General features: G+C 43.5%; 2 protein-coding genes across 10 annotated transcripts; one reads left to right on the top strand and one right to left on the bottom strand.

Annotated features, from left to right (window-relative positions):
- Positions 1–21,217: 21,217 nt before the first annotated feature.
- FAM162A (family with sequence similarity 162 member A) lies at positions 21,218–66,029 on the bottom strand. 3 transcript variants are annotated; one of them, XM_084626617.1, is made up of 5 exons: positions 65,606–66,029; positions 46,199–46,330; positions 39,697–39,805; positions 29,295–29,403; positions 21,218–21,469 (listed from the first exon to the last, which is right to left on the bottom strand). In XM_084626617.1, the coding sequence occupies exons 2-5, from the start codon at positions 46,314–46,316 to the stop codon at positions 21,374–21,376; spliced, it is 432 nt and encodes a 143-aa protein (XP_084482743.1). In that variant the 5' UTR covers positions 46,317–46,330; positions 65,606–66,029; the 3' UTR covers positions 21,218–21,373. The 3 variants fall into 3 exon arrangements, with proteins under 3 accessions (XP_084482743.1, XP_084482741.1, XP_084482742.1); XM_084626615.1 differs by lacking the exon at positions 65,606–66,029 and adding an exon at positions 56,788–56,917; XM_084626616.1 differs by lacking the exon at positions 65,606–66,029 and adding an exon at positions 54,368–54,517.
- Positions 66,030–66,603: 574 nt separating this feature from the next.
- On the top strand, positions 66,604–128,521 carry MIX23 (mitochondrial matrix import factor 23). Of its 7 annotated transcripts, none has more exons than XR_014711359.1 (6): positions 66,604–66,742; positions 70,937–71,062; positions 72,640–72,786; positions 96,970–97,029; positions 100,351–100,507; positions 102,233–102,525. XR_014711359.1 is itself a non-coding variant. In XM_084626554.1 (6 exons), the coding sequence occupies exons 1-6, from the start codon at positions 66,692–66,694 to the stop codon at positions 128,429–128,431; spliced, it is 621 nt and encodes a 206-aa protein (XP_084482680.1). In that variant the 5' UTR covers positions 66,604–66,691; the 3' UTR covers positions 128,432–128,519. The 7 variants fall into 7 exon arrangements, 6 of the variants coding, with proteins under 6 accessions (XP_084482680.1, XP_084482681.1, XP_084482684.1 ...); XM_084626554.1 differs by lacking the exons at positions 100,351–100,507; positions 102,233–102,525 and adding exons at positions 125,420–125,521; positions 128,297–128,519; XM_084626556.1 differs by lacking the exons at positions 66,604–66,742; positions 100,351–100,507; positions 102,233–102,525 and adding exons at positions 66,919–67,111; positions 125,420–125,521; positions 128,297–128,521.
- Positions 128,522–133,593: the final 5,072 nt, after the last annotated feature.

Raw genomic sequence — 133,593 nt, 5'->3', positions numbered from 1 at the left:
TTGTTTGGAGACCACATCTGGAAACATAGATTCCTTCACTACCCCCATGAGAAACATGGAGTTTACTTTACCTGTGCTGATGCTCAGGTGCCTACAAAAACAACACTAAATCAGCAACAGTTCAGAGGAGGAGCATAAGGACAGCCCTATGGCCCAGCCCTTGTTTGAAACTCTAGAACCCAACCAGGACTAGAACAATGTAAATATAAAATGGCAACATCTTCTACATTAACATTAATTGTTTGTAAACTAAAATTGGTTTTGCATTATTTTTGTCAGATACAAGAAAACATATTGGTATGACTACTTGTGTTTCAGCAAAACAATAAAATAAACTTTATACCTTCAGCTGAAGGTCAGCACCTTGGTTTTACATTAAGCTGGTACGATTAAATGTTGATTGTACATAGAACAGCAAATCAAATTCATTTATCATGTCTTAAGGGTAAACTATTTTAGACACTTTTATTGCAGGGTTGCCTAAAACAGAAACAAAGTAAAACCCTTAAAGCCAGGTTGCAGCACACCCACAATTTCTTGTCAGATCATTGAATTATTGCTCTGTAGGTGTTGTTCCCTTAATGGTAGATTGAAACTATGAACCATTGGGGCCTGAAGATTCAGGCCACATGTTTTTGCCCTTTTTGGCTTTCGAATGTATTTCTTTACTCCTCCCCGACGAGGGGAGTAGCGCTAAAAATCAACCTTGCTGGGTCGAATTTGGGGTAGTGCAGACGCAAATCGACGGTATTGGCCTCCAGGAGCTATTCCAGAGTGCTCCATTGGGACTGCTCTGGACAGCACTTTGAACTCCGATGCACTAGCCAGGTACACAGGAAAAGCCCCGGGAACTTTTGAATTTCATTTCCTGTTTGGTCAGTGCGGCGAACTCAGCAGCACAGGTAACCTTGAGTCCCCCAGAATCGTAGAGCATAAAATGTTTCTACGCTAAACCTATCATCTCCATCCCTGAGGTTATCGCAGATTAGAAAGTGAAAAAAACGCACTCGCAATGACATGTTTTCTGAGCTCATGCAGTCCTCCTGCACTGTTAGGGCACAGCTTAATGCATGGAGGCATTCAGTGGCAGAGGCCAGGAAAGAATTCAGTGAGCAGAAAGAGCGGAGGCAGGACACGATGCTGAGGCTAATGGGGGAGCAAACTGACATAATGAAGTGCTTGTTTCAGGAGCAAACAGAGATGATGAAGCATCTGTTGGAGCTGCAGGAAAGCCAACAAGAGCACAGACCCCCCACTGCATCCACTGTATAACCGCCTACCCTCCTCCCCATGTTCCATAGCCTCCTCACCCAGATGCCCAAGAACCCAGGGGGTGGGGAGGCTCCTAGCACCCAGCCACTCCACTCCAGAAGGCTGTCATTCAAACAGTTTGATTTTTAGTCTGGCTACAATAAGTAATGTGGCCTTGTCCTTCCCTCCTCCCCAACCCCACCTGGGCTACCTTGTCCGTTATCTCTTTTTTTTTTTTTTAAATTAAGAAAGAAAGAATGCATGGTTTCAAAACAATAGTGACTTTATTTCGAAGGGGGAGGGTGGTTGGCTTAAAGGGAATTAAAATCAACAAATGAAACAGGTTTGCATCAAGGAGAAACACACACAACTGTCACACCAAAGCCTGGCCAGTCATGAAACTGGTTTTAAAAGCCTCTCTGACGCTCAGCCTGCGTTGCTGTGCTCTTCTAATCGCCCTGGTGTCTGGCTGCTCAAAAGCGGACACTAGGAGATTTTCCTCAACCTCCCACCCCACCATAAACGTCTCCCCCTTACTCTCACAGATATTGTAGAGCACACAGCAAGCAGCAATAACAATGGGAATGTTGGTTGCGCTGAGGTCTGACCTAGTCAGCAAACAGTGCTAGCGAGCTTTTAATCGTCCAAAGGCACATTCTACCACCATTCTGCACTTGCTCAGCCTATAGTTGATTTTGGAATTGGGGAGCTTGTGTGGGGGAAGATTTTGGAATTGGGGAGCTCCTGGTAGCCTGCAATCATAGTCTCCTACAGAGTCACAACCAAACATCAGGCAATCTCCGGAATGCGCTGGGTGCAATGTTTTGGGGACGGGAAGTTCTCAGACGTTTCAGCAGACAAGCTGGTGGGTCTGATGGCTTTTAGGCAGCATTTCAACCACTCCACATTTAATGAGCTGGTCTCCTATTGACGAGCTGTACACCATGACCTGGAGGTTGCTAGGAGCCGGGCAGGGAAGACGTTCCCAGAACCCCCAGCCAAGCGGCTAAAGACTATCTTCTGCAACAACAGCAAGGAGCAAATGGTTTCTGAAGTCATCAACAACAGGAGCCTTGAAGACAGTTGTTTATCGTGTGGGATTAAAAACCCAGCCACATTCCACCCGCTGTTTGAGGGGGGCCTTTGCCAGACTTGCAGGGATCGATTCCTGGAGCTCTTCTACATGTACAACGAGGACGGGTACCAGTCCCGCTGCACCGTCTGCTGCAAAGACAAGGAGCTGCTGCTGTGTAGCAATGCCAGCTGCTGCAGGTGCTTCTGTGTCGAATGCTTGGAGGTCCTGGTAGGGCAAAGTACCTCAGCCAAGGCAAAAGAGCAAGAGCCCTGGAGCTGTTACATGTGTCAACCACAGAAGTGCTATGGGGTGTTACAGCGCCAACCAGACTGGAATGTATGGCTTCAAGACTTCTTCACCAGCGACAAAGGACAGGAATATGATGCACCTAAAATGTAAAAAGGCCCGCACATTTCCCAGAGTCACTACCCCTTGATAACAGAACGTCAATGATTACATTGGCTTCTTGGATCACAGCAGCCCCCACAGTAGACTTGCCCAGAATAGAAGCGGTGACAGTGAGCTGAGTGGGCTCCATGGTATGGCGTCTGCACGGGTAACCCAGGAAAAAAGGCGCGAAACGATTGTCTGCTGTTGCTTTCACGGAGGGAGGGGCGACTGATGACATGTACGCAAAACCACCCGCGACAATGTTTTTGCCCCATCAGGCATTAGGAGCTTAACCCAGAATTCCAATGGGCAGCGGAGACTGCAGGAACTGGGGAATAGCCACCCACAGTGCACCGCTCCGTAAGTCGATGCTAGTCATGGTAGTGAGGACGTACTTCGCTGACTTAATGCACTTAGTGGGGACATACACAATCGACTATAAAATCCATTTCTAAAAATTGACTTCTATAAAGTCGACCTAATTTTGTAGTGTAGACATACCCTAAGTCTTGTGCCCCAGAATTGGAATCTACAAATTTGATCTGATCAGACTCCATAAGTACTTTGAATCCTTCGAACCTAGCAAAGCGTGTAGTTCAGAGCTTACTCCTACCTTTTGCCCCTTAAATATATCTGCAAGTTGGACCTTACCTTTCATTGATTTCTGCTCCAAGGAATACAAAATCCTTTTCCCCAAGGTAAAGCAACAGTCCCTTTGGAAGTAATCAGATACACTTCATACAGGAAGGAAATGTTACTTCTTACGCCCTTTACTTTGTTTGTCATATTCATCTACTTTAAGGTTGTGTTAATTAGCCACCATTTAACTGTAAGAGAGCCCACTACTCTCTCTCCACGAGCTTTAGCCAAACTCATTCCACCCTTTTCAACTGTGGCTTGGAAGCTAAGACCACATAACGAATCATTTAAATTACCCTCATATATCTAATCCACTGGATTTATTTGCCTACATGCTTCTAAATCAGAACTAAATAATCCTCTGTGTTGTTCATATCTTCACAATGGGCACACTTGGCAGGGGTAACCATCTTAATATGTAGGACCTTCCCACATTATGAACTATTTGGAGCAAGTAAATATTTCCAGGCTCAACATAAGGTATGCTGACAATACATGCACTCTCTAATTTTCCTTTATTAACATAAATGGGTGTCACATCTTCTACCCTGGAGGTTACACCTATTGCTTAAGGCCTATTTTCTTGGTATTATCTTTATTTACTATTTACTTTATCATCTCAGCCGATACCCAATATGATGGTATTCAGTTGCTTTTTACATTTTTAATGCTGGTGCTGGTTTGTCTCGTTAAATTCTCTGTTATACTTTTGATTTTCTCCATTTGGGTCCTCTTGGGTAAATAACTGTTGAGTCATTTTATTAGCGGTGTTACTTATTGCAATATGGAACCTCTATCAGATTCTATTCTCCAGGGCCAGAGGTGCCGACTTTCTAATGTGCTGGAGGTGCTTCCCCCTGGCTGCGCCTCTGGCCCCGCCGCCACTCCACCCCTTGCCCAAGACCCCACCCCTGCCCCACTTCTTCCTGCCCTGCTTCTTTCCTGAGCGCACCCCAGCCTCCTCCTTTCCCCCTCCTCCCCAGCGCCTCCTGCATGCTGCTGAACAGTTGATCACCAGTGCACAGGAGGTGCTGGGAGGGATTGGGAGGCACTGATCGCTGGGGCTGCCAGTGGGCGGGAGGCACTGGGGGAGGAGCTGCTCAGGGGGGCTGCTGGTGAATGCTGAGCAACACCATTTTTTTTAGCACCCATGGAGTCGGCACCTATGTCAAGGGCAATCTCTACCTGGTAAAAACATTATTCACCAAAAGAAATGTGATGACAATAGTTTCACTGGGGGCTGCAAAGCACTCCACCCATTTTGTAAAATGACAAATCACAACTAATAAATATTTGTTTTCCTATTTGGATGTTGACACAGGTCCAATCCAATCCACCTTGTTGGGGTACATTAAAAACAACTGAATATTAAAGCCCTAAAATTGAGGCACGCTTCAAAACGGAACACAGGAAAATTTGTAATGACTTTTTTCGTAAGAGAGGCAAGGTGGGTAAGGTAATATCTTTTACTGGACCAGCTTCTGTTGGTGAATGAGATGAGCTTTTGAGCTACACAGAGCTCTTCTTCAGGTCAGTTGGTTTTTTTTGTAATGATTCACAAATAAAACTGGACTTTGAATGAAAAAGGCCTTTGACAAACCTATGTTTGCAGAAGATAAAAACAATGTTGACATTAAACAATCATAGCATGCTCTCCAAAACCCTCCTTAACAGATTAAAGTGTAGAACAGAATAACATAATGTGATGGGGTGTATACCCCACACCAGCCCCGATAGGGTTAACAAAGGCCTGAGAGGCCAATTAGATTACTTGCTGTCACCTGAAAGAGTGAGGGCCAACCTCAATTGAAAGTGAAGCCCAGCTGGAAATGGGCTGGGACAGCACTGTAAAGCCAGGAGACAGAATGACCTGCAGTGGAAGGAGGATACAGTCACTCCCTGAGAGAAGGGAGGCCACCGGGAGCAAGGAGGAAGTCTAGGGGACGAGTAAGCCCTGGGATCCTACCCTTTCATAAGGAGTTTGGCAAGAAGCTAGGAGGGGTGAAGCAGCCATAGGGAGCAGAGTAAGCTCCAGTAATAAATCAAAACAAGCAAGATGATAGGCTGAGTAGGAAGGAGCCAACAACAGGACTGGGACTGAGCAGGCCTGGATTGCTGATTTTGGGATCCCTGCGCAGGAACCTGGTGTGTTGGATGGGCCTGGGTTTCCCTGCCACCCACTGGTATAGTGGCACAGACCACCTAGCTGGGACAGAACACTGGCTGGAGACAGCATTTGGAAGTTGTCCTGTTTGACTTTGTAACTCCAGAAAGGGTGGGATAAATGGTGATCCAGCCAGAGAACCAGAAGTACAGAGCAAGCAACAAGCACCAAGGGGGCACCTGATGCAGTGAGAGCTACCTTCCCAGACCAAGACACAAGCAGGCATGCTAGTGGTGAGTGGGAACCCTGTTACCCATTCATATACTGAAACAAAAGTGAAGGGTTGCTAATGGTAAGACTGAAAGCGTTGTTAGTTCTATTTTAATGGTTTGTAATTATGGATAGTGAATGAGTTTAGGTGAGGTAACACTTAGGCCAAGACCTTGCCTGGCTTGAGTGCATGCTTGGAAATTCTTCTTTTGATATAAATTGCTGATTGGTTTAAAATAATATTGTTATTGGCACGATGAGTAATGTGTCATGTTGGAGGCTGAGTGAGAGGTACATCAGTATGTAATGATAAATATAAAATCCCTTCTTTCTGGGAATGCGCAGGAATGGGGTAACATAAAACAACGTGATTCAGAAACTGCAAAACCAGCAAGAAAAGTGCAGAAGTTGGGTAATGAGGCTTGTGCATGCGTAATGTACAGTTTACATAAAAAAGAAAGGGGTGTTGTGCTAAAATCTGATTGGATAAACATTACTTAATCTGTAATTTAAAAATATATAAAAGACCCAAATGAAGATGGCCCAAATTAAAGAAACACCAGACCAGAAACCGAAGGATGGGACTGAAGGATCAGAGGAGATGACGATCGTCAAGAATTGTAGGAGGACTTGCTCGTGCCCTGGAATGTGGTAACTTGGGCCATTTACCAATTCCATCTTGTCTGTGGTTATTGTGTGCCATAAATGTATGTTCAGATATTATAAGTGACAGTAATTCTATCTGAAGTTGTATAAATAAAGGCAAAAACTGATAAAGCCTAAATTGGTTGGACAAAGCACTGAGATTCAAGCAGTAGGAAGTAGAAGTATTGGATACAAATGGTTACATATAAAACAAAATCCTAACACATATTCTAGAGCCTAGACTTAATTAACAAGATACTCTCATGTATTGTAGAATATTGCTCCCCCAAAATCCTAGCAGTGCTTTACAGCCAGGGTGGCTGTGATCCTCTGTTCATGAGACAAGTACATTGTCAGCTTGATTCCCAGATGAAGAATTTGTTGTGTTTCTTTGCCACCCCCACCCTCCAGCTATATTAGTTCCAACCTTTGTCTTATTCATAAACAGGATGCCCCCTGCTGTTTGTTTCATCACGTGGATTTCCTTTTTTTTAGATTTCACAATCTTTCATTTTGCAACTGACTTAGTATGCAGATAAACCTACAATGTGAGGCATACAATAGAATCATAGAATATCAGGGTTGGAAGGGACCCCTGAAGGTCATCTAGTCCAACCCCCTGCTCGAAGCAGGACCAATTCCCAGTTAAATCATCCCAGCCAGGGCTTTGTCAAGCCTGACCTTAAAAACCTCTAAGGAAGGAGATTCTACCACCTCCCTAGGTAACGCATTCCAGTGTTTCACCACCCTCTTAGTGAAAAAGTTTTTCCTAATATCCAATCTAAACCTCCCCCACTGCAACTTGAGACCATTACTCCTCGTTCTGTCATCTGCTACCATTGAGAACAGTCTAGAGCCATCCTCTTTGGAACCCCCTTTCAGGTAGTTGAAAGCAGCTATCAAATCCCCCCTCATTCTTCTCTTCTGCAGGCTAAACAATCCCAGCTCCCTCAGCCTCTCCTCATAAATCATGTGTTCTAGACCTCTAATCATTTTTGTTGCCCTTCGCTGGACTCTCTCCAATTTATCCACATCCTTCTTGAAGTGTGGGGCCCAAAACTGGACACAGTACTCCAGATGAGGCCTCACCAATGTCGAATAGAGGGGAACGATCACGTCCCTCGATCTGCTCACTATGCCCCTACTTATACATCCCAAAATGCCATTGGCCTTCTTGGCAACAAGGGCACACTGCTGACTCATATCCAGCTTCTCGTCCACTGTCACTCCTAGGTCCTTTTCCGCAGAACTGCTGCCTAGCCATTCGGTCCCTAGTCTGTAGCTGTGCATTGGGTTCTTCCATCCTAAGTGCAGGACCCTGCACTTATCCTTATTGAACCTCATCAGATTTCTTATACCCAAATGGCCAGACAGAGAGAATAGGCATCTGTTACCTCCTGCCTGAAAGGAACATTTCTGAGTTATGTCATCTAGTAAGAACATAATTTTCCATATAGATACACAACTGCTTAAATATTACCCATCCAGCCATCCATACATTTTGCAGTGATTATGAGGATCAATGAGCTACTGTGTCTCAGTGCAGACCTCACATGCCACCCTTTGATGAACTCCTACACATATTTCTGACCCAGGGGATCCCTGCAAAACCCTGTGCACCTTGTGCTCTCTGTCCATTGGCATAAAGGGGTCCATGAATCACATTCTCTCCTTTTTCAACACATTAATTTGAGAGTCCAAATTAATGTACTCAGAGTTTCTTTTGGCCAGTCCTTCCTGTACCACCTTCAAAATCTCCTTCATAAAAGCCAGTTCCTCACCCTTTTCTCTCCACATCCTTCCTAGTTCTGTTTGAAACATACCTACTCTTCCTCTCAACTTACAATTCTTTAATACACTGTCCAGTCCCTGAGAAAAAGATGGTAACTGATCTCTATGCATCAGTCTGATGAACAAGTATTAGCTGCCAAACCTTGCACAAACAGCAATCAACTGTTTCTCCTTTTTACACAACCAGTACTTTTGCAAATGTGCATAATTACTCTCAAACAAATATAACTTTTGTTTATGTGCAAACCATACCTCAACAGAATCTGCATCTCTGGGAACACTCTCATATACACTGAGGACAAAATTTCCAACTCCTCCAACAAATCCCTATTTGTCCTATCACCCCTTATAGTAGCTAATTCAAGTGGAACAGCCTCAGAACTAAAACTGCATGAACAATTTGAATAATCTTTTAAAGGGGTTACACCTGATGGTAAAGAAATCCTATCTCTCTGGAGCTGCAGGGGGAATTCCATCACTTACTTTGCTCTTTTGAGAGGTCTTTCTGGAAAAGACCCTGGATTACAAATATTACAGACCTCAAGAAAGCAAACAGGGTGCAACAACATTCAAAATCAAAACACCAGGGGAAAAAACCCACAGGTCATAAATAAAAAGGTGAAGAGGAAATAAAACAATTTAAATAAGGAAATCTTAAGAAGTGCCAAACAAAATGAAAATAAGTCCTTGTAGCACTGACGGGAAAGAGAGTGTGTCACTCTTTGAATTCCTAATAATTTTCAACCTTTGTTTTTTCAAGCCAATTCTAAACTCATCCATCTGTTCTGTTTGCTAAGGAAACCAACTGCCAAGTATATATTAAATCTTTAAGCCCTCCCAGGGACACCAAAAATGTATTAATTTAGATGAAATTATATAAGTCCACATTGTTAAAGGTGTTAACATGACTCTGAAATGTTCAACATTAAATAGTTTTAAACAAGGTTCAGGGTTTGGTATCCAGAGACCTTGGTTTGTTAGTTTCATTGCAAACTTTAGGAACTTATTAACTAAGATACACAAAAAGAAGTTAAAACAAGCTATAATGCAGTTTAAAAGTGAAATTAATTATGCAAAACAATCAAAACCAAAGTCCCTTTTGAAGAGAGGATATCACAGTCCCTTATTTAGAAACTTCCAGGTCTGTGGGGAGGGGCTGATCCTCATCTTTGTTCACATCTATGCCATGGTGCCAGGCCCAGAGTGGGTATGGTTCTATCTGCAGATGTCTACTTTCCTCAGCACCTTGGATCCTCACGAGTGCCTTGTCCTGAGTGGGGACTTTAACACTGTCCTGGACATGCGGGACTGCATTGGGAAAGAGAAGTGCCAGGCTACCACAAATGTCATCAAGGAGATTGTTGACCATCACTCCCTGGTGGATGTCTGCCATGACTATCATCCAGACAACTCTATCACTTTTACTTATGTCCAGGTGGAGTACACTTGGTTGTGCCACTCCCAGCTGGACTGCTTTTATGTTCCCAGATTTAACATCTTATAGGCCCACTCCTTCAGTAGAAAGCCTGCGCCATTTTCGGACCACCACTTGGTGGCCATTATGGTCTCATTGACACCTGAGAGGCAGGACTGGCCTACTGGCATTTCAGTAACAGCCTTTTGGACAGGGGCTTCACGGCATCCTTCCATGAGTTCAGGTGGGGGTAGAGGCAGCCCTCCTGCTGTAACTATACTTGGGGCAGTCAACAGAAGGGCGTATCATAGAAAATGAGGGTTGGAAGGGACCTCAGGAGGCCATCTAGTCCAACCCCCTCCTCAAAGCAGGGCCAATCCCCAATTTTTGCCCCAGATCCATAAATGGCCCCCTCAAGGGTTGAACTCACATCCTTGTGTTTAGCAGGCCACTGAGCTATCCCTCCACCCCTCTTAAGGATCGAGCAGAGAAGTGGGAAAGGGCCAGGGCTTTCTACAACAGCCACTTCACCCTGGATCTGACTGATAATGATCTTTGTGGGGTCCTGTGGAATGAATTCTCTACAGTCAGCATGAGTGACCAAGATTCGCTAGAGAACTTTCTCATGCTGGTTGAGTTCTCAGAAGCCCTCCTTCTGATGGCCACTAGCAAATCTCTGGGTATTGATGGGCTGAGTGTGGAGTTCTAACACATGTTCTTGGACGTCATCAGCCTGGACTTCACCACCATCTAGGCTGAGTCCTTGGGGAACAGAGTGCTCCCCCTGGCATGCAGGCAGGCTGTACTTGCTTTGGTGCTCAAAAAGGGGAACCTCTGCAACCTAAGAAATTGGCACCTAGTATCACTCCTCAGCATGGACTAGAGAACTAGACTATTAGGGTTGGAAGAGACCTCAGGAGGTCATCCAGTCCAACCCCCTGCTCAAAGCAGGACCAATCCCAACTAAATCATCCCAGACAGGGCTTTGTCAAGCCGGGCCTTAAAAACCTCTAAGGATGGAGATTCCATCACCTCCCTAGGTAACCCATTCCAGTGCTTCACCACCCTCCTAGTGAAATAGTGTTTCCTGATATCCAACCTAGACCCCCCGCACTGTAACTTGAGACCATTACTCCTTGTTCTGTCATCTGCCACCACTGAGAACAGCCAAGCTCCATCCTCTTTGGAACCACTTTTCAGGTAGTTGAAGGCTGCTATCAAATCTCCCCTCACTCTTCTGTTCTGCAGACTAAATAATCCCAGTTCCCTCAGCCTCTCCTTGTAAGTCATGTGCCCCAGTCCCCTAATAATTTTCATTGCCCTCCGCTGGACTCTCTCCAATTTGTCCACATCCCTTCTGTAGTTGGGGGACCAAAACTGGATGCAATACTCCAGGTGTGGCCTCACCACTGCCGAATAGAGGGAAATAATCACGTCCCTCGATCTGCAAGCATTTTGGGCTGTATACATAGGAGCATTGCCAGCAGATCGAGGGACGTGATCATTCTCCTCTATTCGGCATTGGTGAGGCCTCATCTAGAGTACTGTGTCCAGTTTTGGGCCCTACACTACAAGAAGGATGTGGAAAAATTCAAAAGAGACCAGCGGAGGGCAACAAAAATTATTAGGGGGCTGGAGCACATGACTTGTGAGGACAGGCTGAGGGAACTGGGATTATTTAGTCTGCGGAAGAGAAGAATGAGGGGGGATTCAATAACTGCTTTCAACTACCTGAAAGGGGGTTCCAAAGAGGATGGATCTAGACTGTTCTCAGTGGTACCAGATAACAGAATAAGGAGTAATGGTCTCAAGTTGCAGTGGGAGAGGTTTAGGCTGGATATTAGGAAAAGCTTTTTTATTAGGAGGGTGGTGAAGCACTGGAATGGGTTACCTAGCGAAGTGGTGGAATCTCCTTCCTTCGAGGTTTTTAAGGTCCAGCTTGACAAAGCCCTGTCTGGGATGATTTAGTTGGGGATTAGTCCTGCTTTGAGCAGGAGGTTGGACTAGATGACCTCCTGAGGTCCCTTCCAATCCTGATATTCTATTATTCTATTCTAAGAGAGCTCAATATGCCGTTGGCCTTCTTGGCAACAAGGGCACACTGCTGATTGATTCATATCCAGCTTCTCATCCACTGTAATCCCCAGGTCCTTTTCTGCAGAACTGCTGCTTAGCCAGTTGGTCCCCAGCCTGTAGCGGTGCATGGGATTCTTCCTTCCTAAGTGCAGGACTCTGCACTTGTCCTTGTTGAACGTTATCAGATTTCTTTTGGCCCAATCCTCCAATTTGTCTAGGTCCCTCTGTATCCTATCCCTACCCTCCAGCATATCTACCTCTCCTCCCAGTTTAGTGTCATCTGCAAACTTGCTGAGGGTGCAATCCACACCATCCTCCAGATCATTTATGAAGATATTGAACAAAACCGGACCCAGGACCGACCCTTGGGGCACTCCACTTGATACCGGCTGCCAACTAGACATCGAGCCGTTTTCATAGTAAAAGCCATCTCACTGTGGCTGGGGATCCACCCTGATCAGACCTACGCTGTCCCAGGCAGGACCATATTCAAGAATCTGCCTGTCAGTCCCAGGATCTTCTCCATATGGCATGTAAAGATAGTCTGTCATTTGCCATCCTGTATTTGGATGAGGAGAAGCATCTGACAGGGTGGATCACGGGTATCTCCTGGGCATTCTGCAGGTGTTCAGCTTCAGTGTCTGCTTTATGGGGTTTCTCCAGGTGCTGCATGCCTCTGCAGTGTCTGATCAAGCTTAACTGGGCCTTGACCAAACCTGTCACCCTCAGTCGAGAGGAACGTGCAGGCTGCTCACTGTCTGGCCAGTTGTATGCCACTGCCATCAATCCCTTCCTCTATCTCCTCCGGAAGAGAATGAGAGGGTTGGTGTGTTGAGAGCCAGACTTGCAGGTGGTCCTGTTGGCATATGCCAATGACATGCACCTTGTGGCTCAGGACCTGGGAGTTCTAGTGTGGGCAGAGACTTGCCAAGCCATCCATTTGGCAGCCTCCTCTGCTTGAGTCAACTGGGTCAAGAGCTCTGGCTTGATGGGGATGGATGGCAGGTGGGCTCCCTCCCATCCATGCTCCATGCCAATCTGGGACAGTACCTTTCTGCCAGGTTTCAGAGTAACAGCCGTGTTAGTCTGTATTCGCAAAAAGAAAAGGAGTACTTGTGGCACCTTAGAGACTAACCAATTTATTTGAGCATGAGCTTTCGTGAGCTACAGCTCACTTCATCGGATGCATACCGTGGAAACTGCAGCAGACTTTATATATACACAGAGAATATGAAACAATACCTCCTCCCACCCCACTGTCCTGCTGGTAATAGCTTATCTAAAGTGATCATCAGGTTGGGCCATTTCCAGCACAAATCCAGGTTTTCTCACCCTCCACCCCCCCACACAAATTCACTCTCCTGCTGGTGATAGCCCATCCAAAGTGACAACTCTTTACACAATGTGCATGATAATCAAGTTGGGCCATTTCCTGCACAAATCCAGGTTCCCTCACCCCCCTCCCAAAAACCACACACACAAACTCACTATCCTGCTGGTAATAGCTCATCCGAAGTGACCATTCTCCCTACAATGTGCATGATAATTAAGGTGGGCCATTTCCAGCACAAATCCAGGTTTTCTCACATCCCCCCCACCCCCATACACACACAAACTCACTCTCCTGCTGGTAATAGCTCATCCAAACTGACCACTCTCCAAGTTTAAATCCAAGTTAAACCAGAACATCTGGGGGGGGGGGGGGTTAGGAAAAAACAAGAGGAAATAGGCTACCTTGCATAATGACTTAGCCACTCCCAGTCTCTATTTAAGCCTAAATTAATAGTATCCAATTTGCAAATGAATTCCAATTCAGCAGTTTCTCGCTGGAGTCTGGATTTGAAGTTTTTTTGTTTTAAGATAGCGACCTTCATGTCTGTGATTGCGTGACCAGAGAGATTGAAGTGTTCTCCGACTGGTTTATGAATGTTATAATTCTTGACATCTGATTTGTGTCCATTTATTTTTTACGTAGAGACTGTCCAGTTTGACCAATGTACATGGCAGAGGGGCATTGCTGGCACATGATGGCATATATCACATTGGTGGATGTGCAGGTGAACGAGCCTCTGATAGTGTGGCTGATGTTATTAGGCCCTGTGATGGTGTCCCCTGAATAGATATGTGGGCACAATTGGCAACGGGCTTTGTTGCAAGGATAAGATCCTCCCTGTGGGACAATTGGATTGATCTGGGGGCCAGGGTGTCTGACCAGCTGCACAAGAGGCTTGTGTGATGATGCATAGAAAAGGTATGTACAGACAACCATGATGCTGCCTTGCATGTATTAGCTATTAGAATATTGCTCAGGGAAGCTGAAGGGGAGGACTGAGCTCTGGTGGAGTGAGCTGTTATCCTTGATGGGGGAGAGACTTTAGCAGAGTCTGACACAGGCAGGAATCCAGTGAGAGATTCTCTGAGATGGCACAAGTTAACTCATAGCTCTTTCAGCAAAGGCTCTTGGGGAAGATCTAAAGAGACTAGTGTGGTCCAAATAAAATGTGAGAGCTCTACAAGTGCCTCCTTATCCTTAGACAAATGGGGTTTCAGGAAAAAGCCAGAAGGTTATAGGTTTGGCTTTGATGGAAGGTTGACATTACCTTAGGCGTAAACTTAGGATGTGGCCAAAGGAACAGCTTGTCCTTATGAAAGCCATAAAAAGAGGATCAGCAAGAACAGCTTGAAGTTTTGAAACCCCCACGGAAGAGATTGCCACTAAAAATGCCCTCTTCATAGACAGACAGTGAAGCTGTAGACATGGTCTCAAAAGGGGGACCTATGACTCAACACCGAACAAAAGTTAAATCCCATACAAGCACCAAAGCAGATACAGGAGAGTAAGTGTTAACTAGACATTTCAAAAATCTAGAAACAAGCGGATGAGAGAAGATGGCATCTGTTGGCAGATGTAATGCTAAAATAGAAGCCAGGTGAACTCACAGAACTATTTGAGAGCCCTGATTATTTCAAATATAGGAGTAGTCCAACACACCTGTAGTTTCAGTGTGATGGGGTGATAAATTGTGGGATTATGCCCATAGAGAAAAAATCTCTTCCACTTTCATTTGCATGTGGACTCCTTCTGCTACTCACCAAGATGGCTTGGACCTCTTGGGAGCACAGTTTCTCATGAGTGTTCAACCAGCAATCATCCATGCAGTAAGGTGGAGACGTGAGGTTTGGATGAAGAGATTTGTCCTGGTTCTGTGACAGAAGATCTGCCACTAATGGTAAAGTTATCAATGAACAGATGGAGAGGTGATGTAGAGCTGTGAGTCAATATTATCTTGGCAATGCTGGTGCTATGAGGAGAAATAATACTTTGTCCTGTTTCAGCTTCCTGAGACCTCTGGGAATGAGATGAATTAGAGGAAATACATACAGGAGCTAATTAGAACAGGGAAGAAGAAATGCATCTGTGATGGAACCTGGACTGTAGCCAGCCCTGGAGCAAAATCTCATGCATTTGTTGCTTAGGATGACTGCAAACAAATCAACTTTCAGGCACCCCAGCATCAGAAAATCTGGAGGAGGATGTCCTTCCTGATTGACCCCTGGTTATGGTCTGTGAAAACTCTGCAGAGGGAATCCACTAGTGTATTTCTGAAGGTGAATAGCCTTCAGGGAAATGTGGTGAATACACAGATTCCAAAGGAGAACAGCTTCTCAGCACAGCTGAGTCGATCTTGCATCTCCCTGTTAGTTCAAGTAAAAGGTGGCTGTAATGTTGTCTATGAGAAGTCGGACCTACTGGTTTACAATGGAGGGCATAAATAACGCACAGCCCCAATGAACAGCTCTGAGTTCCAACATCTTTATATGGAGGGAAACCTCCTGAGGTGACCAAAGAGCTTGTGTTTGAAGATGACTGAGATGATAGAGGCTTCTGTTACCAAAGTCCAGGTCAGTTCTGGGGACAATGCTTGGGTCTAACCACCAATCCAGATAGTGAAGCACCCGGGCAGGTATGCAAATCCGCAAGTCCAGAAGATGCCTGATAGAACAATGCACCAAATGAAGCCAGGCTTACATATAGCAAAGATGAAGTCTGGCATGAGGCATTACAGACATCCACAAGGCCTTATGGCAGTAGTTCTCAACTCTGGTCCACCGCTTGTTCAGGGAAAGCCCCTGGCGCGCCGGGCTGGTTTGTTTACCTGCTGCGTCTGCAGGTTTGGCTCCCACTGGCCCCGGTTCGCTGCTCCAGGCCAATGGGGGCTGCAGAAAACGGCACGGGCTGAGGGATGTGCTGGCCGCCCTTCCCACAGCCCCTATTAGCCTGGAGCGGCCAGTGGGAGCTGCGATCGGCTGAACCTGTGGATGCGGCAGGTAAACAAACCGGCCCAGCGCACTAGGGGCTTTCCCTGAACAAGTGGTGGACCAGAGTTGAGAACCGCTGCCTTATGGCCTAGGAGCTGCAGATATGTACACACTGTCATTATAGGGCTGGATCTGAGGCCATTGGAAAGGGCAGCTATGGTTTGATACCCTTCTACTAGGAGATAAGCCATGGCTGTTGTGAAATCAAAGTCTGCCTCTATAAAAGGTGTGTGTTGAGTGGGTTGTAATTGAGACTTCTCCAATTTAGTTTCAGGCATAGACAAGAGAATACCTATCTTATGACCATGACACTGTCTTGGATCTGGTCTCTCAAAGCTGCCCAAACCAGCCAATCATCCAGGTAAAGGAAAATATAAATGTCCAAATGGGAGGTGGGCTTCTAGCAGTGACATACACTTGGTGAAGACCCTCAGGGCTTATGACAAACCAAAAGGGAGCACTGTATACGGGTAGTGGTTGGTGCATACAACAAATAGAAGGTTGCAGAGTAACAGCCGTGTTAGTCTGTATTCGCAAAAAGAAAAGGAGTACTTGTGGCACCTTAGCGACTAACCAATTTATTTGAGCATAAGCTTTCGTGAGCTACAGCTCACTTCATCGGATGCATACTGTGGAAACTGCAGAAGACATTATATACACAGAAACCATGAAACAATACCTCCTCCCACCCCACTCTCCTGCTGGCAATAGCTCATCCAAACTGACCACTCTCCTTACAATGTGTATGATAATCAAGGTGGGCCATTTCCAGCATAAATCCAAGTTTAACCAGAATGTCTGGGAGGGGGTTAGGAAAAAACAAGGGGAAATAGGCTACCTTGCATAATGACTTAGCCACTCCCAGTCTCTATTTAAGCCTAAATTAATAGTATCCAATTTGCAAATGAATTCCAATTCAGCAGTTTCTCGCTGGAGTCTGGATTTGAAGTTTTTTTGTTGTAAGATAGCGACCTTCATGTCTGTAATTGCGTGACCAGAGAGATTGAAGTGTTCTCTGACTGGTTTATGAATGTTATAATTCTTGACAACAAAAAAACTACAAATCCAGACTCCAGCGAGAAACTGCTGAATTGGAATTCATTTGCAAATTGGATACTATTAATTTAGGCTTAAATAAAGACTGGGAGTGGCTAAGTCATTATGCAAGGTAGCCTATTTCCCCTTGTTTTTTCCTACCCCCGCCCCAGACATTCTGGTTAAACTTGGATTTATGCTGGAAATGGCCCACCTTGATTATCATACACATTGTAGGGAGAGTGGTCACTTTGGATGAACTATTACCAGCAGGAGAGTGAGTTTGTGTGTGTATGGGGGTGAGAAAACCTGGATTTGTGCTGGAAATGGCCCACCTTGATTTTCATACACATTGTAAGGAGAGTGGTCAGTTTGGATGAGCTATTACCAGCAGGAGAGTGAGTTTGTGTGTGTGGTTTTTGGAAAAAAAGGGGTGGGGGTGAGAAAACCTGGATTTGTGCTGGAAATGGCCCACCTTGATTATCATACACATTGTAAAGACAGTGGTCACTTTGGATAGGCTATTACCGGCAGGAGAGTGAGTTGGGGGTGGGGTGGGGGGTGGAGGGTGAGAAAACCTGGATTTGTGCTAGAAATGGCCCAACTTGATTATCATACACATTGTAAGGAGAGTGACCACTTTAGATAAGCTATTACCAGCAGGAGAGTGGGGTGGGAGGAGGTATTGTTTCATGGTCTCTGTGTATATAACGTCTTCTGCAGTTTCCACAGTATGCATCCGATGAAGTGAGCTGTAGCTCACGAAAGCTTATGCTCAAATAAATTGGTTAGTCTCTAAGGTGCCACAAGTACTCCTTTTCTTTTAACAAATAGAAGGTATTTCCTGTGGGAGGGATGTATTGTGACATGGAATTATTCATCTTGTAAAGGCGAGGGCAGTGCACCAATCTCCAGATAAGGAATGACAGAAGCAAGGATGACCATCCTGAACTTGGTCTTTTTGATGAATTGGTTCAGCTTTCTTAAATCCAGAATAGGATGGAGGCCCCCCAGATTTTTTCAGAATCAGGAAGTATCAGGAATAGAAGCCTTTCCCTCTGTGCTGGTGAGGAAATTCCTCTATTGCTCCCAATTACAGAAGAGACCGTAGCTCTTGAAATAACACTGTCTCATAAGAGCTGTCCCTGAAGAGGAATGGGGAAGGTGGGTTGGGAAGAGGAAGGAAAAGGAATTGGACAACACATTTCTCCTTTAGCGAGTACCCACTTGTTTAATATGATGTTTTGTCAAGCATGGAAAAAAGAGGGATAGGCATGATCCAAAAGGAGAATATATTGTTGGTACATTGTCCTTCATTAAAAGTCAAAATGACTGCTTTGAAGTCATAAACATCTGATGAGAATGCTTCAATCAAACACAGCTGGTGATGTCCAGGATGTCTTGACCTCTTCTTAGGGGGATAGTGAGGTCTGTATTGGAAAGAGGAGCTACAGTGATACACCCGCCTAAAATTGCTTTCTTTTCATAACTGGGGTGTAAAACCCCTAAAGAGTGAAGTGTTGCACAAGAATCGTAACATGTGAATGGCGTCATCTATTTTTTTCAGAAAATAATATAGAATGGTCTAAGTCCTCTATTGTGGTCTGCAGCAACTTTTGGATGCCAGAAGCTTGCAACCAGGAGGAATGCTGCCCACATCTATTACAGCCTGGAGGGATATATTTGGTATCTGAGGGCTGTAAGATGGCCCTCAGATACCAAAATAAAAAGCTGGTCTCAAAATTCCTCGGGTAGTTTATCAGCAAACTTGGATATAGCAGAGAAATTAATAAAATTGTATTTAGATAAAAGAACCGATAGTTGGCAACTCTCATTTGGAGTGTGGCAGTAAAGTTTACAGCCATAGAGTCTAGCTTCCTAAACTCCTTATCATTTGGAGTGGATTTAGGATGGGTTTGGCAAGAGTGCTCATTACAGCTGCTGCTGCCAGAGAATCAGGAACTGGACGAGTAAAGAAATGCTTGAAAACTTGCTGGGGAGCCTGATACCACCTATCCACTCACTCAGCAGCTGGGGGTTGTGACACTGCACCCCATAGTCGTCTTAGTAACATTATTATAATATGGTTATGGCATAATTATGATGCATTTTGTGCCAGATAATTCATGTGAGGTATCATTGGAAAAGTTATGATTTGCAGAATATGACTATCATGTTTGTATGCATGTATCATTTTTGTATCTGAAGTTATAAATACTATGTTTCTGTACTTCAAATGTAGCTACACCTGGGTAACGCCCACTAGTCAAGATGCTTTCAGTCTAGATAGCTAATTTGGAAGGGCCTACTCAGGGCAATGAGCCATTAGGGAAAACAATGGGCCTTATGAGAAGCTTATCTCCCACTTGGTGAGCCTTCCTGAGAATGCTACAGACAGCCTTTCAGTAATGGCTGCTATGACTCTACAGGGACATGTGCTCAGACCACATGATGCTGGACTCCATCTTGGGATGTCAAACCGGTCTGGGAACCAAGTTTTGAAACAAAGGGTTCCCTCTCTATGCTAAAGCTATATAAGGCAGGGAGTGACCTCATCCATCATTCTTCACTCCTCCCATAAGAAGACTCCTGGAAACACCTGAGGAACAAAGATTGAACTGGGGGAAGTGTTGGATCCAGGGTAAAGGGATTTCTAGCCTGTGTATGAAACACCTGGGGATTCCAAGCTGCAAAGCAAGTGTAGTTTGCCCCTTAAGCATTGGTAGCCTGCCCGTACCATCAGTTAGGGTGAGAATCTGCTATTCATAGCCAATCTGTTTAGTATATTAAGCTTAGTTTGCATTTTGTGTTTGCTAGGTAATCTGCTTTGCTATCGCTTAAAATCTCTCTTTTGTAGTTAATAAACTTGTTTTTGTTTTAATCCAAACCAGTGAGCTTTGACTGGAGTGCTTGGGGAAAATCTCTGCTTGGTTACCACAAGTGTGCATGGTCCTCATCACATTGAAAGAGGGGCAGACAGGGTGTTAAACCCATATACTGGCCAGATTTGAGCAGGGCAGGACGGTACTGCTCTGGGGTCCTAGGCTGGGAGTTAGAGAGCCTGTATGTAACCGCAGCTGGGTGTGTCCCTACCTGTGTGAATGCTGGTGAAAGTGCAAGCTTGGAGGGCTGTGCAGCTTGTCACAGCAGCAGTGTGACACACAACCAGGCTGGTGGGTCAGAGGGCTCAGTGGTACTCCAGTCCAGGTGGTACCCCAGGGGGAGCCCATCACAGGGGTGTCAGACCAGAGTCTGCCCAAGAGGCTTCTCTGACTCTACTTAATAGGAAAGAAAACCTTTCCTGGATCAGGAGTTTGTAGAATAGCCAGGAGGGTGTGGCAGCAGCTGGGCTTTATTTCACACAGCTGCTCTCTCACTTTCACCTTACAGCAGTTGGTATTTTCCTCCTTCTCACAGGAGGTCCCTTGGCCTGGCATTGTATTTCAAGCAGTCTCTCTGCAGCTTGCCTTACGGCAGTCAGTATCTCCTTCCTTCAGACCGGAGATCCCCAGCATGCCTGCTTAGAGCTGGGGTTTAGGCCAACTCCAGGGCTTTAGCCAGCTTCTTCTTTAGCTGGCCTACTTTCCCCTCTCCCTCCCCCCCATTAGCCCTATTAGGAGGGTTCAGCAGGCAGCCAGTTCTATTGCCAGTGTGTGCCCTACTATGAGGGAGGAGAGCGCTTATAGGCAAGTCCCCCTCTGGAAATTGATCCCCATGGTCTGGGAGAGGGGAGTCAGGCTTGGAGGCAGCTTCCTAGTCATTAGGTAAGAGTGGGTGGGTGCCACAGCATGGTATCCAAGCAGTAAAGAAATAAACTAAATAATCCAAGCTCTGTCCCCAAGTCTGTTGTAGCTTCACAGTGACAGGTAGGCACCTAAAGTCTCTGAACACCAACATTCACTGTGGGATGAAAAATTTCCTCTTGAACTTTCAGAGGAACAGATGGAACAGACAGATTATAGGAAAGAATCTCTGCCTGTAAGAGATGAAAACCTATCTTTACTTGGTTATGACACTAGGGGAGGAGAGTAAATCAAGTCCATCCTAGAAGGATATGGCAGTATTACTACAATGAGGAAATAGAAGCACTGAACATTCTGTATGAAAAGCAACTACAGCGTCTGCTCAGTTTTAGCACTTTCCTTGTTCTTTTAAGCTGTTCAAAATAGGCATTTTGGTGATAGCCCAATAAAAAAGTCAAGACAGATTTTTAGTATTACTACAAAATAATTTATTTGTCTTTCCTAAAGCATAACAGCAGAGGATAACATAAAAGCAAAACACATGAAGATCTACTACTCGCTCATCAACGAAGAAAGCATTTGTATGTTTTGTATCCTCCTTCCCAGGTCTCCTCCCTCTCCTAGGGTTTGGCAGATGCACTCTGAGCAACCTCATCTCTCCAGCGAGCTTTTCTTTCCATGTTTTGGGTTGTAAGGGATTCATGCCTTCCGACAGCCTACAATAGTATGAGAAAGAGCAAACATGTTACTTCTGGTACTGTAGAGATGAAGTTTGAACAAGCAATGAACAAACCATCTGGTAGTCTGAGCTATACCTCTGAAGAATACTCCCTTACAGAGATACAGCTCTCATGCCTAGATACTCTTTTGTAATATGCCAGCTTTAATGCTAGGAAGAGCTAGAGGGTTAAAATAAACTCTGAAGGCACAAAATCCTGGAATTCTTTTGGTTTAAGTTCATTATTTCCTTAGGGCTGAATTAAGCCAATATATTGATGGCTCTGGCAGATGCTTTCCCTTTTTCTGTTCAATGATAATAAACTTCTTTCTTCGTCGAAAGCCAGGAGAATTTGGAAATAAAGTAAAGGTAGATAGTCCATATTCTAGTAGCAACTGCTGCTACAGTTAAGAACAGCTTCCATTCTAATCCCCCTTCCCACTCACTCATAACTCTCCCAAATGTTCACCTCTAGGGTTGAAACTGCTTTTGGTTGGTGTAAGCATATCTGAACCACTGTTCTTAGGGATCTTTTAATTGCTTAACTAAAGAAGCTGACCTGAAAGCTGAATTTTAATTTTTGGAGAGTTTTACTCAGTATTGTTAACAGAAGCAACTAATAGTATAGGACAGTGGTCGTCAATTATTTTTTGTCAAGGTCCAAATTTCTTGGTAATGGTATAGTCAAGGTCCAGACCGACCCCCCCATACCTAGCTCCCCTGCCCTCCCCTCGCCCCCATGACTGCTCTCCCAAGCTTCCCCATCACCTGCCAGCTCCCAGCCCAGAAAGTAAGGTGACCTTATTTGCCTAAACTGAAAATGGGATCCATGGGGCTGACCTGAACTCCCTAGCATTGCTGATTGCCCCCTCCCCCAGAAAACATTCTTCCATGCCCCCAGTTGAGTCAAGTAACAGAGATGGGAGGAAGGAGGAGGGGGAGAGGAATGGGTATGGGCTGGGATCTGGTCAGCAAAGCAGGGTGCGTGTGTGTGAGTACTTCTGAGCTCGGAGCCAGGAGGTGAAGTTGCTGGACTATGATCCAGCTAGCTATGTGATGCCCCTTTGGGGGCTGGGACAGCAGAGGGGTAGGAAGGAGGTTCTGGGTGACAGGAACCAGCAAGAAGACTCCAGAGAGAAGCCCTGGGAAGATGTGAGGAGGACAGGATGCAGCGCAAGTAGGTGACTGGAGGTGGACTGGGGAGGGAAAGAGGCCAGTGGGGGCAGGGCAGCTGGAGAGGGCTCTGGGGATGAGAGATTGGGAGGACATGAGGCCAGCGTGGGGGGCTCTTGGGACTGTTCACGGGTGGGGGGAGCATGAGGTTGGGGAGGGTGGGCTCCGGGGACTGCTTGGGGGTGGCAGGAGGGTGTGCTCCAATCCATTTCCAGCCACACACACACACGGTTCTGCATGGCTTCAGCCCCAGCTCGGCTTCAGCCCGAGCACAGAGACGATATGTAGTTGGGGGCGAGGGGGAGCTCAGCCAGCCACTCTGCTGCACGGACACACAGAGTATAGCTGCCGGGACATGATGTCTCCTCACTTCTGGGCATATCCTCCAGAGGCATCCAGAGCAGTCGCGGGGGGAGGGGAATTGCGACCCCCACATGCCCTGCCTGTGCATCACCTCCGCCTGCACAGTCCACTGAAAACCACCTGGCGATACAGGTTTGGGTCACAGTCCGCCTATTGCCTCCCTTGGTAGGGGCTATAAAATGAATATTGAACTATGATTTAGCTAACAAGCTAGAAAATTGGTGAAAACAAATATTTAGGTGTTCAGAATTAAATCTCACAACCACGCTAGTGAGTATAAGTGTTATTTTCTATTGTGGGAAGGTGACTTTGGTTAGATTTTTGAAAAAGAGCCCCTCAGAATAGGGCCTCACTTGTGCCAATTGGTTATCAACTCCAGTGCTGCTAACACGGGGCGGGGAGTCAAAGCAAAAGTCAAAGATAATTTGGTCAGTTACTTCCATGCCAATTCACCAAGGTCTCCATCCTGATAGATCTATTAGTAGTCAACCCTTTTAACCTACTTACCAATGAAGGATATTAGTTCCAGGATCTGACTAACACTCCTAACTATGTAAAACTACATTTATGAAGACTGTATAGATTGAGTGCTGTTTAAGAGGCTTGAATGTTGGTCTGCTTTATGTCTGTATGCACCTAGAAGTTGAAAGGCAGCATGAATCCTTTAAATATGGTAGACACAGGTACAGTGTCCTACAATCTTAGTTAACAGGAACTTATTCAGTTTAAAAGCTACTTTACATCAATCTTGATTTGAACCTGTTACAAAACAAGAACACACACTAACTCTGACAATCTTTAAATCACAACAGCACATATACTTCCTTATTAATTAGGTACCCAGTTTCAGGAAGTGGTAAATTAACTGATTTGAGTAGTCACCCAATAAAAAGAGAGAGAGAGAGAGGGTTTGTTTTTTCAGCTCAGTTTCTATTCACAGCAATCACAGGTAAGTGAAGAACAGCCATAATTACAGTGCTTTCTGGTGCCATAGTAGGCAACCCTGGAAAAGAGACGCACATAAAAGTGCCTATCTGAGACAGATACTTGATTTCACCAGGACTCCCCCGAGCTGGCCAATCAAGGACCTCAGTCTTCTCCTTTCCTGGTGACTTTGGGGTTTTGGAAGTGATGTGCTGAAGGAAACAAGCAGTTTTATCCTATTTCTGCTGGGTGATCCAACTTAGTTCATCTTCTTGGAGGTCCTGCTGTGGACCAGTCAGATGGTGACCACTATTTCTTCCAAAGATTGAAAATATCCAACCAAAATAAGAATCCTCCTCTCTCACCATCCAGTCAGGGACCAAGACACCACCTTTTGAGTTCTTGCAACTGGAGCTGGAATTTTCTAGTATTTTTGTTCAACACATCTTGTCAGACCAGCTTGTATATGACAAGTTAGGGCATAGCTTTTGATACAACCATCTTGGGACAGACCCTGAACCCGGACTGGTTTGCTTTGGTCATCATCTTACTGCCACCAGTCGCTTCCCGTGAGTCCCTTTGTGGTGCATCCTTTGTCCATCTTTGCAGTTGTGCTTGCTCAAGTTTCAGTTTCTCCATCAACACTCTGCTAGCTGCTGAAGTATCTAGTTTAGCGTTCGTATAAATTATACAAAGTCCCTCCATATTCTCTGATGCTCTTTAAACTTCTCTCACAGTACATTTTACAATGTATTCACACATTCCAAAGCCAGAAAGGACCATTGTGATCATCTAGTCTTTCTGAGTAATACAAGCCATAGAACTGCCCCAAAATAATTCCTAGAGCAGATCTTTTACACACTTCCAATCTTAATTTTAAAATAGGCAATGATGGAGAATCCACCACGATCCTTGGTAAATACCAACACTGGACACTTCACAAGTACTCCACAGAACTGCTAAGTTCACTGAATATTTTCATATATCCAATAGATTAGTAAGTGGGACTGATTTACGAATACTTCCGAAAGCCAAAACTAATTAAATTTTGGATCACAACCCGACTAGTCCTACTTCCCAGACTGTGGAGCTTGTCCCCTCATGAATGTAGGCTGCAAGCTACTCAGGCAGGGAATGGCTTTTAGTGTGATTTTGCACACTCAATGGGGATCTGATCAACTGAGCCCTGTAGGTTCCATAATTAATAATAATGCTAATACACTCTGATATTTTCTCTCAGACTATTTCATCAGTGCTGCTCTGAAATAACAGCTTAGGAATAACATTACTGGATCCATGAGCATCATACACATTTGTTATTGACATTAGAAACCCATCCAAAGCATTCTGGGTAATGGGAACATTTCTGACAGAATGATCAAAAGGAGGGAAGTGATTATTCCCCTCTATTCAGCACTGGTGAGGCCACATCTGGAGTACTGCATCCAGTTTTGGGCCCCCCACTACAAAAAGGATGTGGACAAGTTGGAGAGAGTCCAGCGGAGGGCAACAAAAATTATTAGGGGCTGGGGCACATGACTTATGAGGACAGGCTGAGGGAACTGGGCTTATTTAAGCTGCAGAAGAGAAGAGTGAGGGGGGATTTGATAGCAGCCTTCAACTACCTGAAGAGGGGTTCCAAAGAGGATGGAGCTAGGCTGTTCTCAGTGGTGGCAGATGACAGAACAAGGAGTAATGATTTCAAGTTGCAGTGGGGGAGGTCTCGGTTGGATATTAGGAAAAACTATTTCACTAGGAGGGCAGTAAAGCACTGGAATTGGGTTACCTAGGGAGGTGATGGAATCTCCAACCTTAGAGGTTTTTAAGGCCCGGCTTGACAAAGCCTTGGCTGGGATGATTTAGTTGGGATTGGTCCTGCTTTGAGCAGGGGCGTTTGTTAGGATATAGATATTCAGGCCTGTCTGTAAAGGCCTATACTCTAAGAATTTAGGTGTATTCCTATCACTTGGCTAGTTAGAGGTATAAAAGAAAGAATCAAAATCACTGTCTGCCAGTGTAAGGGCCTTCTCTTACTGTGACAGTCTGAGGCCCTGTTCTTAGACTAAGGCCTTTGGCTAAGCGACAGAGGCAGCCATAAGCTGGGAAGTGAACGGTCACATCCTCACATTCCAAACTAGTCACATTGAAATAAGGTGCTATTGGGCTGTTAGGAATTTAATCCTGTCCTTATAGTGCCTATCACCTCCAGAGAAAGGGAAGTGCCTAGAAGCTGTAAAAGGAAATTGAGGTTGATAGTTTTCTGTCTGGTAAGAACTCACTTATCAATAGACACAGCTGGGAAACTCTTATGTCTTTACAGATGTAGTTGTGAAATCCTCACTTCTGTATTGTTTTGTCATTATAGTTCCCACTTTGCTATTGTTTATTGGCATGGTCTCTGTCTGGTTCTGTGATTGCTTCTGTCTGCTGTATAATTAATTTTGCTGGGTGTAAACTAATTAAGGTGGTGGGATATAATTGGTTAGCTAATCCATGTTAGGATTGGTTAGTTAAATTTTAGTAGAATGATTGGTTAAGGTATAGCTAAGAATATTACTATATAAATTAGGGGCAAACAGGAAGTAAGTTGGGATTCGAAAATAAGGAAAAAAGGAACTTGTATTTAAGCTTGCTGGAAGTTCACCCCAATAAACATCGAATTGTTTGCACCTTCGGACTTCGGGTATTGTTGCTCTCTGTTCATGCGAGAAGGACCAGGGAAGTAAGTGGGTGAAGGAATAAGCCCCCTAACAGCGTTGGACTAGATGACCTCTTGAGGTCTCTTCCAACCGTAATCTTCTATGACAAGTTTATTAAAAAAACATGAGTAACTAAAATATCAGTTGTTTTTAGAAATAAAAACCTCAACATTTTGGCATACATCCATAATATGAGTTTGCATGTTGTCTGCACTGCAAATCATGAAGCCCCTATGTATAAAACATCTGAGTGACAGGAGACCTATAGAAACAGCTTACTATACACTTTAGTTTTCAGCTCTGAGAGAAAAAAAAAAGCAGTGACTGAATTAAAGGGAAGACAGAAATATCTACATTTCCTTCAACAATTGTTTGTTTGTATTTAAAGATCAGGCTTTAGAAGGGGGGGGGTGGTTTGCCAGGACTGTTAATGGCAAATATTTGGGGGCAGATCCCTCAGCGAGTGTAAATTGTCATTGCATCACTGCAACAACTTACTAAGGGTTGTGGTGGATTCTGCATCACTGACAATTTTTAAATCAAGACTGGATGCGTTTTCTAGAAGTTACGCTCTAGGAATTATTTTGGGGAAGTTCTATGGCCTGTGTTACACAGGAGGTTAGACTAGGTGATCACAGTGGCCCCTTGCAGACTTGGAACCTATGAAACCGCAGTCACGTTCCCCCCAATGTTGTCTCTGCTAAGCTACATAAATTGAGTTCTTTGAGTCTATCACTAACCTATATGGCATCGTTTTTAATCCTTTAATCATTCTCTTGAATCACTGAAGTCACTTCAAGAACGATTGTTCTCCAGCAGGCCAGAAAAGCTACGTAAGTTTACCACTTCTGTTCTCTTTGTTATCACAACAATGGTGGGATGCTGGGACATGTAGCTGAGCTGAGTCCGTGCACTATTAATCAAAGTTACACTTCTGATTATTCCACTCTGTGATCAAGTGTCATCATAAAAAACATACTATTTGGTTTAAGGTCCTTTTATTTACTGTGTGGGGGGGGGGTGAGTGTCTGGGCCAGGGGGGTGGTACAGGGGTGGGTGTGCAGGTCTGTCTGCCTGCCCCCGCCCCCACCTGGGGTCTGGTGGGGAAGGGGCAGAGAAGCAGGAACTGGGTTCACAGGGATTTCTTTAACTCTCCTAGAGAAATTTATTTCTGTGTCTGCATTATTACACACATACTTGCTGACAGGTATTTTGAAATAAATTACCAAAATAATTGATACTAGCGTGATTATATAGTGTTATTTTGACAAATAAAATTTGCAGAATTTTAAAAATTCTGCACACAGTATTTTAATTTTCTGGTGCAGAAATCCACCGGAGTAAAGTTTACAATATTTTGCCCAAAGCTCTATCTTACAGTCAATGTCCCTTTTATACATATAACTTCATTTAATCATAATATTAGATTCCATCAAGTTCCCTATGTTTCCACTATTGCACATGGCATCATCATATATCATCTTACTGTCTGCTATTAATTTATTTTGTTTTAATACATTCATTCCCAGACAGGGAAAGAGTGGAAGTCTTTGGCTGCAGGGCTCTCATTAAAGGCTGCAGTGATTGTACGTTTCCTCTGATACTTGCTGTTAGACCTAAAGGTATATTTTTTTGTTTTCCTCTCAGTCTTCTGTCTTAACTTTTCTAAGCAGCCTTGATGCCTGGGCAATTCTTAAACAGTACTAAATCATAACTTTGGGGGTTTACTGCATTGGTCTCTTCCAGAAAGTGAATTTGTTTTTGGAAAGTCTAAGGAAAATCCCTTCAGTCATTTGTTAGTTTAGAGAAGCTGAAAAAAAACGAACACTTTACCCAATATGCAAAGGTGTTGTACACCTTTTAATTTCAAGGTGGAGGATACCTCAGACACAGCTGAACTTTGACATTTTACAATATCAATAGTCTTGCACATGCTGGACCATCTTAGGAGCAAGACCCTTTGCCCATATACAGCAACTTAAATTTGGGCCTTTCTACTCTGTGACCAGGTCCCACATCCTCCCTAAATAGTATTATTTGAATGTAGGATTAAATCAAGTGTCCCAGGTTGTCTATGTTTTCTCCCAAAATACAATGGACCCTCCAGAGAAATTTGAAGAGATGACCAACCTAATCACTGCAGCATCTAAATGACTGAGAGGGGAAACACCACCGCCCTCTTCTGCCTCATTTATCTATTGGGAGGGTCCTCATCCCTAAACTCCTCTCAGGATGACTTATTGGAGGTACCTGAGAACACACCGCAGTACCTCTTATTATGGACCCACCACCAGGAAATGACAGGCATCCTCAAATCCCAGTGAAGCTGTAACAACAGAAGTTGCACAGCATCTCACCTCCTATGCATGTACTTCCAGGAGTGCTACCTCAGCAAAGTACACACATATGAAGGGATAAAGTAGAAGTGTGCACATTCCCACAGAGGCAGAACTGCTGCATTTGTAAGAAATGTAGCTCTCGGTCTCTCCTGGGAAGGCACATTTTGGTGCTGGGTGAGTTTTGGGGGAGTCGTAGAGTGTTCATTTTAATTTTTATTTATTGCTTTAAGTAGTATTTGTTGTTACTTCATTACTGATCTCAAGAGAGATCTGAGGATTGTGTGATAAGGTTCAGCTCCAGTCAACTATCCAATACTGTACTCACCCGCTTTCCTTCAATGACCATCACGATGCATCCCAGTATTGTCAGGGCAATCATCAGGTAGCTGATCTTCACACGCAATTTATTTCGCGCAGCATCGATCAGCTCAAACCTCATGAAGCAAAGGGAGGCCAAAATCATTATCAGAGATCTTAGCTTCTAATCTATTGATATCTCTTGTCATGCTGATAAACAAGAATCCATACAATCTACTGTCAAGAAACTAGCATTTGTATCATGCCTTTTACCAGCACCTCCCAAAGCACTATCCCCATCTTACAGACAGAGAGAGGTAGCTTGCCCAAGACCACAGAATGAATCATTAGCAAAGTTGAGAACAAAACCTAGATTTCCTGACACTCCGTCCGTTGCTCTAATCACTAGACAATGCTGCATTTTCAGATCACTGGAATAGCGAATCCCTTTTGTTCTGCCCGACAGTCAAATCTTGTCTTCAGTAAGGGGGAAAGAAGTGTTTTCTTACCACTAGCTTCCCCCAGTGCTTACTGCAACCTGCTAATCCATGTAAAAACTACAAACCGCCTTCTCCACATTAGGATTTTACCATGTTAACACACGGTAGACCACCTTTTTTCTAGTTTGGGCACATCCTGAAAGTTTTCAGGGTAAAAAGCAAGATTAAACTGTGAAAGAGTTGAGCTTTTGGGGATGGGGATGCACCAAAACTGGTTTATATTTTTTTTTCCATTGGGCTTCAACACTCTGCACCATATATTAAACTTTTCAGCAAGATGGCTTCCTCCAGCACTGGGTTTGGAAATGCTAGCTGCAATTAGAAACATTTTTAGAATACAGATTTCATGTCAGCTGTCTCCAATATGTTCACCAGCAATTTATGCCCCTGGGAAAATCTGAGCAGCTCTTGGTAGAAATCTAAAACTTCACTTCCTACTGTCTTCTGGAACAGTTCTCAAGAGGGTTTAACTGAAGATGGAGGATTATTTATACCATGCAAGTGTTGCCCTGTAGAGACTTTCTTGAAAATTTTAGTACATCTTATCTAGATACACCCAACATCTGCAGCTATATCACTTGCTTCTGAACATTTGCAACCTGGTCTACTGTTAACTCTTAAGGAGGTACAGTTCCCTACAAGGCCAGTCATCTTGATCTTCCAAATGCCCTCCATGGAGGGCAAAGAAGAAGAATTAAAGGATTTGTGTTGTAAATACTTCAAATATCAACAATGAGTCAATGGTCTCAGGTTGGGCTAAACTGAAATTTACTATTTCAGTTACAGTGGACCCCTACAAAAGTGAGCAGTGTTGGTATTAAGGATACAGATGCTAAATAGGCCTCTGTGGTACAAAATTTGTAGGCGAGTTTTCTATAAACAGAGACATACAGACTTTAGTAGAGACAATAATCTTTTAAAAACTAACCTATAGAGTTCAGAAAATGATATCCCTCTAATAGAATTCTAATACTCCAGAAGAGAGTTTGTTTTTTTTAAAAAGTGTCAGACTGGAGAAGTTACAGATGAGTGGAAGAAAGCAAATGTCATGCCAAAAAACGGTAAATGGCATGAACCAGGTAGATATAGGCCTGTTAGCCTGACATCAATCCCAGCCAAAATAACGGAACAGCTGATCTGAGACAGTCAAAAAACTAAAGGATGGTAATGTATTTAATGCCAACAAACATGGTTGACCATGGCAGAAAGGTTTTGTCAAATTAACTTTGTAATTTTTTAAGATTACAAATTTGGCTGATGAAGGTAACTGTGCTGATGATGTATATTTGGACTTCTGTAAGGCATTTGACTGCCTGACTTTCTGATTTTAACAATTTGGCATACCAGCCAGTTTTCAATCCATTAAAAATATGCTATATTTATTTTCTAACCAATAGTGAGGAATCATCAATTGCAAGTGTTTCTAGTGTGGTCCCACAGTGATCAGATTCATAGAACTTAAGGTCTACCACCAGATCATTTAGTCTGAACTTCTTTACCACAGGCTATTAAATTTCACCCAGTTACTCCTGTATTGAGCCCTGTACCTTGTGTTTGGTTAAAGCATATCTTCCAGAAATGCAACCAGTCTTGATATGAGGACATCAAGAGATGGAGAATCCGCTGCTACCCTCCGTTTGTTCAGGTGGTTAAATCAACGTCACGGTTAAAAGTACGTGCCTTACTTCGGATTTGAATTTGTCTGGCCTCTGTTTCCAGACAGTGGTTCTTGTTCTGCTTTTCTCCACTACTATAAAGAGACCTTTAATACCCAGTATTTTTCCCCCTGTGGTGGATGCTTGAGTCACTGCTATTTAATAGGTTTTAGGAGTGACCTGGAAGGAAATATAAAATCAGTGCTGATAAGGTATGCAGACAGCAAGATTCTGGGGTGGTAAATAATGATAACGGCAGGTCACTTAAAACAGAACAATCTGGATCCACAAGTACACTGGGCCAAAACAAAGAGCATGAATTTTAATACCTAAATACATTTCTGAACAAAGAATGTACCCCTTACTTTCTGGATGGGATATTTATCTTAGAATTGGTCTATACTTTAAAGTTAGGTTGGTATCGCTATGTCACTCAAAAGGTGTGGGGAAAAAAACAAAACAAAAAACCCACAACCTTGCTTTTCAGCTATGCCGACAAAACCCCCTGCGTTGGTTCAACTATGTCAACAGAAGAAGGCTTTGATCAGTGTAGCTAACGTAGTTTGGGCAGGTGGTGTTCCTACACAGACAGGAAAGAAAAAATAAAAAAAGTCTATGTAGGCTGCACCTACAGTAGGAGGTTGTGCTGGCTCAGTTATGCCAACACAGCTATGCCACTACAGACTCTACGGTATAGACATACCTTTGAAAAGCAGTGACTCAGAAAAAGACTCAGTGGAATAGGGAGGTTACCTCTGTATAGAACACTAGTACGAGACCACCACTGGAATACTGTATCTAGTTTTGGTGTCCACACTTTAAAAAAAACAAAAGTTTAAAAATTGTAGTTCAGAGAAAAGCCACAAGAAGGAACTGAGGAGTGGAAAATCTGCCTTGCGCTGAGAGATGTAAGGAACTCTATTAGAATTCTTTGAAGGTATCAACAAGCATGTGGACAAGGGTGATCCAGTTGATATAGCGAACTTAAATATATATATATAGCATACCCCCAAAATGACACTACAACATTAGAAAAATGAAGACACCACATTTTTTGAGCATCAATTGTTTTCTCCAATTTGACTCAATATTTCCACAGAAATTCTATCTTGGCACAAATTCATGCCTGTGGAATTTCAGGTGGATTGGTTTAAATGTAGAAAAGTCTAGCTTATACTGGTAGCCTTGATTCTGCCTTAGCTCTAGAGAGATGGCGTACGACAGTTAACAGTCCATCCGTAATATGATTTTATGTTACCAACTACTCTCGTGAAATTTTTAGGATTGGAGAATTCAGAGACTAATCAGTTATGCCATAGCAGAGCCTCCGCATGGCAGAATCCCCACTGTGATTTTAAATCACTCTCATCAGGTAATAAATAAGATTAAACTGGCAGAGCGTCAGCAAAAAACATTCCACTACTCTGCTGCATATTCCTAGGTATGAGGCTCTTCAGTTCTTCAGCTGTCTTAAAACAGGGAAGAGTAGTCAAGACCTCCAATCAGCTAAGCATTTCTGTACCACTCTGTTCTGCTACTAATACACAGATGAGCAGATAGTCCTATAGGACAAGGGCAAGAGTCAATGGAGATAACACCAAATATGAGCCCCAAGATGATACAGGATGGGTTGCAGAGGATTGCAAGGAACAATAGGAATCAAGAGGACTTGCAGCCAGATGGAACAGGGGATAGACTGGAGAATCGCACTATTGCCAGGAAAAGGCAGGTCTATGTGGTTGGGGACTCATTACTGAGAAAAACAGACAGGCCTGTAACAAGAGCTGATCCAGAGAACAGAAGGGTGTGCTGTCTGCTGGGTGCTAAGATACAGGATGTGTACCTGAGGCTGAAGAGGATCCTAAGGGGAGCGGGAAAGAATCCATTGATTATCCTTCATGTGGGAACAAATGATACGGCTAGATTCTCACTGGAACGTATCAAGGGAGACTATGCCAGGCTGGGGAAGACGCTTAAGGAAATCAAGGCTCAGGTGATCTTCAGTGGGATTCTGCCTGTTCCTAGAGAAGGGCAACAAAGGTGTGACAAGATTATGATGATCAACAGATGGCTCAGGCAGTGGTGCTATAAGGAGGGCTTTGGGATGTATGCTCACTGGGAAGCATTCATGGACAGAGGACTGTTCTCTCGGGATGGACTTCACCTGAGTAAGGAGGGAAATAGACTTCTAGGATGGCACAACTTATCAAGAGAGCTTTAAACTAGGAATTTGGGGGAGATGGTTGGGAGATGTCTAGGTAATCTCCACACCATATTTTCTCTTTGAGAGGGAAGAAAATGAAGTAAGAAAGGATACAGCCGTGGGTAGAATGGACATAAGGCGGAAGGGCAGTGTACATACCAATCCAATAGGTAATATTGGCGGTAGAATGTCTGTGCCCAATTGGGTAAAGAATGTGAGCGAAACCAAACAGCAAAAATTAAGATGTTTGTACACTAATGCGAGGAGCCTAGGTAACAAAATGGAGGAACTAGATCTACTGGTGCAGGAAGTGAAACCAGATATTACAGGGATAACAGAAACATAGTGGAATAGTAGTCACCACTGGACTACAGGTATTGAAGGGTATGTGCTGTTTAGGAAAGACAGAAATAAAGGCAAAGGTGGTGGAGTAGCATTGTATATCAGTGATGAGGTAGACTGCAAAGAAATAAGAAGTGATGGAATGGATAAGACAGAGTCTGTCTTGGCAAAAATCACAGTGGGGAAGAAAGCTACTAGAGCCTGCTCTGGGATAGTGCTTGGGGTGTGCTATAGACCGCCAGGATCCAATTTGGATAGAGACCTCTTTAATGTTTTTAAAGAAGTAAATACTAATGGGAATTGTATGATCATGGGAGACTTTAACTTCCCAGATATAGACTGGAGGACAAGTGCTAGTAATAATAATAGGGCTCAGATTTTCCTGGATGCGATAGCTGATGGACTCCTTCACCAAGTAGTTCCTGAACCGACAAGAGGGGATGCCATTTTAGATTTGGTTTTGGTGAGCAGTGAGGACCTCATAGAAGAAATGGTTGTTGGGGCAACCTTGGTTCGAGCGATCATGAGCTAATTCAGTTCAAACTAAATGGAAGGATAAACAAAAACAGATCTGTGACTATGGTTTTTGATTTCAAAAAGGCTAACCAAAAAAAATTAAGGAAATTAGTTAGGGAAGCGGATTGGACTGAAAAACTTGTGGATCTAAAGGCGGGAGGAGGCCTGGAATTACTTCAAGTCAAAGTTGCAGAAATTATCAGAAGCTGGCATCCCAAGAAAGGAGAAAAAATTCATAGGCAGGAGTTGTAGACCAAGCTGGATGAGCAAGCATCTCAGAGAGGTGATTAAGAAAAAGGAGAAGGCCTACAAGGAGTGGAAGATGGGAGGGATCAGCAAGGAAAGCTACCTTACCGAGGTCAGAACATGTAGGGATAAAGTGAGAAAGGTCAAACGCCATGTAGAGCTGGACTTTGCAAAGGGAATTAAAAGCTATAGTAAAAGGTTCTATAGCCATATAAATAAGAAGAAAACAAAGAAAGAAGAAGTGGGGATGCTAAACACTGAGGATGGAGTGGAGGATAAGGATAATCTAGGCATGGCCCAATATCTAAACAAAATACTTTAATGAGGCTAATGAGGAGCTCAGGGATAATGGTAGGACGACAAATGGGAATGAGCATACGGAGGATATGGGAATCGGTGGATATTACCACATCCGAGGTAGAAGCCAAACTCGAACAGCTTAATGAGACTAAATCGGGAGCCTCAGATAATCTTCATCCAAGAATATTAAAGGAACTGGCACATGAAATTGCAAGCCCATTAGCAAGAATTTTAATCAATCAATCTGTAAACTCAGGGGTTGAACCGTATGACTGGAGAATTGCTAACATAATTCCTATTTTTAAGAAAGGGGAAAAAAGTGATCTGGGTAACTACAGGCCTGTTAGTCTGACATCTGTAGTGAGCAAGGTCTTGGAAAAAATTTTGAAGGAGAAAGTAATTAAGTTTCAGAGTAGCAGCCATGTTAGTCTGTATTTGCAAAAAGAAAAGGAGTACTTGTGGCACCTTAGAGGCCAACCAATTTATTTGAGCATAAGCTTTCATGAGCTACAGCTCACTTCATCGGATGCATAAAGTGGAAAGTACAGTGAGGAGATTTTATATACACAGAGACCATGAAAAAATATACATTGTATGGAGAGTGATCACTTAAGATGAGGTATTACCAGCAGGAGAGTGGGGTGGGGGGAGAGAAAACCTTTTGAAGTGATAATCAAGGTGGGCCATTTCCAGCACATTTCCAGGAGTTAACAAGAACGTCTGAGGGGGGGGAATAAACAAGGGGAAATAGTTTCACTTAGTATAATGACTCAACCACTCCCAGTCTCTATTCAAACTTACGTTAATTGTATCCAATTTGCAAATTAATTCCAATTCAGCAGTCTCTTGTAGTTAAGGACATTGAGGTCAAATGTAATTGGGACAAAATACAACATGGCTTTACAAAAGGTAGATTGTGTCAAACCAACCTGATCTCCTTCTTTGAGAAGGTAACAGATTTTTTGGACAAAGGAAATGCAGTGGATCTAATTTACCTCAATTTCAGTAAGGCATTTGATACGGTTCCACATGAGGAATTAGCAGCTAAACTAGAAAAGATGGGGATCAATATGAAAATTGAAAGGTGGATAAGGAACTGGTTAAAGGGGAGACTACAGCGGGTCACAATGAAAGGTGAACTGTCAGGCTGGAAGGAGGTTACTAGTGGATCCTCAAGGATCAGTTTTGGGACCAATCTTATTTAATCTTTTTATTACTGACCTTGGCACAAAAAGCGGGAACGTGCTAATAAAGTTTACAGATGACACAAAGCTGGGAGGCATTGCCAATACAGAGAAGGACCGGGATATCATACAGGAGGATCTGGATGACCTTGTAAACTTGAGTAATAGTAATAGGATGAAATTTAATAGTGAAAAGTGCAAGGTCATGCATTTAGGGATTAATAACAAGAATTTCTGTTATAAATTGGGGACACATCACTTGGAAGTAACAGAGGAGAAGGACCTCGAAGTATTGGTTGACCACAGGATGACTATGAGCCACCAATGTGATATGGCCGGGAAAAAAGCTAACGCGGTCTTGGGATGCATCAGGCGAGGTATTTTCAGTGAAGATAAGGAGGTGTTAATACCATTATACAAGGCACTGGTGAGACCTCACCTGGAATACTGTGTACAGTTCTGGTCTCCCATGTTTAAGAAAGATGAATTCAAACTGGAACAGGTACAGAGCAGGGCTACTAGGATGATCCAAGGAATGAAAACCTGTCTTATGAAAGGAGACTCAAAGACCTTGGCTTGTTTAGCCTAACCGAAAGAAGGCTGAGAGGAGATATGATTGCTCTCTATAAATATATCAGAGGGATAAATACCAGGGAGGGAGAAGAATTATTTAAGCTCAGTATCAATGTGGACACAAGAACGAATGGATATAAACTGGCCATCAGAAAGTTTAGACTTGAAATTAGACGAAGGTTTCTAACCATCAGAGGAGTGAAGTTCTGGAACAGCCTTCCAAGGGAAGTAGTGAGGGCAAAAGACATACCTGGCTTCAACACTAAACTTGATAAGTTTATGGAGGAAATGATATGATGGGATAGCCTAATTCTGGCAATTAATTGATCTTCAACTATTAGCGGTAGATATGCCCAATGGCCTGTGATGGGATGTTAGATGGGGTGGGATCTGAGTTAGTACAGAGAATTCTTTCCTGGGTGTCTGGCTGGTGAGTCTTGCCCACATGCTCTGGGTTTAGCTGATCGCCATATTTGGAGTCGGGAAAGAATTTTCCTCCAGGGCAGATTGGCAGAGGCCCTGGGGGTTTTTTGCCTTCCTCTGCAGCGTGGGGCACGGGTCACCTGCTGGAGGATTCTCTGCACCTTGAAGTCTTTAAACCACGATTTGAGGATTTCAATAGCTCAGACATATGTTATGGGTTTGTTACCGGAGTTGGTGGGTGAGATTCTGTGGTCTGCATTGTACAGGAGGTCAGACTAGATGATCATAATGGTCCCTTCTGACCTTAAAATCTATGATTCTATGCTCACCAATAAAGCTATTTACCACTTAGATTCAGTGCTGATCTGCACCTTAAAAAGATAAGAATTATAGAGGATGTTCTGTCTCTGCATCATGTATTTACACAGGATGGACCATGTTTTAGAGGGAATCCCCAGATGTACTTATCTTCCCTGTGACATTCTATACCTTGAGGGAGTGTCCTGGAACCCCCATATTCCCCATTTGTATATAATTGTGATCTTACCTTACAAGGCATGCTTTATAGGTATCGGGGGAAAGGTTATGATCTGCTGAAAGTCATTACTCTATCCATATATGTATATCATTAACACACATGAAGTTATGAGAATTGTGTTGTATGGTTCTCACTAAAACGGGGGTGGGCAAACTATCTGGCCCGACAGCCGATTTAATCTGGCCCTTGAGTCCCCGCTTCAGCCAGTGGGTGGGGTCGGGGGGGGGAGGGGCGGTCGCTCGGCACGTGCATGCCACCACTCCACACGACTCCCACAAGCAGCGGCATGTCCCCCGTCTGGCTCCTACATTTACGGGCAGCCAGGGGGCTCTGCGTACTGCCCTCGCCCCAAGCACCGCTCTCGCAGCTTCCACTAGCCAGGAACTGCAGATTTCCAGGAGCAGCTTGAGGTAAGTGCTGCCCGGAGCTTGAACCCCTGAGCCCACCCCCAACCCCAGCCCTGATCCCCCTCCTGCCCTCCAAACCCCTCGATCCCAGCCTGGAGCACCCTCCTGAACTGCACACCCCTCATCCCCAACCCCATCCCAGAGCCTGGACCCCCAGCTGGAGCCCTCACCCCCTCCTGCACCCCAAACCCAATTTTGTAAGCATTCATGGCCCGCCATACAATTTCCATACCCAGATGTAGCCCTCAGGTCAAAAAGTTTGCCCATCCCTGAACTAAAACATGCTGTAAGTTTGGGAACCAGCCAGATATTAGCTCCCCAGAGGCAACCACAAGGAAAGTAACCAACACCCTGGTGGAGTATCAATCAACCCATCAACCACCATTGTCCAGCAAGGGAGCTACAATGCAATGGCTCACCTGCATAAGGCCACACCAGGGGAATTGCTCAACCTTGCCTGGAGACTCAGCAACGGCTGGTGTATGTCCACTTTCCATTGATGAAGCGGTGAAGCAATTAATAAATCTGCATTACTCATCTTGAGCAGTGCAAGATGGTATATTCCTGAGATACAGTGCTGGGGGGATTTGGCTCTGGTGCCTTTCTCTGTGTGATTCATGAGTGGCTCTGGGAGCATCCATGCAATAAAGCTGGGTGTGGGGCGATCACAGCACCTGGATGGGTTTTCCGCTGGTCACTAGCAAGGCGTTGTGAGAGATAGTCCGGGCTGGAGAGAGCTCAGGGGGCACAGAGGTCCCACAGGCCCTGCTACATTCCCAAAATGGTGCCAAGTTTAATTCACGAGGGGTTCACTTTTACAAAAGGATTTTAAACAGACATTGTCAACATAACACATTTGAAAAAGAAAAGTCCTTATCTACATTATTAACGCCAGGTGTAATTATTCAAAGAGGGTTTTTTAAGTACGATTTACATTTCATCCTGCCTGGACAGAGAGTCTAAAATGGTCAGTTTACTTTCTGGTTCTCACAGACGAGCACAGGGTTTGCACTGAGGCTAGACTTGCTGCAGAGAAATTTTGACAACGTTTTATTTTCATTAGAGGCCTAATCTACTATTTAGTTAGTTTAAATCCCAAGGGAGATATAATTGATAATTGATAATATAATTATTTATGATCATATGGTTTATATTAGGAGTCTCGTTTCAATTATTATTGAATGATGTACTTTTCATGAAACAAATATAAAACACTTTTCATGGACATTTAAAAAAAATCAGGAAAATATTTTTATTCATACTAAGGTTTGCAAAAGGTTTTAAAAAAAATTAGGACAAAAATAGCTGGTTCAGGGTCTCCTTTATTGAAATGACTGCTACTTACTCATCTTCCTTTTGGGAGAATCACGAGGGAGCTAACTGCATGCTCTCTACATCAGGATATGGAGATCACAGCAGTGTTAGATTTCAATCATATCATGTTCCTGACATCACACCTCTGCAGAACCGATACTCAGTCCTGTATACTTGTTTCTCGGTAGGCATACATTAGTGTACTTATAATTTCAGGATTGGCACTTACGAGACAGTCTCTGGTATATCATCTACTTTTTTGAAACGGCCTGCCCACAGCAGAACCTTCTTTTCCCAGTCTGAGGGCTTGTGTCCTGGCACTTTGAAGGTGGAATGCCCTATAGCAAATATGGAAGAGAAGACACAATATACAGAATAATCATAGCTTAAGGAAACTGTCAGGGCGAGTAATACAAATCTGCAGGCATGAGCTCTGCTGTAACTGAAGAGGGAGCAGAAATATCACATGAGCACTCCTAGAGAAGCTGTAAGGGCATGTGGAACTGAACCAAGCTTAAGGCGACAGAACTTTACCCAGGGCCCCATGTACTCCACAATTCTGAAGGCACAGAATGTGCCTCAGAACCCACAGCTTTCACAGAATCATTCCCCAGAATCAAAGTATTAATTAAAAAAAAAAATATTGTGGGGCTGGTTCTCCACTGCCTTGCAGCTTTTATCATAATTTACACCTGTAGAAAGTGTGTATTAGCTATGTTACAATAGGATAGTATTTCCTAAACCGCTGAGCATGAATCAAAGAAGATTAGGGTTGGAAGAGACCTCAGGAGGTCAACTAGTCCAACCTCTCTGCTCAAAGCAGGGCCAACCCCAACTAAATCATCCCAGCCAGGGCTTTGTCAAGTTGGGCCTTAAAAACCTTTAAGGATGGAGATTCCACCACCTCCCTAGGTAACCCATTCCAAAGTGCTTCACCACCCTCCTTGTGAAATAGTTTTTCCTATTATTCAACCTAGACATCCCCCACTACAACCTGAGACCATTGCTCAGTGGTGTCATCTGCCACCACTGAGAACAGCCTAGCTCCATCCTCTTTGGAACCCCCTTTCAGGTAGTTGAAGGCTGCTGTCAAATCCCCCCTCACTCTTCTCTTCTGCAGACTAAATTAGCCCAGTTCCCTCAGCCTCTCCTCATAAGTCATGTGCCCCAGCCTCCTAATAGTTTTTGTTGCCCTCTGCTGGACTCTCTCCAATTTGTTCACATCCTTTCTGTAGTGGGGGGTGGGGGCAAAACTGGGACAAAAGACTCCAGATGTGGCCTCACCAGTGCCGAATAGAAGGGAATAATCACTTCCCTCGATCTGCTGGCAATGCTCCTACTAATGCGGCCCACTATGCCATTAGCCTTTTTGGCAACAAGGGCACATGACTGACTCATGTCCAGCTTCTCATCCACTGTAATCCCCAAGTTCATTTCTGCAGAACTGCTGCTTAGCCAGTCAGTCCCCAGCCTGTAACAATACATGGAATTCTTCTGTCCTAAGTGCAGGACTCTACACTTGCCCTTGTTGAACCTCATCAGATTTCTTTTAGCCCAATACTCCAATCTTTCTAGGTCACTCTGGACCCTATCCCTACCCTCCAGCGTATCTACCTCTCCCCACAGCTTAGTGTCATCTGCAAACTTGCTGAGGGTGCAATCCATCCCATCATCTGGATCTTTAATGAAGTTGTTGAACAAAACCAGCCCAAGGACAGACCCCTGGGGCACTCCGCTTGATACCAGCTGCCAACTAGGCATCGAGCCATTGATCACTACCTGTTGAGCCCGACGATCTAGCCAGTAGAAATGTCCACCTTATAGTCCATTCACCCAATCCATACTTTTTTAACTTGCTGGCAAGAATACTGTGGGAGACCATATCAAAAGCTTTGCTAAAGTCAAGATATATCATGTTCACTGCTTTCCCCATATTCACAGAGCCAGTTATCTCATCATAGAAGGCAATCACGTTGGTCAGGCATGACTTGCCCTTGGTGAATCCACGTTGAGGGACTAGCTCCAGAGATTCAACTTTCATTAAAATAAAAGTAAGTCTCCAGTTGCTATGGTTGAGAAGAAAACCTTTTAAAATGTGATTCAAATGTAGCCACTGCAGAAAAGTCAGCCTCAGTTTGTAGAGAACCTCAGACATGAACAGCTTTACTCGTTTTAATGGGTGCTCACATGCCAATGACAACAATTTAGAAGCCAACATTTGGTTAACTATTTCACTGTTTTTCCAAACATGTAAGGAGAGGATGTATGTTCTGAATGGCCTACCAATGTTTTCAATTTAGCAACATATGGTGGGAGTGAAGAGGATGAGATTGGTTACATTCTCCTGAAGGTAGGCTCAGCTTTCAAGAGTCTGAGAAATACTGCACTACTGTAACATACTGGCTAAGTGTCATGTACTACCATTCTAACCTGGTAGCATTTCACATCTACTTTGCACAGCTAGAAATTACTACAAAAGAATGTGAAAAAGTAGAGAATAGGGTCTTATGTTTCTAGCCCTCACATTTGTGAGGACAACCTTGGAAACATGAACCAGGAATAACTAATGCATTTTGTCATCCTTTGTCAGTAAGCAGCCACAAAATATTACCTAAGACCTGTGAGCTGCCCACGTTTATCTCAATGAGTTGCTAATTATGTAACCTAAATATAAACTATTTTATCACCAACAATGTCACTGCTAATCATTGTAACAAGAACATTAGAGGGATGGAAACATACCACAGCTACGAACTACCCAAGGTGGATTAACAATTTTTTAAATGGTTATTTAAATTGGATTTTTTAAAATGTAAATTAAATAAAGTTTATAAAAAAGTAAACCTATTTAAAATTAACATAAGTTGCCAATTTCAGATTTAAGGTTTAAACTTATTATAATCTATTACAATTATTTGAAGTATCTACCAAAACATTAAGCAGTACATGTTTGCTGCCAAAGTTTTAAAGTCAGCCCATTGAATTAGTGTGGAACTCAATGCCTAAGCAGCGGGAAACAGAGTTTGTTGAAGTGCTAAACCAGCTTTTGAGAGCAGTAACCTCTTCTGCAGGAGCAGTGAGAATATTTTCATTTCACTCAACTAGTTCAGTTCAATGATTAGTTCATTCAAAGGCAAGAAACAAGCCGAGAGATGAAAAAGCAGGAAAGCTTGTTTTTCCTCTTCCAATCTGTGAATAAAAACTAGGTGTGAGGATGAAATCTACTAGTTCTAAAAATCTCAAAGGACATGGTGACCAGAAACAAATTAGTTCAATTTACTAACTATAGATAAAATTATCTACCTATCTAAACTATTTAATAGATATACTGAACATTTAAGTAAAAAAACCAAAACAAAAAACCAAAAAAAGCATTCCGTGTCCTGGAAACCTAAGAAAAAAAAGTTTAAGGTAGTCTTTTAGTTATTAAATAAAAGGTAAAATGCTGTTTTGTGCATTTTAACTGAATCTGAATTTCCATCCAAACAGAGCTTGACACAGAATCACAAATAAAAATTAACCTAATAAACAAGAAATGTAACATAAAAAAAGTTAAAATTAAGAATTAAACAGAAGTTAAGCTAATTGCTTAAATAAATGTGAACAGATCTAGTGTAGCCTCCTGACTAACAAAAAGAAGCACCAAATGTAATGCAAAGAGTAGATCTGGTTGCAAATCAGCATGTTGTAATGGTTACCAACCAATAAGAATCAACATTTCATTAGGGAAATAACTAAAAAATATTAATGCAAAACATGATTAAAATTTATTATTTCAATCAGGTTTTCTGCTTGGTGATTTAAATCATGATTAAAATTGGTGATTTAAATTGCTTTGATCTAAATCAATCCATCCTGAAACTCTCTCTCTCTTGTCTTAGGAGGATATTTAATATTGATATCAGCAGCTATTCTGATTATTTTTGTATTTAATTAAAATCCTCATTTTAAAAATGTTAAATGAAACTGCTACAGAATTTCCTGTCTGCGTCACAGTTTGCGATGGAGCATAAGGCTTTATCTTACCTGGCGATATAAAGAGCTCTTCTTAAGAATACTGTAGGTCTCAGGACCATATGCCAAACCAGTGAAGTTGACGAGAACTTTGTCGTTGACTTCAATGGGCACAGGATCAGACCCTCAATACCTCTCTTCCAAACTCATTCTCCCGGTCCATACACAAGCAAAAGGGGGCAATTTATGCTTTGTTTTCAAACACAAATGTGGCTAATGTCTCATATTTAAGAATGCTTTTTCACTAGGGCTGTAAATTAATCGCAGTTAATTCACGCGATTAAAAAAAAATTAATTGTGATTAATCGCGCTGCTAAACAATAGAATACCAATTGAAATGTATTAAATATTTTTGGATATTTTTCTACATTTTCAAATATATTGATTTCTGATACAACATAAAATACAAAGTGTACAGTGCACATTTTTATTACAAATATTTGCACTGTAAAAATGATATAGTATTTTTCAATTCACCTCATATAAATATTGTGGTGCAATCTCTTTATCGTGAAAGTGCAACTTACAAATGTAGGGTTTTTTTTTTGTTACATAACTGCACTCAAAAACAAAACTAAGTCCACTCAGTCCTACTTCTTGTTCAGCCAATTGCTAAGACAAACAAGTTTGTTTATATTTACAGGACATAATGCTGCCTGCCTCTTCCTGTGTCACCTGAAAGTGAGAACAGGCGTTTGCATAGCACTTTTGTAGCTGGCACTGCAAGGTATTTACATGCCAGATATGCTAAACATTTGTATGCACCTTCATGCTTCGGCCACCATTCCAGAGGACATGCTTCCATGCTGATGACACATGTTTTTTTAAAAAAAAAAAAAGTGTTAATTAAATTTGTGATTGAATTTGCTGGTGGAGAATGGTATGTCTCCTGCTCTGTTTTACCTGCATTCTGCCATATATTTCATGTTATAGCAGCCTCGGATGATGACCTAGCATATGTTGTTCGTTTTAAGAACGCTTTCACTGCAGATTTGACAAAACGCAAAGAAGATACCAATGTGAGATTTCTAAAGATAGCTACAGCACTTGACCCAAGGTTTAAGAATCTGAAGTGCCTTCCAAAATTTGAGAGGGATGAGGTGTGGAGCATGCTTTCAGAAGTCTTAAAAGAGCAACAGTCTGATGCAGAAACGACAGAACTGAACCACCAAAAGAAAAAATTAACCTTCTGCTGGTGGCATCTGACTCAGATCATGAAAATGAACATGTGTTAGTCCTCACTGTTTTGGTTCGTTATCTAATAGAACCCGTCATTGGCATGGATGCATGTCCTCTGAAAGCGTGGTTGAAGCATGAAGGGACATATGAATTTTTAGTGCATCTGGCACATAAATATCTTGTGACACCAGCTACAACAGTGGCATGCAAACACCTATTATCACTTTCAGGTGACATTGTAAACAAGAAGTCGGCAGCAAATGTAAACAAACTTGTTTATCTGAGCGATTGGCTGAACAAGAAGTAGGACTGAATGTACTTGTAGGCTCTAAAGTTTTACATTATTTCATTTTTGAGTGCAGTTATTTTTTGTATATAATTCTACATTTGTAAGTTCAACTTTTATGATAAAGAGATTGCACTACAGTACTTCTATAAAGTGAATTGGAAAATACTATTTCTTTTGTTTTTTACTGTGCAAATATCTGTAATAAAAACTATATAAAGTGAGCACTGTACACTTTGTATTCTGTGTAGTAATTAAAATAAATATATTAGAAAATGTAGAAAACATCCAAAGATATTTAAATAAATGGTATTGTATTAACAGTGCAATTAATTGCACAATTAATTTTTTTAATCACTTGACAGCCCTACTTTTTACCCATTGGCTCCGACAGTCAAACCAATAATTGGTCTGTTACACAGAGGGTCCAGTATAGATTATCACTGTTCACTCTAATCTTAATCACTGACTTGAAAGGAAAAGGAATCCCATCTTAAAGGATGAACTAGGTCTGTGGCAAACTCAAAATGATCCTGCAGTGCAGAGACAGCATACTTCTAGTGGATCACTGCCCTGCTGTGGGAAGGGCTCTGCTAAGGAATTCTCAACACTATCACAACACTCACAAATATAAAAACAGACTGATTGTGGGAAGGAAGTGATTAGTTACAGAATGCAACTGGGAGATTCTGAATGCATAAACTATCAAACAAGAACTCCTCTTAACCTACTAAGAAAAGAAGGCTGTCCCTAAAAAGAAAAAGCTTTCCTTTGATTAGTAATACAGATAGTCTTGGATTTGACATCTAAGTTTAAAGTTCTGTCTTTTGAGTGAGAGAGAAAACTTAAGTCCTTTTCAAAAGAGCAGAGCCTTGTATTTGACTAAATTCTTACTCAGGACATTCTGGCTACCTAAATACGTGCTAAAGTTTTCATTGTGCGAGAAATTTTTCACTTTCTGAACCAACTTGTTGGCTGACATTGCTATGAGCTTTTGAACTACCATGTTCCTTCCCAGAGATAGGGGTCATTATCACGCTGAAATGCAGCTATGTATAGTCCGTACACTTGGTTGACACAAACCATATTGTGAAGAGTATCCTTTAGAATGAATGTACTATATATACGTAAGACGTTTGATCTATGTTCTTGATTTAATGATTATTTAGCAGTTCTTTACACTTGTTCCTCAGCCTGGTAGCTATTCTAATAGTAACACTGATACCTTTGAATCTCAGAGCAAAAAGCTTACCCCCTACTTCAGGCTTTTGTTTGCTCCCCTCCTGTGATTTACTGCAAAAACTTCTCTTGATCTTCAGATCCATTCCTTTAGTTGGTCTCAGAATTGAGGGAACATTCCTTTCCAGCATCTTAGTAGCTCTGCCTAAAAATCAGAAGAAAGGGGCGGTAATGGGCTGAACAGAATCCAAAAGGTAACTCAAAAATTTTCAAAGCAATCCGAGTAACCATGCAGATTTTAGAGTACTTAGAAGAGTTGAGCTTTAAACAGAAAACTGTTCTAAACTTTAATTACAGTAGACCTGGTTATCCATTACATTGAGATAAGATTTTTTTAAAATATATGAACACATATGCAAGCACGTGTTTATACGAGGAAATTAGAAAAAAATAAAAATCTAATGCGTAAGGTGGGACAGACCTCCAGAGTTATAACAGAGACTGACAGAAAAAAAAGTTTGATATCTCAACACTTCACCTGATCTTGACCATACTCTTACATAAAACTGCAGCATGGAAGCACTTTCCTAAACACTGACCCTGTAGGTATCATGATTACATGCCATTAGTGCTTTCAGATGCCTCACTTTCAATCCAGGCAATGCCACTTAAAGGAAGTGCACCAGGTTTTCACCAGGCTTGTCATACTCCAAAACTAAGGGTATGTCTACACTACGGAATTAGGTCAAATTTATAGAAGTCCATTTTTTAGGAAGTGATTTTATACAGTCGATTGTGTGTCCCCCCACTAAGCGCATTAAGTCGGCGGGGTGCGTCCACAGTACCATGGCTAGCGTCGACTTTTGGAGGGTTGCACTGTGGGTAGCTATCCCACAGTTCCCGCAGTCTCCGCCGCCCACTGAAATTCTGGGTTAAGCTCCCAATGCCTGATGGGGCAAAAACATTGTCGCGGGTGGTTTTGGGTACATGTCGTCAGTCTCCCCTCCCTCTGTGAAAGCAACGGCAGACAATCGTTTCATGCCTTTTCTCCGTGTGGATGCCATACTGCTTTCAGCAGACGGTGCAGTAGGACTGCTAACCGTCATCATCGAACCACTGCTTCCGCTACAACTCTGCTCTCCTGCTCTTGTCTCACCATACCACAGCAAGCGTGCAGCCCACTCAGCTCACCGACACCGCTGCTGTTGTGTCTTGGTGCTGCTGGCAGCAGACGGTGCACTAGGCCTGCAAAACTGGTCATCCAACCACCACTTCCTCTCCAACTCTGCTCTCCTACTCGTGTCTCGATAGCGAATTTCTCCATGTTGGCTGTCATGGGCTCCCACTTCCCTGCAACTCTGCTCTCCTGAATCCACCTCACAGGTCCTCTCGTTGTTCTCTATAAATATCTATTCTCGTGGCATCCGTCATCAGCCACCGCTTCCGCTGCAACTCTGCTCTCCTGCAGACGCCATACCACAGCAAGCATGGAGCTCGCTCAGATCACCACGGCAGTTATGAGCACTGTAAACATCTCGCGCATTATCCTGCAGTATGTTCAGAACCAGAACCTGCAAGGGCAGGCGAGGAGGCGACAGCAGCGGAGTGATAAGAGTGATGAGGATATGGACACAGACTTCTCTCAAAGTACGGGCCCCGACAATTTGGACATCCTGGTGGCAATGGGGCAGGCTCATGCCATGGAACGCTGATTCTGGGCCCAGGAGACAAGCACAGACTGGTGGGACCACATAATGTTGCAGGTCTCGGATGATTCCCAATGGCTGCGAAACTTTCGCATGCGTAAGGGCACTTTCATGGAACTTTGTGACTTGCTTTCCCCTGCCCTGAGGTGCAAGAATACCAAGATGAGAGCAGCCCTCACAGTTCACAAGTGAGTGGCAATAGCCCTCTGGAAGCCTGCAACGCCAGACAGCTACCCGTCAGTCGGCAATCAATTTGGAGTGGGCAAATCTACTGTGGGGGCTGCTGTGATCCAAGTAGCCAACGCAATCACTATCAAGGATAGTGACTCTGGGAAATGTGCAGGTCATAGTGGATGGCTTTGCTACAATGGGATCCCTAACTGTGGTGGGCGATAGATGGAACCCATATTCCTATCTTGGGACCGGACCACCTTGGCAGCCAGTACATAAACCACAAGGGGTACTTTTCAATGGTGCTGCAAGCACTGGTGGATCACAAGGGATGTTTCACCAAGATCAACGTGGGATGGCCAGGAAAGGTACATGACGCTCGCATCTTCAGGAACTCTGGTCTGTCTGGACAGCTGCAGCAAGGGACTTACTTTCCAGACCAGAAAATAACCATTGGGGAAGTTGAAATGCCTATAGTTATCCTTGGGGACCCAGCCTACCCCTTAATGCCATGGTTCATGAAGCCATACAGAGGCACCCTGGACAGTAGTCAGCAGCTGTTCAACTATAGGCTGAGCAAGTGCAGAATGGTGGTAGAATGCGCATTTGGACGTTTAAAAGTGCGCTGGCAAAGTTTACTGACTTGGTTAGACCTCAGCGAAACCAATATTCCCATTGTTATTACTGCTTGCTGTGTGCTCAACAATATCCGTGAGAGTAAGGGGAAGACGTTTATGGCAGGGTGGGAGGTTGAGGCAAATCACCTCGCTGCTGACTATGCACAGCCAGACACCAGGGCGATAAGAAGAGCACAGCTGGGTGCGCTGCGCATCAGAGAAGCTTTGAAAACTGGCCAGGCTATGGTGTGACAGTTCTGTTTGTTTCTCCTTGATCAAAACCCACCCCCTTGCTTCACTCTACTTCCCTGTAAGCCAACTGACCTCCCACCTTCGATCACCGCTTGCAAAGGCAATAATTGTTGTTTCAAATTCATGCATTATTAATTTGTCACACAAATAGGGGGATAACTGCCAAGGTAGCCTGGGACGGGTGGGGGAGGAAGGAAGCACCGGGTGGGGTGGTGGAAGAGGGAAGGACAAGGCCACACTGCACTTCAAAACTTATTGAATGCCAGCCTTCTGTTGCTTGGGCAGTCCTCTGGGGTGAAGTGCTTGGGTGCCCGGAGGGCTTCCCGCCCCCGCATTCTTGGGGGTCTGGGAGAGGAGGCTATGGAACTTGTGGGAGGAGGGCAGGTGGTTACATAGGGGCTGCAGCTGCGGTCTGTGCTCCTGCTGCCTTTCTTGCAGCTCAGCCACATGCCACAGCATATTAGTTTGATTCTCCAGTAGGCTCAGCATTGCATCCTACTTCCTCTCATCACGCTGCCGCCACCTCTCCTCTTGCTCCCGCCTCCTGTCCTCGCATTCATTTTGTGCTTTCCTGGACTCTGACATTGCTTGCCTCCACGCATTTTGCTGAGCTCTTTCAATGTGGGAGGACTGCATGAGCTCAGAGAGCATTTCATCATGAGTGCGTTTTTTTTCGCCTTATCTGTGCTAGCCTCTGGGACGGAGATGATAGGGGGAGTGTTCAAACATTTGAGCTGCATACAGTTCTAGGGGTGCTCCTACCACTGTCCCACCCCTGTACGTGTACTCCTGCAAGGGGAGAGTCTCATGCAACAGGGATGACGATTCAGGGAATGAGGAAGATGAGGAGGAGGGTGAAACTGTTCTCCCGGACAGCCAAGAACTGTTTATCACCCTGGATCCAATACCCTCCCAACCCTCCCAAGGCAGGCTCCCAGACCTTGAAGGCGGAGAAGGCACCTCTGGTGAGTGTACCTTTGTAAATATAATACATGGTTTAAAAGCAGCGTGTTTAATGATTAATTTACCCTGAAGACTTGGGATGCATTCGCAGCCAGTACAGCTACTGGAAAAGTCTGTTAACATGTCTGGGGATGGAGCGGAAATCCTCCAGGGACATCTCAATGAAGCTCTTCTGGAGGTACTCCCAAAGCCTTTGCAAAAGGTTTCTGGGGAGGGCAGCCTTATTCCGTCCTCCATGTAGGACACTTTACCACACCAGGCCAGTAGCACATAGTCTGGAATCATTTCATAACAAAGTATGGCAGCATATGGTCCCGGTGTTTGCCTGCATTCAAGCAACATCTGTTCTTTATCTCTCTGTGTTATCCTCGGGAGAGTGATATTATTCATGGTCACCTGGTTGAAATAGGGGTATTTAATTAAGGGGACATTCAGAGCTGGCCATTCCTGCTGGGCTGTTTGCCTGTGGCTGAAAAGAAATCCTCCTCGCTGTTAGCCACACAGTGGGGGGAGGGGTGAAGCGATCATCCCAGAGAATTGTGTGTGTGTGTGTGGGGAGGGTGTTAAGCTGGGTTTGTGCTGCACGTTAACCCAAAAACCGCAGCCCCTCCTTTTAAATGGTCAACCCATTTTAAATGGCCAACCCAATGGGTGCTTGGTATAGGAAATGAGGGCGCTGCTGTTTGAAAACATTCCCACATGTTATGAAGGTTAAAGAAGCCAAAAGACAGTGGCTTACCATGGCTGCCTGCAAGCTGAATTCTGTTGCCTGGCCCTGCGTGTGTGATCTCTCACACCAAACCGGCAGCCCTCAATATAAGAGGCAAAATGCGACCTTGTACCGAAACCACATGTACTATGTAATGTTAACAGCTTGGTTCACCGTGAAAGAGTCTACCCATTGTTCTCTAAAATGTGTCTTTTTAAATACTTCTCTCCCTTTTTTTCCTCCCGCAGCTGCAAATGTTTGAACACTCCCCCATCATCTCCCTCCCAGAGGCTAGCACAGATAAGAAGGCAAAAAAACACACTCGCCATGAAATGTTCTCTGAGCTCATGCAGTCCTCCCGCATTGCGGCTGTTTGCCTCTTTGGTAGGCTTGCCTGAGCTCCTTAATTTTCACACAGCACTGCTGCAGGTCCCTGTTATAGTCTCTGTCCTTCATGCCCTTGAAGATTTTTTAAAATATTTTGGCATTTCGTCTTCTGACCCAGCGATGTCCATTGCAGCGCTAATCCCCTCGTCGGGGAGGAGTACAAAAACTGATTTTAAGAGACCTTTAAGTCAACAAAAATGGCTTCGTTGTGTGGATGGATGCAGGGTTAAAACGATCTAACACTGCTAAATTCGACCTAAACTCGTAGTTTAGACCAGGGCCAAGTCAGAAACTTGAGGCAGAGGTAACAATAGCAAAGCAGAAGTTTACAGTATTGAGACAGCTGCCTTATTGTGTAACAGAAGAAAATTCACATCTACAAAAAATAGGAACTATTTTGGGGAAATTCTATGGCCTGCGCTATACAGAAGGTCAGAGCAGATGATCACAATGGTTCCTTCCAGCCTTAGAATCTATAAACTGTTAGAAAAGTTATAATGAGGAAAATTCAGGCACTAAAAATCCTTTGCAAGGGCACCTTTAAAAAAAAAAAAAGTTAGGCTTAATCCCTTTTTACTCCTTATGCTGGATTAGCAAATAGGGTTTTTTCCCCAGTTTTTTTTTATTTTAAACGTTAGAATTACCTGGAATGTTAAGTCTAAACTTCCCTGGTTTTGCTGTAAGATCTCTGGGAGGACTCGGGAGTGTTTACTGTGACTCCTTAAGTAAAAGGGTAAGGGTGCTGATTCTTTAAAAAAGGCTTTGTTGACCCAAAATGTTAGTCACTAAAGTTAAACAAGTGTTAAGGGGGAGGAAGAGGAAACCAAACCCCCTCCAAAAATTTAAGTGTAACCACCAAAAAATATAAGGTAGCATAACTTTCATTCTCTTGGCTCTTGTGATGTCTTGGCTCTTTCACTAGTCCTCTAGACATAACCCCTTCCAGCCATGACAGAACCTGAACATCTAAATGTTAAAAACAAGCAAAAAAACCCGCTAAACTTCAAAAGTTTTGGGGTTGTTTTTTTTTAAAGTCTTCATAAAGAAGCAAAAAAGGACATAAGTTCCAGGCATATTGGCCTTAAAGGACTTGCAAAGAAGCAATGGGTTTTAGCTCACATTGCTGTACTCTAGGAGATAGGACATGCCACCCTGTTCAATGTTGCCAAGCCTCACAGTATTTGGTATTTTTCTTAAAACCCCAACATGTGGAGTCAAGTGATTACATGAAATATCAGCTTTCACATAAAAAAAGTAAATTTTTAGCCCTGGTGGTTACAGAGAGCTTGAAAATTATGACCCAAGTATACCCTGAAGGTTCAAAAACTAGAAAGCAAATAAGAAACCAAAATGTATTTTCATCTCATGATTTGAAGTAAATCTCATTATTTCTGAGGGTTAATTCTTAATTTATTGAATGCTTTGGTTTGACAATATTGCTTTTGAACAAAGCAGAAATGAAAGCTGCAGTAACATTAACTCTCTACCTTTTGATCTTTAAAGTCTGCAATCACAGAGTTAAATTTGTGTATTGTTGTTCGGAAACTTTAGCGAAGGTCCTATAGATAAAAGCTTCATACACTGGGGAGGAAGAATAGTCTTCTTAAGGCACTGGACTAGGACTTAGATGTGAGAATATGACTGGGTGCAAAACCCATTTCAGTTTAAGCCTGATGTCATGGATTTGCCAGCAACTGAAACTGAACAGCTCATTGAAATTTCCTGTGATCAAACTTATGCCCAACTTTCTCCCCCCTAGTTCCGGTTCACTGCCAAGAATGAATATCCTGCACTCTCAACATGCAGCAACATGCACCTTGATACTGACAGTGCCATTTGCCAGCACAAATTTGTGTGAAGCTGAATTCAGCACACTTCTGTCCATCAAGTTTTGGTATCAATCTACCATTGGTGTCACATCGGAGATTAGATGTGCAATTTCTATCACATGGCTGGACTTCAAGAAGCTGTCGTAATATGCGAGTGCTTGTGTCACATTAGAGAACACTAAACATACTTAATGTGTTAATTTGTTGGTAACTAAGTTGTTTTGTTGCTGCCTGGGGTCACAGGAAACAGTAGGGCAGGTCTGTGCCAGGAAATTAGGTCAGTATAATTACCTTGCTCATGGGTGTGAAAAATCCGCATCTGAGTGACACAGTTAAACCTACCTAACCCTTAACGTAGACAGCACTAGGTTAACGGGAGGATTCTCCTGTGGACCTAGCTGCCCTCTCTCAGGCAGGTGAAATACCTACACCTACAGGTGAAGCCTTCCTATCTTTAAATGTAGCATCTTCCCTGCAGGGATGCAACTGTGCTGCTGCAGTGTTTTAAGTATAGGCAACCCCATTTTGCAACTAAGGGCTTATGCAGCCAAAAAGTTAGGGACCCCAATCTATGCCACAAATCAAGAGAATAATAAGCTGTTAGTAGGATGATCTTTTGTTGCAGTCATCAAAAGAGGAGGATTGGTGAAAAAGAGGAATAGATTTTTACCTCTGAAGAATGCAGGTCACATTTTCACTTCCAGTCCTTTTCATTAACCACACTGAGATTTTAAATGTTACACTGAAGCACACACTACAAAATATTTCATCACTAGCAGGGAAATTTTAAAAATTACTATTAATTAATTCCAGGGTTTCACCACTTCCCATGACTGAGATTTAGAGCAGGTCTAACATTATCTGACACTTTGGAAGTGGGTAGGGACAATGGGCCAGGGAGTAAGAATCTGGGGTAGGGCAGGGAGGGGGAGGAAGTGGTGCAACATTTGCTAGACAAAAAGAAAAGGAGTACTTGTGGCACCTTAGAGACTAACCAATTTATTTGAGCATGAGCTTTCATGAGCTACAGCTCACTTCATCGGATGCATGCAGTGGAAATGCTCAGATAAATTGGTTAGTCTCTAAGGTGCCACAAGTCCTCCCTTTCTGTTTGCTAGGCTATGCATCAAGGAAACAAATTAAGGAAGAGAGGTGAAACCCCATGGAATGAAGCTAGATAGAGAAGATGAAAGGGACGCTACTTGTCTCCACCACTCTCTGATCTGAAGTAGACCTGGCAAAGGTGGCTTTTCAGACCCTAGTTCAAGGGAGCCTCCGTCCTGACTAGAACATGGGCCCATGAAGTCTGAACGCCTGAACCCGAGTTTGACAGGCGCAGTGAAGCAATGAAGACTGGAACGAAAAGAGCAACCTGCGGTCTTGAACCCGGCTTTCCCCGCACGCCCAAGAGCCACGCGCTGGTCCCACCGCCCGCCGAGGCCCCCGCGCCGCACGTGCCGCTCCCCCACGCCACCCCACGGCTCACCACCGGATCAGCTTGCTGCCCCCCCCCGCCTTCGCCCCCCCACGACACCCACCAGGTGGCGGCGCCCCTGCCCGAGGCCAGGCTCCCGCCCCATCGCTCCCGAGGTCCCCGCCGTCACTCACCGGCGGCGGCGGCCCACATGATGCTGGCCCCGGGCGCGTCCAACCTCCGTCCCCGCGGGGTCGAGTCTCTCGGACGCTGCCAGGCTGGGGCGGAGCCTCTTCCACGTCACTACCCAGCCGCGACTCCGAGCGACGGAGCGCGAGAAGGGTCAGCCCGCGCCGAGTCCCTCCCTGGCGGCTCTGCGCCCGCTCAGCGAGCATGCGCCGTAGCAGCCCTGGCGCGGCCCTCCCCCGTGCGGGGCGGAGTCTGAGCTGGGGGCACGGTGGGAGCGCAGGGGAGTCAAGCCGCTGGAGGCGGAGGCCGGACAGGGGCCAAATCGGGTGCAGGGAGAAGGAGTAGTGTTGCCCACTGCTTCACCACACCTACCCAAATACCCTGCCCCGCCCCTTCCCCTAGGCCCCGCCCCACTCGCTCCATCGCCCCGCCTTCTGTCACTTGCTGTCCCTCCCCCACCCTCACTCACTTTCACTAGGTTGGGGGGGGGGGTGCAGGCCCTGGGAGGGAGTTTGGGGTGTGGGCTCTGGCCAGGAAGCGTTTACCTCCGGCGGCTCCCAGGCAGCGGCGCAGCAGGGCTAAGTCAGACTCCCTGCCTGCCCTGGCCCCACACTGCTCCCAGAAGCACCCGGCATGTCCCTGCTGCCCCGGGGGGCAGGAAGATGACTCCGTGCGCTGCCTGTGCCCACAAGCAGCGCCCCCGCAGCTCCCATTGGCCTCAGTTCCCAGCCAATGGGAGCTGTGGAGTCAGCACTCAGGGCGGGGGCAGTGCGCTGAGACTCCCCTGACCCCGTCCTAGGGGCCGCAGGGACATGCTGGGGGCTTCTGGGAGTGGCGCAGGGCCAGGGCAAGTAGGGAGCCTGACTTAGCTCTGCTGCATCACTGGACTTATAGCAACCTAAAATCTCCCAGTCTGGCTTCAGTGGCCTCCAGGAGATAGGGCCTGATTCTGTGAGACTTTTGGCGAACCCCGGGAGGGTTGGCAACCCTAGGAAGGAGCTGGAAGAGAGGCGGCGGTAGTGGCAGAGGGGATAAAACTTTCCACAGGTGGGGTGAACCATTGTCAGGGGAGCTGAGAGCTGTTGAACCAAACTGTAAACCCTGTATATGATGATGGTACAATGTGTTGGGTCATAGAGACCCCCTTGGTACTGTTATCTGATGTGCTGAAACTACCTCTGAGCCTGTTTTCTCTGTCAGCTTGGGACTCCAGAACCCTGCCTTTTTCAGCCAGACATGCCAGTCTGCTGCAACACAGACCCAGGTCTGGTCCACGCCCCACAAAGCTGCAGACTAAACAAAAAATACTCAGCAAGTACTCCTATCTCCAACACACAGACACCCAGTTCCCAATGGGATCCAAACCCCAAATAAATCCATTTTAGTCTGTGTAAAGTTTATACAAGGTAAACTCAAACTGTCAGCCCTCTATAACACTGATAGAGAAATATGCACAGCTGTTTCCTCCCCCAGGTATTAATCACTTACTCTGGGTTTACTAATAAACAAAAGTGATTTTATTACATATAAAAGTAGGATTTAAGTAATAACAGACAGAACAAAGTAAATTACCAAGCAAAATAAAACAAAACATGCAAGCCTAAGCCTAATACATTTAAGAAACTGAATACAGGTAAATCTCACCCTCAGAGATATTCCAATAAGCTTCTTTCACAGACTAGACTCCCGCTTAGTCTGGGCCCAAACTTTTCCCCTGGTACAGTTCTTGTTAGTTCCAGCTGTCAAGATTCCTCCCCCACTCTGAACTCTAGGGTACAGATGTGGGGACCTGCATGAAAAACCTCCTAAGCTTATCTTTACCAGCTTAGGTCAAAACTTCCCCAAGGTACAAAATATTCCACCCGTGGTCCTTGAACTAGCCGCTACCACCACCAAACTAATACTGGTTACTGGGGAAGAGCTGTTTGGACGCGTCCTTCCCCCCAAAATACTTCCCAGACCTTGTACCCCACTTCCTGGACAAGGTTTGGTAAAAAGCCTCACCAATTTGCCTAGGTGACTACAGACCCAGACCCTTGGATCTTAAGAACAATGAACAATCCTCCCAACACTTGCACCCCCCCTTTCCTGGGAAATGTTGGATAAAAAGCCTCACCAATTTACATAGGTGACCACCGACCCAAATCCTTGGATCTGAGAACAATGAAAAAGCATTCAGTTTTCTTACAAGAAGACTTTTAATAAAAATAGAAGTAAATAGAAATAAAGAAATCCCCCCTGTAAAATCAGGATGGTAGATATCTTGCAGGGTAATTAGATTCAAAAACATAGAGAACCCCTCTAGGCAAAACCTTAAGTTACAAAAAAGATACACAGACAGAAATAGTTATTCTATTCAGCACAATTCTTTTCTCAGCCATTTAAAGAAATCATAATCTAACACATACCTAGCTAGATTACTTACTAAAAGTTCTAAGACTCCATTCCTGGTCTATCCCCGGACAGGACAAGACAGACAGACCCTTTGTTTCTCTCCCTCCTCCTAGCTTTTGAAAGTATCTTGTCTCCTCATTGGTCATTTTGGTCAGGTGCCAGCGAGGTTACCTTTAGCTTCTTAACCCTTTACAGGTGAGAGGAACTTTCCCCTGGCCAGGAAGGATTTCAAAGGGGTTTACCCTTCCCTTTATATTTATGACACCAGCTCAGGTGGTAACTCGGGGATTTTTCATGACTGGCAGCCCTCTTTGTTGTGTTCCACCCCCTTTTTATAGCTTTGGCACAAGGGAGGAATCTTTTGTCTCTCTGGGTCCCCAAACCTCTTTCTAAATGGAAAAGCACCAGGTATAAGGTGGATTCCAGTTCAGGTGACATGATCACATGTCCTGTGAGATCCCAGGCCTCCATTCTTTCCAGCCTGACTCACAAGAACACAGGAAGGCTGACAAGTAAACAGAGCCATTTACAACCAATTGTCCTAGTTAATGGGAGCCATCAAGATTCCAAGCCACCATTAATGGCCCACACTTTGCATAGTTACAGTAGGACTTCAAAGTTATACTTCATATTTCTAGCTTCAGATACAAGAATGATACATTCATAAAAATGGGATGAACACACTCAGTAGATTAGAAGCTTTGTAATGATACCTTACAAGAGACCTTTTGCATAAAGCATATTCCAGTTACATTATATTTACACTCATAAGCATATTTCCTTAAAAAATATGGAGTGCAACATCATAGGTGGGAACCACTTCAAGCCAGGGGGTGCGGTAGCACCCCTAGTTTCAGCCCTTTGGCTGTAGGTACTGGTTACAGAAACAGCGTGCAGGTGGCAGAGGGGCTTTGATTTCCCCCCTCTCAGGAGGGTACATCTCAGCATCTGCTTCCCAGAGCTGGGTCTGTAAATGCACCATGTCCTGGTTTGCTTCTCTATCTGAAATGAGAGATTGTGCTGGTAATAGAGATGGAATTTGGTGAGATATTTTACATGCACCTCCTACAAAAGTATATAATTGCCATAAGTGGTTTTTGCATCTGCGGACCATTTTTTGGATAGTGGATTGGATGCGTATACAACTGCGCAGGTCTCCTGGTGGCACCTGTCCCATGGCATCTGGCTCAGGCAACCCGGGGGAGGGGCGGGGCATACAGTGCATTCAGGACTTGCGGCCAGCAGCAAGTGGCTGGGGCTGGGGTGGAGGCCAGGGTTGGGGCTGTCTAGCACCGGCTCACTGTGCTGCTTCCTATCCAGTGGCTCAGGCAGCGCCTGCATCCCCTCCATGGCCCAGCCCGGCAGCACCAGCTGCACTCCCAGCCCGCTGGCTCCTGGGCAGCAGGGCTCGCCCCCAGCCACTGGGATTGTAATGGGCGTGGTTCCAGCACCCCACCCCTCTGCCCAGCTGTTATGCACATGCTGCTGCCATCGCTTGCAAGTCCCCGGGAGCAGCATGCGATGTGCTGTGCCTTTCCCCCACCCCATGCTGCCCCTTCTCCTTGAGACTCCAGCCCTTCCTCCCAGTCCCCTTGCTGCCCCTTCTGCTTGAGATCCGGCTCCCCGCTCACTCATCTCTGCTTCCCCACCCACCCTGCTAGCCCTTGTAAGAAGGCTTGCTGCTGTGGGTGCAGATACAGGTAAAAGACAGCTAGCGGATCGTGGGTCGGATCACAGGTTGGTTCTGTCGGATGTGGATCCACATTTTTGTATCCATGCAGGGCTCTAGTTTTAGAGTTTAAAAGACTCCCTCTCAGTGTATATATCAGCATGAAGACACCTAGTTCACAAATTTAGCTTACTTGCTCTTCTGATTGCCTGAATTGGACTGCCTTGTTCTTGTAATGCACTGAAAATACAATTTCATGCCTTTAAATTATTTACTTTTTAAAATGTTATTTTTATTACTGTTAGCACTTCATCATTTACCTTCGCTGACATTGTGCAGAGAGATGAAAAGAAAATGGAATAAACATTTGGAATTAAAAACTGTACGTTACAAAATCACAGTAAAAATAGGATGTTATACTAAAAACAATGAGATGTGACTGCTGAAGCTTCTAACAGCTATTTCTATTTTAGTAGCAGATAAATATTGAAAATATTAATGGTTGCTAGTAGCTTCAGCAATCACATCTCACAATGTTTCTAGTATAAAACTTCCTGTTCTTATTGCAATTTTGTAATTTACATTTAATTTTTTTTATAATACAAGATTGGTTCTTTTGGATCATATGATTTCAAGGCTAACTGATTTCCTGGGTTGGTGTCAAAACTTCTTCAGTTTCCTTTGATCTGCCAATGGGATTTCCTTTGTCAAGTGTTATTTTGCCTTTCTGTGCACCATGCTAGTGCTTTTTCATGTTGCCACTTGTGTATAGAACTTGATTCTCAAATATTCACTAAAGGCCACATTTTTAAAGGTTGAAAGCACCTAGATGATTTTGAAAATCCCACTAGTGACCTAAACACCTTTAGCAATCTGATCCTAAAGAGCCTTTCTTGTATGAAATAGTTTTCAAAGGTAAACTTCTACTGTAATATTTACTAATGATAGATGTACAACCCCAAGATAGATTGACCACCACTAGAATTCAAAAATGATGAATCATGTACCTGAATGTCATTAAATTAAAATACTAAATAAATACAATCTTGTTTTGTTTTATTTGTCTTTTTGTTTGAGCCTTTAGGATGCACTAGCTCCATACTTCTGCTGTTACCTTTTTCCATATACCTAAAATGGTTGTACATTCCTGTAAGATTTAATACCATTTTAAACTTCAAGTAACAAGATTCCCTCCCTTTTTAATTTACATTTTATTTAAAATCCTTATTTCTGTAATCCCCCATCCTGCAAACGCTGAAGCACACAGTTTATTTTTCTGTTACTTCATTGGTTAGATACATAGTTCTTGTTTTTTATCTACTGAATTGTTTATATTTCTAATTGCATATTTTAATTTTATAGCCTTTTATGTGTGATACATGTTGTGATATAATACAGTTAAGTGATGTTCTTCATTCTGATAAGTTTACTGTTTTGTACAGCCAAAATCAAAGTTTTTTTAAAACGAATTATTCTGTTGCTCCTTTCACTGGTCGGGGGGGGAGGGAGAGGGATGGCCATAATGCTTGTTATGATACAGACATTCAGGCCTGCCTGTAAAGGCCTATACTTTAAGAATGTAGGTATATGTTTATCATTTAGCTAGTAATAGAGGTATACAAGAAAAAATCTGTGTAAGGGCCTTCTCTCACTGTGACAGTCTGAGGCCCTGTTCTTAGGGCAATGCCTTTGGCTAAGCAGCAAAGGGAGCCATAAGCTGGGAAGCGAGACAAACTAGTCAATATGGGGCTGTTAGGAAGGTGATCCGATCTATCACCTCCAGAGAAAGGGAAGAGCCTAGAAGATGTAAAAGGAAATTTAGGTTGATAGTTTTCTGTCTGGTAAGAACTCACTTATCAATAGACACAGCTGGGAAACCCTTATGTCTTTATAGATGTAGTGGTGAAATCCTCACTTCTGTATTGTTTTGTCATTATAGTTCCCACTTTGCTATTGTTTATTTGCATGGTCTCTGTCTGGTTCTGTGATTGTTTCTGTCTGCTGTATAATTAATTTTGCTGGGTGTAAACTAATTAAGGTGGTGGGATATAATTGGTTAGCTAATCATGTTACAACATGTTAGGATTGGTTAGTTAAATTTCAGTAGAATGAGTGGTTAAGGTATAGCTAAGAATATTACTATATAAATTAGGGGCAAACAGGAAGTAAGTTGGGATTCAAAAATAAGGAAAAAGGAACTTGGATTTAAGCTTGCTGGCAGTTCACCCCAATACACATCCAATTGTTTGCATCTTCCGACTTCGGGTATTGTTGCTCTCTGTGCATGCGAGACAGACCAGGGAAGTGGGAGAGAGAAGGAATAAGCTCTCTAACAGTGCTGATCTCACCTAGTTTGCCTTTTGGTGAAACCAAAGTGCCTTGTCCCCACTGTGGTTTTACAGTGGGAGAGCTAATGCATGTTAAGTGACTCCATGGTAGGGTGACCAAATAGCAAGTGTGAAAAGTCAGGACAGGGGATGAGGGGTAATAGGCGCCCATATAAGACAAAGCCTGGAATATCGGAACTCTTCCTATAAAATCGGGACATCTGGTGACCCTACACCATGGTAACAACGTACATTTTCTCAGCATTGAGGACACAGACTGTAATGCTGACTCAGATGTTAAATGCATCATAATTGTTCATGGCTCAACAAATCTGACACTGATTGTGTCAGTAACACTGTTCCTTTGCCATCACAGTTATTTGCATTTGAATCTCTGCAGCCCAACCCCACCCCCATCAATGTCCTTTATTCCCTCCCCTTTACTTACTAAGGGCTTGCCTACATAGGCACAGGAAAGGTGTGAAGTTAATGCACATAAGTTACAACTCCTGAAGCCCATGTGGATGCTCTCATTCAGAAGTAAGTGACTTAGTTTTGACCATAGAAGATTGCAGGAATCCTTTCCCAAAACACTGTAAATCATCAAGCTTTTGACCTGTCTTGAACATTTTTGTACAGTCCAAGTGTAACCCACATTTGATTTTTTTTTTAGATCCAAAGAGAAGGAAGAAAGCAATGGAGCACTCATCTTAACTCTCCTGAGTGTTGCCTGAGCAGAAAAGCCTTTACAGCATTTTACAGGTATCAATTTTGACATGACAAAATGTCAATACATGGTTTATGGTTCAAATTTGATACAGGTTTGATTTAATTTGATAACAAGAATTGTCAAATAAATAGGCCTAATCAACTTTATTAATCAAAGATTATAAGTCAAAGATTAAAACAGCAAGGAGAAAAGAAGAACAGTATGTTACCACTGATCTGGGAGACAGTTGTACAGCTGGCCATTTGACTCAATCTGAGCTTCACTCTGCCTCCATATATACTAGTGTTTGAGGGTTTCACCATTTCTTTGTATTATTCCTTAACCTTCTTATCTATTACCTTTGACATATTTTGAGGACTTTTTGCTAGGCTTGCACAGTCCCTGCAGTACACAGGACAAAGTTTGTAACTAGTTTATTATCCTGTTTTTGACCATATTCTAGAAGCCAGCAAAACCTTAGAGACATCCTTCACCAGTTATAGCTTGGTACAGAGGGCATGTTAGCTAAGCATCAGCAATATTGTTTGTATTGTCCTTGATCTTTGGAATATTTTTATAACTAACACTGAGATGACAATACTTCACATCTTCCTTTGGTTAAACAATTTAATGTAAGCAAAAGCATTTTGGAAGAGCTTAACATAAATCAAATTAACAGATATACAAAAACATATGTGATATTGTATATAATATTGTATATGATATTGGCTTACACTATAAACCTTATAGACTTTATCTGGCTCCATTCATATTTGCAAGATGGAAGATCTATAGCAGCCAACCACAGCAGAATACCTAAAGGCTGGAGGGTTGAGTGTATTTCTCAAGCATTGTACTCTCCTGCAGTATACAGAGCAAGAGTTATGCAAAGGTACAGCACCTAATTATAGTATAGTTTCAGCATGAATGTAAAGAATTCTAAATACAATGTACTATACTTATCCATTACTAGTGACTGTTTTATTCTGGTTACATAACATCTCCTTTTTAAACACATTTATAGCTACAACAACCAAATTTCATGATTTGATTCATACATTTTGCTTGTGAGCTGAATGCATCTATTTTCTATTAGTTAGCATAAAGCAATTTACATTCCTTGTTAATGATTCTGTTTCTGAGAGCAGTTTTCCCAATATATTTTGTTTACATTAGTCAGTTTTACAAACCTTGATAAAGTCCATTTCTTATCTGATAACTAATCTGCAGCAGTTAATACTGTAAGAACTTTGCAGACTGAGTTTTTCCATTTTGCCTTTGGTCTGGCTACAAACATCAGAGGCTTGGTTTATTTCAGTCAAAACATTTAAGGTGATCTTACTCCTTCTCTCTGCCCTGCACTTATCAAGGCATTTTTCATGATGAAGAGAATGAAGGCCTGATAGTATCATGGTAGATCCTGCTGGGCCCATTGAGGTTGTTGGCCTTCTTGTACAATGATCCCTTCTATGAACAATGGATATAGAGTGGTGGCACTCTTGTCCCATTAGAATGAATCAACTGATCCACATTTTTGGAGCTTCAAACTATAAAGATTCCTCGAATCTCAGCTTATACTTGCTTGCTAACCACACATGATGTGAACCTTATCGTTTACTAACTATGTGCTCCCAGGAAAATTTAATTTACAAACACTGCATTGTCTCTTACACCTTTCTACATTATGATGGAAATAAGAATTAGTCCATGATTGCAATATATAGAAAGGTCTGATAGGCTGTAATAAAATTATTTTCAGCTCACTTAAGACATTGAGATGTGCAAAGTGCGGGGCTAATCACCTGATCTAGAAACATCCAGAAATAGGGTGTTGCAGTTACTAGACATGCTCTGTATTTGTTTCTAAAGCTTTCATTAAAAAGAAAAGGAGTACTTGTGGCACCTTAGAGACTAACCAATTTCATTGTAGGCAAGCCACTTGGACTGTCACATCCCATTTACTGACCTGATAGCTCTGCCAGTCAGGCCTCGGGGGGAAATTTTATCAATATATCTGCTTAAGACAGTCATGTGATATCAGTGAAAGTGCATGCACATCTGCTGTGAGGGATGGGTTTCCTGTAAACACGAGAAGTGTTTTGAATAAAGGGAGGTCACTGACATTCTTATCAAGATCTGAAGAAGCCCGGTACGTACACTACATATTAGGGCCACTTTATAGAGACTTGGACTAGATTCACAGGTACATAGGCACCTACGGATTGAGGTACCTAAATCCCAGTTTTAAGCTCCACTGGAATTCACAAAACTCCCAGTGAATCCTGTAGGTGCCTAAACTCAGTGCCTACATTTTCAGTACAAAAGTTCCCTAGGTGCCTAAATTGCTGCCTCTGAACAAGTGCACTGCTGCCTCACTCTAGGCATCTGGATGCCTATCTCCCACCTAAGCCCCAGTGTGATTAACAATCGAGGGAAGACAGGTGGACAAATGCCTATCTTGCATGCAAGGCCTAATCTGGCAGGCATGCTCAGGGGCTGCCTGCTGAATGGATCAGTTCCCATTCAAAATCTGTCCGGAAGAGGTGGTAGTGGTGGCAGTGTTATTGCCTACCGTATAATTTTTAGTGCAGTGGTTAGAGCACTCACCTGGGATTTGGGAGACCAGGGTTCATTCCCACATTCTGGTAGAGGGAGAGAAAGAATTTGAACAGGGGTCTCCCACATCCTAGGTTAAGGCTCTAACCACTGGACTATAAGTTATAAGGTGGGCACCACACCATCACCTCTTCCTGTGGCCTCACTTATTCTCACAAGTGCAAATTTAGGCTTCTTAAGCTGCCTGACTCCAGGAGAGGGGTTCCTAGTTGTGAATTGTTAGTGGAGATAAGCACTCCTAGGCAGCTCAGATTTAGGTTGCCAATTCTGTGAGGGGGAAGGGTTTATGACATACCCCTCATATCAGCATTTCCCATTGGTTAGTTTAGGCTAGTATGCTGGTTTTTGTTAATCCCATTCTAAAGTGCCTATCTATTCCCATTCGTTGCATAGGGAGCCTAAGCCTAGGTGACTAATTTAGCCTTTGTAAATTGCAGTGGTGTTCCACTGATTTTCTAGGTCCCTGAAAGTTAGGCATTGTGATGCTTGGCACCATAATGCCTATGTCCCTTTGAGAATCTAGCCCTGAGGCCTTTTCCTCACTGCTAAAAAAGGTGATTTTTTTTTTTAACTAACGTGCAGGAGCTATTCTGAGGGGGAAAAAACACAGTGAGAATAAGGCATGTCTGTTTTAGCAATGAGGAAAAGGCCTGAGAAAATCTCTCTGAAATAAGTTTAGAGAGCAATATATTCATATATGCGTGCCAAAGTACAAAAGTGCAAATTTTGTGTTGGGAACTTGTACAATATGTGTAGCAGTAACAAAGCAGGGATGGGGTGGAGTCTGTACAAAGAACAATGGTAGATTTTTTGCCTAACAGCCTCTGAGTAAATGGTATTCATAAGTATTCCAAATACTGTTTACAATGCTTTATGCTATTTTCAATGTTTTATGTGCATTATATGTTTGTTTACTACAGAAACTGCAATTTACAAAGGAAAAAGACTAATAAAGATGTGATGGGATCCCCGGGTTGCAGCGTGGGACTGTGGGACTGCTGTGCCCCCTTAACTCTCTCCAGCCTGGGCTTTCTCTCACAATGGCTCGCTAGTGCCCAGCAGCACATGCCTCCAGGCACTGTTATCTCTCAGCATAACAGCATGTGAAGCCCCACACCCAGCTAGATTGTATTAATGCTCCCAGAGCCATTCATGAATCAAACAGAGAAAGGGACCTGAGCCAAATCACCCCCAGCTGTCCCAGCACTGTATCTCAGGAATATACCATCTTGCACTGCAAGACAAGCAATGCAGATTTATTAATTGGTTCACCACTTCATCAATGGAAAGTGGACATACTCCAGCCTTTGCAAACCTGAGCAGATTTGCCCACACTTCATCCAAAGTCTCTGGTAAAGATAAACAATTACACAAGTTTATTGACTATAAAAGGTAGATTTTAAGTGATATTAAGTGATAGGCAAAAAGTCAGAGTTAGTTACCAAAAGAAATAAAATATAACCATACAGTCTGAGCTCTCAACCATATAGACCAGGCAACAACTAGATTAAGCCGTTTTTTTTCTCACCCCACTGGATATTGCAGCCCTTTAGTGTACAGATTCCACCCTTGAAATCTGGGCCAATCGCCTCTGTTGGTGTTGTGTCTTCTTCTCAGTGTCTTAGTTGCTTGTAGCATAGGTGGAGTCAGAAGAAGGTCAAGCATGTGGCCACTCTGTTTTATGTCCTTAGTCCATGTGCTTGGAAAACAAGTCCAGGCATGTCTGGGTACATGGCTAAGTATCCAGGCAAAGTTGAGCAATTCCCCTGGTGTGGCCTCATGCAGGTGAGCCACTGTATTGTAGTTCCTTTGCGGGACAATGATTGTTGGTGGGTTGATTGACACCCCACCTAGGTGTTAGTTACTTTCTTTACTAGGGAGCTAATATCTGGCTGGTCCCCCAACCTGCAGCATGTTGACAACCATACAACACCATTCTCATAACTTCATATGCATTAATGATACACATATATAGATAGAGAAATGACTTTCAGCAGATCATACTAACCTTTCCCCTGATACCTTACAAGGCAGGCTTTATATGTAAGATCATGATTACATGAAAATGAGGAATATGGTGGTTCCAGGATGCTCCCCCAAGGTACAGAATGTCACAAAAGCGATAACTCCTTCATTCAGGGTTTTACGACCAACAACCCTCAGGTTTAACTCTGTAGAGTGATTTTTCAAATTACAAAACTGCCACTATTTGTGTCCAGATTTAAAGGCGAGGTTTCACAGCGGTACAAGATGCGATGGGGATGTCCGCACCGCTCACAACCTGCTACCCCCAGGCCAGCAGCTGAGGCAAGGCAGAGGCAGCAAATCGTGACATGGCCGCAAAGCGAATGCCTAGATGCCAACAACTGCCGCCAGCGGCAAACTGTGGCGGGAGCAGCTCGTAACGTCACGCCGGCAGCCGCGGCGCCGCGGCCACGCTCCACGCACGCGAACTCGCGCCCTTGCTCCTCCCGAGTCACGTCCCTGCTCGCGCCACTCCGCGCGCTCTGCAGAGAGCGGCCTCGAGCGCTGCTAGCCAATCCCGTCAGACGCTCCACGCGTCACCCCCGCTGCCCGCTGATTGGCCGGCGTCGGGCTCCGCGGCCTCTCCAATATGGCGGCGCCCAGCGGAGTCCGGACCTGCGAGGACTTTGCCGAGTTCCAGGTACGAGCAGGGCCCGCTGGGGCCCCTCCGTGGCCGGGCGCTGCGCCTGGTGTGAGCCGGGCCCTGGGGGTGGCCGCAGCGGTTCCTGCCTCCAGCCGGGAGGTGACGGGAGCGGGTTGGAGCAGCCGGCTCTGCCCCACGCGGAGCCGGGGGGCAAATGGCCTCTTCCCCGCCCCTCACCGGCCTCCGTCCGCGCGGGGCCGAGGGAGCGGCGGGGTCTTCCCAGGACCCTGACTGACCGTGGGGCACGAGCTCCCGCCGCCCCGCGCAGAGGAGGGGAAACAAGGCAGGCGGGCGCCCCTCCCCTGGAGCGTGGGGGACAAGGTGCCTCTCCCCTACTGGGAGCAAGGGGTGTTTCCCGAAGTTGGGGTGAGGCGGGGAGATAAGTGTCCAGTGGGGATCGGGGCCTTCTGCTTGTGGGGGAGGACTCGGGGGTGGTGAAAATTGCAGAGACTGGTCGTGGGGGAAGATTCTAAAGGAAGGTGTCTGAGGCACCAGGTGGGTGCTTGGCCATTGTCTTCACCTATCCCTCCTAGTGTAGCTGCAATGTATACCAGCAAAAAGGTCATTTTTGCTAGTACAGCGTATACCAGTCTCTTATGCAAAATAAACAATGCTGCCCAAAGCACTTTTTTGCCAGTATAAATGTATCTGTCTTAAGGGACTTCCTGGTCTAAAAATGTTGCAAACCCTGCTTCCCCTCCAGCTAACCAACTTTAATGTCCAAGCAAAACTCTTAAGTGTAGACCACTCCTGAGATGGTATCTGAGCTTTGGACAGCCCCCAGAAGATATGGAAATGTGTACTGTCTGATGTATCCACAGTAGTTGTAGCCCTGTCAGTCCCAGGATATTACAGTGACAAGGTGGGTGAGGTATTGGACCAACTTCTGTTGGTAACAGAGACAAACTTTTGAGCCACACAGAGCTCTGAGACCTGAAGATATTAGAAGAGATATTACCTCACCCACCTTGTCTCTCTAAGGCCGTGTCTTCACTACGGCGATAAGTTGACCTAAGTTATGCAACTCTAGCTATGTGAATAATGAAGCTTACTGTCGTGTCTACACAGTGCTGGGTTGATGGGAGACACTCTCCCGTTGACTTAACTTCCGCTTTTTGTTCCCATGGAGTACTGGAGTCCATGGGAGAGCGATCTGTGGTTGATTTAGCAGGTCTTCCAGTAGACCTGCTGTATTGACCCCTGGTTCTCATCAATCACAGCATCAGGGAGTGGGTGGGTAAGGGTAGACGTGTCCTATCTGCCTATCAGTTCATTTAACTTCTGTGCAATTGACCCAAAAGGCCAAGATCCCTTCTTCCCGTGTTTGTCTGATGCTTGCTGTCAGTGCACAGATAGTTGTTTATCTGGCTTTATATTTTTATATCTTGTGTGCTTGCTAGGTAATATGCCCTTAAAGTCTGGTTTGGCATTCATATTCACATGCCTGGAACTAGATTTTGTATGCAAACTCTCCGTAGTTTTAAGCAAAATATTCATAATTCCCCCTTCCCTGTGTCAATTTCACTTGTTATAATTGGATATTTGAGAAGTTAAATGTGACCTAATGTTTAGATTTCAGGGGTAGGCAGGTATGATAGAAGTGCACTGATACAATAGTTTTCAGAGTAACAGCCGTGTTAGTCTGTATTCACAAAAAGAAAAGGAGTAATTGTGGCACCTTAGAGACTAACCAATTTATTAGAGCATAAGCTTTCGTGAGCCACAGCTCACTTCCTCAGATGCATATCGTGGAAACTGCAGCAGGCTTTATATATACACAGAGAATATGAAACAATACCTCCTCCCACCCCACTGTCCTGCTGGTAATAGAATACAATAGTATTACAAAAAAAAAGGGAAGAATTCAGGCAACTGTATCTTTGATGTTGCTAAAGCACACAGATATCTCTCTTGAAGAAACAGTAGGCTCGCATGTGATCTCAAAGTATTTCCTAGTGGAAGAACTTCTTCTCTAGACTACAACATATTTATCTCTCCTTCAAATTATGCTATTGTGCTGCCTCTATTCTCAAAATGCTCTGTATGTTTTCCAGAAAAAAAACAAACAGCAAACATTTCCAGCAAATATGTCTAATATGATTGTCCATGGCACTGCTTTCTTCTTTGGTTGCAGTTATGAGAGTGTTTTGTTTTATTTAAATAGAGAAAACAAAGGAATAGATTCCTCACTGCCTCACTTATCTGATCTGTTGCATGTGCAACAGGTGTATCCTAGGTTAAAAGAATCACTCTTAAAATATTAGCGGCACATCACAGTACTTCCATGTTAGATTTCATGTGGGTTATTTACATTTAGAATAATTAATATAAAATACAAAATGTGACTGACTTACACCAGGTAAAGTCCAGGGGCTAAGTTCTGCATGATTCTGTGGCTATGGAATTTGCAGTTTTTCTAAGATGCTACAGAATTCAGTGGGTTTTTTTGCTGTGGGATTTGCCATTCTGCTGCACTTAGATACCCCAAATTGTGTTTACTTATTCGCATTACCATAGTGTTTAGGAGCCCCAGTCATGGACCAGGACCCCATTTTGCTAGGTACAGTGCAAATACAGAACAAGATGGCCCCTGCCCCAAAGAACTTTCTGTGCCTCTGTTCTGTGACTTTTTTGTAGCTGTCTCTTGCTCTTCAGCTTTTCTCAAAAGGGGGAGTTAGTTCGATTTCAGCATACACTGTTCTATGGAGCTAGGCAGCAGGGCTTTGAAAGCCATAGATGGGTATTCAGCTTGCAGCCAATGAGTAGGAAAACCAGAAGTGTTGGCCAGCCACCCTGAGCTTCCTCAGGGACAGCACAATAGCTGATTCTGGAAAGATGAGACGCTGCTGAAACCAGCTACGAGTACCTCTCTAGCACACAAACTGAGGGGAATGAGGGTCTTATGCAAGATACCTGCAGAGCAGGGGAGTGGAGCTGGGCAGCCTAGAGAACAAAGTGAAAATACTCGAAGGCAATCTCCCTGGACACTCAATAACAGACTTAAAAGTGGCAGATGAGGAAAGGCAGAGGCAGCAAATCGTGACATAGCAGCAAAAGAGAATGCCTAGATACCAATAACTGCCACCAGCAGCAAATTCTTAGCCTCCATGCAGGCTAACTCGTGCCTTTGCTCCGAATGATGTCCCTACTCGTGCCGCACGCTCCCCAAAAAAACCTCAAAAACAAACTTCAGTGAGAAACTGCAGAACTGGAATTAATTTGCAAACTTGACTCCATCAAATTAGTCCTGAATAAAGACTGGGAGAAGAGAAGAATGAGGGGGGATTTGATAGCTGCTTTCAACTACCTGAAAGGGGGTTCCAAAGAGGATGGATCTAGACTGTTCTCAGTGGTAGCTGATGACAGAACAAGGAGTAATGGTCTCAAGTTGCAGTGGGGGAGGTTTAGGTTGGATATTAGGAAAAACTTTTTCACTAGGAGGGTGGTGAAACACTGGAATGCGTTACCTAGGGAGGTGGTGGAATCTTCTTCCTTAAATATTTTTAAGGTCAGGCTTGACAAAGCCCTGGCTGGGATGATTTAGTTGGGGCTTGGTCCTGCTTTGAGCAGGGGGTTGGACTAGATGACCTCCTGAGGTCCCTTCCAACCCTGATATTCTATGTTTCACTACAAAAAATAATTTTACCTCTGATGTTCACCCCTTCTTGTCTGTTGGAAATGGGCCACATCTACCATGACTGAATTGGCCTCGTTAGCACTCCAAAAAGTAATTTTCCCTCTGTTAATATTCACCCCCTCTTGTCAACTGTTGAAAATGGGCCACATCCACCCTAATTGAATTGGCTTTATTAGCACTGAGATCCCACCCCCAACTCGGTAAGGCAACTCCCATCTTTTCATTTGCTGTGTATTTATACCTGCCTACTGTATTTTCCACTGCATGCATCTGATGAAGTGGGTTTTAGCCCATGAAAGTTTATGCCCAAATAAATTTGTTAGTCTCGAAGGTGCCACAAGGACCCAAAACAATATTCATCCTCAAAAAATTCAGCAAAGACTGTTTCATGGATGGCACTTTTTTGGTTTTTTTGCTGTGTTCTTCAGGTAACACAGCTATTCAAATTAAAAATTGCGTAATTGTACAGTTCCTCTCTAACACGGCTGCTACTCTGAAACCTCTAATTTCCCTGTCATTCAAGTATAAGCAAGGATTTTTATTTTTACATGCAGGATTTGCTCAGGGTGATGCGGACAATTGATGACAGAATAGTCCATGAATTAAACACTACACTTCCAACAGCTTCCTTTGCAGGGAAAGTCGATGCTAACCAAACCTGTAAAGAGCTCTACCAGTCTGTAAGTGTACCTATTCCATTATAGCTTTTTTTTAACCAATTTGTGATGCTTTATTAAATGTAGTGTCCAGAAACACAAAATCACCCGTTCCCCAGCTTGTTACAAATTGCTAGCACAGCAGACACTCCAATATGATTCCACAACTGACCTACTTGACTTTTTATATAGCTAGTCTCCACTAATGGCTGCTTTACGTCAGGAACCCATGTGCAGAGTTTGTTGTTGTTTTTTTGCTCCACTCTAGCATTCTTGCAGGATATTCTGCTGACCATAGTATGTGTCAGACAGCTCATCCATTACTCCATCTAAATAGCAGGGCTAACACATTTCCGCAGTACTTTCAAAGCAGTCTACTTCTATAAAGTTAAGGTCTTCACCTTTTCCTCTGTCTGATACTATTTGTTAAATTCAGTTACTTGGTATTCTGAACAACATTGCTTGCCAGGATATAGATTAAAGACTCAAAACTGATTCTTATGGGATCACAGACAACTGAGTCTAAAGATTATAACAGCAGCCACCAGATTTGAAACCTTTATATCTTAGAAACTCCTCCCTGGAGCAGTAGAGCCTATACGGTGGTAGGATGTGGGTGGGAGTCAGGCTTAGCACGAAGTAAAGGCTTGTGTACATGTACAAGTAGCACCACTGTAGTACTTTAGTGAAGACTCTACTGTGCCAATGGGAGAGCTTCTGCTGTCAGCGTAGTTAATCCACCTCCATGAGAGGCAGTAACCCTGTTGACAGGAGAAGTTCTACCGGTCGACATAGAGCTGTCTACACTGGGGGTTAGTTCAGTATAACTACATCACTCGGGTGTGGATGTATACCAGTGTAAATTTGTAGCATAGACCGGACCTAAGGAAACAACAAAGCAGTAGGGTGCGTCAAGGAGAAGCAGCGCCTCTGAAAGATTTGACCTGTCGGCTCTGTGTAATGGTGTAGCCCACCTGTCTCTTGTCCCACCCTCAATCTACTTTGTTTCAGTCACTTCCTGTAAGCACTGAGGAATTTCAGTTGTTGGTACTGAGCGGGAATATTATATCCATGAGATGTTTTCTTTTAAAAAAAGAAAAAGAAAAAGAAAAAAGGCAGTTGGACTCACTTTAGTATCTTTATTGTGTCTTTCCCTGCTAGTGTTGTGCTCTTCTAGCACCTGCTCCATAGCTTGCTGTGTACCCTGCAATGTGAGCCCCTGTTAGCATGGCCCCAGCACAGAAAGATCAATATAGTTATACTATTGCTATTCGATTCCCCCACCTACCTTAGAATTGGAAATAAGATCTTGTATACAGCTGTCAGTTTGTGGGGAGTGGGATCCACTTCTGAGAGAAGGAAGGGGTATTCTCTCCTTGTGATGTACGGAAATGGGGACCTATCACATAAGCAGAAGTATAGAAGAGCAGTTGTGGCAAGATTGCTCTACCAACAAGGAGAGCTGCTATTGTAGCTGTACTGTGAGACTCAGCACAGCATGTTTTGTTTGGTTTTTAAACTTGTTTTTGTAATTTAGCGGCTTTTTCTTCCCACAGGCCATTGAGCTAGATAATCTGATTATTTTTTTCTTCTCCAATTAGCTGATGGAGGCTCATGCCAGCAGAGAGAAAATAATCAAAAGCTGTATTGCTCAGACTTCCAATGTAGTAAAAACTCTTCGAGAAAAGAGGGAGAAGGCCCAGGATGACATAGCATTATTAAAGCAGCTCAGGCAAGAGCAGACAAAGGTGAGTGGTGGTACTTCCTGGAATTCATTCAGGGAGAAAGGAAGGGTTGGTGTTTCAGCTAACTGATTATTTCCATTGTGAAGATCTGTCATCCTGTACTGAATTTTAGCTCGTACAACTCAAGTTTGGCTACTTGTTGGCTTGGTTGGTGAGAGGGCTCCCTTCAGTCCACAAGACAGAACTGTGCACACTTTTAATCTATAATCTGTTATGACAACATGTAAAATAAACACAACTCATTCACCAAATCATAGACTACGGTCTTAACCAAATAACAGTCATTAACAGGTAGTGAATGTCACTTAAAAAAGGAAAGAGAAGCAAACCTTTGTTAAAGATGTCCTGACAGGGCCTCATAACTAGGGCCCTACCAAATTCATGGTCCGTTTTGGTCAATTTCACAGTCACAGGATTTTAAAAATCATAAATTTCATAATTTCAGCTATTTAAATCTGACATTTCATGGTGTTGTAATTGTAGGGATCCTGACCCAAAAAGGAGCTGTGGGGAGGGGTCACAAGGTTATTGTAGGGGGGGTTGTGGTACTGCTACCCTTACTTCTGCGCTGCTGCTGGCGACGGCGCTGCCTTCAGAGCTGGGCAGCTGGAGAGTGGTGGCTGCTGGCTGGGAGTCCGGCTCTGAAGGCAGAGCTGCCACCAGCAGCAGCAGCGCAGAAGTAAGGATGGCATGGTGTAGTATTGTCACCCTTACTTCTGTGCTGCGCTGAGAGTTGCGCTCTCGGTCATCAGCCACCACTCTCCGGCCACCCAGCTCTGAAGGTAGCAGCGCAGAAGTAACAGTGGTATGGTATTGCCCCCCTTATTCTGAGCCTTCAGAGCTGGGTGCCTGGCCAACAGCTGCCACTCTTCAACTGCCCAGCTTTGAAGTCAGCGTAGAAGTAAGGGTGGAAATACTGTGACACCCCTCCCCCCCAAAAAAACAACAACAAGAAACAAACAAAAAAAACAAAACCTTGCGACCCACCTGCAACTCCCTTTTGGGTCCGGACCCCCAGTTTGAGAAATGAAGTCTTCCCCCCTTGAAATCTGTATAGTATAGGGTAAAAGTACACAAAAGACTAGATTTCACATGGGGAGACCAGATTTCACGGTCTTTGTGATGCATTTTTCATGGCCGTGAATTTGGTAGGGTCCTACTCATAACCTTTCAAAACTTGTGCCTGCTGAAAATGAAGATCTTGGAGAATCAGGGAAATAAACAAAATGCAAACACTAGCAAATATGGCAATACACAATTTAGTTAACATTCCAGAACCTCAACTCTGCCCCCTTGATCTCTGCCACAAGGGGTGCTTCAGAGAGGCGGCCCTACCAACCCCTCACTCAGTTTGTTAACAGGAGCTCAAACTATTGTTCTTAGTGAGGTCTGCCAACCTACGTCTAGGTCCCTGAGTCAATGGTGCTGCAAAAATACAGTGAGGATGGAAGTGTGTAAACAGGAGTGCTGATATTGGGGTTTGTGTGAGGTGTGAGAAATTGGCAGTTTTCATTAGGCTGGGTAGAGTAATGTTATATTCCTATTGCTATCACCCAAGGGGTAGAATTAAGGTGGTGTGTGGTATGGAAAGCATTACTATAACTGTACAATTCCTTCTTTTCTAATGTACTCCAAACAAAATAACACTTCCTGAATTTCGGAGGTGTCAGTTTGAAGGGTCTGCGGCACTGCCAGGCAATTGTAACTCCCCTTTAACCAAGTTTTTATTAATGTTCCTTGTTTTGTGAGGAGGTAGGGTAGTGGTGGGGTCATGATGGGAAGGCTTTGGGGCCACATATCACCACCTCTCAGGTACTGGCTGTGCCTTCCTTCAGGCACTTTATACAACCAGTAGTACTGGAGGGGCCACAGTGAGAAAAGGTTGTAGCTGATCAACTGTGAGGAACACATACACCAACTTGGAGGTTAAGCATAGGGAAGGGAAGGGGACCCCCAGAGTCCCTACTCCATTTGAGAGACTAGCATGGGGGGGAACAGGTTTTGCATACGTCTCTACAGCATATGAGGTTTACAGAGGAGTGAAGTGCCCTGTTGATCTCAATGGGTGTTCTCTTCCCCACTTGGCCCATCTCAGTGCTATGTGCCTGTGCCCTGCATGAGAGCATACCTTTCTCATTTCCCTACTCCGTTTTCAGCACAGTGTGCGTGTGGCATGCATTGAGTGTACCTATTAGTTCCTGATGCAGGCTGGATCTGTTGTTCGCAGTGGTGCCTGGCAGGAGTTCACTGAGCCTTGTTTGGCCCATAACTGATGTGTCTTGGCCAGGACTCTTACATTGACCTCACTCGTGTCCTTGTCAACGTGACAGCAAGTTCCTCCTATATTAGCCATACTGGCTTTCATATCCCAGCACAGTACTGCCACAACCTGCCAAACTATTCTAGGGCAGGACTTGGGCTGATGTGTAGATAGTGCTGGAGATACACTTCTGTGGTGTTGCACTTCCTCAAAATTCATACACCACCCATACTTCCAGAAGGAGTTCCATTGTGGCCCCAGACAGCAAGAAAGGAAGTGCTAATTGTTACACTCACAAATCTTCTGAGGAGAGGATTTGAATTCATGGTCCTTGTGTTAAAGGGCCAGCATCTGTTTCCCAAGCAACCAAATGTTACTCACTGTGCCATTGACAAAGGTGTTCCCTAGTAAACAATAGCTTGAAGAGGGGTGAATTGTCTGTAAACCTTTGTCTCTCTAAGGTAGATACTCTGTTACCAAAAGATGCTTGCCAGAACCTGGTGTACGCATCTGGAAAACCAGAATGCGAATATGATAACCAGTTTTGAAAACCAGTATTTCAAAGAAGTTATCGTTGAATAATTGATCTGAGGGACCGTCCAGTGATGCGATCCTCATTAAGACACAGCCATAACGTTTTCCCTGGCTGTGGGGGGGTGGGGAAGTTATAGGAATTGATAAATGTTAAAAGCAGCTTTTAGGGGTATACATATGTCAGAAACGCTTTGACCAAATCATCCCAAATTTGCACCACAAAAGTCTAGTCTAGGCCCCAATGGGGCCAGTTTTGAACCAAGCTGAATTTTGAAATACTGCTTATACATAAAATTTTGCTTCAGACTTTCTTCCTCCCTTTTAGGAAGCTCCCGCATGAATGCTGTTTTGTTGGTTGGACCTGCCATACATTGTACTCTTTAGAAAAGAATGAAAGTCAAATAAGTTCTGAATTATTAGGTTTTGAAGCTGGCTCTTGGCGCAGCACACTAAGGGTACATCAACACAGCAAAAAAACAAAAGCAACCCCTCACCCCTGCGTTATCCAGTATCAGAACCTGGGTCAACTGATGTGGGCTCACACTGCAGGGCTAAAAATAGAATCATAGATGTTCGGGCTCAGGCTGGAGCCTGGGTTCTGAGACCCTCCCCCCTTGGCGGGATTCACAGCCTGGGTTCCAGCTTGAGCCCAAATGTATACACTGCTATTTTTAGCCCTGCAATGCAAGCCCTGCATGCTCGAGTTAGTTGATCCAGTCTCCAAGACTTGCTGCTGTGGGTTTGGTTTTTTCCCCCGCTGTGTAGGCATACCATAAATGAGCTCGGGGCAGTCCACTTATATAAGCTTTTTTTAAGACCGGGGGGACCTTTGTGGTCGCATAGTTTGACCTCCTGCATAACACAGGGCATAGAACTTCCTTGAACTAAGTCCTGCTGATTTAAATAATACTGATTTAAAACACTTCCAGTAATGGGAAATCCACCACAGCCCTTGTTAAGTTGTTCCAGTGCTTAGTTGTCCTAAAAATGTGTGCCTTATTCCAAGTCTGAATTTATCTAGCTTCAATTTCTAACCACTGGATCTTGTTTTATCTTTGTCTGCTAGATTGAAGAGCCCTCTTATCAAATTTATGTTTACCATGTAGCTACTTGTAGATTGATCAAGTTATTCCTTAACTTTCTCTTTGATAAGCTAAATAGATTGAGCTCCCTGAGACATGTTTTTCAATCCTTAGATCATTTTCATGTCTCTTTTCTCAATCGTCTCCAAGTTTTCAAAATTCTTCTTGAAGTGTGGACACACTATTCCATTAGCAGTTGCATCAATGCAAAATAACAGAGATAATGTAATCTCCCTACTTCTTCTCAAGATGCCTCTGTTTTATACATCCAAGGATTACACTCGACCTCTTAGCAATGGTGACAAAATGCAGCTTATGTTCTTCTGGTTATCCACTATGACCTCCAAATCCTTCTCAGAGACACTGTTTCCCATGTTAAGAGTTCTCCATCCTGTAAGTATTGCTAGCAGTCTTTGTTCCTAGATATATAACTTCACATTTGGACCTACTGAAACACATTTTGTTTGATTGTGCCCAGATTACTAAGTGGTGCTGATTGCTCTGTGTCTGTGACCTGTGGTCCTATTTACCATTGCCCCAATTGTTGTGTCCTCTGCACACCATCATATAGATTTTGTTTTCTTCCTGGTCATTTGCTAGAAATGTTAAAAGTTTAGGACCAAGAACCAGTCCCTGCGGGACCCCGCTCAAAATGTATGTGCACGAATCTGTTTATAATTATGTTTTGAGGCTTATCTATTATTCAGGTTTTAATCCATTTAATGTATATTATGTTGATTTTGTAGCTTTCTAGTTTCTTAATCAAACTGTCTTGTAGCACCGAGTCAAATGCCTTACAGAAGTCTATTACATCAACACCATTATCATCCATACTTGTAATCTTATAATAAAAAGATATCAAGTTAGATTAATAGTCACTTTTCCATAAACCCATGTTGATTGGCATTAATTATAAACTGACTCCCATGTCAGACATTCCATTATTTTGCCTGGGGTCAATGTCAAGCTGTCAGGATTAAAATTACCCAGGTCATCCCAAGTACTCTTTTAAAATATTAACACATTAGCTTTCTTCCAGTTTTATGGAACTTCCCCAGTGTTTCAAAAATGTTGATTTTTAATAATTAGTAGTCCAAAGAACTCATTGGATAGCTCTTCTAAGACACTTGGATGCACTTCCTCCAAACTTGTTGACTTTAAACAAGTCTAGCTTTAGTAGTTGCTGTTTAACATTATCTTTAGTTAGTTTTTGATATCTCATGGCAATGAGGTCCACAGTTAATAATACATTATTTAAAGATTTTTCCTTTTATAATGGTTGCCTTTGTTTCACCGAATGTCTGGTTATTATTACGGTGGAGTTGTAGTGAAACCATAGTTAAGGTTGTGTGAGAGAATTGTGTTTAACAAGAAAAAAGAATTGTAAATGATTTACTCACGGGGGCGGGGAGGGAGAGTGTAGGAGAGTCCCTTCCATTTTCTTTGCAGTTAGAATTTGTAGGGAAATAAGCATCTTAAAATATTTTGGGAATAAAAACAGATGGGTTTGAATTTGGGTCCCTGATTTTTCACTGTTTCTCAAACACCTTTTGCAAAGAGTACATACGGAGACTGTACACTGTATTTCCAGTGTTGATTATTGTGTATCTGTGGGGTACACAAATATCACTTTCCTATATTTTTCATTTTGGAATTTCTATGAAAAGATTTTAATCAATAGCTGATTTGAGTGTCATCAATTTTGAAAACACTGTATTAACTATGACAGGTTTCAGAGTAACAGCCATGTTAGTCTGTATTCGCAAAAAGAAAAGGAGTACTTGTGGCACCTTAGAGACTAACCAATTTATTTGAGCATAAGCTTTTGTGAGCTACAGCTCACTTCATCGGATGCATACTGTGGAAACTGCAGAAGACATTATATACACAGAGACCATGAAACAATACCTCCTCCCACCCCACTCTCCTGCTTTTCCACAGTATGCATCCGATGAAGTGAGCTGTAGCTCACGAAAGCTTATGCTCAAATAAATTGGTTAGTCTCTAAGGTGCCACAAGTACTCCTTTTCTTTTTGCGTATTAACTTATAATGACTTTCTTTGCTAGGTAGCACTTTGTTCAAAAGAGCAAATCTGCCAGATTACAATGGTTGTATTTAATGTTGATGTTTTTCCATTGTCAAATGCTCAGTATAGCGGCTATGTTCACTACTGCAAAAAATGTAAGGCACTGTTTGCTTTTTATTTATCTCCAGTTTACGTAGTTTTTGAGTAACATAAGGGAATTCATATAGGAAAAACTTCATTTAAAGTTAATGTTCTGTTTTACTTGAGTAGCATTTCCTCAAATTCTGAAAAGCTAGCATATACACAGTCAGGGTCTACAATCGCGCTGTTGCTTTCTACAACAATATTTTACTTACTACTATCCTCCTTCCACATTAACATGCAAGGCTTTATAAACTGCCATGCAGCCTTAACTCCAGCATACCGTCAGAGTTTAAGGCCAGAAGGAACCACCAGATCATCTAGTCTGATTGCCTGTATATCACCGTCCACTAAACGTCATCCAGTAACCTCCATATTAAGCTCAACAACCAGAATAGATCAAAGTGTAGTACGAGCCTCAGAAGACTAAACTATTGTGTGCCACAGGCAGAGAACATGAAGGACCAGGGTGCACCAATGCCCAAGGCCTCTGCAGTGCAAAGTAATTAAGTAAGAAATACCAGATGATCCTAGCACATGATCCATGTCCCATGCTACAGAGGAAGGTGGGAGGGGAAAAAAACAAGCTCACTCGTCCTGGCCCTGAATATGGTAATCAATTAGAACCCTGAGCATGTGAGCAAGACCCACTGGCCAAGTACCTGAGAGAGAGGATTCCCTGGCTTACCCCTTCCAGTATTGTCAGACATGGTCATCTCTGATGCTTTATAGGAAGAACACCCAAATCTCCCAGAATACATTGGGGAGAAAAAATTCCCTTCCAGATCCCTTCAGTGGACTGGATGAAGCCCTGAAGCATGAGATCTTAATAACATAAGACGTGAACCTGAAGAGACATCCAGGGCTGCTGAGCCCAGTTCCACACCACCACACGCAAATCTATGATCTAATCCCACTCAAATTTATGAAGCCCTATCTTAAAACTAATTAAGTTGTTTTCCCCCACAACATCCATTGGGAGGCTGTTCCAGAACCTCACTCCTCTAATGGTTAGAAACAATCTAATTTCCAGCCTAAATTTTTGCATGACCAATTTATACCCATTTGTTCTTGTGCCAACTTTGTCCTTCAGCTTAAATAGCTCTTCATCCTCCTTGGTATATTTATACAGAGCAATCATAGCCCCTCTCAGCTTTTGTTTGTCTAGGTTGAGCAAGCCAAGCTCTTCCAGTCTCCTCTCATAAAATTGCCCCTTCATTCCCCTCCCCCACTCAATCATCTAAGTCAATCTGCCTGCTGACCACAGTGGAATGCCGCTTTTGGGCTTGGGAAACAAGCACTGAGTGGTGGGATCGAATCGTGATGCATGTCTGGGATGACGAGCAGTGGCTGCAGAATTTTCTCATGAAGAAAGCCACATTCATGGGACTGTGTGATGAGCTCACCCCAGACCTGCAGCACAAGGACACAAGAATGAGAGCTGCCCTGTCACTGGAGAAGCACATGGCTATAGCAGTCTGGAGTAGCCAGCTTCCACGGTGCAACTGATCGGTTGCTAACCAGTTCGGAATGGGAAAGTCGACTGTTGAAGTCGTGTTGATGGAAGTGTGCAGGGCCATTAATCGCATCCTGTTTCCAAAGACCGTGACTCTGGGCAACGTGCATGAGATTGTAGATGGCTTTGCACAAATGGGCTTCCCTAACTGCGGAGGGGTGATAGATGGCATGCACATTCCAATTTTGCCACCAGGCCACCTAGCCACCAAGTACATTAATCGCAAGGGGTATTTCTCAATGTTTCTCCAGGCGCTTGTGGATCACTGTGGGCATTTCACGGACATTAACGCAGGCTGGTCCAGAAAGGTGCATGACGCACGCATCTTTCAGAACACTGGCCTGTTCAAGAAGCTGCAAGCAGGGACTTTCTTCCTGGACCAGAAGATCACCGTAGGGGAACTTGAAATGCCCATTGTGATCCTGGGAGACCCTGCCTACTTCTTAATGCCATGGCTCATGAAGCCATACATGGGGCAACTTGACAGCAGTAAGGAGCGGTTCAATAACGGGCTGAGCAAGTGCAAAATGACTGTGGAGTGTGCATTTGGCCGTTTAAATGCTCACTGGCGCTGCCTCTATGGGAAGCTTGACATGGCTGATGACAATATTTCTATGCTTATAGCCGCGTGCTGTATGCTCCGTAATGTTTGTGAAGGGAAGGGTGAAAGCTTCACTCAGGGCTGGACCACAGAGTCTCAGTGCCTAGAGGCTGAGTGTGAACAACCAGAGACCAGGGCTATTAGAGGGGCACAGTACGGGGCCATAAGGATCAGGGATGCCTTGAGGCAGCAATTTGAAGCTGAAAGTCTCTAATGTTTGTTGCTATGCTCGGGATTGCAGTGCTTGTAATACTAGGAGGTGCTTGATGCATGTGATGCAAGAAGGGGCCTTAACATTATTGTATGTTGCTTTGCAGTGCTATTTTTGCTTTCACTTAATAGAATAAAGATTGCTTTCAAACAAACAATTCTTTTATTAAAAGACAACAACTGGAGGAGGAGTCAAACAAAAAAGTCAGCAGGGAGGGGAAGGAGGTATGGGGGAAGAAAAGCTCTCAAGAGGAGGAGGGGTCCCAGGACAGCTACAGATTTGTGTATGTCCAGGGATCATACCCAATCTTCTCCTTTGGAGTACAATGCACCCAGTGCTGTACTTCAGCTGGGCCAAACTGCAGATGGATGGGTGTTGAGTGCAGTGGGTAGTAGGAGCCCACACTGCTGGACTGTGAGGAGGGAGGAGTGGAATGCTGTGGGTAGAGAGTGGAGCCAGGGAGACAGTGTGTGTGTGTGTGTGTGTTGGGGGGGGGTGCGTGGGAAAGAGCTTTGTGACAGCGGCTGCAGGGGAGGGCGGGTGCGGAGCTGCTCAGTTTGAAAGAGCTAGTCTCGCCTGGAGCGTGTCCACTTGGCGCTCCGTAACTGTTAGGAGCCGCTCTGTGGCTTCTTGTTTGCCGCATTCTCCTTTCAGTCCTTTTCTCGCTGTCCTACCACTCCTTCAATTCCTGTTTCTCGGTGGCCAAGTACGTTATAACCTCACGCAGAAAGTCCTCCTTAGTTCTTCATAATTTCTGTCCCCATACTTTCCACAGGAGGTGATCATTCTGGAAGATATCTCACAGCTGAGGGTGAGCAGGGAATCAAGGGAGGGTCTTCTCCAAGCCTGTGGCTTCCGCCCTGGCGCCTATGCGGCTAGCCCGTGTGCAGCAATGGTGTCCTGGTCATGGCCCCTTTCTATCCTGCATCATCTAATCTGTCCATAGGTAACATAATTCCTATGGCTGGAGCACAGCTGGACTGCACAGCTTCCTCTCCTCAAATGCCGATGAGGTCCAGCAGCTCGGCATTGCTCCAAGCGGGGGATCGCCTGGTGCGTGGAGCAGGCACATCCACCTGGAAAGATGTGCTGAGACCACTGCACGCATCACCGAGCAAAGAAGAAGGGCACCTTCAAATTTGCAAAGGAACGTATAGGGTGGGGCTGATGGTTGGTCAGCCAAGAGCAGGGCAGTAGAGTTCAAACTGATGGCCAGAGAGCTCTGTAATTGCCATGGTGTGTACACTGGCACCACAGCGCTGTAGCCCCAGCGCAGAAAGCTCTACGCCTCTCATCGAGGTGTTTGGTTTTTTTAATAGCGCTGCAAGTGCACTGAAACTGCTCACTAAGGGGCTTGGTAGTGTGTACACCTCAGGAGTTTAGTGCACAGAAACTTGCCAGTGTAGATAGGGCCTAAGAGTCTGCTCTGTGCATTCCTACAAAACTGTTTCAATGTTTGAAATAAAACACTGTGCTTGATGTTTTAAAAAAAAAAAAACCCAAACACCATTGTTAATGTTGCTATTGATAGTTAATCTCATTCTCTGAGGCAGAAATGTAGCAGCCTGCCTGCTAGTAACATTGTTAATGTTCCTATTGTTAGTTAACTGTCCCCATTCTCACTCAGTCCCGAGGAGTGTGAAACCTGTAAATGTTTTAAGGCTCCTTTACGTTGCCAGAATGGAAAGGAGCCTTATTGTAAATGATAGGGAATCCTCAGCTAGGAAGATATATGTGCTTTCTCAGTTTTTTTTTTCCTGTGCCAAAGTGGCACAATGTGATTTAGATTACAGCTCAGGATTTATTTTACTTACCCATTTAAAAAAAAGACTTGGAGGGCAAATAAAACATTTATTAAGCGGTCAATAAAATGTCAGGACAATCAGAACCAAGTACTTCCCAAAGTACCCAGCCAGGTCCAGATGAAGTTACCAAAGGCAAAGGGATGTGAACGACCTTCACATCATGCATCAAAAATGGTTACACCAGTTTCTCACGCTCGAGACTTCCTACAAAAAACTGTATTCGGATGGGGACAACTTATTTTGCACATCCTGCAATGTTGTTCTCAATTATGACTGATGGTCTGTAATTGTGGATCATTCTGCATTTTTAAAAAAACCCACATTTTTGACAAATATGCAGAATTTAAAAATCTTGTGTGCAGAATTTTTAATTTTTTGGTGCAGAATTCCCCCGGGGTAAACTCTGCACTGGAGCTGTGCCATTTTGAATTTTCCCCTCCTTGAAAGTGCATGAGCAGAATTGTACACTATTCCAGATGGAGTCTTAAAAGTGCCTTGTACAGTGGGACCAATACTTCTCTCTGGAAATACATTACCTCATACATCCTAAGATCATATTTGCCCTTTTCACAGTTGCATCAACTTGGTGACTCAGTCATCCTGTATCAGTAACACACTTAGCTTTCTTGTATCCTCTGTTGCTTTCAGCTGATGAGCTCACAGCCTGTAGCAGAAATTCTTATTGTTAGTTCCTAAGTGAGTGGCTCTACACTTTGCACTATTGAATTTCATCCCAATTCGATTACTTCAGACCTCAGGGTCATCCGATTCTTGTATAATATTCCAATTCCCCACTGTATTGACACTGCCTTCATTTGGTGTTATCGGCAGAGTTCATTAGGACACTCCTACTTTTTGTTCCAGCAACATTAATAAAAATATTAAATGAGTTTGCTCCCAAAACTAATTCTTGCAGAACTCCACTAATAATCTCTCTCCAGCCTTGATAGTTTGCTTGTCAGCACAACCTGCTGTCTTTTGCCCTTTTACAAGTTTCTTATTGGGCTCTTGCGCACCTTTTAATTTAATTTATTTCCCATATGACACCACATCAAATACTTTCTTAAAGTCCAACTATATTAGATCTACTACATTTCCCTTATCTAAAACATCAATAATCTTCTCAAAGTAAGATACTGGGGTAGTAGTCTGCCATGTGCTACCTTTGGTAATTCCATGTTGCATTACAGCCCATTTTCCATATACTGCGATGCATTTAGTAATCCTTTCCTTCAGAATTTATTCTGAAACCGTACATACTATTAAGGTCAGGCTAAGAGGTCTGTAATTGCCTGGATAACTTTTTTCCCCTTTCTGAAATATAGGTTGGCTATTCTCTGCTCATAAAGTACTGATCCTAAATTGATAGATTTATTAAAAATCCTGGGTATTGGACCAGCGATCTCATCTGCCAGTTCTTTCAGTATTCAGGGATGGAAATTATTCACCCTCCCAATTTGAGCAAATTAAGATCTAAGTCTTTCGCCTGCCATGTGGTAATCTTTGCTTCTCTACGCAGTTCCATCAGCCATCCTGCCTTCATGTCTGTGTTCTGTACTTTCACTTTTATTGAAAATTGAGGCAAAGTATTCATTTAGTTTTAGGGCAATACTTAGATTATCTTTTATCTCTACCCCAGCCATACTGCATAGTGGCCCTTCCTCATCCTTCATTTCCTCTTTTTATTGTATAACTACAAACTAGAGAGATAAAAGTTTAACCGGTTAACCAATAAGCATCGGTCTTATTAGTTTCGGTTAACGATTAAACTCCGCTGCCGCATAGGGCAGCAGAACCCTACGTAAAATGTGCAGCACCCCCCGCACCCGTAGTTCCCTGTTTATGTGAACTCCTTAATGGTTAACCATTTAATGGATAGAATTTTAATAGGTTACACAGTTACTATTTATAAACCCTGTTTACATCCCTACTACAAACCTCTTACTGTTAATTTCCTTTGCAAGGTCTAGCTCAGCTTGATTTTAACAATTCTAAATTTATTCCTACGTTTTTCTGACCTCCAAGGCATATAGTTGTCTTTGATTGCTCCCTTTTTCCTTTCCCTGTATGTTCTGTGTTTATTCCTAATATTCTTTTTGCGGTGGTAATTCAAGTTAGGTGTGGAGCTCTTTCTTACAAGTGTATTCCCTTACATGGGTTTGTAAATTCCCAGATAGATTTTGTACCTTTTGACTTAAAGAAATTCCAAGTGTTCTGAGTGCTAGTCCTTGAGCACTTCGGTCCCATTGACTTCTTGAATTAATTCCCTTAATTACCCTTTTGAAACCAAAAATCCTAGTAGCCAACCTTGTTTAGATTCATTCCACTTAATTTAAACTGAACCAGTTTGTGATCACTCAATCCAAGGTTATTTCCTATGACCAGCTCCTATATAATATCCTCACTACTTAACAAAACCAAGTCTAAAATTGAATGACTTTTTGTTGGTTCAGTGACCATTTAGTGAAGAAATCTGTTGTTCTCTATGATGTCCAGATACACAGGTATAACTGGGCTGTATCATTATGAGTAGCATTTATTCTCCAGTATAAGGACACGTTAAAAGTATAACTCTTTTTGAGGTGTGTCCCTTGGAATTTTCTTTCAACTGAATGGGTCCTCTGGTCTATATGGTTGGTGATTTAGTGCACGGCAGGCTAGTGCACTGTAGATTTACAGCCTGGCTTGCTGTAAACTAAATCACATAGACAAGTCCTGTTTCACAGATAAGGCTACTCAGTAGTTTATCAAGCTTTGCAGGTGTACAGTATGGTGTAGATGGAGGATAGTAATAGATATAGGTACTCAAACTGTAAGCACAAACCTGGAAACTCTTTACTGATAAAGACTACAGGTGTGTACCTCATATTGAATAAAATGTTAACTGTCTTAACTCTCTTAACCGTAGTTCCTTGAGATGATTGCCTGTATGAATTCATACTTTAGACAATTCCCTCAATTTTCGAGCTAGCATTGTCATTTGTGGCTGTACATTTGTACTCACAGCCTTATGTTTGAGCCCAATGGTATCAAAGGGAATGAAAGTGCAAATTTGTCACTCATTTCCTTCTGAAAAATAAAATGCACAGCCTGAATAGTCCCTCAGAAACTCTGTGGCCTTGCCTAGGTTAGTATTTCAAATAGGGCTGTCAAGCGATCAAAAAAATTAATTCCGTGATTAATCTCAGTTAAACAATAGAATACCAATTGAAATTTATTAAATATTTTGGATGTTTTTCTACATTTTCAAATATATTGATTTCAATTACAAACAGAATCCAAAGTGTTCAGTGCTCACTTTATTTTTATTTTTTATTACAAATATTTGCACTTTAAAAAACAAGAGAATTCTACAGAAAAATACTATGTACAAAAACCCCCTGCATTCAAAAACAAAACAATGTAAAACTGTGGAGCCTACAATTCCACTCAGAACTAAGACAAACAAGTTTGTTTACATTTACGGGAGATAATGGTGCCTGCTTCTTGTTTACAGTGTTACCTGAAAGTAAGAACAGGCATTCGCATGGCACTGTTGTAGCTGGTGTCGCAAGATATTTACGTGCCAGATGCGCTAAAGGTTCATATGCCCCTTCATGCTTCGACCACCATTCCAGAGGGTGTGCATCCATGCTGATGAAGGGTTCTGCTCGATAACAATCCAGAGCAATCCCGACCGACGCATGTTCATTTTCATCATCTGAGTCATATGCCACCAGCAGAAGGTTGTTTTTTGTTTGTTTGGTGGTTCGGATTCTGTAGTTTCTGCATTGGAGTGTTGATTTTTTAAGACTTCTGAAAGCATTCTTCCACACCCCATCCTGATCAGATTTTGGAAGGCACTTCAGATTCTTAAACCTTGGGTTGAGTGCTGTATCTATCTTGAGAAATCTCACATTGGTGCCGCCTTTGCATTTTGTCAAATCTGCAGTGAAAGTGTTCTTAAAACAAACCACATGGGTGGGTCATCATCCAAGACTAGTATAAGATGAAATATGTGGCAGAATGCAGGTAAAACAGAGCAGAAGACTACAATTCTCCCCCAAGGAGTCCAGTCATAAATTTAATTTTTAATGAGCATCATCAGCATGGAAGCATGCCCTCTGGAATGGTGGTCAAAGCATGAAGGGGCATATGAATGTTTAGCATATCTGGCACGTAAATACCTTGCAATGCCAGCTACAAAAGTGCCATGAGATTCCTGTTTTCGCTTTCAGGTGACATTGTAAACAAGAAGCAGGCAGCATGATCTCCTATAAATGTAAACAAACTTGTTTGTCTTAGGTCTGAGTAGAATTGTAGGCTCCAAAGTTTTACATAGTTTTGTTTTGCAGTGCAGTTATTTAACAAAAAAAATCTACATTTGTAAGTTGCTCTTTCATGATAAAGATATTGCACTACAGTACTTGTATGAGGTGAATTGAAAAATACTATTTCTTGTCATTTTCACAGTGCAAATATTTGTAATAAACTAATGTAAAGTGAGTACTGTACACTTTGTGTTCTGTAAAAAGAAAAGGAGGACTTGTGGCACCTTAGAGACTAACAAATTTATTTGAGCATAAGCTTTTGTGAGCTACAGCTCACTTCATCGGATGCATTCAGTGGAAAATACACTGGGGAGATTCATATACATAGAGAATATGAAACAATGGGTGTTACCATATACACTGTAACGAGAGTGATCACTTAAGGTGAGCTATTACCAGCAGGAAAGTGGAGGTGAGGGGGAAAACTTTTGTAGTAATAATCAAGGTGGGCTATTTCCAGCAGTTGATAAGAACGTCTGAGGAATGGTGGGGGGGGGAATAAACATGGGGAAATAGTTTTACTTTGTGTAATGACCCATCCACTCCCAGTCTCTATTCAAGCCTAAGTTAATTGTATCCAGTTTGCAAATTCATTCCAATTCAGTAGTCTGTTGTTGGAGAGACTAAACTATCTAAACTACTAAATGCCACAAGGGGCCACAACAATGGTTCCCGTAACCCACCCAACAATATTGTTAATCTGTCCAGCTATACTCTTAGGCCAGCAGAAGAATCTGTCCTATCTCGGGGCCTCTCCTTCTGCCCCTCCACCCCCATGAACATGATACAGTTCTGTGGTGACCTAGAATCCTATTTTCAACATCTCTGACTCAAGGAATATTTCCAGCACACCTCTGAACAACATACTAACCCACAGAGACCTTCCTACCAAGACTAGAAAAAGGAGGATTCTGGGTGGACTCTTCCTGAAGGGCGAAACAACAGATTGGACTTCTACATAGAGTGCACAGGCTGAAGTTGTGGAAAAGCAGGGTCACTTGCCCCATAACCTCAGCCGTGCAGAACACAATGCCATCCACAGCCTCAGAAACAACTCTTACATCATAATCAAAAAGGCTGACAAAGGAGGTGCTGTTGTCATCATGAATAGGTTGGAATATGAACAAGAGGCTGCTAGGCAGCTCTCCAACACCACTTTCTACAAGCCATTACCCTCTGATCCCACTACGGTTTACCAAAAGAAACTACAGAATTTGCTTGAGAAACTCCCTGAAAAAGCACAAGAACAAATCTGCACAGATGCACCCCTGGAACTCCGACTTGGGGTATTCTATCTGCTACCCAAGATCCATAAACCTGGAAATCCTGGGCCCCCCATCATCTCAGGCATTGGCACCCTGACAGCAGGATTGTCTGGCTATGTAGACTCCCTCCGCAGGCCCTACGCTACCAGCACTGCCAGCTATCTTTGAGACACCACTGACTTCCTGAAGAAACTACAATCCGTCAGTGATCTTCCTGAAAACACCATCATGGCCACTATGGATGTAGAAGCCCTTTACACCAACATTCCACACAAAGATGGACTACAAGCCGTCAGGAACAGTATCCCCAATAATGTCACGGCTAACCTGGTGGCTGAACTTTGTGACTTTGTCCTCACCCATAACTATTACACATTTGGGGACAATGTATACCTTCAAATCAGCGGCACTGCTTTGGGTACCCGCATGGCCTCACAGTGTGCCAACATTTTTATGGCTGACTTAGAACAACGCTTCCTCAGCTTTCGTCCCCTAATGCCGCTACTCTACTTGCGCTACATTGATGACATCTTCATCATCTGGACCCATGGAAAAGAAGTCCTTAAGGAATTCCACCATGGTTTCAACAGTTTCCATCCCACCATCAACCTCAGCCTGGACCAGTCCACACAAGAGATTGCTGGACACTACAGTGCTAATAAGCAATGGTCACATAAACACACCCTATACCGGAAACCTACTGACCGCTATACTTACCTACATGCCTCCAGCTTTCATCCAGACCATACCATACGATCCATTGTTTACATCCAAGTTCTAAGGTACAACTGCATTTGCTCCAGTCACTCAGACAGAGACAAACACCTACAAGATCTCTATCAAGCATTCTTACAACTACAATACCCACCTACTGAAGTGAAGAAACAGATTGACAGAGCCAGAAGAGTACCCAGAAGTCACCTACTACAGGAGATGCCCAACAAAGAAAATAACAGAACGCCACTAGCTATCACCTTCAGCCCCCAACTAAAACCTCTCCAACGCGTCATCAAGGATCTACAACCTATCCTGAAGGACGACCCATCACTCTCACAGATCTTGGGAGACAGGCCAGTGCTTGCTTACAGACAGCCCCCCAACCTGAAGCAAATACTCACCAGGCACCACACACCACACAACAGAACCACTAACCCAGGAACCTATCCTTGCAACAAAGCCCGTTGCCAACTGTGTCCACATATCTATTCAGGGGCACCATCATAGGGCCTAATCACATCAGCCACACTATCAGAGGCTCATTCACCTGCACATCTACCAATGTGATATATGCCATCATGTGCCAGCAATGTCCCTCTGCCATGTACATTGGTCAAACTGGACAGTCTCTACGTAAAAGAATAAATGAACATAAATCAGATGTCAAGAATTATAACATTCATAAACCAGTCGGAGAACACTTCAATATCTTTGGTCACTCAATTACAGAGGTAAAGATAATTAGTCCAAAAAGCAGCTTTCACTCAATTTAAAAATAATCACACTTCTGTGAAAATGCTATGCCTGCTATTGGTTTCATTACACAAAGTGTTTATTCCCCCACCGTTCCTCAGAGGTTCTTGTCAACTGCTGGAAATGGCCCACCTTGATTATCACTACAAAAGGTCCCGCCCCACCCCCACTCTCCTGCTGGTAATAGCTCACCTTAAGTGATCACTCTGGTTACAGTGTGTATGGTATCATATCATAGAATCATAGAATATCAGGGTTGGAAGGGACCCCAGAAGGTCATCTAGTCCAACCCCCTGCTCGAAGCAGGACCAATTCCCAGTTAAATCATCCCAGCCAGGGCTTTGTCAAGCCTGACCTTAAAAACCTTTAAGGAAGGAGATTCTACCACCTCCCTAGGTTACGCATTCCAGTGTTTCACCACCCTCTTAGTGAAAAAGTTTTTCCTAATATCCAATCTAAACCTCCCCCACTGCAACTTGAGACCATTACTCCTCGTTCTATCATCTGCTACCATTGAGAACAGTCTAGAGCCATCCTCTTTGGAACCCCCTTTCAGCTAGTTGAAAGCAGCTATCAAATCACCACTCATTCTTTTCTGCAGACTAAACAATCCCAGCTCCCTCAGCCTCTCCTCATAAGTCATGTGTTCTAGACCCCTAATAATTTTTGTTGCCCTTCGCTGGACTCTCTCCAATTTATCCACATCCTTCTTGTAGTGTGGGGCCCAAAACTGGACACAGTACTCCAGATGAGGCCTCACCAATGTCGAATAGAGGGGAACGATCACGTCCCTCGATCTGCTCGCTATGCCCCTACTTATACATCCCAAAATGCCATTGGCCTTCTTGGCAACAAGGGCACACTGCTGACTCATATCCAGCTTGTCGTCCACTGTCACCCCTAGGTCCTTTTCCGCAGAACTGCTGCCTAGCCATTCGGCCCCTAGTCTGTAGCGGTGCATTGGATTCTTCCGTCCTAAGTGCAGGACCCTGCACTTATCCTTATTGAACCTCATCAGATTTCTTTTGGCCCAATCCTCCAATTTGTCTAGGTCCCTCTGTATCCTATCCCTGCCCTCCAGCGTATCTACCACTCCTCCCAGTTTAGTATCATCCGCAAATTTGCTGAGAGTGCAATCTACACCATCCTCCAGATCATTTATGAAGATATTGAACAAAACCGGCCCCAGGACCGACCCCTGGGGCACTCCACTTGACACCAGCTGCCAACTAGACATGGAGCCATTGATCACTACCCGTTGAGCCCGACAATCTAGCCAGCTTTCTACCCACCTTATAGTGCATTCATCCAGCCCATACTTCCTTAACTTGCTGACAAGAATACTGTGGGAGACCGTGTCAAAAGCTTTGCTAAAGTCAAGAAACAATACATCCACTGCTTTCCATTCATCCACAGAACCAGTAATCTCATCATAGAAGGCGATTAGATTAGTCAGGCATGACCTTCCCTTGGTGAATCCATGCTGGCTGTTCCTGATCACTTTCCTCTAATGCAAGTGCTTCAGGATTGATTCTTTGAGGACCTGCTCCATGATTTTTCCGGGGACTGAGGTGAGGCTGACTGGCCTGTAGTTCCCAGGATCCTCCTTCTTCCGAATGGGTAACACCCATTGTTTCACGTTCTCTATGTGTATAAATCTCCCCACTGTATTTTCCACTGAATGCATCCGATGAAGTGAGCTGTAGCTCATGAAAGCTTATGCTCAAATAAATTGGTTCGTCTCTAAGGTGCCACAAGTACTTCTTTTTTTTTTTTTTTTTTTTTTGCGAATATAGACTAACACGGCTGCTACTCTGAAACCTTTGTATTCTGTGTTAAATTAAAATCAATATATTTGAAAATGTGGAAAAACATCCAAAAATATTTAATACATTTCAATTGGTATTCTATTGTTTAACAGTGCTATTAAAACTGTGATTAATTGTGATTAACTCAAAAAAAAATTAATCACCTGAGTTCCCTGCGATTAATCAATAGCCTTAATTTAAAAGTGTGATGTTAGATGGAGCTAGATAACTTGATCTCACAAACATCTTATAAGGGAGAGCCCAAGTTTTAACTCTACCCTCTTAGCACATTCAAAAGTGCAATTGTTTTATCTTGCCAAGTATCAGAAGGTGTGTTAATGAGATCAAATTAGGTTACTCTAGTATTACATCTTGTCTCGACAAGGTTTGTGATTTATCCCTTCTGCAAGAGGTGTGAGGAACGCTTACCTTTTTATCACAAACAAGAATGCAGTGTGTCAGTTCTAGGCAACTGTGCACCTCTGTTCCCTTTCTGTGATCTAGCAAGGGCACCCACTCTTAGGGTTCCATCTCCCCAGCCTTCACCTCTTTTGAGCAAAGATATGTCTCTCTCCTTCCCAACCAGAGTATTTCCAGGCTGCATGGCTCCCTGCCTACACAGTGAATTCCCCAGCATAGACACACTGCCTCTCCAGGTCTACATCTGTGCTTAGCTTTTCAAAGCATTTGAAAGGTAATCAATTTGCCATAGATATTACACAGCTCCTTCTAAGCAAGTACATTTATTCTTAAGGTAAAATTATTACAGAGAAAACAATTAAACAAAACAAAACAAAACCTACATGCTTGTTTATAAGCTTACCAGAGACCACCCTTTGACTCCAACAAGGGCTCTGGCTGGTGAACAGTACTTCAAACCAAAGGGGTTTTCCTATGGTTACAAGTTCATTACCACTTTGGCTCAGAACAAGCACCCGCTGAATCTGAGGGTCACTCTTTTATCCAGTTTGGGCCTCTGGTCTGTAGGTGATCAGCAGACAAGCTTTCCCCTCAGGATGCAGCTTCAAAAGGATGGGTCCAGAGGTGAGAAGTTGCCTTCCCCACCTCCCAGGTGTTTCCTAGGAATCCCACTTAACTTTGTCTAGCATGTTGTTTCAAATAGTCTTTTGTAGCTCTTCACACTTCCCAAGGTTTACATTAGTGAGGTCTCCTCTTTAGAGACGTTATGTACAATTCTGTAATAATACACAAACTTTTGCATTTTAAATACAATGAACTAAGATGCTTAAACTTAATTCAGTGTGGTTTTTATAGGATATTGCAGGAAATTGCTGTATCTGTCTCAGAGTATCTGAAATTGTGTTCCAGAGGAAGCAGGGATCTGGATTCTGGTGGATGGCACTTCTCTGGCGTGGGGTCAGTCAATGTGCTTTTCCTCTAGTGGCTCTTATTCCCGGGATCCTCAGTAAGACTAGACCAACAGAGCTCCAGTCTTACTGATTTATGCCAACTTGGGCATGTCAATTTTAAGTTTTGGCTCTAGCATTGGAATCTCTGTTAAATGTCCTTCCTGATCTACTATCCAAGATCAAGGAGAAGTCTTCCATCTAGATCTGAAATCATTGAGCCTGTCAGCATGGATGTTGACTTGTTAAAGCAGCTTGGACAGCAGTTATTCCCTGGAAGTGCAACTTAATCCTCCTTACATAGAAGATTTATACTTTGAACTTTTGAAATGGTAAAAATTTTCTGAATGGGTGTTTTGTGAAGACTTTAATCCTTATCAGTCTGCCATGCTGTTAATTCTAGATAATTTGTTATATCTTGAACAGCCTGGAATTTTTTTGAGTAATGTGAAAGTTCATAGAATCATAGAATATAATCATAGAATATCAGGGTTGGAAGGGATTCAGGAGGTCATCTAGTCCAACACCGGCCAATCCTCAACTAAATTATCCCAGCCAGGGCTTTGTCAAGCCTGACCTTAAAAACCTCTAAGGATGGAGATTCCACCACCTCCCTAGTAACCCATTCCAGTGCTTCACCACCCTCCTAGTGAAAAAGTTTTTCCTAATATCAAACCTAAACCTCCCGTTCATCTGGCAGTCACACCAGCATTCAAGAATACCTGTATTTGTACATCCTACTTCCAAAGGCTTTTCACAGATTGAGGTCAGATCATCTAGTTTGACCCCCTCCCTCCCGTATGATACAGCCCATAGAACCTCCCCAACATAATTCCTAGTGTGTACCTTTTAGAAGAGCATCCAATATGAGCACCTGGGGAATGGAGGTTGTTCATAACTCTGAACAAAACGATATGGTGGTTCTTTCAACAGTTTACAACTGAACATTGACTTAATACAACTTTGAAACTTTACTATGCAGAAGAAAAATGCTGCTTTTAACCATCTTAATTTAAATGAAACAGTTTCCTTTATCTTGTGAAATCTTTTTTTTTAAACTTTTTCTTTATTTCTGTAGTAGTGTATGTCTAATAGTGTACTGTGCTGTATTTGCTTCTTTTGGTCTTTGCTGCTGCCTGGGTGTGTACTTCTGGTTCCAAATGACGTGTGGGATTGAATAAGTGTGATTAATTTAGTCACACTGCCTTTCAGAGTAAGTGCACCAAATCTGTGTGGTCTAACTGCAAGAGCAAACTCCCTTCCAGAGCCAGGTATCCTGATCCCCAAGATTCCACTGTGTAGAAAACAGATGTATAAGCCAGTGGCAAAGTGTTTTCCTCTGCCTCTTGTGGCTGGCCTACTAATGTTAATGCTATTAGAGTCACTCCTTTAGCTTGAGTGGCTATGCTCTGTGCTATGGCTCTATAGGACCTAGGTTGACATGTGGAGGAGTCAGTATGGTGCCACACACTAGAAAAAAGAAAATCCTTCTAAACTGTCTAGAAATTACACACAATTAAAGAATATTACGGTTGGAGTGCTTGATCTTGTAAAGTTAGGAAACGCCAGAATTAATATAGCCTGTGCAACTTTACTTTGCTCCAGGGTGGTAAAAACTGATTTAAAAAAAAAAAATAGAATTTGAGGTTTGAATTTACTAGAATCTATTAGAGACAAGGTGGGTGCACTAATATGTTTTATTGGATCAACTTCTGTTTCGAGCTACACGGAGCTGCTCTTCTTCAGTGCTGGTATGTGTGACTTGGGGTGCCCAGGACTGAGAGTCACCTTGTTACCTCACTGCATCCAGAGAGAGAGAGAGAGATGCTGGTGCTTAACTCGGTGTCAGCTCCCTGAGAACACCAGCCTAGTAGCCACCCAAACAATCTCCTCAGGGCAACGCTAGCCCTCATTGCTTTGCAGGCTAACAATGCATGCATCTCAGTCCCTGAGCTCCTTTGAAGCATTCCCCTGTGATATCCAGCCCCTGTCTCTGGCTACTTACAGGAATACAGGTTTGCTTTCCCCAGGGGACAGTGTACACACCATGTCAAGGCTGATTCCCCACTCTGGCACTCGAGTGCAGAAGGTGGGGGCCCACAAGGATTCTAAAAATTAATACTTGCCACTCCAGGCTTGTATTAAACTTCCAAGGTTACAGCTTTTCTCTGACCTTGGATTGGTAGATGCTTCCATCACCCACGTGCAAAACCCCTTTGAGAACCCAGGAAGATGCACTTGGGAATTCCTTCCTGTGGGGTACCCTCAAACCCTTTCATCCCTCCTCTGGGGAAGAGCGGAAGGGGAGGGGGGGGAGGAGAAAGGGAAGTCGGTTGTTTCCACCAGCTAATTAAACAACATGTGCACAAACCTCTTAAGACACACAAATCCAATTCTGTTCTTAAAAAAGGTAAACATTTTTTCTTTTTTTTTAAAGAAGAAAATACATCTGGGCATTTAGGCTTTTGCTAGATTTAAAAAAACAAACAACTACAAGGATTAAGCATCAAGAATAGCTCTTTTGAGGTCCAGCTTAAACGTTACAAGCAAAATAAAAGCACCTGGGGTTAGCACAGAGGAATCCACAAGCCATAAAGAAATAAGAGAGAAATCTAATTGCATCTTCCTAGACATTTCCTGATCTACTTACATATCTGCGGGTTTAGATGATTAGTTTCGAGGTATGATATGGATGATTTTTCATACCTGGTCCAAGCGTCTCATAGCATAACTGTTCCCTGTCTGCCTTTCCCCAAGAACAACAACTGACAGACAAAAGGGGAGTCTTGTTTCAATTTTGAAAAGTTCTAGCCTTCCCATTGGCTCTTTTGGCCAGGTGCCCACTCACTTCCTTTTACCTATGCAGAGCAGTGAGACTTTTTAACCCTTTACAGGTAGAGCAATTAGAGAACTGCTACTGGCTGGCTGAGTGTCCATAAAAGGGAGCTACCTTCCCCCCTTTCATTTATCACAATACCAGTTTGTTCGAGTCATCTGAGGATCAGTTCCCATATATCACATCACAGCACTGAGATATTTATTGTGAAAAAAATCAAATTTATTGTCAAGGATTAAGAGATAATGGAAAGAGGAAGGTTACGTATAAAAAAATCTGTACGTACTTTCTAGCGACTAAACTTAAACAGCATAACCATCTGCCTAAAAGGCATCTTATCTTGCCTGAATGTCCTTTGCAGTGCTTCAGAACCAGGATAAAGAGCTGTCTTTTGGCTTTCTCTTTGTATCCCTCAAAATGCATGTTTTGTCCCCAGAGTCAGGATGACCCCCAGGGTATTCCTTGGTGTGGACTTCATATGAAAACAGGGCTTCCATTGTGTTGGCTTCCTGTACGCTTGTACCGAGAGGCAAACAGTTGAATATGCATCCTTTGTCTGGTAGAAACCTGTTTGTCAACCTTGCCTTGATTCTGACATTTTTAGGAAGACACTTAAAATGTCTTGTGTGTATTTATAGGTAGGTTTGTGGATGTGGGTACGTACACACACAGTATTTGTACATACATCTCATGCTGATACTCATGACCAGCATGACCCCAGCTTTTATTGAAGACCTCACGTGACATTTTTTATGGATAGAAAGCAGTGTGCTAGTTTGTCAGGAGTCAAACTCCTGAGTTTGTCAGGAGTTACTGTTACAGAGCAGTGAACCCTTTACCAGTTAGCATTGAGGGGTTTTTAGGGTCACATTATGTGAATTGCCAAGACTGTGGGGGCCTGTTCTTAATATCTGACTCTGAATGCTGTCTGTCTTCTCTCATACTTCTTGCAGTTGAAGTTGATGCAGTCTGAGTTGAATGTGGAAGAAGTAGTAAACGACAGAAGCTGGAAGGTACAGAACAGTTGTTGTTTTATTAAGTTTGTGATGTTATCTGTTTAAACTGATGCATGACCATAGTGCATCGGAGTGTGATGGAGGGGGTGAGGGGAGGAAAAAAGTAGGCAGTTCTAGGGAACTGGCTCCAGATCCCTACTTTCACCTCCCCCCTCTGAAGTCATTAGTTTACAGATAAAGAACCCTTCAACGAAACTGCGAAGGAAAGATAAAAACAGGCTGAAAGGTGTGCATGAGAGAAATGGGCTTCACCTGCAGGTCACCTATTCTAAGTCTGATTCAGGTTTGTAGTGACTAAAAGTTGTTTCCCTATGTTTAATGGTTTCTGTGAGGTGAGTTGGTGTACCTCAGTGTAGCTCTTGGGGGATAAGTATCTGTTTCACAAACACCATCACATCTGGCATTATTTGGCCTTCTTGTGAGCCGTCTCAGTTGGAGATACCTAGGACTGAGTGGGCCAGGAAGACTGAACTCCCTTCTACCTCTGGAAGGAGCTTGTGCGTGTCAGGATGGAGGCACCCTTGTGCGGTGAGGCACTGTGTAGGAGGGAAATTCTGCTGCCCGTACTATACCAGTTTTGTGGAAAATAGTCCTTCAATTTCTGGGGTGGGTAATCTAGCACCAAGATCATTTTAAAGCCAAGTACTAGAACTTCTGGGCATCTCACTTCTATGAAGTGAGCTGTAGCTCACAAAAGCTTATGCTCAAATAAATTGGTTAGTCTCTAAGGTGCCACAAGTACTCCTTTTCTTTTTGTGAATACAGACTAACACGGCTGTTACTCTGAAATCTGACTCCTAAGATCCTCTTCTAGTTTCAAATAGGGTAGAAAGTTTTTGTCCAGTAATCCATATCTCATTCCAGTATTCCCTACAGAAAGGGGATTGATTCTCGAGACACTAATACTGATATCAGGCCAGGCTGTATTATACTGTCTGTTCTGGTACTGTGGAGTCAAGTCCCAGGCATCCTGTCTAAGTAAGCTCTGACCAGTAAGAGTTGTATCTCATTTTTAAATTCTGAAACCCCCAAGAGGTAAAAAAGAGGGATGCACAGCACAAGAGACAAAAAAAAAAAAAAAAATGGATTTTTCTCTTGTTTGGTGCAGATGAGAGTAGGGAATAAGAAACCGGGACTCTGGGATTTTATCCCCACTTCTGCCAGTGTCTTGCTGTATGACTGAGGGCCTGGCTACACTTGCAGATGTAGAGCACTTTGAGTTAAATCAGCCTTCAGAGAGTGCAGTAGGGAAAGCGCTGCAGTCTGTCCACACTGACAGCTTCAAGCACACTGGCATGGCCACATTTGCGGCACTTGCAGCGGCATTGGGAGCGGTGCATTATGGGCAGCTATCCCAGCATGCAAGTGACTGCAGTGTGCTTTTCAAATGTGGGGGGGGGGTGAAGTGTGACAGGGAGTGTGTTGTGTGTATGTGGGGGGAGAGAGATGGGTTTTTGGGGGACTGAGAGCATGTCAGCATGCTGTCTTGTAAGATGAAACAGCAGCAGACCCCACCCCCCCACCCCCGGTCACACACAGCACTCCACACTAATGGTTGCTTTGTCTCGGAGCAGATAAGCAGCCAGCTGTTAGAAACGGAGCTTTCAAAGGGCATATCCGCATTCCTGCAGCGATTCAAAAACAATGACAAGAGCGGCCACTTGACTTAAGAGGATTATGGGACGTTTCCGGAGGCTGATCAGAGCGCAGTAATGCAACACCTCATTCACACTGGCGGCGCTCCAGCGAGGGCGCAGCAAACGTTTTTCCACTCGCCGAGGTGGAGTCCCAGCAGCGCTGTAGCCACGGAGTCAGAGCGCTCTGCGTGACTTGCCAGTGTGGATGGATAGCGAGCTAGTGCGCCGGGGGCTCCTTTATTGCGCTGTAACTCGCAAGTGTAGCCAAGCCCCAAGTAAATCTAATTTCCTTCTTCTTTAGTCTCTCTGGAACATCAGAGTACTATAGTCTTGTAAAATGCTTTGAACCCATTGGTTGAATTAGAGACTGTTATTATGCCTAATATTATAATATTATGTCTATTATGCAGTTGTGCAGCATTACAAATGGCTGCCTAATTGCCCAGTTTTGTAAGTGGCTGTTAAATTGTGTACCAGAACTGAAACTGTCATTTTTTAAAAAAAGTATGTATGGCAGAAATGTGGCATATGGCAGTATGTATGGCCTTATGGCAGAAAAATAAACTTCAAAATGCAAATTAACGCTAACCAGCACCAGAGCTGGTTGCAAAATAGGGTTGGTTTGTTTTTGTTAAAAGTGAAATTGTTTTCACTTCAAAATATTTTTTCAGAAGTGTTTCATGCTTTTGTCCAAAAAACATTACCAAAATGGTCACTGAGTTTTTGTTTCCTGCAAAGCAGGCTCTTGGTAAGTAAGCCATTTTGATAACTTTTTTTTTTATTGACCACTTTAATTTTTTTTTTTTTAAATTGCATTTGACAAACTGCATTCAAAGTATTTCAAACAGTTCTACCCAATACATTGATCTGTGTCTCAGTTAGGTGACAGCCTGAAATAGTATCTTTGAGGGAGGTATGAATTGCTCCCATCCATATCAGTGGGAAGCCATGTCAGTGGGTAGCAGCCATGTTAGTCTGTATTTGCAAAAAGAAAAGGAGTACTTGTGGCACCTTAGAGACTAGCCAATTTATTTGAGTATAAGCTCACGTGAGCTACAGCTCACTTCATCGGATGCATTCAGTGGAAAATACAGTGGGGAGATTTATATACACAGAGAACATGAAACAATGGGTGTTACCATACACACTGTAAGGAGAGTGATCAGGTAAGGTGAGCTATTACCAGCAGGAGAGCTGGGAGGCGGGGGAAGGGGAAACCTTTTGTAGTGATAATCAAGGTGGGCCATTTCCAGGAGTTAAAAGGAATGTCTGAGGAACGGTGGGGGTGGGGTGGGGGAATAAACATGGGGAAATAGTTTTATTTTGTGTAATGAAACCAATAGCAGGCACAGCATTTTCACAGAAGTGTGATTATTTTTAATTGAGTGAAAGCTGCTTTTTGGACTAATTATCTTTACCTCATTCACCTCAAATTGGCAGTTACTAAGAAATGAATACTGTGTCTCTGGGGAACTTGGAAAGTAGGTGTGGCTTAGCAGAAAAAGGGTGCTGTTTTATGGGATTGTCTACTAGTAGAGGTGAATTTGGTTTATACCACCCATCTAGCCATCAAGGACTACGTTCACAAAGAAACTTAGGTGCCACTGAAAACCCCTGCTAAGCTGCCACCTAACCCTGGAGTCACCTAAAAATCACTCAGAGCCTACATTTCTGCCGTTAGGTGCATCAGGGACTTGAAGTTTCTTCCTCTGGGCATGTATACGGCTGCCTCAGTCTTGGTGCCCAGGTGCCTAGCTCATGCTGAAGCCCCAGCAGGATCCTCAAACCAGGTGAAACTAGGCATTACCCTGCCTGTCTTGCCTGCATGGCCCAATCTGGTAGGTGTTTTCAGAGCACGCTGAACTGCACACAAACTGGGAGGGGAGGAGAGGCGAGCACTCACCTGAGAGGTGGGAGATGCATGTTCAAATCTCTTGTCAGGCAGAGGGGGTATTGAACAGATCTTTGAAAGTAGAATCTGAAGCTGTGCACTATGCAAACTTACAATTTTTTGCTGAGGTTGGTGGCAGGCCCTAAAGATCCTTTCCTTTCCTTTCCTTTCCTTTCCTTTGGAACTCAATCCAGAGAGCATGGGACTGTAGAAAGGGACAACTCTGGAACAGTTTTAAGTACTTCTATAAAATGAGCCATAATTGGCTGAACACTAAATACCCTACCCTTCCAGTTGGTGGTAAGAATGTGTGTGACGCATGCATTACAGCTCACGCTATTTTAGGGTATGTCTACCCTGCCCACGTTACAACCCAGCGGCAGCGCTGTGACGTGGGCAGCGTAGTCACGCTGCGTCGCCGGGGCGCCGCTCTCCCAGTGATAAAAAGTAACCACCGCGAATGAGGGGTGGCAGCTTTGTGCTCCTGGCAATAAAGCACCGTCTATTCTGGCACTTTTCAGCGCTAAAACTTTTGTCGCTTGGGGGTGTTTTTTCACACCCCCGAACGACTAAAGTTTTAGCGCTGAAAGTGGCAGGGTAGAGACAGCCTTAGATCTGAAAAGGTAAGAGTCAGGTCTGGCTCTTACTTAAGAAATCTCCATGATAAACCAGGAAAAGGTATTGAGTCTGAATCAATACTGAGTCAGCACCCCAACTTGAGTCTAGGTGGTGCCCTTGCCATTTTTCAGGGCTTGTCAGCACACAGACTGGTAACGAAATAACTAACCCAGTTGTAAGTTGTCTCTCTAGTTATTTTGGTGCCGAAGCATTATTTCAGTTGAGTGTTTTATTTCAAGTTAACTTAAATTGATTTCTATAGTTGCTTATCCCAGTGAACTCCGATGGTTAATTTCTTGTATGAGCCAGTTGTATGGGGTTTGAGTCCTCCAATTAGGAGAAATGGGAAGGTCATCTGAGCTTACTAGTTCTATTTACCAGATTTTAGCCACGCATGGTGCTGAATGTGAGTGTTGCAGGTGGTAGAATGTGCAGCTGAAGGGACTGACTGCTATCAAGTAGTCAAAATTATTTTGATCCAAAAACATTGAACTGATTGCAAACAGCATACAATAACTCTACAAAGCTTTTACAGACTGGTGTGACCCATAAATGTAATTTGCATTTCACCCTCCACTGTAATGCCGCACCCCTGGTGGGCAACATGGCATCTGTTGAGCAGCACAGTGATACAACACAACAGATGAGCTCAGAAAGTAAAGAACAGCTGTATCCAGTTAAAATGCCAAAGTAAATTTATTGACTGACAGAATGTAGTACGCCAGTGTTTTTCCCCTTGTGAAATGTGCCACAGGTGAGTGACCACAAATGGTTACGATCTAAATTTTGTCTCATCTGAAAGTGAGCACCTCTAGTGCTATGCCATCTCTTAGCACCAGGCTGCAAGTGTTGGAATACTGACCTGCAGGGAAGGTGACTAGGCCCAGGGATCTGCGAGAGTGGTAATGATCATTAATGCTGCAAGGTCAGTCGTCAGTCATAGTTTTGACGTGTGCACTGTAGAAAGGGAGAATTGCCAGTTCTGGCCCCAGCTTCTGTTGTGTTGAGGATGCTTATTACAAGGTACGACTCCCTTTTTATTTTGGTCTCCTAGGTATTTAATGAGCGCTGCAGAATTCACTACAAGCCTCCAAAGAGCCAGTGATGCAAGAGTGCTGCCCGTGAAGTTGTTCTACAATCATGAGAGCAAAGCTGAAGAGACATGGGGCAAGCTGAGAGAGACCGTTCCAGAACCAGGAGAACCCTGCCTCATTTTGTTTTCAGACTCATCTAGTTAAAATCTCACATTCAGCTGATTCTCCTAATTAAGAGAAACCAACTCCTATTTTGTACAAAATGTGAAAAACTAATACATTTTATAACTATTAAAAAAAATTTCAGATGGAATGGGATACTACCGCTTTCTTGAGTTCCCCAACCCACAGCAGCCCTAGAAGGGGAAGAGATAATAGAGAATTGCTCCCTCTGTTGTTGCACCAGGGAGATCTTCCTGTATTACTGCTTTCACCTTTAGCATGGTGGATAAATGTAGTCTACCCTTAAGTGTGACCTGACATGGTCAAAAAAATATAACTTTTATAGTTTGAACGAGTTTAGTGCTCAAGCAGTGCTCAAAGTAGGAGGCTAAAGGCTTTTCTCTTGAACCATTTACCACAGGTGATAGTTCAGTAGGGTTATACACAGACACTGCTTTGCCAGTACACTTCAGTCCTGACCTGCAGACCCTCTATATACCATTCCTCTCCTCCCCAACCTGGATCTATAATATCTACTAATGCAGCTCTGGGTTTCTTTTTGAGCAAACACTGCTAACTGGAATAGACTGCATGATGGCTTTGTGATGGAGACAGGAATGAGGCACCCAAATCCTTTTTCACCTGACATTTTAACAGTGATGACTGTGTTACGAATTTTAACAACTGATGAAAGTATTAATGCCAAACTCGCTTTCTGAAGCATCTTTGAAACCAGTTTGATGAGCATACCAGTGCGGTAGGAGTTGGTGAGAGAAGAACTGCATCTCTAGACTTTAAATGTGCTTATTTGTGATATCAGTGAAACTGGACATAGTGTTTCGTACCTAAACTTTTCTTGGAAGATGAGCATCCTGTATAAGCAGCTCAGAATAGGGGGTGTTGAGTGGCTTTCATTAACTCAGACACAATGTAACTCCCACAAGCTAGGCTATTAGGTATTCTGGGGTGGGTGTCCGTCTTCCCTGGTGGAGCTGTTCCACTTTTTATAAATTAAATATTCATTGAAAGCGAGAGTGACTTTATAACCTGGTGGCTCAACGGGTAGTGATCAACGGTTCAATGTCTAGTTGGCAGCTGGTATCAAGCGGAGTGCCCCAGGGGTTGGTGCTGGGGCTGGTTTTGTTCAACGTCTTTATTAATGATCTGGATGATGGGATTAATTTCACCCTCAGCAAGTTCGCAGATGACACTAAGATGGGGGGAGAGGTAGATATGCTGGAGGGTAGGGATAGGGTCCAGAGTGACCTAGACAAATTGGAGGATTGGGCCAAAAGAAATCTGATGAGGTTCAACAAGGACAAGTGCAGAGTCCTACACTTAGGAAGGAAGAATCCCATGTACCGCCACCGACTGGCTAAGCGGCAGTTCTGCAGAAAAGAACCTGGGGATTACAGTGGACAAGAAACTGGATATGAGTCAGCAGTGTGCCCTCGTTATTGGGCTGCACTAGTAGGAGCATTGCCAGCAGATCAAGGGAAGTGATTAATCCCCTCTATTCGACACTGGTGAGGCCACACCTGGAGTAATTGCGTCCAGTTTTGGTCCCCCCTCTACAGAAGGGATGTGGACAAATTTGAGAGAGTCCAGCGGAGGGCAACGAAAATGATTAGGGGGCTGGGGCACATATGGACTTATAAGAAGAGGCTGAGGGACCTGGGGTTATTTTTTCTGCAGAAGAGAAGAGTGAGGGGGGGATTTGATAGCAGCATTCAGCTGCCTGAAGGGGTGTTCCTTAGAGGATGGATCGAGGCTGTTCTCAGTGGTGGCAAGGAGCAATGGTCTCAAGTTGCAGTGGGGGAGGTCTAGGCTGGATATAGGAAACACTATTTCACTAGGAGGGTGGTGAAGCACTGGAATGGGTTACCTAGGGAGGCGGTGGAATCTCCTTCCTTAAAGGTTTTTAAGGCCTGGCTTGATAGAGCCTTGGCTGGGATGATTTAGTTGGTGTTGGTCCTACTTTGAGCAGGGGATTGGACTAGATGACCTCCTGAGGTCTCTTCCAACTCTAATATTCTATGATTCTGTAGCACTCACTGGGTTGGGGGAGACTTGGGTTCAAATCCCTGCTACAAGTCAGGGTAGTGGAGATTTAAATCTGGGTATTGAAGTTTGGTCCCCAGGTCCCTAGGCAGTCCTCAGACTGGACCACCACCCAAGTAGCTCACTGTGACCAGCAGAGCATGGGCTGGTAGAGCCTAGCTTACTGGAGGCACGGCCCATGAAGGTCTTTGTGGCAGAGTGCTGGGCAACTCTCTCTGAGCCAGCAGGCTGGTCACTGCAGCTCCAATTAAAGACCTCTTTAAGAAGAGCTGTGCCTAATCGGTAGGTGGAGGGGAGCTGGAAGGCTAATTAAGCCATTAGGCAGAGGATACAAAAGGGCACAGAAGGAAATAGGAGAAGAGAAGCAGACAGTGAGAGGGATTGCTCTTCCTTCCTTGCCTCAGGAGCTGAGGGCTCCCTATGACTGTAGGAGTATGGCTGTATAGTGTACAAGGGTGGTGGGAACCAACATTGTAAACAAATTCCACTGGGTTTTTTACCAGCATAAAGGTCTCTGAGCTGTTTGTGGACTCAAGCAGAGGCAGGAGTGAGTGGGCCCTGCCACACTCCTGATGGGAGGAGATGTTCAGCCTCTCTGATTGGCTTGAATCACTCTTTAAGCCCAAAGGAGACACAGGAAGTTATCTGGTTGCCTCCTTGAGGGTTTTCCAGGCAGACTTACCCTGGGCTGGGCTGGCAGGTGGGTGGAGAGTGGCTGTGCCCTGGAGATGGCAAAAGCAGGATGAATCACACAGAAGTTGCTGTAGAATGTGAGGGAGAAGAAGCTAGGAATGAAGAATGGATGCACATTAGACAACAAGAACAGACACATCTGAAGAAGCAGCAGGAACAAAGAGTAGGGTGGGAAACCACAATATTGGCAGTGCCAAATCGCTGAATAAGGAAGTAAAGATGGGGCGGGGGGGGGCAAACCATCCACAGCTGTGAAAATAACATGTAAAGCAAGGACTTTACATGTCAGGATAAAGCTAGGATATCAGTTGTTTTGGTCTAAACCATGTATTCCACCCCCTTTGAGATTTTAGGAGTGTCAAAAGTTTGGATATGTGACAAATATGTGAAGAGGTAAAACAAAATGTGGTAAATGTGGAGGGGAGCATTCATATGAAAACTGCAGAAAAAGCAGACCTAAACTGTATTGACTGTGATGATAACACAGTACAGTGTATGAAGGATACATGGTACCTAAACAGGCTAGGGATTTACGAAGAACAAGAATTATCAACAAGATATCTGGACTTACACAGAAGCTAAAAGCTGCTAAAAAGTATTTAAAGAGACAAGTGAGGAAGGGGAAAACCAATAAGAGAAGGTACCTTTACTACAACATAATGTCACAAAAGGTATGATATATAAGAGAAATAGAGAAAGATATATTTCTTGAAGAGAGAGAAATTTGTAGTATTTATGATAGAAGTAATAAACTGCACTTCACAAGCAGAAAAGAGAACAGAAAGAATAAAGATTGTAATTAGGGCTGTCAAGCGATTAAAAAAATGAATCTTGATTAATCGTGTGATTAAAAAAAATTAATTGCAGCTAATTGCACTGTTAATAGTAGAATACCATTTATTTATATAGAATCATAGAATATCAGGGTTGGAAGGGACCTCAGGAGGTCATCTAGTCCAACCCCCTGCTCAAAGCAGGACCGATCCCCGAATCGGGGATCGGTCCTGCTTTGAGCAGGGGGTTGGACTAGATGACCTCCTGAGGTCCCTTCCAACCCTGATATTCTATGATTCTATGAAATCATCCCAGCCAGGGCTTTGTCAAGCCTGACCTTAAAAATATCTAAGGAAGGAGATTCCACCATCTCCCTAGGTAACGCATTCCAGTGCTTCACCCCTTCCTAGTGAAAAAGTTTTTCCTAATATCCAACCTAAACCTCCCCCACTGCAACTTGAGACCATTACTCCTTGTTCTGTCATCAGCTACCACTGAAAACAGTCTAGATCCATCCTCTTTGGAACCCCCTTTCAGGTAGTTGAAAGCAGCTATCAAATCCCCACTCATTCTTCTCTTCCGCAGACTAAACAATCCCAGTTCCCTGAGCTTCTCCTCATAAATCATGTGTTCCAGTCCCCTAATCATTTTTGTTGCCCTCCGCTGGATGTTTTCCAATTTTTCCACATCCTTCTTGTAGTGTGGGGCCCAAAACTGGACACAGTACTCCAGATGAGGCCTCACCAATGTTGAATAGAGGGGAACGATCACGTCCCTTGATTTGCTGGCAATGCCCCTACGTATACACCCCCAAATGCCATTGGCCTTCTTGGCAACGACGGCACACTGTTGACTCATATCCAGCTTCTCGTCCACTGTAACCCCTAGGTCCTTTTCTGCAGAACTGCTGCCGAGCCATTCGGTCCCCAGTCTGTAGCGGTGCATGGGATTCTTCCATCTTAAGTGCAGGACTCTGCACTTGTCCTTGTTGAACCTCATCAGATTTCTTTTGGCCCAATCCTCTAATTTCTCTAGGTCCCTCTGTATCCTATCCCTACTCTCCAGCATATCTACCTCTCCTCCCAGTTTAGTGTCATCTGCAAACTTGCTGAGGGTGCAATCCACACCATCCTCCAGATCATTTATGAAGATATTGAACAAAACCGGACCCAGGACTGACCCTTGGGGCACTCCACTTGATACCGGCTGCCAACTAGACATGGAGCCATTGATCACTACCCATTGAGCCCGACAATCTAGCCAGCTTTCTATCCACCTTATAGTCCATTCATCCAGCCCATACTCCTTTAACTTGCTGGCAAAAATACTGTGGGAGTAGTCTGCCATGTGCTACCTTCGGTAATTCCATGTTGCATTACAGCCCATTTTCCATATACTGCGATGCATTTAGTAATCCTTTCCTTCAGAATTTATTCTGAAACCGTACATGCTATTAAGGTCAGGCTAAGAGGTCTGTAATTGCCTGGATAACTTTTTTCCCCTTTCTGAAATATAGGTTGGCTATTCTCTGCTCATAAAGTACTGATCCTAAATTGATAGATTTATTAAAAATTCTGGGTATTGGACCAGCGGTCTCATCTGCCAGTTCTTTCAGTATTCAGGGATGGAAATTATTCACCCTCCCAATTTGAGCAAATTAAGATCTAAGTCTTTCGCCTGCCATGTGGTAATCTTTGCTTCTCTACGCATTCCACCAGCCATCCTGCCTTCATGTCTGTGTTCTGTACTTTCATCTTTATTGAAAATTGAGGCAAATTATTCATTTAGTTTTAGGGCAATACTTAGATTATCTTTTATCTCTACCCCAGCCATACTGCATAGTGGCCCTTCCTCATCCTTCATTTCCTCTTTTTATTGTATAACTACAAACTAGAGAGATAAAAGTTTAACCGGTTAACCAATAAGCATCGGTCTTATTAGTTTCGGTTAACGATTAAACTCCGCTGCCGCATAGGGCAGCAGAACCCTACGTAAAATGTGCAGCACCCCCCGCACCCGTAGTTCCCTGTTTATGTGAACTCCTTAATGGTTAACCATTTAATGGATAGAATTTTAATAGGTTACACAGTTACTATTTATAAACCCTGTTTACATCCCTACTACAAACCTCTTACTGTTAATTTCCTTTGCAAGGTCTAGCTCAGCTTGATTTTAACAATTCTAAATTTATTCCTACGTTTTTCTGACCTCCAAGGCATATAGTTGTCTTTGATTGCTCCCTTTTTCCTTTCCCTGTATGTTCTGTGTTTATTCCTAATATTCTTTTTGCGGTGGTAATTCAAGTTAGGTGTGGAGCTCTTTCTTACAAGTGTATTCCCTTACATGGGTTTGTAAATTCCCAGATAGATTTTGTACCTTTTGACTTAAAGAAATTCCAAGTGTTCTGAGTGCTAGTCCTTGAGCACTTCGGTCCCATTGACTTCTTGAATTAATTCCCTTAATTACCCTTTTGAAACCAAAAATCCTAGTAGCCAACCTTGTTTAGATTCATTCCACTTAATTTAAACTGAACCAGTTTGTGATCACTCAGTCCAAGGTTATTTCCTATGACCAGCTCTTATATAATATCCTCACTATTTAACAAAACCAAGTCTAAAATTGAATGACTTTTTGTTGGTTCAGTGACCATTTAGTGAAGAAATCTGTTGTTCTCTATGATGTCCAGATACACAGGTATAACTGGGCTGTATCATTATGAGTAGCATTTATTCTCCAGTATAAGGACACGTTAAAAGTATAACTCTTTTTGAGGTGCGTCCCTTGGAATTTTCTTTCAACTGAATGGGTCCTCTGGTCTATATGGTTGGTGATTTAGTGCACGGCAGGCTAGTGCACTGTAGATTTACAGCCTGGCTTGCTGTAAACTAAATCACATAGACAAGTCCTGTTTCACAGATAAGGCTACTCAGTAGTTTATCAAGCTTTGCAGGTGTACAGTATGGTGTAGATGGAGGATAGTAATAGATATAGGTACTCAAACTGTAAGCACAAACCTAGAAACTCTTTACTGATAAAGACTACAGGTGTGTACCTCATATTGAATAAAATGTTTAACTGTCTTAACTCTCTTAACCGTAGTTCCTTGAGATGATTGCCTGTATGAATTCATACTTTAGACAATTCCCTCAATTTTCGAGCTAGCATTGTCATTTGTGGCTGTACATTTGTACTCACAGCCTTATGTTTGAGCCCAATGGTATCAAAGGGAATGAAAGTGCAAATTTGTCACTCATTTCCTTCTGAAAAATACAATGCACAGCCTGAATAGTCCCTCAAAAACTCTGTGGCCTTGCCTAGGTTAGTATTTCAAATAGGGCTGTCAAGCGATTAAAAAAATTAATTGCGTGATTAATCTCAGTTAAACAATAGAATACCAATTGAAATTTATTAAATATTTTGGATGTTTTTCTACATTTTCAAATATATTGATTTCAATTACAAACAGAATCCAAAGTGTTCAGTGCTCACTTTATTTTTATTTTTTATTACAAATATTTGCACTTTAAAAAACAAGAGAATTCTACAGAAAAATACTATGTACAAAAACCCCCTGCATTCAAAAACAAAACAATGTAAAACTGTGGAGCCTACAATTCCACTCAGAACTAAGACAAACAAGTTTGTTTACATTTACGGGAGATAATGGTGCCTGCTTCTTGTTTACAGTGTTACCTGAAAGTAAGAACAGGCATTCGCATGGCACTGTTGTAGCTGGTGTCGCAAGATATTTACGTGCCAGATGCGCTAAAGGTTCATATGCCCCTTCATGCTTCGACCACCATTCCAGAGGGTGTGCACCCATGCTGATGAAGGGTTCTGCTCGATAACAATCCAGAGCAATCCCGACCGACGCATGTTCATTTTCATCATCTGAGTCATATGCCACCAGCAGAAGGTTGTTTTTCGTTTGTTTGGTGGTTCGGATTCTGTAGTTTCTGCATTGGAGTGTTGATTTTTTAAGACTTCTGAAAGCATTCTTCCACACCCCATCCTGCTAATTAGAGATGTAAAGGGTCCATGTATTATATGTGGAGATTTGAATAGCCATAATGAATTATGGGGAAGTGGGAAATCTGATCACAATGGCAAATGTTTGGAAAAGTTTATTGATGAGCACCATCTGATAATACTAAGTAATGGAACACCAGTTAGGTTTAACTCAGTTACTGTTTCCTTTTCCTGTTTGGAGCTGGGAATTGCAACAAGTATAGCTAGTAAATGTAGCTGGGAAATTTACAAGGAAGAGGGAATGGGAAGTGGTTGTTTCCCTGTACTTAGTATGAACCAAGGAAAGGATGATATTGAAGACACGACTAGAGGAACTCCTACTGGGAATTCTAAAAGGGCTGATTGGAAGCTCTTGTGGAGTAAGTGTGACGAGTGCTTGAGCAACACATGTATAAGTCATGAACACAGATGGTGTACTACAAACAAATATAGGGGTAGGATTAATCTACGTGGAATCACAGACTTGTTGGGGTGGAAGAGATCTCGAGAAGTCATCAAGTCCAGTCCCTGCATTGAGGCAAGACCAAGTAAATCTAGACCATCCCTGACAAATGCTTGTCCGCTCTGTTTTTGAAAACCTCCAGTGAATGGGGATTCCACAGCTTCCCTTGGAAGCCTATTCCAGAGTTTAACTATCTTTCTATTTAGAAAGTTTTTTTCATATATCTAACCTCAATCTCCCCTGCTGCAGATTAAATTCATTACTTCCTGTTCTGCCTTCAGTGGACATGGAGAACAATTGATCACCGTCTTCTTTATAACAGCCCTTAACATATTTGAAGACTGTTATCAGTCTTGCTGGGAGCTGGAGGGGGCACCACTCACTTGGGGGGCAGGAGGATGGAATGTAACAGCAGTGACCCCAGCCCCAGGGAAGGTAGAGACTTGTATTCATTTAGGTGGAATAAAGAAGCCCAAAGAGTCAAAGGTGTTAACATGACCCTAAACCTGTCCAGCATTAAACAGTTTTAAACAAGGCTCAGGGTTTGTTATATAGAGAGATTTCAGCCTTCTTAGTACCATGGCAAACACATTTAGGAAACTCATGACAATTTATTAATTGAAACATAAGAAAGGAAAGAAATCAAAGCAAGGCAAAACCCAATGAAATTGAGTTATGCAACACAAACTTAGTCAAAACCCATCAAAGTCTTTTTAGAAAGGTTGACTATTAGTATCTTATTGTGCCAAACAGCTTTCCTTGGTGGGGAAGAAAGGATTAGTTCTGTGTTTCAGCTTGAGCTGGGAATCATAGTCACTTTCCTGCTTTTGACAAAACAGACCCATAAAGAGGGAAAAAAGATTGGATAGTAAAAGATGGGGGAAATGCAGCTTTTATTGACATTGTTGGGATACAGGGCAGCTAGTCAGTCTCAGACAGATGTTTTGCATTAGCAGGTTGGCTACAACATCTGTTGCGCCGGATTCTGGTTCACCGCCCCGGTCAGGGATGTCATGCTGCAGAACTCTTTCTGCCCACAGTGCTCATGTGCTGTTTGCAAATGTTAACACCTTCTCTTTGCTAGGGCAAAAACTGGGTTTAGGTCGGGAATAACAAACAGGAGCTGCCTACACTCAAAACACTGAGTATACGCCACACAAACAGCCCAGACTTGCTAAATATCACTACTCCTTCACCCTTGCGCTGAAGATTCCTTCTGTGATGGTGCCTTCCCTTACCATCCCTAAGCCCTGGAGACCACTGTCATGCAGGCCACCAGACTGCTGAAAATCCCCCCGGCAAGAAGACATCCTTGTCTGTGCTGTTCAACATATTTATTAATGATCTGGAAAAGGGAGTAAACAGAGAAGTGGCAAAGTTTGCAGATAATACAAAAATGTTCAAGATAGCTAAGCCCAAAACTGACTGCGAAGAGCTACAAAGGGATCTCACAAAACTGGGTGATTGGGCAACAATATGGCAGATGAAATTCAGCATTGATAAGTGCAAAGTAGTGCCCATTGGAAAACATAATCTGAACTACACATATGTAATGATGGGGTCTAAATTAGCTATTACAACTCAAGAGAGGTCTTGGCGTCACCATGGATAGTTCTCTGAAAACTTCACCTCAGTGTGCCAGCTGTGGACAAAATGACTAACAGAATGTTAGGAATTATTAGGAAAGGGATAGATAGAAAATATCACAATGTCACTATATAAAATCCATGCTGTACCCATACCTTGCATACTGTGTCCAGTTCTGATTGCCCCATCTCAAAAAGGATATGGTGGAACGGGCAAAGATTCAGAGGAGGACAACAAAGATCTCAAGGATATGGAGTGACTTACATATGAGGAGAGACTAAAAAGATTAGAACTGTTCATCTTAGGAAAGAGATGACTGAGGGGGGATATGATAAAGGTCTGTAAAATCACAGGTAAGTATGACTGGTTTCCAGCTATACACTTGTAAGTGTTCAGTGGCGCCTGGAGCCTTGGCATGAGCTTGTGCCTAAGCCTGCCAACATCACAACCACCACCTTTTACCATCTTTTACAAAGATATAAAGCACTGGTTTTTACCTCTGGTAGACTGAATGATATGAGACCTTGAAATTGTAACATTATCTGTGGAAAAATACCTAAAATTTAAAACAAATTTTAAAGCGTAAAAACAAAACAAAACAAAACAAAAAAAACCAACCCACCCTAGAGTGACTCATATTAAATGAGGACATTGATATAATAGGCATCACAGAAACTTGGTGGAATTAGGATAACCAATGGGACACAGTAACACCAGGATACAAAACGGGGGAGGGATAGCTCAGTGGTTTGAGCATTGGCCTGCTAAACCCAGGGTTGTGAGTTCAATCCTTGAGGGGGCTATTTAGGGATCTGGGGCAAAAATTGGGGATTGGTCCTGCTTTGAGCAAGGGGTTGGACTAGATGACCTCCTGAGGTCCCTTCCAACCCTGATCTTCTATGATTCTATGATATTGGAAGGACAGAACAGGTCATGCTGGTGGGGGAGTAGCACTATATGTGAAAGGAAGTGTAGAGTCAAATGAAGTAAAAATCTTAAATGAACCAAACTGTTCTGTTTGAATCTGTAGGGATAGTAATTTCATGCTTGAATAATACGAATATAGTAGTAGGGATATCCTACCGATCACCTGACCAGGATGCAGAGTAACAGCCGTGTTAGTCTGTATTCGCAAAAAGAAAAGGAGTACTTGTGGCACCTTAGAGACTAACCAATTTATTAGAGCATAAGCTTTCGTGAGCTACAGCTCACTTCCTCAGATGCATATCGTGGAAACCAGTCGGAGAACACTTCAATCTCTCTGGTCATGCAATCACAGACATGAAGGTCGCTATCTTAAAACAAAAAAACTTCAAATCCAGACTCCAGCGAGAAACTGCTGAATTGGAATTCATTTGCAAATTGGATACTATTAATTTAGGCTTAAATAGAGACTGGGAGTGGCTAAGTCATTATGCAAGGTAGCCTGTTTCCTCTTGTTTTTCCCTACCCCCCCCCCAGATGTTCTGGTTTAACTTGGATTTAAACTTGAAGAGTGGTCAGTTTGGATGAGCTATTACCAGCAGGAGAGTGAGTTTGTGTGTGTATGGGGGTGGGGGGGGGTGGGAGAAAACCTGGATTTGTGCAGGAAATAGCCCAACTTGATTGTCATGCACATTGTGTAAAGAGTTGTCACTTTGGATGGGCTATCACCAGCAGGAGAGTGAATTTGTGTGGGGGGGTGGAGGGTGAGAAAACCTGGATTTGTGCTGGAAATGGCCCACCTGATGATCACTTTAGATAAGCTATTACCAGCAGGACAGTGGGGTGGGAGGAGGTATTGTTTCATATTCTCTGTGTATATATAAAGCCTGCTGCAGTTTCCACGATATGCATCTGAGGAAGTGAGCTGTAGCTCACGAAAGCTTATGCTCTAATAAATTGGTTAGTCTCTAAGGTGCCACAAGTACTCCTTTTCTTTCTGACCAGGATGGTGACTGTGAAATGCTCAGGGACATTAGAGAGGGTATAAAAATAAAAAACTCAGTAATAATGGGGGATTTTAACTATCCCCATTGTGATGGGTTGGACCCCCCCCTTTTGGGGTGCCACCTGATGTACTGGGGTCCCACTAAGCCCACCCATTCCACTAGCCTGGGCTCCCTCACCCTGTCCTGCTGCACACAGAGGTAGGGACATACCGAGCTGTAGAATCACACAGAGTCTGCAATCAGCTCTGTGTGGGAAGAATCACCTTGGAGATTTCCCAGCACTCAGGTGCACACACCCTCTGGAGTGTAAACCCAAAATTATATTGTCTTGTGGTGTACAGAGATCTATACAGTGTAAGCTCATGACATTCGTTCCCCCCACCCTCAATGTGGAGGAAGATATGCACAGCTTCCCCAACCCCCAGTTATGTATAGCCCAAACTGGGTTTTAGAATAAGCAAAAAAAAGTTTATTAACTACAAAAGGTAGATTTTAAGTGATTATAAGGGACAACAAACAGAACAAAGCAGATTACTGAGCAAATAAAACAAAGCACGCAAACAAAGCTTAATATACTAAAGAATACTGAGTGCAAATAATAACTTTCACCCTAAATGTTGTTTTAAGCATGTTGCAGAGTTTCTTGAAGGTGAACTGCATGGCTTGCAGCTTAAATCATAGAATCATAGAATATCAGGTTTGGAAGGGACCTCAGGAGGTCATCTAGTCCAACACCCTAATCAAAGCAGGACCAATCCCCAACTAAATCATCCCAGCCAGGGCTTTGTCAAGCCTGACCTTAAAAACTTCTAAGGAAGGAGATTCCACCATCTCCCTACGTAACGCATTCCAGTGCTTCACCACCCTCCTAGTGAAAAAGTTTTTCCTAATATCCAACCTAAACCTCCCCCACTGAAATTTGAGACCATTACTCCTTGTTCTGTCATCTGCTACCACTGAGAGCAGTTTAGATCCATCCTCTTTGGAACCCCCTTTCAGGTAGTTGAAAGCAGCTATCCAATCCCCCCTCATTCTTCTCTTCTGCAGACTAAACAATCCCAGTTCCCTCAGCCTCTCCTCACAAGTCATGTGTTCCAGACCCCTAATCATTTTTGTTGCCCTCCGCTGGACGTTTTCCAATTTTTCCACATCCTTGTTGCAGTGTGGGGCCCAAAACTGGACACAGTACTCCAGATGAGGCCTCACCAATGTCGAATAGCGGGAACAATCACGTCCCTCTATCTGCTGGCAATGCTCCTACCTATACAGCCCAAAATGCTGTTAGCCTTCTTGGCAACAAGGGCACACTGTTGACTCATATCCAGCTTCTCATCCACTGTAACCTCTAGGTCCTTTTCTGCAGAACTGCTGCCTTACTACTTGGTCCCTAGTCTGTAGCAGTGCATGGGATTCTTCCGTCCTAAGTGCAGGACTCTGCACTTATCCTTGTTGAACTTCATCAGATTTCTTTTGGCCTAATCCTCTAATTTGTCTAGGTCCCTCTGTATCCTATCCCTACCCTCCAGCCTATCTACCACTCCTCCCAGTTTAGTGTCATCTGCAAACTTGCTGACGGTGTAATCCACGCCATCCTCCAGATCATTAATGATCATTAAATCATGAAACCTCCAGGTATTCCTTTCACAGGCAAGATCTTTCTCACCTGAGTTCAGTCCCTACCCCCCCTAATGCTCCCCCACCTTAGTTGCTTTGTTTCTTCAGGTGTTTTCAGCAGTCTTCCTTCTTGGGTGGGGAGGCACTGGAGAAGAACCAAGAGTAACTCCGCAGCCTTAAATAGGATTTACATATGTTGGGAACCTTTTGTTTCCTAGTCTGATGCCCACCCCCTTCCAGTGGAAAAATACCAGCAGCTCAGGATGGTATCCTGTACCAGGTGACATGATCACATGACCTTGCAGTGTTAAAGCAGCATCCCAGGAAGATTCTCAGGAAGGTGGGAGATTACTATCTTCAAAGTCCTATTGTCTTTCCTAATGGTCCATCCAGGCTGATTGCCTATTGTCTGGTGGACGTTCCCCAGATGCAAGCACTTTTGTAATTGATACATAGTCCATATTCCTAACTTCAGATACAGAAATGATACAAAAACAACAAGGAGTCCGGTGGCACCTTAAAGACTAACAGATTTATTTGGGCATAAGATTTCATGGGTAAAAGAACACTTCTTCAGATGCAAGAAATGATACATACATTCAAATAGAACAATCACATCCAGTGAATCATAACCTTTCCAATGATACCTCACATGACTCAACTTGCATAAAACATATCTTAGTTATGCCATATTCATATCATAACAATAGGTCTCTGAAGAATATGGGGCATAATGTCACACCCATATTGACTGGGTACATGTCACCTCAGGACAGGATGTACCAAATGACTGGAGGATAGCTAATGTGATTCCAATTTTTAAAAAGGGCACCAGAGGTGATCCCGGCAATTACAGGCCAGTAAGGGTGACCAGATGTCCCGTTTTTATAGGGACAGTCCCATTTTTTGGGACATTTTCTTATATAGGTGCCTATTACCCACCACCCCCTGTCCCATTTTTTCACAGTTGCTATCTGGTCACCCTAAGTAAGTCTGACTTCAGTATCGGGCAAACTGGTTGAAAATATAGTAAAGAACAGAATGGTAAGACACAGAGATGAACATAATTTGTTGGGGAAGAGTCAACATGATTTTTGTAAAGGGAAATCATGCCTCACGAATCTATCAGAATTCTTTGAGGGGGGTCAACAAGCAGGTGGACAAGGGGGAATCCACTGGATATAGTGTCCTTGGACTTTTAGAAAGCCTTTGACAAGGTCCCTCATCAAAGGCTCTTAAGCAAAGTAAGCTGTCATGGAATAAGAGGGAAAGTGCTCTCATAGATCAGTAACTGATTAAAAGGTAGGAAACAAAGGGTAGGAATAAATGGTCAGTTTTCAGACTGGAGAGAGCTAAATAGTGGTGTCCACCAGGGGTCTGTTCTGGGCCCAGTCCTATTCAGCATATTCATAAATGATCAGGAAAAAGGGGTAAACAGTGAGGTGGCAAATTTGCAGATGATACAAAACTACTCAAGAGAGTTAAGTCCAAAGCAGACTGTGAAGAGCTACAAAGGGATCTCACAAAACTGGGTAACTGCACAACAAAATGGCAGATGAAATTCAATGTTGATAAATGCAAAGTAATTGAAAAACATAAACCCAACTATACATATAAAATGATGGGGTCTAAATTAGCTGTTACCACTCAAGAAAGAGATCCTGGAGTCATTGTGGGTAGTTCTCTGAAAACATCCACTCAATGTGCAGCGGCAGGCAAAAAAGTGAACAGAATGTTGGGAATCATCAAGAAAAGGATAGATAATAAGACAGAAAATATCATATTGCCTCTATATAAACCATAGTATACCCACATCTTGAATACTGCATGCAGATGTGGCCCCATCTCAAAAAATTTATATTAGAATTGGAAAAGGTTCAGAAAAAGGCAACAGAAATGATTAGGGAGATGGAACAGCTTCCCTATGAGGACAGATTAAAAAGATTAGGACTTTTCAGCTTAGAAAAGAGCCGACTAAGGGGGGGATATAATTGAGGTCTATAAAATCATGAGTGGTATGGAGAAAGTAAATAAGGACATGTTATTTACTCCTTCTCATAACACAACAACTAGGTGTCACCAAATGAAATTAATAGGCAGCAGATTTAAAACAAACAAAAGGAAGTATTTCTTCACACAGCACACAGTCAACCTGTGGAACTCTTTGCCAGAAGATGTTGTGAAGGTGAAAACTATAACAGGGTTCAAAAAAGAACTATATAAATTCATGGAGGATAGGTCCATCAATGGCTATTAGCCAGGATGGGCAGGGATGGTGTCCCTAGCCTCTGTTTGCCAGAAGCTGGGAATGGACAACAGGGGATGGATCACTTGATGATTAACTGTTCTGTTCATTCCCTCTGGAGCACCTGGCATTGGCCACTGTTGGAAGACAGGATACTGGGCTAAATGGACCGTCTGACCCAGTATGGCAGTTCTTATGTTCTTACGACTGAAGATTAGGTCCAGCATGTGACCAACTGCGTGGGTTGAATTAGAGATGCCCTCTGAAAGTCCTAGGGAGCCAGGTGAGGAGATCAATGACTGGGCTTTTGCAGCTACAGCCTTTTGACATGCATGCATGAAAATGAATATGTGTTGGTCCACACTGCTTTGGATGGTTATCCACCAGAACCTGTTATCAGCATGGATACATGTCCTCTGGAATGGTGGTGGAAGCATGAAGGGGCATATGAATCTCTAGTGCATCTGGCACATAAATATCTTGCGTTGCCGGCCACAACAGTGCCATGCGAATGCCTGTTCTCACTTTCAGGCGATACTGTAAACAAGAAGCGGGCAGCATTATCTCCTGCAAATGTAAACAAACTTGTTTGTCTGAGCAATTGGCTGAACAAGAACTAGGACCGAGTGGACTTGTAGGCTCTAAAGTTTTACATTGTTTTATTTTTGAATGCAGTTATTTTTTTGTACATAATTCAACACTTGTAAGTTCAACTTTTATGATAAAGAGATTGCACTACAGTACTTAGATGAATTGAAAAATACTATTTCTTTTGTTTTTTACTGTGCAAATATTTGTAATAAAATTAACTATAAAGTGAGCACTGTACACTTTGTATTCTGTGTGGTAATTGAAATCAGTATATCTGAAAATGTAGAAAATATCCAAAACTATTTAAATAAATGGTATTCTATTGTTTAACAGTGTGATTAATTGTGATTTTTTTTAATCACTTGACTTGGCCTAATTAATACATAATCTATAGATCAGCTACAATGGGTGATTTAACCAAGTTTACACTGTTAGATTTCCTTTAAATTCATAAATTCCAAGGCTAGAAGGGACCACTGTGATAATCTAGTCTGGCCTCCTATGTAACAAAGGCCATAAACTTCCTCAAAATAATTCCTAGAGCAGATTGTTAGAGAGCTTATTCCTTCACTCTCCCACTTCCCTGGTCCTTCTCGCATGAACAGAGAGCAACAATACCCGAAGTCCGAAGGTGCAAACAATTTGATGTTTATTGGGGTGAACTTCCAGCAAGCTTAAATACAAGTTCCTTTTTCCTTATTTTCAAATCCCAACTTACTTCCTGTTTGCCCCTAATTTATATAGTAATATTCTTAGCTATACCTTAACCAATCATTCTACTGAAATTTAACTAACTAATCCTAACATATTGTAACATGATTAGCTAACCAGTTATATCCCACCACCTTAATTAGTTTACACCCAGCAAAATTAATTATACAGCAGACAGAAACAATCACAGAACCAGACAGAGACCATGCCAATAAACAATAGCAAAGTGGGAACTATAATGACAAAACAATACAGAAGTGAGGATTTCACAACTACATCTATAAAGACATAAGAGTTTCCCAGCTGTGTCTATTGAGTTCTTAAGTGAGTTCTTACCAGACAGAAAACTATCAACCTCAATTTCCTTTTACATCTTCTAGGCACTTCCCTTTCTCTGGAGGTGATAGGCACTATCAGGACAGGATTGTATTCCTAACAGCCCAATAGCACCTTCTTTCAATGTGACTACTTTGGAATGTGAGGATGTGACCCGTCGCTTCCCAGCTTATGGCTGCCTCTGTCGCTTAGCCAAAGGCCTTAGCCTAAGAACAGGGCCTCAGACTGTCACAGTAAGAGAAGGACCTTAACACTGGCAGACAGTGATTTTGATTCTTTCTTTTATACCTCTAACTAGCCAAGTGGTAAGAATACACCTAAATTCTTAAAGTACAGGCCTTTACAGACAGGCCTGAATATCTATATCCTAACACAGATCTCTTAGGAAAATATCCAATCTTGATTTTAAAAATTGCCAGTGATGGAGAATCCACCAAGATCCTTGGTAAACTGTTGTAACGGTAAATTACTCATTGTTAAAAATGTATGCCTTATTTCCAGTCTGAATTTATCTAGTTTCAATTTCCAGCCATTGGCTCATTTTATCCTTTTCTCTGGTAGGCTGAAGAGCCAATTGTCAACTCTTTGTTCCCCATGTAGGTACTCATACACTGTAAGTTAGAGGGGTGTGTGTGTGTCTGTGAATGCTGAAAAACAAGTATAAATGTGTGCGCGCCTTTTCTATAAAACTAGCTTGAGTGTATGCTTATAGCAGTTTATCTATACAAGATGGCTTGAATGTATGCTTAATTGTTTTGGGAAGGAGGACAGATGGGTGGATGCTGGTGTTGTGTGTTGAAGGGGATGAGCAGCATCCTTATCTCAAAAGTAATCAGCTGTTTTACATAAATAGTTCAAACGAAATCTTCATTTTGTCTACGGTCGGGTGTATTAACCAATTTTACATTCTTAGATTTCTTTTAAGTTAGGCTGTGTACACGTACGTGTTTTTGGTATAAAATAATGCTGAAAAACAAGTATGAACATGTGCGTGTGTGTCGGTGACTTATCTATATAATAATATAGAATTATTTTGAATGTATCCTTACAATGGTTTATCTATAAAATAGTCTACAAGTTGGCTTGAATGTATGCTTAATTGCTTTGGGAAATAGAGCAGGGTGGGGTGTGGAGGCATGAGTGGTGCTTTGTGTGTTGTATGTTTTGCTGAAAACTTTTTAATTTATTTGTCCTTCAAACACTGTACTAAAATTAAGAGCCTCTAATACAATTTAAGCCAATAGGTGCTAATTTTCAATAAATACAAAAGGCTGTGAAGAACTACATTACTTTAAGTAGGAATAAGGGAAATTGTTCTAAAGATTAGGCATATCTTTCATTGGGGTCTATCTGCCAGTTTTTAAAGACAAATGCGAAAGGAATAATGTAGAAAAAGGAAATTTTATTCCTGGTGCAAAATTAGAAACAAGACTAATTGCTAAATGGACGTAGGTTTTGTAAAAAGTTTGATAAAGAATCTACATGCATGCTCATTTTGGAGGGTGGGTCATATTTCTTCAAATAAAAGGTAAAACACAAGGAAAAGAAGGGGTTAAGGTGGCAGCATGTGCCAGCATTCTTACCTCTGTCCTTTCAACAGTTAGAAAACCTTTCAGTTTTCTAATAAACAATAGAGAAATAAAAGAATTAAAGAGTGCTGCCTTTGCACTCTTAGGGATAAACCGGAATTGCTGCAATGAAACCAGGGGAGAATGTGTGGTAATTTTAAGGCAAATATTGGGAAATATTTGGGTGTAGCTCAGTGTTCACAATCACTTCCCTAAACACAAAGAGTCACACCCCAGTTAGAGGTGTTGAAACTGGTGATGAGTCAAGAAATTGCCAGACCAGCCTGAACCAACTACCATAATTAATAGGGGTAGGGGAGTTATTTGTTTTCTGCTTTTCTGGTGTCCACAGAGCACTATTCACTGGGGGGGCAGAGGAGGAGAGTGGGTATTTCGGGGGCCCTGTAAACAAATAACCTTCTAGAAGTCCAGAAGCTAGTTGGATCCCTGGAAAATCGTGGATTTTAAGAGTGTAAGAAAGTCAGTATTTTCCTGTGATTTATAACTTTGGCCTTTCTGACAATGATTTAGGGCCCCTTGAAGGTTATTTGGGCTGGGGGGTGAGGGGGAAATGTCCTGGGCCTGCCTGGCTCTGCTGTGGACTCACTGTGAGACCCTGGTCAAATCACATGGCCTCTTTGTGCTTCAATTTCCTCAGCTGTAAAATGGAGGGGGGCAGTGGAGGATAACACTTCCCTTCCACACATGGGGACTGTTAATTCCTATTTGTAAGGCACATTGAGATTCTTCCTCGAAAGGCACTATAGAACTACAAAATATTACTGCTGTTGTGTGTATGCTCACTGTAGAAACGTAACAGATGGTCTGTGTCCAAAAAAATCTTAGAATCCAAGTTTAAATGTGCTCCCAGCATGTGTCAGAAATGAGGCCACAATTCTTAGTTTTCAGTGGATGCAAATATGGCGCAAAAGGTGAATCTTCAAGTCAGATTCTGCTTTCATTCACACGGGTCAACTGAGGTTCCAAAATTGACTCCCCTGTTAAGTGAGAGCAGAGTGTCGCCTCTGGAGGGCAGATATGTATGATTTCTGAACTACTTTCAGGAAAGTGTCATGTATTTGGAATGATTTAAAGCAGCAGTTCTCAACCTGGGGGGCTGCAAGCAGGCTTCAGGGGGTCTGCCTAAATAAACCAGAGACAGGGCTGGCATTAGACTTGCTGGGGCCCAGGGCAGAAAGCCAAAGCCCAAGCCCTGCCACCCGGGGCTGAAGCCGAAGCCTGAGCAACTTAGCTTTGCAGGGCCCCCTGCGGCCTGGGGTCCCAAGCAATTGGCCTGGTTGCCACCCTCTCCCGCTGGCCCTGGCTTTTAATCTACTGGATATGCAGACAAACAGTTGTGGCACACCGTGGGCTGTGGAATTTTTATAGCATGCTGGGGGGGCCTCAGAAAGGAAAAGGTTAACTCAACACTTCCAAAGAAGTGGGACGCCTGGGTGTAGTGTGGTGAATCAGCAGAAAGGAAAGGCTCCATGGGAACTGGGAGAATAGTTCATCAAGAGTGGGTGTATTGGGATTTTGGGAGGAGTATAGTGATTGCAGCATTTGGGTTGAGAGTGGCAGCCTGTGACGCACTGGAACAGCTGCTCCAGAGTTGACACTCAAGCAGAAGATGCTGCATCAATGTGAAAGAGCAAGGCAGGGGGGCCCCCTATGAGTCATACCACAGAACTGAACTCTGACCAACGACCTCTGCTGCGTGGATGGAGTAAGATATTCAGACAGTGAGGCCTGAGGACCCCAACTTTTTTTTTTTTTTAACTTTCCCACAAAGGATAAACTGAGAACGACTCTGAGCTGTTGAGTGAGCCGAGGGTATTTGTCCTTTTCTGGCAGCCTTAGTAAATTAGTATTTCTTTTGTGCTGGGTGTCAGAGGTTTTTGGGACCCACTAGCTGTTGCAGTCCATGCTGCCTCACAGCTGATCTTGTAGGTGTTTAGATCTCTGTCAAGCTTTCTTACAACTACAATACCTACCTGCGGAAGTGAAGAAACAGATTGATAGAGCCAGAAGAGTTCCCAGAAGTTACCTACTACAGGACAGGCCTAACAAAGAAAATAACAGAACGCCACTAGCCGTCACCTTCAGCCCCCAACTAAAACCCCTCCAACGCATTATTAAGGATCTACAACCTATCCTAAAGGATGACCCAACGCTCTCACAAATCTTGGGAGACAGGCCAGTCCTTGCCTACAGACAGCCCCCCAACCTGAAGCAAATACTCACCAAGCACCACATACCACACAACAGAACCACTAACCCAGGAACTTATCCTTGCAACAAAGCCCGTTGCCAATTGTGCCCACATATCTATTCAGGGGACACCATCACAGGGCCTAATAACATCAGCCACACTATCAGAGGCTCGTTCACCTGCACATCCACCAATGTGATATATGCCATCATGTGCCAGCAATGCCCCTCTGCCATTTACATTGGTCAAACTGGACAGTCTCTACGTAAAAGAATAAATGGACTCAAATCAGATGTCAAGAATTATAACATTCATAAACCAGTCGGAGAACACTTCAATCTCTCTGGTCACGCAATCACAGACATGAAGGTCGCTATCTTAAAACAAAAAAACTTCAAATCCAGACTCCAGCGAGAAACTGCTGAATTGGAATTCATTTGCAAATTGGATACTATTAATTTAGGCTTAAATAGAGACTGGGAGTGGCTAAGTCATTGTGCAAGGTAGCCTATTTCCCCTTGTTTTTTCCTACCCCTCCCCCCCCAGATGTTCTGGTTTAACTTGGATTTAAACTTGGAGAGTGGTCAGTTTGGATGAGCTATTACCAGCAGGAGAGTGAGTTTGTGTGTGTATGGGGGTGGGGGTGTGTGTGTGAGAAAACCTGGATTTGTGCTGGAAATGGCCCACCTTGATTATCATGCACATTGTAGGGAGAGTGGTCACTTTGGATGAGCTATTACCAGCAGGATAGTGAGTTTGTGTGTGTGTTTTTTGGGAGGGAGGTGAGGGGGTGAGAGAACCTGGATTTGTGCAGGAAATGGCCCAACTTGATTATCATGCACATTGTGTAAAGAGTTGTCACTTTGGATGGGCTATCACCAGCAGGAGAGTGAATTTGTGTGGTGGGGTGGAGGGTGAGAAAACCTGGATTTGTGCTGGAAATGGCCCAACCTGATGATCACTTTAGATAAGCTATTACCAGCAGGACAGTGGGGTGGGAGGAGGTATTGTTTCATATCCTCTGTGTGTATATAAAGTCTGCTGCAGTTTCCACGGTATGCATCCGATGAAGTGAGCTGTAGCTCACGAAAGCTCATGCTCAAATAAATTGGTTAGTCTCTAAGGTGCCACAAGTACTCCTTTTCTTTTTGCGAATACAGACTAACATGGCTGTTACTCTGAAACCTATCTAATCATGTAGATTCTTAGCCCACAGTTCAGTCTTTTGCTGCACTTACTAGCCCCAAGGAGCCAGGACCCAATCTTTCATGAAGCACCCCTGCTCATGAAGGAGCCTCCTTAGTCAATGTATACAGAGCATCTTTCTCCACCCTGTTATACACCAAATCAGTCTTTTGTCTTTATTCAGCAAACAAGCCATGTCCTATTATTCCTTTTCACATTCAAGTGGTTTCAATGCTTAGTTTGTCTTTGATGTTTTTTTCAATTGATTTTTCTGGGTTGGTGCCAAGGCAGACAATGAGTAATGCAATACATAATTGGCTAGCCCAGGATGGGTGACAACTCCCTCCCGCTTGAATTGAACGTCACCGAGACATATTATTCCCTTGTCACTCATTTTCTCTCCAAGACCGCCATAAAGGCATAAGTTTCAATACAGTTACATTGTTCTTTAAATATCACCCATACACACATCTCACACTGATTATGGGTTTGATAAGTTACAAGTTTTCAACAGAGACCTCACATGCTAACCTTCATGGGTGAATACCATGAAAGCAGTGTGTTAGGTGTAGTGAGTTTGTCAGGTCTAGACAGGAGTTGCTTGTAGAGAACAGCGAACCTTTTGTCAGTTGGCAGCAATGGGCCTCTGTATCACAGTGACCAAGTATCATGTGATGGCATACTGGTGGTGGTGCCTCCTTTAAGAGGGAGCTGGGTCAGACAGACTCTGAGGTCAGTGGGTGGACAGGTGTTTTGGGGGAGATGTTTGCAGAAAACAGGAGCTTCAGGTGAGAGGTATTTCAGGTAAAGCCAGGCAGCAATCCTAGTTTTCACAGGGGTGTGAAGCCTGGTTGCAAGGAACTGTGGAGCCTAGGGAATAAGGCTGCAAGATCTGAGTTGAGTTGAATTGTTTGTTAATAAGCAAGGCCCAAAGAAGGGAAATGTTATGTGCTGCATGTCAGTCTATGTGCAAGCTGAGAAGAAGAAACTGAGGCCGTAGACATACAATGAGAAGAGGATTTGCTGACCCCATTATTCCACCTAACCCTCTTTCTTTTTTCTACAGGTGAAGCCACAGCTGGAAGAGAGAGAGAACAAGACGTATCCAGTCTTTGTAGCCATAAAATATAAAACTCAGGTGGTTGCTGGAACAAACTACTTCATTAAGGTCAGTACTCAACAAAATCCCCCACTTCTTCCATCATTGCATAAGTGTTCTAATTGAAGAAGAACATAGGTATAATTCTGAGTGCCTTAAAGCAAGATCATAGAATCATAGAATCATAGAATATCAGGGTTGGAAGGGACCCCAGAAGGTCATCTAGTCCAACCCCCTGCTCAAAGCAGGACCAATTCCCAGTTAAATCATCCCAGCCAGGGCTTTGTCAAGCCTGACCTTAAAAACCTCTAAGGAAGGAGATTCTACCACCTCCCTAGGTAACGCATTCCAGTGTTTCACCACCCTCTTAGTGAAAAAGTCTTTCCTAATATCCAATCTAAACCTCCCCCACTGCAACTTGAGACCATTACTCCTCGTTCTGTCATCTGCTACCATTGAGAACAGTCTAGAGCCATCCTCTTTGGAACCCCCTTTCAGGTAGTTGAAAGCAGCTATCAAATCCCCCCTCATTCTTCTCTTCTGCAGACTAAACAATCCCAGCTCCCTCAGCCTCTCCTCATAACTCATGTGTTCCAGTCCCCTAATAATTTTTGTTGCCCTTCGCTGGACTCTCTCCAATTTATCCACATCCTTCTTGAAGTGTGGGGCCCAAAACTGGACACAGTACTCCAGATGAGGCCTCACCAATGTCGAATAGAGGGGAACGATCATGTCCCTCGATCTGCTCGCTATGCCCCTACTTATACATCCCAAAATGCCATTGGCCTTCCTGGCAACAAGGGCACACTGCTGACTCATATCCAGCTTCTCGTCCACTGTCACCCCTAGGTCCTTTTCCGCAGAACTGCTGCCTAGCCATTCGGTCCCTAGTCTGTAGCTGTGCATTAGGTTCTTCCGTCCTAAGTGCAGGACCCTGCACTTATCCTTATTGAACCTCATCAGATTTCTTTTGGCCCAATCCTCCAATTTGTCTAGGTCTTTCTGTATCCTATCCCTGCCCTCCAGCGTATCTACCACTCCTCCTAGTTGTTGATGTTCAAATAGTGAGCAAACGTTGCAGGAAAGGGTTCCAATATGACTTTTAATCAAGGTAGGGATTACTTCCTGTTGGATGCGATTTCACAACAAAAATAGAAAAGATAAACAGCTTGTTTTGTGAATCTCATTTAAATCTGATCTTAGTATTTATAAAGCATGAGTCCCACTCTTTCAGCTAAAAGAAAAGGAGGACTTGTGGCACCTTAGAGACTAACCAATTTATTTGAGCATAAGCTTTCATGAGCTACAGCTCACCTTAGCTGTAGCTCACGTAGCTCACGAAAGCTTATGCTCAAATAAATTTGTTAGTCTCTAAGGTGCCACAAGTCCTCCTTTTCTTTTTGCGGATACAGACTAACACGGCTGTTACTCTGAACTCTTTCAGCTGTATATTGTAAAATTTTAGGATTGCCAAGAGGGCGATCTCCGTTCAAGACTCTCCAACTGCTTTCTCAGCTCTCACCCTTAGAGCTGCCTTTAGCTGTTGTTTGGGCAGGCGGGCAAAACAATGGCTTTTTCATCCTGCCATCTCCAGGCCCTGAGAGGACATAGAATCCTCTTCACCATGATCAGCCCAGTAGGCACATGGCCAGCCTGGGGATTTTGGGGAGTGTTACTGAGAGGATTCTGTGGTATACACCTCAAACTCCTCTGAGCAATTTTAAAAACAGTATGTGTGTTTGTTTGAGAGTGGAACAGTGGAACAGCTTCAATAAGCGAGACAGAGAAACCGCCTCTTGAATACCTCATAGCCTGCTGGTTAGAGCACTCTACTGAGAGGCAGGAGACCCCAATCAACTCCCTTCTGCACCTCAAATGAGGATTATATTGAACCCAGGTCTTCCATATCCCACCTGAGTACCCCCAACCACTTGGACTAAAAGTTATAAGGTGGGACACCACCATCTCCTCCTCTGGCCATTTTGCAAATCTCTCTCCCCCCAAAAATCAAAAATAATCAATTTGGAAATATTGCAACAGTTTGTCAGCATTTCCAAACAAATATTTTTTGATTTGAGAGGCAGTCAAAATTCACAAAAACTCACAAATAGTTTTGCTAGATTTGAAACTGCATTTTTTTGGTGAATAAAATATTTGTCTGAAAAATCTTCACCCAGCCCCTGTGAGGGTGTTGGCTTGCTTCACCCCAGCATTCAGCTTTCTTTGCCCCCTCCCCCAGTGTCTTTGCCTACAGCTCTGGCCTTCCTCGGGTGAATAGGATTAACTCTTTCACTGCCAGCCTAGGCATGGGATCTGAGTGAAGTCAATGAGACTTTGCCTTAGGAAAGAAAAACTGATAGTTAAACCCAAACGTTTTCAATCAGATTTTTGTAGAGCAAACTCTCATTTACTTCACTCAGATACCCAAGGTTATGTGCAAAAGCAGAAGATGAAGGGGTTGAGTGGGAAGGATAACTTTGAGGTATGAAGAATATGACCTAAATTCTGGCCAGGCATAAATAGGTGCAACTCCTGGAGAAACCAGTGGAAGTGACACCTTCTTATGGCAGCACTGAATTTGGCCTTGTGAGATCAGGGATAAAATTTCGATTTCTGCTGATCACCAGGAACACCCTAATTTGGACACACAAGCCTGTTTCTGCTCACACATGTGCTATGAAATGGGATAGTCTCTACAGACCAGGTTTAGGGTATTGAATGATACCGTGTGTGATTTAATTTTTACTTTGTAGCTATTCAAAGGTTCAGCACTTCATCTCCCCAAAACATCCCTTCATGAGAATCTGCTTAGTCCATGGCTGTCCCATTCTCCTTGTCTTTCAGGTCTCCATCAGCAACAGCACCGACGAGTGTGTACACTTGAAGGTGTTCCAAAGCCTGCCTTATCAGAACAATGGGCCCAGTCTTACCAGCTATGAGACTGGCAAAACCAAAAATGATCCACTGAGTGATTTTTAATGAGATGCTTGGGATGGGCTCTTCTGTTGCTCTTTCTGCAGACTCCCAGCTCGTACCGCCAGTGCCAATACATGGATGAAAATAAAATGAATCTGATTTTGAAAACTAAGTTTGTGTTTCCATGTTGCATGTAACAGAAGGTCTGTCTTGATTCCAGCAGTAAATAACTGCAGCTAACTTAGAAAAGGCCTCCAAGGAAATGTGCTGGATCTACCCAAATACCAATGGTTCAGCACTGCATCTCCCCAAAAAATGCTTCCATTAGCATCTGCTTAGTCCATGAGCTTGACTGTCCCATTTCTCCAGGTTTGCTGCTTTCTGCTAATGAGAGTACTAATGTAGAGAACTAGAAGAATTCTTCAGCCAACTCCACCTCAAGTAAATCTTTCACAGCAAAGACGCCACCCACACCTACCACATCCCCACTGACAGTCACAAGAAAACAAGTCATCTGAATGGACACCTTACAGTGAAGAAAAGCACCCAGTGGATCATTACATCAATTGCTTCAGGGAAAAAAATCAACTGTGAAATCCTCAGACATGCATTACATCAGGGCTGGCCAAACTTACTGACTCTCCAAGCTGCATACAACAATCTTCAGCCCCACAGGAGGTGCCTGCCAGGGCCCAGTGTTTCAGCCCCGCTCCTCTTGAAGCCCTGAGACACCTCCATCTCCCTGCTGCAAGGCAGCGGTCCCAAGGTCCCTGTCTCTCCCCTCTCCCCCTCTGGTAGGTGGAGAATGGGGGGGGGGTGGGGGTGGGGGGATCTGTGAGCTGCACTTTAACAGTAAAAGAGCCACATGTGACTCACAAGCCAGTTTGGCCACCCCTGCATTACGTCCACTGCAGTCTCTGTACCACCCAGGGGATAGTCCCTGAAATCCAGCCACCAGATAATGATCAAACCCATAGACGAAGGGGGCACTATTGTAGTCCTTAATCATGATAACTGTGTCAACAAGATCAACAGACAAGTCTCTGACACCACCTACAAGAAAGAACTAAAAAAAGACCCCACACCATAATTCACACAGGAACTTAAAGAAACTATCAAATCTTTTCCCAAATAACTCTTTTAATCAAATAATGTGGGGGTGCAGAGACACACAGGGACAGGGGCAGATGTGCCTGAGTGAATGGGAGAGGCTTGGGGTCAGTCAGGGTCTGCATGGGAGAAGGCTCCCCAACTCTGTAACAATCCCCCCCCCCACCCTCCAGAAAAGAAACTATTCCATACTTCTCCCACCCGCACCTAAAAGCACTCCAGGTTCACTCCCAGGCTCCTTCCCTTTCTCTCAGCTCATCCATTACCCCTGACTCCCCCAAGCCTTTGCACTGCTTCTGAGGGGGGCGGGAAATACGTTCCTGTAGTTTAAATGAAATACTTAAAGTTCTTATGCTTAGTAAGGATTCTATTTGTCAAAAAAAAAATTCCTGAATCTTTTTATTTGTCTGTATTGTTACGGACATACTTGCTGACAGAAACTGGCATGATTATATTGTGATATTTTGATAATTAATATATGCAGAATTGTAAAATACTGTGTGCAGAATTTTAAATTTTCTGGCACAGAATACTCCCAGGAGCATAGTAGACAAAGCCACCATATCACCTCTAGGCAATCACTCCATATCCGATCTTTCAAAACTCATTCTCAAAGGAAACCTGCACAACACCTTCAAAGGATGAGCCTGGGAACTTACATTTATAATGCTGCTAGAAGCTAAAGACCATGGATTTAATAGGGACATTAATTTCATGTCTTATCACAACAATTTGGAACAGCACCTGCCTGCTAACTCTTTTTGGCCTACTTCAAACTCCTTTTACATAACCGTCTAACCTTTATTGCCCACTTCATTTCAAGTGGCCTCCTAAGACATGCATTACCTTTATGCTTAATAATAACGGTCCCAACTTGTATTTAGATTAGACACTCTGATTTTTTTTCTTTCCCTTGACTCATTAGCTCGAAAGCTTGTACCATCTATCAACAGAAGTTGGTCCAGTAAAATATATGACTTCACCTACTTTGTCTCTCTCATATCCTGGGAGCAACATGGCTACAACAAGGCTGCAAACACAAATTAAAAGTTGACAATGTCTCTTTTAACATACAAGCTCAAAATACAAGTGTGGGAATTGTTGCTATAGTGTAAATTTCCCGTTTGCGGGATGGAAAAATTCTCTCAATCAGTGCAGTAAATACATTCTTCTGTGATGCAAAGCAAACACACTTGCAGCTTATGTGAATGTGCAACTTGATGCTCAGAGTGACGTCAATACACCAGTATATAAACTGCACTGAGGTATTTACGATCTCCTTGATGCTTCCAGGGATACCAGCGCCACCTACACATTCAAATGTGCTGTCTTATATCCTAAGCAGCTGTCTATTTCAAGACCCTGAGCCCTTGATCTGGAATCCACATCTTGGTGTGTAGCTAAAGAATGACACATAACTTACTGTGCTGGGCTCCTTCTCCCCCGTTAGGTGAGCTGCAGTTTGGTGGGGTTTGAGAGAGACACTGGTGGAAGAGAGGGAAATATAGTGTTGATTTGAGCGGTGGCCCCTGTTGCCATCGCTCAGGGAGGCACTGTAGTGTTAGGGTCAGAGGCCCAGATCCTCAAAGGTATTTAGGAAGCCAGTGGAGGTTAGGGCCTGGATACCGTTGAGGATCTGGGCACTCAACACTGAGTTGGTTGGATTTTTAGATAATGTGGTCTTGACTCTTTCCTTTGGATACCATTGATATTAAACCCTTCTCGGAATTGTGGGATGGGGAAGACCTGAATCCCCTTGCCAGCAAAAGAAGCACGGTCCAGTGAGCAGCTGCCACAGCTATAACCAAGAAAGGCTAACATGGAGCAGGCCAGTTCACAGCCACCACCACTCTCCATCCCTGTCCCAGAAGAGCAGGGTGAGGATTGTTCCTGCTGTCTGGAATTCACGTATCAGTCAGGTGCGAGTCCTCAGGTTGTGCACACGGGGTTTCTGGTCAGGGTCAGCATCACTGAAAAGCAGCATGTCACCCAGTCACACTCTCTCCTCAGACATCGACCAACACCTCCCCTCGCCTCCAGCACAACAGAATCGGATCTGTGCCACCGTCATTTTCACAGTCGATATCTATCTCCACTTCATCATCATCCACCATGACCCTGCAAGTTTGCCTTCAGCTATCTCCCACAGGCCAGCCCCCTGCTCTATGCCCTTCTCATGGCTGGTAACAACCATAACCAGCATAGTATTCTGTTGACAGTCTCCCTCCCCCAGCACCATCTATGCCTGTCCCTCCCCACTCCACTGATGGAGCCAGGATGCCAAGGGATCCCATCCCAGGCCCAATTCTGCTGATGAGGCAGCCCTTGACCAGAACCCCAGCATGGCTTTGTGCTCCCTGTCGACCAGAACAAGGCCATGGTGTGGGAAATACTGGGTTGAAATGGGAGCATGCAAGAGGCCTCACAAGTGTGCTGGGGCTCATGGATCGAATAGCAAGGCCCACCTGAGCAATTACTTTAAAAGTAGGGTGGACCAGACCATCTCAGCCATGGCTGTAAGGTTGGAACGGAATAGCAGATGCAGGACCTCCTCAGGGTCTGATGACACCTTCACGGACTGTTCTAGCAAGTGGAGTTTGAGCCTTGTAACTTACGACTTACTCAGTTTGCCTGTCACTTTTGCTAGGTAGCACATCCACTGTTTATGTGTGTCTCTACGCACCCAATGGCCCAGGTAAGAGATCTTTGCTGCCCCCCCGCCCATTCTCCACTTTGACACCTTGAGTGTGAGGCCTGCCTCCCTGAGGTTTCTCAATACCTTCCCCACCTGTGCTTTGTGCTCCTCCCTGGTGTGGCTAAATCTAGTGATATCATCAACGTAGCTGATAGCAAAGTCCTCAACCCCATGTAATACCTGATTAACCAGCCTCTGGAATGTGGCTCTTGCATTAATTAATTAGAAGGGTAGTACTTTAAATTAAAAAAGTACGAAATCAGTAATGGATGCAGACTTCTTCTGTGACTCTCTATCCAAGGAAATTTACCAGAATCCCTTGGTTAAATCTATAGCAGCTGTATTAGGAAGAGAGCCTGAGACATAAGCCCTTGTATGAGAGGCCTGGTATGAAGCAGGATCTACTCACAGAGTTTGGCAAGAACAGGGCTGATACTGCAGAAATACACATTCCTAAGAAGTGCTAGCCACAAAGTACTCACGCAAACACATCCCGATATGAAGTGGTACCAAAACATTTCAGAAGAGTGGTACCAGATATCGAGGGTGGTACAAAAACATTCACCAAGGATAACAGGAACACACCGACCCCTCCTAAAAGATAAGGTCAGGATGACCGTATGTAATAGAGATGTTCTGATTGAACCAACATATACAAGGTGATGGGTGATAACTAGCCACGTCAGGGGGCAGTAACTATGTCAAAGGCAGTATGTAATTTGTTTGTATCAGGAGATAAAGATGTATCTCAGAGGGAGTATCTTTGTCCAGCTGAGGGGGGGAATGGAAAGTCCTGCTATTCACTGAGCTGCGTCCTTTTTCACAGACATACTTGTCTTAGTATCCTCGTAGAGTCTGCCAGGTGCTATTACCATGCTTTGTTGACAATAGACCTGGCCTGGCGCCTTCATACCTTAACAGATCTTGTGGTTATTGGGCAGTTTGCTCGAGGTCTGCTGTGCAGACTGTCTGTGCAGAGCTGGGGCAGCATACAAGGAGAACACACACCCACAGCCGGACATCTTACAACAGTAGCTAACTGATTGTCACACCATATTTCATGTATCATTTTTGTAGTAATTTTTCTTGAGCTCAACACCCCAGATTTTAACAAAGACTTGCATGAGCAAGGGCAGATAAGGAGTATGCTACCTTGTAGAATCATTGATCCTGGAATCATTTCCTTCTCTGCATCTGGAGTATTGTGAATGCCCCATAAAACTTTTGACATGGATATTATCCAATTCTACCTGAGAGTACCTGGGGAGTATTTCCCAGAATAGAGGAGTCCTGAGGAAGTCACAGTGGATATGTCTCAAGCTACATTGTGTGTCACAATTCTTCCCACTTCATTTGCGTTATAGTCCCTTATTTTCCATAATCTTGGTATGAGGTTAAATTCTGCTTTTGCAGGAGCTAA

Source organism: Lepidochelys olivacea (assembly GCF_965140295.1).
Source record: "Lepidochelys olivacea isolate rLepOli2 genome assembly, chromosome: 1".
In the NCBI taxonomy this organism is placed as follows: Eukaryota; Metazoa; Chordata; order Testudines; family Cheloniidae; genus Lepidochelys; species Lepidochelys olivacea.
This window is presented reverse-complemented; position numbering and strand designations above follow the sequence as displayed.

Excerpts from the sequence above, each read along its gene's own strand:
- MIX23 (XM_084626554.1), top strand. The coding sequence starts at position 66,692 with ATGGCGGCGCCCAGCGGAGTCCGGACCTGCGAGGACTTTGCCGAGTTC. Across the intron at positions 71,063-72,639 it reads GTAAAGAGCTCTACCAGTCT|CTGATGGAGGCTCATGCCAG; the intron begins GTAAGTGTACCT and ends TTCTCCAATTAG. Across the intron at positions 97,030-125,419 it reads TAAACGACAGAAGCTGGAAG|GTGAAGCCACAGCTGGAAGA; the intron begins GTACAGAACAGT and ends TTTTTTCTACAG.
- FAM162A (XM_084626615.1), bottom strand. The coding sequence starts at position 56,902 with ATGACCAATGAGGAGACAAGATACTTTCAAAAGCTAGGAGGAGGGAGA. Across the intron at positions 46,331-56,787 it reads ATGGAGTCTTAGAACTTTTA|GCAGAGCTACTAAGATGCTG; the intron begins GTAAGTAATCTA and ends TCTGATTTTTAG. Across the intron at positions 29,404-39,696 it reads GATATACCAGAGACTGTCTC|GTTTGAGCTGATCGATGCTG; the intron begins GTAAGTGCCAAT and ends TTGCTTCATGAG.